The sequence below is a fragment of the Oncorhynchus kisutch genome, linkage group LG20, assembly GCF_002021735.2.
Source record: "Oncorhynchus kisutch isolate 150728-3 linkage group LG20, Okis_V2, whole genome shotgun sequence".
NCBI lineage: Eukaryota > Metazoa > Chordata > Actinopteri > Salmoniformes > Salmonidae > Oncorhynchus > Oncorhynchus kisutch.
In genome coordinates this window covers 8,518,869-8,637,430 of record NC_034193.2, presented here as the reverse complement: position 1 = coordinate 8,637,430, position 118,562 = coordinate 8,518,869, and the positions used below count along the sequence as shown (strand labels likewise).

The following is a 118,562-nucleotide window of genomic DNA, read 5'->3' as shown; positions in this document are numbered from 1 at the left end:
CTCCTCTCCTCTCCTCTTCTCTCCTCTCCTCTCCTCTCTCTCCTCTTCCTCTCCTCTCCTCTCCTCTCCCTCTCCTCTCCTCTCTCTCCTCTATCTCCTCTCCTCTCCTCTATCTCCTCTCGTTATACTCTACCCAGTATCGATAAGCACTATATCCCTCTTCTCTCTCTCATCTCCTCTCCTCTCTTCTATCTCCTCTCGTTCTCTCATCTCCTTCATCTCCTCTACCAGTATCATACACTATATCCTCTTCTCTCTCCTCTCCTCTCTCTCCTCTCATCTCCTCTCCTCTCCTCTCCTCTATCTCCTCTCGTCTCCTCTACCAGTATCATACACTATATCCTCTCCTCTCTTCTATCTCCTCTCGTCTCCTCTACCAGTATCATACACTATCTCCTCTCCTCTCTCCTCTCCTCTATCTCCTCTCCTCTCCTCTCCTCTATCTCCTCTCGTCTCCTCTACCAGTATCATACACTATATCCTCTCCTCTCTCCTCTCCTCTATCTCCTCTCCTCTCCTCTCCTCTCCTCTCCTCTATCTCCTCTCGTCTCCTCTACCAGTATCATATACTATATCCTCTTCTCTCTCCTCTCCTCTCTCCTCTCCTCTATCTCCTCTCCTCTCCTCTATCTCCTCTCGTCTCCTCTACCAGTATCATACACTATCTCCTCTCCTCTCTCCTCTCCTCTATCTCTCTCATCTCCTCTATCTCCTCTCGTCTCCTCTACCAGTATCATACACTATATCCTCTCCTCTCTCCTCTCCTCGATCTCCTCTCCTCTCCTCTCTCTATCTCCTCTCGTTCTCCTCTACCAGTATCCTACACTATATCCTCTCCTCTCTCCTCTCCTCGATCTCCTCTCCTCTCCTCTCCTCTATCCCTCTCGTCTCCTCTACCAGTATCATACACTATATCCTCTCCTTCTCCTCTCATCTCCTCTCTCTCCTACTATCTCCTCTATTCTCCTCTTCGTTCTCCTTCTACCAGTATCATACACTATATCCTCTTCTCTCTCCTCTCCTCTCTCTCCTCTCATCTCCTCTCCTCTCCCTCTCCTCTATCTCCTCTCATCTCCTCTACCAGTATCATACACTATATTCATGATACATGCAGCAGTACCATAACCATGGCTGCATGTTCACCTCATAGCTCCAGAGAACCAGGGTTGTGTCTCTCCCTGTGAGCGATTGATAAATCTCCCCTTTGCAGCGTGGCCTATCAGGCCGAGGAGCGGAAAATTAAAGGTCCTAGACAATCACCCTGGCTCCCCGCTCTGCTAGTGATGGAGAGCACCGAGCACAGCCAAAATCGCAAGTACAGGCCATATAACACCATACACCCACACAGGGCTGCCACAACCACAACACAAGCAATACCCCCACCTGTCAGGCCTCAGCACAGGCATTACCCCTGCCTGTCAGGCCTCAGCACAGGCATTACCCCTGCCTGTCAGGCCTCAGCTCAGGCAATAGCGCTGCCTGTCAGGCCTCAGCTCAGGCAATAGCGTTGCCTGTCAGGCCTCAGCTCAGGCAATAGCACTGCCTGTCAGGCCTCAGCTCAGGCCAATAGCGTTGCCTGTCAGGCCTCAGCTCAGGCAATAGCACTGCCTGTCAGGCCTCAGCTCAGGCAATAGCGCTGCCTGTCAGGCCTCAGCTCAGGCAATAGCGTTGCCTGTCAGGCCTCACCACAGGCATATACAGTAACAAACACCAAACACCCACAACAGGCAATAGTATTGGCAGCCAGGGAGCAACGATAATGGATTGTACATTCCAGAACACCAGCTAAACCCACACATATAATCTGAGACTCTGTCAAGGAGAGTTTTTGTCCCAACCTGGTCTAGGAGAGAGGTGTGAGAGGGGCTTGAGAGATGGACAAGAGTGCGATTGTCTTCAATACCCAAAATAGGATGGTTACAGTCAGCATAGACACACCCCAACCCCCCCCCCCCCCCCCCCCCACCCCCACTCCCCCCACCCCCCCCCCCCCCCCCCCCCCCCCCCCCCACGTTTATATAACTCCATCTAAAACGGTCTTATATTAATATAACACACAGTCACTAGAACACACAGTCAATATAACACACAGTCACTAGAACACAGTCACTAGAACACACAGTCAATATAACACACAGTCACTAGAACACACAGTCACTAGAACACACAGTCAATATAACACACAGTCACTAGAACACACAGTCACTAGAACACACAGTCAATATAACACACAGTCACTAGAACACACAGTCACTAGAACACACAGTCAATATAACACACAGTCACTAGAACACACAGTCACTAGAACACACAGTCACTAGAACACACAGTCACTAGAACACACAGTCAATATAACACACAGTCACTAGAACACACAGTCAATATAACACACAGTCACTAGAACACACAGTCAATATAACACACAGTCACTAGAACACACAGTCACTAGAACACACAGTCACTAGAACAACACAGTCAATATAACACACAGTCACTAGAACACACAGTCAATATAACACACAGTCACTAGAACACACTGTCACTAGAACACACAGTCAATAGAACACACAGTCCACTAGAACACACAGTCAATATAACACACAGTCACTAGAACACACAGTCACTAGAACACACAGTCAATATAACACCAGTCATATAACACACAGTCACTAGAACACACAGTCAATATAACACACAGTCACTAGAACACACAGTCACTAGAACACACTGTCACTAGAACACACAGTCAATATAACACACAGTCACTAGAACACACAGTCACTAGAACACACAGTCACTAGAACACACAGTCACTAGAACACACAGTCAATATAACACACAGTCACTAGAACACACAGTCAATATAACACACAGTCACTAGAACACACTGTCACTAGAACACACAGTCAATAGAACACACAGTCACTAGAACACACAGTCACTAGAACACACAGTCACTAGAACACACAGTCAATAAGAACACACAGTCACTAGAACACACAGTCAATATAACACACAGTCACTAGAACACACAGTCCAATATACACACAGTCAATATAACACACAGTCCAGTCACTAGAACACACAGTCAATATAAACACACAGTCAATATAACACACAGTCACTAGAACACACAGTCAATATAACACACAGTCAATTAGAACACCACAGTCACTAGAACACACAGTTCAATATAACACACCAGTCACTAGAACACACAGCCTGTGCAACTAGAACACACAGTCAATATAAACACACAGTCACTAGAACACACAGTCAATATAACACACAGTCACTAGAAACACACTGTCACTAGAACCACACAGTCAATAGAACACACATTCACTAGAACACACAGTCACTAGAACACACAGTCACTAGAACACACTGTCACTAGAACCCACAGTCAATATAACACACAGTCACTAGAACACACAGTCAATATAACACACAGTCACTAGAACACACTGTCACTAGAACACACAGTCAATAGAACACACAGTCACTAGAACACAGCAGTCACTAGAACACACAGTCACTAGAACACACAGTCAATATAACACACAGTCACTAGAACACACAGTCAATATAACACACAGTCACTAGAACACACAGTCACTAGAACACACAGTCCACTAGAACACACAGTCAATATAACACACAGTCACTAGAACACACTGTCACTAGAACACACAGTCAATAGAACACACAGTCACTAGAACACACAGTCACTAGAACACACAGTCAATTATAACACACAGTCAATATAACACACAGTCAATATAACACACAGTCACTAGAACACACAGTCAATATAACACACAGTCAATATAACACACAGTCACTAGAACACACAGTCAATATAACACACAGTCAATATAACACACAGTCAATATAACACACAGTCACTAGAACACACAGTCACTAGAACACAGTCACTAGAACACACAGTCACTAGAACACACAGTCACTAGAACAACACAGTCACTAGAACACACAGTCACTAGAACACACAGTCAATATAACACACAGTCACTAGAAACACACAGTCACTAGAACACACAGTCAATATAACACACAGTCACTAGAACACACAGTCAATATAACACACAGTCACTAGAACACACAGTCAATATAACACACAGTCACTAGAACACACTGTCACTAGAACACACAGTCAATAGAACACACAGTCACTAGAACACACAGTCACTAGAACACACAGTCACTAGAACAACACAGTCAATAGAACACACAGTCACTAGAACACACAGTCAATATAACACACAGTCACTAGAACACACAGTCAATATAACACACAGTCAATATAACACACAGTCACTAGAACACACAGTCAATATAACACACCAGTCAATATAACACACAGTCACTAGAACACACAGTCAATATAACACACAGTCAATAGAACACACAGTCACTACAACACACAGTCACTAGAACACACAGTCAATAGAACACACAGTCACTAGAACACACAGTCAATATAACACACAGTCACTAGAACACACAGTCAATATAACACACAGTCACTAGAACACACAGTCACTAGAACACAGTCACTAGAACACACAGTCACTAGAACACACAGTCACTAGAACACACAGTCACTAGAACACACAGTCAATATAACACACAGTCACTAGAACACACAGTCACTAGAACACACAGTCACTAGAACACACAGTCACTAGAACACACAGTCACTAGAACACACAGTCAATATAACACACAGTCACTAGAACACACAGTCAATATAACACACAGTCACTAGAACACACTGTCACTAGAACACACAGTCAATAGAACACACAGTCACTAGAACACACAGTCACTAGAACACACAGTCACTAGAACACACAGTCAATATAACACACAGTCACTAGAACACACAGTCAATATAACACACAGTCACTAGAACACACAGTCACTAGAACACACAGTCAATAAAACACACAGTCACTAGAACACACAGTCACTAGAACACACAGTCACTAGAACACACAGTCACTAGAACACACAGTCAATATAACACACAGTCAATATAACACACAGTCACTAGAACACACAGTCACTAGAACACACAGTCACTAGAACACACAGTCAATATAACACACAGTCACTAGAACACACAGTCAATATAACACACAGTCACTAGAACACACTGTCACTAGAACACACAGTCAATAGAACACACAGTCACTATAACACACAGTCAATATAACACACAGACAATATAACACACAGTCACTAGAACACACAGTCAATATAACACACAGTCAATATAACACACAGTCACTAGAACACACAGTCACTATAACACACAGTCAATATAACACAGTCACTAGAACACACAGTCAATATAACACAGTCACTAGAACACACAGTCAATATAACACACAGTCACTAGAACACACAGTCAATATAACACACAGTCAATATAACACACAGTCACTAGAACACACAGTCAATATAACACACAGTCAATATAACACACAGTCACTAGAACACACAGTCAATATAACACACAGTCAATATAACACACAGTCACTAGAACACACAGTCACTAGAACACACAGTCAATATAACACACAGTCACTAGAACACACAGTCACTAGAACACGCAGTCACTAAACACACAGTCAATATAACACAGTCACTAGAACACACAGTCAATATAACACACAGTCACTAGAACACACAGTCAATATAACACACAGTCACTAGAACACACAGTCAATATAACACAGTCACTAGAACACACAGTCAATATAACACAGTCACTAGAACACACAGTCAATATAACACACAGTCACTATAACACACAGTCACTAGAACACACAGTCACTATAACACACAGTCAATATAAACACAGTCACTAGAACACACTGTCACTAGAACACACAGTCAATATAACACACAGTCACTAGAACACACAGTCACTAGAACACACAGTCACTAGAACACACAGTCACTAGAAACACACAGTCAATATAACACACAGTCACTAGAACACACAGTCACTAGAACACACTGTCACTAGAACACACAGTCAATATAACACACAGTCACTAGAACACACAGTCACTAGAACACACAGTCACTAGAACACACAGTCACTAGAACACACAGTCAATATAACACACAGTCACTAGAACACACAGTCAATAGAACACACAGTCACTAGAACACACAGTCAATATAACACACAGTCACTAGAACACACAGTCAATATAACACACAGTCAATATAACACACAGTCAATATAACACACAGTCACTAGAACACACAGTCAATATAACACACAGTCAATATAACACACAGTCACTAGAACACACAGTCAATATAACACACAGTCAATATAACACACAGTCAATATAACACACAGTCACTAGAACACACAGTCAATATAACACACAGTCACTAGAACACACAGTCACTAGAACACAGTCACTAGAACACACAGTCACTAGAACACACAGTCACTAGAAACACACAGTCACTAGAACACACAGTCAATATAACACACAGTCACTAGAACACACAGTCACTAGAACACACAGTCACTAGAACACACAGTCACTAGAACACACAGTCACTAGAACACACAGTCAATATAACACACAGTCACTAGAACACACAGTCAATATAACACACAGTCACTAGAACACACTGTCACTAGAACACACAGTCAATAGAACACACAGTCACTAGAACACACAGTCACTAGAACACACAGTCACTAGAACACACAGTCAATATAACACACAGTCACTAGAACACACAGTCAATATAACACACAGTCACTAGAACACACAGTCACTAGAACACACAGTCAATATAACACACAGTCACTAGAACACACTGTCACTAGAACACACAGTCAATAGAACACACAGTCACTATAACACACAGTCAATATAACACACAGACAATATAACACACAGTCACTAGAACACACAGTCAATATAACACACAGTCAATATAACACACAGTCACTAGAACACACAGTCACTATAACACACAGTCAATATAACACAGTCACTAGAACACACAGTCAATATAACACAGTCACTAGAACACACAGTCAATATAACACACAGTCACTAGAACACACAGTCAATATAACACACAGTCAATATAACACACAGTCACTAGAACACACAGTCAATATAACACACAGTCAATATAACACACAGTCACTAGAACACACAGTCAATATAACACACAGTCAATATAACACACAGTCACTAGAACACACAGTCACTAGAACACACAGTCAATATAACACACAGTCACTAGAACACACAGTCACTAGAACACGCAGTCACTATAACACACAGTCAATATAACACAGTCACTAGAACACACAGTCAATATAACACACAGTCACTAGAACACACAGTCAATATAACACACAGTCACTAGAACACACAGTCACTATAACACACAGTCACTAGAACACACAGTCAATATAACACACAGTCAATATAACACACAGTCACTAGAACACACAGTCACTATAACACACAGTCAATATAACACAGTCACTAGAACACACAGTCAATATAACACACAGTCACTAGAACACACAGTCAATATAACACACAGTCACTAGAACACACAGTCAATATAACACACAGTCACTAGAACACACAGTCAATATAACACACAGTCACTAGAACACAGTCACTAGAACACACAGTCAATATAACACACAGTCACTAGAACACACAGTCAATATAACACACAGTCAATATAACACACAGTCACTAGAACACACAGTCACTAGAACACACAGTCACTAGAACACACAGTCACTAGAACACACAGTCACTAGAACACACAGTCAATATAATACACAGTCAATATAACACACAGTCAATATAACACACAGTCAATATAACACACAGTCAATATAACACACAGTCAATATAACACACAGTCAATATAGCACACAGTCACTAGAACACACAGTCAATAGAACTCACAGCACAGTCAATCCCCATCTTTTTCTCTCCCTATATCTGTCTGTCTCTCTCATTCTCTGTCTCTGTCTCTGTCTCTGTCTCTGTCTCTGTCTCTGTCTCTGTCTCTGTCTCTGTCTCTGTCTCTGTCTCTGTCTCTGTCTCGTCTCTGTCTCTGTCCTCTGTCTCTGTCTCTGTCTCTCTCGCTCTCTCTCTCTCTCTCTCTCTCTCTCTCTCTCTCTCTCTCTCTCTCTCTCTCTCTCTCTCTCTCTCTCTCTCTCTCTCTCTCTCTCTCACTCCTGATTGGGCAAAACAGCCACCACCCGTTATGAAACATTTCGTTATTTTTCTAATCACATCAAAGCCTGTAAATATACTTTTCCGATAACATCGAATCTGCACTGGCCCATAGATCATAATATCTACTAAGCTAACATGTGGACTTGTTTTAAAATGGTCATAAAATGCATAATTTGGCCATCTGATTTAGAATTTTAGGACGCCTGTAGGTATTAAAAGAGATATAAAACAATGATTTGATGAAACATTGAGTTTGGCCATTACTGCTATAGCTCATCGAAACGCATTGAATAAAACACGTGGCAAAACATAAAGCCAAAAAATAAATGATAAGGAATAAGGTTTTGAAGTTGCTGTCCTATATCTGAGAGATACAGTGCATTCGAAAAGTATTCAGGCCCTTTTTCCACATTTTTGTTACATTGCAGCCTTATTCTGAAACGGATACAAAAGTTTTTTTCCTCAATCAATCTACACACAATCCCCCATAATGACTAAGCAACAAACAAAAAATTATACAGTACATTTATGCTAATTTATACGACTTCAGACCCATTACGCAGTACTTTGTTGAAGCACCTTTGGGAGCGATTACATCCTGAAGTGTTCTTGATGACATCTGTATTTGGGGTGTTTCTCCCATTCTTTTCTGCAGAGCTTCTCAAGGTTGTCAGGTTGGATGGGGAGCGTCGCTACACAGCTATTATCAGGTCTCTCCAGAGATGTTTTGATCGATTTTCTGTCCGGGCTCTGGCTGGGACCACTCAAGGACATTCAGAGACTTGTCCCGAAGCCACTCCTACGTTGTCTTGACTGTGTGCTTAGGCTTGTTATCCTGTTGTTGTCCTTCCTACGTGTCACGTATCAGTTTGTAAACAATGTAAACAAAACAAATTGTTGTGTTAATAATGGTCTCTTTTTTGTTTTCTTGAGTGAGGCAGCTCCAAAATGCAGGTGTTTCAGCCTAGCTCAGTGCCTGCTGTGGTGGTGGGACAGCCAGCGGAAAATACAGAGAGTAGGGGTTGGTAATGTTCTGTAGTTGCGCCGTGATTGGCTCAGTGTCCTGTCACTCATGGGGACATTACGTCACCTCAAAATCTATAGGTAGAGCTAAACAATTCAAGCCCCTTGGTTGCTGCCGTACAGTTACATTAGATGTGCCCATCCAAGAAGGCTCAAGGTCATTGGCCACAGATAAATTACGTCAAATGGTGTTTTTTCTACCATAGCTTTGATTGGACTGATCATGTCAACATCATACTTTCAAAAATCTTAGCTAGCAAGCTAGCAGTCATCATCATGACTGAAGTCGACAATCTACTGGCAAATTCTTTTCAATCCTTTACATATGAAGATCAATTATAAAGAGAAATGATCGATAAAACATATTGGTGCTCATCGGCTCTTAGACATAAACATTACACAACAAGTTGGAAATCGCAAATTCAACAATGAGTGGTTTGGAAGGAAACTCTGGCCTCTGTCTAGAGCTCTGACGTGAAGATCCCTGACGTCATGTTCAAGCTTGTTTTTTTTTCCAGAATTCCCAGTTTTCGTGAAATCACCATAAATTCAGAGAATGCCAGACGTTGATGACAAATATTTGCCCACAAAGGACCGCCGCACCACCTTCCTGTCCAAGTGAGCACAGAACAACAAGGTGAGTCCAAAAATGTCTTGTATGCTGCTGCATAAATGATGTAATATGCCAGGGAGATATGTATAGTGTAGCTAAGAAAGTAATACTAAGTGTATGTTGTGTAGTAAGCAGTTACATTAGTAGCCTATGTGCCTCACCCTAATAATTTGGTCCCTTTACCCTCTTCATTTAGCCTACTGTTCTGACTTGTTGGTGCACATGTAGCCTATAGCATTAGAGAAATGTCATCATTGAATATTGTAAGAGCTTTCATTGTCTGCTTCTATGCCCCTTTTATTTATCCTACGGTTCTGACTTGTTGTACAGGGAGAATACTGTACGAACGGCCCATGTTCTGAATTCTGTCGCTGTACATTTCAAAAGTGCTGAACAAATAGTTATATTGACTTTGTCCGTCCTATCTCGTTCATTAATGTCTTCATTGAAATTACGGATTGCCTCTTATCAGCTCGTCATCTCCTTATGCCATAGTTTGTACATCTCAATTGTCAGTAGAATCCACATTTGTTTTAAGCAAGTCAGCCGTTTCAGCTTGTTTTTTTTAAAGGCAGCAAATGAGGCTGAATGAACTTTTTCACTGCCAGACAAGGCTCCGCAGATAGCCAAGTGAAGCAGTGGTAAGAATTCATCAATGGTGCTGAATTGAAAGCTCTGTTGGGACAGCTTTATTAGTCCTTAATAGTTTGTGGGCACCGTTTGTCACCGTTATAGTGCAATTAATGTATTGTTTAGTGTTGTGTTGTGTTTAGGGGTTTTGCTGACATGCATCTGACATTTTTTGGGTGGGGAATTTGTCGCACCAAGATTTACATGCTAAAATCTTCACTGATCTGGACACTCAGTTTTGTGAGAAGACCTCTACTAAATGAGGACATCCATGACAGAGCCTTCAGAGGACTACCATAAATCTAGTGGATATTCATAGAGCCAAACAAGTTCATGAGAGTCTCATCTTTCCATGGTGGCGACTTATTCGTTTTGTCGCTCAAACAGTTTGGGACAATTTCCTGGTGATTTTCTTGATTTTAGAAAGCCCCAAGACCTCAGTGATCTTCAGGTCGGAAAGTCGGAGCTCTAGAAAGAGGCCAGAGTTCCCGACTTGGAATTCCGAGTTGGACGACCGTTCAAAATCATTTTTCCCAGTCGGAGCTCGTTTTTTTTTCAAAGTTCCTAGTTGTCTTGAACGCACTGAAGTCGGAAGTTGGAGATTTCCGAGCTCGAAGTTCCCCGTTGTTTTGAACACAGCAGAACATCAGCCTTTTGGCAAGAAAATCAATGTGACATCCAATGTGAAATATTCTTAAATGGATTTAGTTTTGTTTCTTTGCACTGTCAGGATCCAGAAGGTGTCCCTGTCCTATAGCCAGCCATCAAAGACTAAGTTTATCTTCTCTCCCCAGACCAACTTGTCCATCACCCCTCACTCAGGTTTCCCCTTCATTCTAGAATTACAGTGATTAGAAGCGACAGTCCCATTCAACACCAATAGAGATAAAGGCTAATTGAGAATGCATTGTCTCAATGAGATAGATGGATAGATGACGTTATTGACTTGTCTAATCCAGGGTGACTTGGCTCAGTCATTACCTGTCTAAGAGCTGTGTGATGGGATGTTGGTGTCAGGGAGGGAGCGGTGTGTCTTTCTGAAGGTTGAGACAGTAAATGAGGTGACACAGTCTGTGACCTTGCTGAGGGATGTGAAGACGACGCACTGTGATTGGAGGTAATTAGAGTCCCTGCCAAGCGATGAAAGAGACACACACACACACACATACACACACACACACACACTGTCAGGGAGTACATTTGAGCAACACAATGTGTGCTACTCATTACCTTGGTTTTATCAAAGATATTCAGCCACACAAAAAAAAATCATAACAAGAAACCATTTTTATTGAACCTCAAGTTGCATTTGACATGTTAGTAATTTAGCAGACACTCTTACCCAGAGCTACTTGCTACTTGTTTAAATGCCTTGCTCAAGGGTACATTGACAGATTTTTCCTTTCGGTTACTGGCTCAATGCTCTTAACCACTAGCCTACCCCTGCAGCTCCAGTTGCCTTCCAAGATTGTCTGAATATATTTTGCAGATCCAGTTTGCTTCCTTGTAATATAAAGCTTCTCTGCCATAATGTGCTGACTGGTGCATTTCAGCCCCATTTTGAGTTAGAAACAGCCGGTGTAGAGCTGTAGTTGTGCTGACGGACACCAGTTCCAGACACTGGGAACACTCCAATACTGCTGACTGGTAGAGTATAAAAGTCTATAAGATTGGCAAGGCGATATGTTCAACCATCTCAGCTATACAAAGGCGTGAAAGCATTCTTGACTGTCCTGATAGCTCACATCACTCAGTCGACTTGACAGGAAAGTATTTTCTGAAGGCCTGGTGATTTGGTTGTTGGATACATCTAAATCTGTAATTAAGATTGTATCTTTTAAGTGGTATTTTATTTTTTACACCAAGCATTTAATGTCAGCGCAGGACTTTAACTCCCAAAATCACAAGCCAAGGCAACAGAGGAAAAAATAAAAACACCAGGAAGGAAGAAACCAAACATCATTTCTGATTGATCTGCGTGCAATCATCCACCTATAACATCCTCCCCTAGGAATGTCATCCACCTATAACATCCTCCCCTAGGAATGTCATCCACCTATAACATCCTCCCCTAGGAATGTCATCCACCTATAACATCCTCCCCTAGGAATGTCATCCACCTATAACATCCTCCCCTAGGAATGTCATCCACCTATAACATCCTCCCCTAGGAATGTCATCCACCTATAACATCCTCCCCTAGGAATGTCATCCACCTATAACATCCTCCCCTAGGAATGTCATCCACCTATAACATCCTCCCCATCTACCACAGAGGTACATAGACTGTAGGAATGTCATCCTCCCCTAGGAATGTCATCCTCCCCATCTACCACAGAGGTACATAGACTGTAGGAATGTCATCCTCCCCATCTACCACAGAGGTACATAGACTGTAGGAATGTCATCCTCCCCATCTACCACAGAGGTACATAGACTGTAGGAATGTCATCCTCCCCATCTACCACAGAGGTACATAGACTGTAGGAATGTCATCCTCCCCTAGGAATGTCGTCCTCCCCATCTACCACAGAGGGGAAAAGACTGTAGGAATGTCATCCACCCCATCTACCACAGAGGTACATAGACTGTAGGAATGTCATCCTCCCCATCTACCACAGAGGGAAATAGACTGTAGGAATGTCATCCACCCCATCTACCACAGAGGTAAATAGACTGTAGGAATGTCATCCTCCCCATCTACCACAGAGGTACATAGACTGTAGGAATGTCATCCACCCCATCTACCACAGAGGTAAATAGACTGTAGGAATGTCATCCTCCCCATCTACCACAGAGGTAAATAGACTATAGGAATGTCATCCTCCCCTAGGAATGTCATCCTCCCCATCTACCGCAGAGGGAAATAGACTGTAGGAATGTCATCCACCCCATCTACCACAGAGGTAAATAGACTGTAGGAATGTCATCCTCCCCATCTACCACATAGGTAAATAGACTGTAGGAATGTCATCCTCCCCTAGGAATGTCATCCTCCCACTCTACCACAGAGGTAAATAGACTGTAGGAATGTCATCCTCCCCATCTACCACAGAGGTACATAGACTGTAGGAATGTCATCCACCCCATCTACCACAGAGGTACATAGACTGTAGGAATGTCATCCTCCCCTAGGAATGTCATCCACCCCATCTACCGCAGAGGTACATAGACTGTAGGAATGTCATCCACCCCATCTACCACAGAGGTACATAGACTGTAGGAATGTCATCCTCCCCTAGGAATGTCATCCTCCCCATCTACGTGCAACCAGTCAATATCCTTTGTAAATAGTGTGACATTCTATTTTGTCTGAGTCATGGATCAGAGATCAGAGACTGAGGGTTGATTGATGGAGTGTGTCAGAGAGAGAGGGAGAGAGAGAGAAACACAGACAGAGAGATGTGGGGCGAGAGAGAGAGAGAGAGAGAGAGATGTGGGGCGAGAGAGAGAGAGAGAGAGAGAGAGAGAGAGAGATGCTTTTCAGAAAGATGAAGAAGAACAGCAGCATACTGTCTGCTCTGTACAGTGACACGGCAGCTTTTTAAATTACTGACTGAGCTTGTCTATTCAGCTGTGAGATAAAAACTTTCACTTTGACATCTTCACGCTACCAAAACTTCAACATCTTTGAGACTGTTTACAATAAATAATAAGCGATAGATACCCATCAGTAATTCCAAACAAAACAGTCAATAAAATATTAATTGTTCGTTTTTTTGTTTACTTTGCACTCTTACCAGCCCTGTCCTAATGGCCTTAACGGCTGATAAAAACCAAATGTTTTTGAGACAACACAAGCACACTATGAATCCAAGTGGTCCGCTTTCAATACAACTATACCTTTAGTTGCAAATCCAATTAGGTTCAAGCCTGGGTTATTTTCAACTCCCAAGATGGGGACCAGCAGGCTGTATTTAATTGAATTAGCTGAACATGAAGAAGTGGGATGGATTGCTACAGTGCTCCCCAGGTTGCTGGGCCATACATCTGCCCGTAGGCCAGGGCCCACAGTGGATCGAGAGTAAGAGCTCATTGATCAGACTCTCTCTGAATGGCATTATCCCCTCAACATTATCCCTGTGTGACGTTCAGCAGCTGTAGCCTCGGAGGTGCAATCGTAGCATCCGGCACCACATGGCTTTGGGCTGATCTTTTACCTTCAAACTCTGTGGAGTGTCCTGGCATTGTGGTTACAGTCCTCTCTACTGTGTAATTGTGGAGTGTCCTGGCATTGTGGTTACAGTCCTCTCTACTGTGTAATTGTGGAGTGTCCTGGCTCTCAATTAAATGGTATGGGGCTTTTAAAGTAATTAAATGGTATGGGGCTTTTAAAGTAATTAAATGGTATGGGGCTTTTAAAGTAATTAAATGGTATGGGGATTTTAAAGTCATTAAATAGCATGGGGCTTTTAAAATAATTAAATGGTATGGGGCTTTTAAAGTAATTAAATGGCATGGGGCTTTTAACCCTCCTGTTGTGTTCGTTTCATGTTAATTAATTCTATGTTTCCAGTCCAAAATGACCTCCCCATTATAGCTGATTATAAATCCATAATAATACATATATTATCACCTAATGTTGTGTTACATCTCTTAATCACCTTCACTTATTGTGAACATTCCATTTGCTTCCATTTGCTATTTATGGCCTGTAAGGCCTTATTGACCTGAGCTCATACACCTCGTTTATGAGTAAAAAATCTATTTTTTTTTTAAGCATTATTTGTGGATTATTTTGACTATAACAAATACTCAGATGAAACATATTGTGCTGTTTATCACAGACTACTTTGTGTCAAAGTTTAACAAGGACATTTCTTTTGAAACCATTTGACATTTTTGAATAGTGGCACAAAATAACATCTGTTGTCTCCTCTCCAGGTTGGTCATGTTTATCACTATAGTTTTGATTGACTCTGTCAGGAACAGTTCGAAGCAATGTTATGTCATCAACCCGGGATATGGCGTATATCGTTGTTTATTGTTTGGTCATTGTGCTGCCACAGAATGAATTGTGAGCAAAGCCTCAAAAAAGCTTTATATACCAGAGCTGTGAGAAAAGTCCTATATATTATTGAAACAATGTTGCGATTGTTTGTGAGAATGCCAACAGGTGTGGTTCCCCTGGAGGAAAGGTTCTACTGGAGAAAGGTTCCCCTGGAGGAAAGGTTCTACTGAAGAAAGGTTCCCGTGGGGGAATGATTCTACTGGAGAAAGGTTCCCTTGGGGGAAAGATTCTATTGGAGAAAGGTTCCCCTGGGGGAATGATTCTATTGGAGAAAGGTTCCGCTGGAGGAAGGATTCTATTGGAGAAAGGTTCCCCTGGAGGAAGGATTCTATTGGAGAAAGGTTCCCCTGGAGGAAGGATTCTATTGGAGAAAGGTTCCCCTGGAGGAAGGATTCTATTGGAGAAAGGTTCCCCTGGAGGAAGGATTCTATTGGAGAAAGGTTCCCCTGGAGGAAAGATTCTACTGGAGAAAGGTTCCCTGGAGGAAAGATTCTACTGGAGAAAGGTTCCCCTGAAGGAAAGATTCTACTGGAGAAAGGTTCCCCTGGAGGAAAGATTCTACTGGAGAAAGGTTCCCCTGGGGGAAAGATTCTACTGGAGAAAGGTTCCCCTGGGGGAATGATCCTATTGGAGAAAGGTTCCCCTGGAGGAAAGATTCTACTGGAGAAAGGTTCCCCTGGGGGAAAGATTCTATTTGAGAAAGGTTCCCCTGGAGGAATGATTCTATTGGAGAAAGGTTCCCCTGGGGGAATGATTCTATTGGAGAAAGGTTCCTGTGGGGGAATGATTCTATTGGAGAAAGGTTCCCCTGGGGGAATGATTCTATTGGAGAAAGGTTCCCCTGGGGGAATGATTCTATTGGAGAAAGGTTCCTGTGGAGGAATGATTCTATTGGAGAAAGGTTCCCATGGGGGTTTCCATGGAAGCCAAGAAGGGGAGTGAGGTGTGTGTGTGTGTGTGTGTGTGTGTGTGTGTGTGTGTGTGTGTGTGTGTGTGTGTGTGTGTGTGTGTGTGTGTGTGTGTGTGTGTGTGTGTGTGTGTGTGTGTGTGTGTGTGTGTGTGTGTGTGTGTGTGTGTGTGTGTGTGTGTGTGTGTGTGCTCAAACACACATGCATGTGGGGGTGTGGGAGAGGAAGTGTGTCCATCTGATGAATGGTCATGTGCCTGAACTCAATTTTATACATTCATTGTAGTCTCACCCATTCATTTCTAATGACCGGCAACACCACAGGTGTACCAAAGTTCAATAAGACACATGTTGTGAAAATCATCTACATGTATTTTGTGTGTTCAGATGCCCTGTGTGGACAAAGTCATGAAACCTTATATGACAATCAGATTAAATGAATGACATTTTTCAGAGAGAGAACTTGTAAATCGGTCCAATTTGAACACAACAGGAGGGTTGAAGTAAGTGGTATTCTGTTCAGCTAAAATATCCCAACTGGGATTTGAAAAACCTCCGGATTTAAAGGTAATTTATCTTTCTACTGCGCCACTCTAGCCTTTACACATTAAATACCCAGAATACATCTCCACACGTAGCAAAAAAACATCATCTGCACTGCTATTTTACCTATCAGTTATTCTAACTATTCTCTCATCATTCATTTAATTAACTTATTTTAGCCATTTGGGGGTTTTCTGTATTGTTGTTTAATGTTTGTTCATATTATTCCGTTTTAATGTTATCCCTAAATCACTATGACATTTTGTATTTTTAATAACAAAGCTGAGATTTACTTAGAAGTTCAAAGTGTAGGAATACAGGTGAAATCAGTAACTGACACAGACATCGTGGCGGAACGGAAAGATGGGACTGCCGTGAACCAAGAGGTTGTTTATTTATTCACCTTCATTTTAACAGAGAAGACATATTGAGACTAAAGTCTCTTTTGAGCCCTGCACAACACATAAACAAACACATCAACAGGCAAGTACGGATAAACATAAATACACACGGTATGCAAATTAAAAACATGTTAAGATACAAAACACAGTCAATTAAAACAAACACTTCATTATATATATATATATCCTCTGTCAGCTGTCTGTATTGCCCTAGAGACACCAAAGCATCCAATTGATTTAGCATTCTCCTAAATCACTATGATAAATATAATCATTTTTCTTAAAAGCATTTTTTTTTTAACAAAGCTGAGATTTACTTTTTAAAGTCCAAATTGTAGGAATACAAGTGAAATCAATGAATAAGACAGATATGGTGGCCTTAGCAGTAAGCTCAGCATGCAGTGAAGCAAGAGGTTTTGAGTTCAAATTTCTGGTAAGGGCATGTTGACGAATCAGAATTGTGAAGACATATATAACGTAGTGTAAGTGTGTTGAAAAGCACTGTGTATCGTAATGACTCACGTTTGTTTTCATGATGTGAACATGTGAAATATCAGCACATATGAAGTGGTGCAAAAACCAAATGGGTTTCAAATGATTTCACCTGCAAAATGTGGAATTGTGAAATCGTGATTTTCCTTAAGGGTTAGATTGCATATTGCCTATTTTTTTTTATTTTCCAATTCTGATGTTGAATATCATGAACCTCTAATCTTATGCAGTAAAGACGTGTCTATGGGCTCATTATCTGACGACTGGGTATCCTGAAAATCGCCTCTTCTTACCCTCAATGTTAATTTATTTACGTTTTCAAATTCTTCAACGGGATGTGTCAGACATTTTGCATCTCTATGCAATTACCCACGATGCCGAGCTCTCCCCTCCAGCTCACTATCCTTTGAGGCGGTGGTGGAGAGGTAACTACGGTGTGTATAGAGGTTGATTAATGATGCAGTCTGGGTAATGGTGTCCTATGAGCTTGGGCTGCGGAGCGAAGCAGTAATGACTTCTCTCGTGTGTGTGTGTGTGTGTGTGTGTGTGTGTGTGTGTGTGTGTGTGTGTGTGTGTGTGTGTGTGTGTGTGTGTGTGTGTGTGTGTGTGTGTGTGTGTGTGTGTGTGTGTGTGTGTGCGTGTAATGAGTGTGGCTGGGAGTAAGAGAGCGTAGAACATCTCCATTAATGGTAGAGTTAACGAGTAAATGATGCACTCTGTACTTTATTGTCTTTTCTAAATCACATCTCTGGGACGGGAGGCTGTAACTCAGCCCTGATTGTTTTATTAGAGGGAGACAGGAGAGTGGATGTCTGACATTCAGCTGGGCTTGACGGACGGACGGACGGAATGAATGACTGGCTGGCAGCTGCTAAAGGCAGATCCAAATGGACAGACAGACTCACAGAGAAGCAGACAGACAGACATACAGACACACACAGAGAAGCAGACAGACAGACATACATGCAGACACACACAGACACACACACACAGAAGCAGACAGACAGACATACATGCAGACACACACACACACACACACACACACACACACACACACAGATGCAGACAGACAGACATACATACATACAGACACACACACACAGAAGCAGACAGACAGACACAGACAGAAGCAGACAGACAGACACACACAGAGAGGCAGACAGACATACAGACAGACACACACAGAGAAGCAGACAGACATACATACACACATACATACACACAGAGAAGCAGACAGACAGACAGACACACACAGAAGCAGACAGACAGACAGACACACACACACACACAGAGAAGCAGACAGACACACACAGAGAAGCAGATATACATGCAAACACACACACACAGAGAAGCAGACAGACACACACAGAGAAGCAGATATACATACAGACACACACACACAGAAGCAGACAGACACACACAGAGAAGCAGACATACATACAGACACACACACACAGACACACACACACACACACACACACACACACACACACACACAGAAGCAGACAGACACACACACACAGAAGCAGACAGACAGACACACACAGAGAGGCAGAAAGACATACAGACAGACACACACACAGAGAAGCAGACAGACATACATACATACATACATACATACAAACACACACACACAGAAGCAGACAGACAGACACACACACACACAGAAGCAGACAGACAGACAGACACAGACAGAAGCAGACAGACAGACACACACAGAGAGGCAGACAGACATACAGACAGACACACACAAAGAGAAGCAGACAGACATACATACATACATACAAACACACACACACAGAAGCAGACAGACAGACACAGACAGAAGCAGACAGACAGACACACACAGAGAGGCAGACAGACATACAGACAGACACACACACACAGAAGCAGACAGGCAGACACACACACACACAGAAGCAGACAGACAGACACACACACACAGAGAAGCAGACAGACATACAGACACACACAGAAGCAGACAGACACACACACAGAAGCAGACAGACACACACAGAAGCAGACATACAGACACACACAGAAGCAGACATACAGACACACACAGAGAAGCAGACAGACATACATATATACAAACACACACACACAGAAGCAGACAGACAGACAGACAGAGAGAACAGACAGACAGACAGACAGAGAGAACAGACAGACAGACAGACAGACAGAGAGAACAGACAGTCGGACAGACAGACAGAGAGAACAGACAGACAGACAGACAGAACAGACAGACAGAGAGAACAGAGAGAACAGACAGACAGACAGAGAGAACAGACAGACAGACAGACAGACGGACGGACAGACAGACAGAGAGAACAGACAGACAGACAGAGAGAACAGACAGACGGACAGACAGACAGAGAGAACAGACAGACAGACAGAGAGAACAGAGAGAACAGACAGACAGACAGAACAGACAGACAGAGAGAACAGAGAGAACAGACAGACAGACAGAGAGAACAGAGAGATTAGAGAGAGAAGCAGACAGACAGACAGACAGGGAGAACAGTCCCCTGTAAATGCCCTTTCCCAACCTTGTAAATGGCGTAATTTCACCAAACGAGGCGCAGCAAGAGACTTGTGTAATCACCCACCGTGATGGACATCACCACAGAACGGACAGATGAGAGAATGGAGGGATGATGAGAGGAGAGAGGTCATTCACGATGTTTTGCTTAGGGGGAGAGCTTCACACTCATGAGGCATGCAGTACGCCCCGAGACAACACACTCAATATTCTAGACAAGGGGAGTGTGTGTGTGTGTGTGTGTGTGTGTGTGTGTGTGTGTGTGTGTGTGTGTGTGTGTGTGTGTGTGTGTGCGTGCGTGCGTGCGTGCGTGCGAGCGTGCGTGCATGCGTGCGTGCGTGCGTGCGTGCGTGCGTGCTGGATATTGAAGCCGATGTGTTGATATCACTTACACGCCAACTGGGCCAACACAAACAAATCTGACGGGTGATATTTTGTATTGGATTGTACCTGTATATCAGTATGGTTATGTGCGGCTCATTTGGTAGAGCATGGGTTGTGGGGGACACGCATGAATATTCTGTTTTAAATAACTCAGGGGCTTAGTTAAATATTAGCCCCCAAAAATATATGATTTTCACATAAAAAATTTAGTTTTCTGTTATTTCTTCAATATTTGTGTTTTCTATGTGTTCAAAAAGTACGACGTGTTAGACCATGTTAGATTTCCATGCCCCTGCACGCATGAGCAGAGAGAGAGAGAGAGAGAGAGAGAGAGAGAGAGAGAGAGAGAGAGAGAGAGAGAGAGAGAGAGAGAGAGAGAGAGACCTTTATGTCTTAAAGTAATGATGGACTGTCATTTATCTTTGCTTATTTGAGCTGTTCTTGCCATAATATGGACTTGGTCTTTCACCAAATAGGGCTGTCTTCTGTATACCACCCCTGCCTTATCACAAAACAACTGATTGGCTCAAACACATTAAGAAGGAAATAAAAGGCACACCTGTCAATTGAAATGCATTCCCGGTGACTACCTCATAAAGCTGGTTGAGAGAATGCCAAGAATGTGCAAAGCTGTCATCAATCAAGGCAAAGGGTGGCTACTTTGAAGAATCTCAAAATAAAATATATTTTGATTTGTTTTACACTTTTTTGGTTACTACATGATTTCATATGTGCTATTTCATAGTTTTGATGTCTTCACTATAATTCTACATTGTAGAAAATATTTAAAAATAAAGAAAATTCCTTGAATGAGTAGGTGTGTCCAAACTTTTGACTGGTACTGTATATTTCAATCCACCGACGGGATTTTTTTATCAGCAAAAAAACTTAATGACATCATTTTTATATATTAATGGTGAAAATTAGTTTCACGAACCACAGTCCCCCTTCTCAGATAAGTGAATATTGTGTGTACAAAGCAATTAACTTGATGACCATATTGACGTTTTAATACCTAAACATCTAAAAAAAAATATAAAAGCTGTGAGATGCATTTAAGCAAATGAGCCTGATACTGTACATAAGCAAATTAAAGTTGACCAGATAATCAGGGTTGGGCTACAAACACATGTCATTGTCACCTTCGTCGATCTATTTTCAACATCCACCCCATTCAATATAAAATAACTCAATATCACTATTACTGCTGTAGTCGTGTTGCTATACTGTATGTTCAGTATAGTAACTAATGGTAATAACCTTTCATACACGTTACAGAATTTGACATTGTCGAATGTGTAGAACACTGCTGAAAGGCACTGAATTGGAAGAGATGACGTGACCAGCAGTTATACATCATTCATATAATGGCCGACAGCCTGTACCAATCACCGAATGATGTCTTGAATCAGAATGTCCGTTTCTAATCCCAACAGAGTTAAACTCTCCCTAAGGAGGACTGGTCTTCACCAACAGAGTTAAACTCCACCTAATGAAGACTGTCCTTCACCAACAGAGTTAAACTCTCCCTAAGGAGGACTGTCCTTCACCAACAGAGTTAAACTCTCCCTAAGGAGGACTGTCCTTCACCAACAGAGTTAAACTCTCCCTAAGGAGGACTGTCCTTCACCAACAGAGTTAAACTCCACCTAAGGAGGACTGGTCTTCACCAACAGAGTTAAACTCCACCTAAGGAGGACTGGTCTTCACCAACAGAGTTAAACTCTCCCTAAGGAGGACTGGTCTTCACCAACAGAGTTAAACTCCACCTAAGGAGTACTGGTCTTCACCAACAGAGTTAAACTCCACCTAAGGAGGACTGTCCTTCACCAACAGAGTTAAACTCCACCTAAGGAGGACTGGTCTTCACCAACAGAGTTAAACTCTCCCTAAGGAGGACTGGTCTTCACCAACAGAGTTATACTCTCCCTAAGGAGGACTGTCCTTCACCAACAGAGTTAAACTCCACCTAAGGAGGACTGGTCTTCACCAACAGAGTTAAACTCTCCATAAGGAGGACTGGTCTTCACCAACAGAGTTAAACTCCACCTAAGGAGGACTGGTCTTCACCAACAGAGTTAAACTCCACCTAAGGAGGACTGGTCTTCACCAACAGAGTTAAACTCCACCTAAGGAGGACTGGTCTTCACCAACAGAGTTAAACTCTCCCTAAGGAGGACTGGTCTTCACCAACAGAGTTAAACTCTCCCTAAGGAGGACTGTCCTTCACCAACAGAGTTAAACACTCCCTAAGGAGGACTGGTCTTCACCAACAGAGTTAAACTCTCCCTAAGGAGGACTGTCCTTCACCAACAGAGTTAAACTCTCCCTAAGGAGGACTGTCCTTCACCAACAGAGTTAAACTCTCCCTAAGGAGGACTGGTCTTCACCAACAGAGTTAAACTCTCCCTAAGGAGGACTGTCCTTCACCAACAGAGTTAAACTCTCCCTAAGGAGGACTGGTCTTCACCAACAGAGTTAAACTCTCCCTAAGGAGGACTGGTCTTCACCAACAGAGTTAACTCTCCCTAAGGAGGACTGGTCTTCACCAACAGAGTTAAACTCCACCTAAGGAGGACTGGTCTTCACCAACAGAGTTAAACTCCACCTAAGGAGGACTGGTCTTCACCAACAGAGTTAAACTCTCCCTAAGGAGGACTGGTCTTCACCAACAGAGTTAAACTCCACCTAAGGAGGACTGGTCTTCACCAACAGAGTTAAACTCTCCCTAAGGAGGACTGTCCTTCACCAACAGAGTTAAACTCCACCTAAGGAGGACTGGTCTTCACCAACAGAGTTAAACTCCACCTAAGGAGGACTGGTCTTCACCAACAGAGTTAAACTCTCCCTAAGGAGGACTGGTCTTCACCAACAGAGTTAAACTCCACCTAAGGAGGACTGTCCTTCACCAACAGAGTTAAACTCTCCCTAAGGAGGACTGGTCTTCACCAACAGAGTTAACTCTCCCTAAGGAGGACTGGTCTTCACCAACAGAGTTAAACTCCACCTAAGGAGGACTGGTCTTCACCAACAGAGTTAAACTCCACCTAAGGAGGACTGGTCTTCACCAACAGAGTTAAACTCTCCCTAAGGAGGACTGGTCTTCACCAACAGAGTTAAACTCCACCTAAGGAGGACTGGTCTTCACCAACAGAGTTAAACTCTCCCTAAGGAGGACTGTCCTTCACCAACAGAGTTAAACTCCACCTAAGGAGGACTGGTCTTCACCAACAGAGTTAAACTCCACCTAAGGAGGACTGGTCTTCACCAACAGAGTTAAACTCTCCCTAAGGAGGACTGGTCTTCACCAACAGAGTTAAACTCCACCTAAGGAGGACTGTCCTTCACCAACAGAGTTAAACTCCACCTAAGGAGCACTGGTCTTCACCAACAGAGTTAAACTCTCCCTAAGGAGGACTGTCCTTCACCAACAGAGTTAAACTCCACCTAAGGAGGACTGGTCTTCACCAACAGAGTTAAACTCTCCCTAAGGAGGACTGGTCTTCACCAACAGAGTTAAACTCTCCCTAAGGAGGACTGGTCTTCACCAACAGAGTTAAACTCTCCCTAAGGAGGACTGTCCTTCACCAACAGAGTTAAACTCCACCTAACGAGGACTGTCCTTCACCAACAGAGTTAAACTCCACCTAAGGAGGACTGTCCTTCACCAACAGAGTTAAACTCCACCTAAGGAGGACTGTCCTTCACCAACAGAGTTAAACTCCACCTAAGGAGGACTGGTCTTCACCAACAGAGTTAAACTCTCCCTAAGGAGGACTGTCCTTCACCAACAGAGTTAAACTCCACCTAAGGAGGACTGTCCTTCACCAACAGAGTTAAACTCCACCTAAGGAGGACTGTCCTTCACCAACAGAGTTAAACTCCACCTAAGGAGGACTTTCCTTCACCAACAGAGTTAAACTCCACCTAAGGAGGACTGGTCTTCACCAACAGAGTTAAACTCCACCTAAGGAGGACTGTCCTTCACCAACAGAGTTAAACTCCACCTAAGGAGGACTGGTCTTCACCAACAGAGTTAAACTCCACCTAAGGAGGACTGGTCTTCACCAACAGAGTTAAACTCCACCTAAGGAGGACTGGTCTTCACCAACAGAGTTAAACTCCACCTAAGGAGGACTGGTCTTCACCAACAGAGTTAAACTCCACCTAAGGAGGACTGGTCTTCACCAACAGAGTTAAACTCCACCTAAGGAGGACTGGTCTTCACCAACAGAGTTAAACTCCACCTAAGGAGGACTGGTCTTCACCAACAGAGTTAAACTCCACCTAAGGAGGACTGGTCTTCACCAACAGAGTTAAACTCCATAAGGAGGACTGGTCTTCACCAACAGAGTTAAACTCCACCTAAGGAGGACTGGTCTTCACCAACAGAGTTAAACTCCACCTAAGGAGGACTGGTCTTCACCAACAGAGTTAAACTCCACCTAAGGAGGACTGTCCTTCACCAACAGAGTTAAACTCTCCCTAAGGAGGACTGTCCTTCACCAACAGAGTTAAACTCTCCCTAAGGAGGACTGTCCTTCACCAACAGAGTTAAACTCTCCCTAAGGAGGACTGGTCTTCACCAACAGAGTTAAACTCTCCCTAAGGAGGACTGTCCTTCACCAACAGAGTTAAACTCTCCCTAAGGAGGACTGGTCTTCACCAACAGAGTTAAACTCTCCCTAAGGAGGACTGTCCTTCACCAACAGAGTTAAACTCCACCTAAGGAGGACTGTCCTTCACCAACAGAGTTAAACTCTCCCTAAGGAGGACTGTCCTTCACCAACAGAGTTAAACTCCACCTAAGGAGGACTGGTCTTCACCAACAGAGTTAAACTCCACCTAAGGAGGACTGTCCTTCACCAACAGAGTTAAACTCCACCTAAGGAGGACTGTCCTTCACCAACAGAGTTAAACTCCACCTAAGGAGGACTGGTCTTCACCAACAGAGTTAAACTCCACCTAAGGAGGACTGTCCTTCACCAACAGAGTTAAACTCCACCTAAGGAGGACTGTCCTTCACCAACAGAGTTAAACTCTCCCTAAGGAGGACTGTCCTTCACCAACAGAGTTAAACTCCACCTAAGGAGGACTGTCCTTCACCAACAGAGTTAAACTCCACCTAAGGAGGACTGGTCTTCACCAACAGAGTTAAACTCCACCTAAGGAGGACTGGTCTTCACCAACAGAGTTAAACTCCACCTAAGGAGGACTGGTCTTCACCAACAGAGTTAAACTCCACCTAAGGAGGACTGGTCTTCACCAACAGAGTTAAACTCTCCCTAAGGAGGACTGTCCTTCACCAACAGAGTTAAACTCTCCCTAAGGAGGACTGTTCTTCACCAACAGAGTTAAACTCCACCTAAGGAGGACTGGTCTTCACCAACAGAGTTAAACTCCACCTAAGGAGGACTGGTCTTCACCAACAGAGTTAAACTCTCCCTAAGGAGGACTGGTCTTCACCAACAGAGTTAAACTCTCCCTAAGGAGGACTGGTCTTCACCAACAGAGTTAAACTCTCCCTAAGGAGGACTGTCCTTCACCAACAGAGTTAAACTCCACCTAAGGAGGACTGGTCTTCACCAACAGAGTTAAACTCCACCTAAGGAGGACTGGTCTTCACCAACAGAGTTAAACTCTCCCTAAGGAGGACTGGTCTTCACCAACAGAGTTAAACTCTCCCTAAGGAGGACTGGTCTTCACCAACAGAGTTAAACTCTCCCTAAGGAGGACTGGTCTTAACCAACAGAGTTAAACTCCACCTAAGGAGGACTGGTCTTCACCAACAGAGTTAAACTCTCCCTAAGGAGGACTGGTCTTCACCAACAGAGTTAAACTCTCCCTAAGGAGGACTGTCCTTCACCAACAGAGTTAAACTCTCCCTAAGGAGGACTGGTCTTCACCAACAGAGTTAAACTCCACCTAAGGAGGACTGGTCTTCACCATCGGTCACTTTTGTGGGCAAGCTCATAGAATGACACGTAGAACTGATTCATAGGACGCCCAATTTTTCAGTTTTTAAATTGTTAAAAAAGTTTGAAAATTCCAATAAATGTCATTCCACTTCATGATTGTGTCCCACTTGTTGTTGATTCTTCACAAAAAAATACAGTTTTATATCTTTATGTTTGAAGCCTGAAATGTGGCAAAAGGTCGCAAAGTTCAAGGGGGCTGAATACTTTCACAAGGCACTGTATATATATATATATATAGCACCAAAACAAGGTTATGTTATGGTTACCTTTTGGTTGATTCTTATTTAAGGAACATTCAAGAATAACTGCTTTATACAGAACATTTCTCAATATCTAAGGTTACTTACAGAACCATGAATAGTTTTTTTCATTCTGGTTTAATAAACATACTATATCATTTAAATTCCATAGTTAAAAAAAAAATATATATATATTGGCAAGTCAGGTATGCCAGCTCTGGAACAGATAGGGATTATAACACAGCATGTTATGCCATAACAACAGATTAGAGAAACTGGAATGACACTCTCTCTCACCGGTGCACAAAAGAGCTATGTATAAACCACTCCCCAAAATATTCTAATGAGCCGTCGGCCCTACATTTGAATAATTACTAAAAGAGGAAATAAACCTTTTTTGAACTGCAAAGAACCAATGAATGGGCTCTTTGAGTCAGTATGGTTCCACCCACATAGAACCATCACCCTTCCCAAAGAACCATTCAGAAACACTCATTTGTGTGTGTGTGTGTGTGTGTGTGTGTATAAAGTGGAAAAGTAGTACTCACAGAAAGAAAGGGTTGTGTTATGTCGTTACATATTATATATGACTATGGCCAGTGACAGTGAATTGTGAAAGACTCATGTATGGCTTTGTGTCAATTAAGAACTTTTCCCTAAATCAGTCAGTAGTTTCCTATTTTCTTCTCAGGGCACCCCAGTTGTTCCAGAGGTAGTTCACTTTTAACACAATAACATCTATGGAATTTTAACAATATGATATGGCCGACCAGAATAAAGAACCTTATATGGTTCTTCAAAATGATCTACAAAGATCCTTTTGTCACACCCTGATCTGTTTCACCTGTCTTTGTGCTTGTCTCCATCCCCCTCCAGGTGTCACCAATCTTTCCCATTATCCCCAGTGTATTTATACCTGTAGTTCCCTGTTTGTCTGTTGCCAGCTTGTTTTGTTTCGTGAAACCTACCAGTGGGTTTTTTCCCCCCTGTTCTAGTTCCTGTTTTTTAGTTTTGACCTTTCTGCCTGCCCTGACTCTGAGCCTGCCTGCCTTTCTGTAACTTGCCAAACCACACTGGATTACTGACCTCTGCCTGCTCTGACCCTGAGACCGCCTGCCGTTCTGGTCCTGTTGAACCCTATCTGGATTACTGACCTCTGCCTGCTCTGACCCTGAGACCGCCTGCCGTTCTGGACCTGTTGAACCCTATCTGGATTACTGACCTCTGCCTGCTCTGACCCTGAGACCGCCTGCCGTTCTGGACCTGTTGAACCCTATCTGGATTACTGACCTCTGCCTGCTCTGACCCTGAGACCGCCTGCCGTTCTGGACCTGTTGAACCCTATCTGGATTACTGACCTCTGCCTGCTCTGACCCTGAGACCGCCTGCCGTTCTGGACCTGTTGAACCCTATCTGGATTACTGACCTCTGCCTGCTCTGACCCTGAGACCGCCTGCCGTTCTGGACCTGTTGAACCCTATCTGGATTACTGACCTCTGCCTGCTCTGACCCTGAGACCGCCTGCCGTTCTGGACCTGTTGAACACTATCTGGATTACTGACCTCTGCCTGCTCTGACCCTGAGACCGCCTGCCGTTCTGGACCTGTTGAACCCTATCTGGATTACTGACCTCTGCCTGCCCTGACCCTGAGACCGCCTGCCGTTCTGGACCTGTTGAACCCTATCTGGATTACTGACCTCTGCCTGCTCTGACCCTGAGACCGCCTGCCGTTCTGGACCTGTTGAACCCTATCTGGATTACTGACCTCTGCCTGCTCTGACCCTGAGACCGCCTGCCGTTCTGGACCTGTTGAACCCTATCTGGATTACTGACCTCTGCCTGCTCTGACCCTGAGACCGCCTGCCGTTCTGGACCTGTTGAACCCTATCTGGATTACTGACCTCTGCCTGCTCTGACCCTGAGACCGCCTGCCGTTCTGGACCTGTTGAACCCTATCTGGATTACTGACCTCTGCCTGCTCTGACCCTGAGACCGCCTGCCGTTCTGGACCTGTTGAACCCTATCTGGATTACTGACCTCTGCCTGCTCTGACCCTGAGACCGCCTGCCGTTCTGGACCTGTTGAACCCTATCTGGATTACTGACCTCTGCCTGCTCTGACCCTGAGACCGCCTGCCGTTCTGGACCTGTTGAACCCTATCTGGATTACTGACCTCTGCCTGCTCTGACCCTGAGACCGCCTGCCGTTCTGGACCTGTTGAACCCTATCTGGATTACTGACTTCTGCCTGCTCTGACCCTGAGACCGCCTGCCGTTCTGGACCTGTTGAACACTATCTGGATTACTGACCTCTGCCTGCTCTGACCCTGAGACCGCCTGCCGTTCTGGACCTGTTGAACCCTATCTGGATTACTGACCTCTGCCTGCCCCTTGACCTGTTGTTTTGCCTGGCCATGTATTCGTAATAAACTTTTGTTGAAAAATGTTCTTTATAGAACCATAACATGTTCTACGTTCGTTGTATGGATGAGTATGTATTGTATGCATGATGTGAATACATCTTCTACGAAGAACACTAGTCTAGGTGTTTTGTATGTCTATGGTCGCCTAGATTGGTTCTCAATTAGAGGCAGCTGTTTATTGTTGTCTCTGATTGGGAACCATATTTAGGTAGCCATATTCCTTGGGTAATTTGTGGGTGATTGTCTATGTATTAGTTGCCTGTGTCTGCACTTATTCTATATAGCGTCACTGTTGTTTTGTAAGTTTGACGTGTTCTTCGTTGCATTAAAATAGAAGATGTATTCACATCATGCATACAATACATACTCATCCATACAACGAACGTGACACAAGCTCAGCATATGAGCTATCAAAAGCTGTTCATAAACTCAGCAAAAAAGAAACACCCCTTTTTCAGGACTCTGTCTTTCAAAGATAATTCGTAAAAATCCAGATAACTTCACATATCTTCATTGTATTGGGTTTAAACACTGTTTCCCATGCTTGTTCAATGAACCATAAATAATTAATGAACATGCACCTGTGGAACGGTCGTTAAGACACTAACAGACCGTAGGCAATTAAGGTCACAGTTATGAAAACTTAGGACACTAATGAGGCCTTTCCACTGATTCTGAAAAACACCAAAAGAAAGATGCCCAGGTTCCCTAATAATCTGTGTGAACGTGCCTTACGCATGCTACAAGGAGGCATGAGGACTGCAGATGTGGCCAGGGCAATAAATTGCAATGTCCGTACTGTGAGATGCCTAAGACAGCGCTACAGGGAGACAGGACGGACAGCTGATCGTCCTCGCAGTGGCAGACCACGTGTAACAACACCTGCACAGGATCGGTACATCCGAACATCACACCTGCGGGACAGGTAAAGGGTGGCAACAGCAACTGCCTGAGTTACACGAGGAACGCACAATCCCTCCATCAGGGCTCAGACTGTCTGCAATAGGCTGAGAGAGGCTGGACTGAGGGCTTGTAGCCCTGTTGTAAGGCAGACATCACCGGCAACACCGTTGCCTATGGGCACAAACCCACCATCGCTGGACCAGACAGGACTGGCAAAAAAGTGCTCTTCACTGACAAGTCACGATGTCGTCTCACCAGGAGTGATGGTCGGATTCGCATTGATCGTCGAAGGATTGAGCGTTACACCGAGCCCTGTACTCTGGAGCGGGATCGATTTGGACGTGGAGGGTCCATCATGGTCTGGGGCGATGTGTTACAGCATCATCGGACTGAGCTTGTTGTCATTGCAGGCAATCTCATCACTGTGCGTTACAGGGAAGACATCCTCCTCCCTCATGTCGTACCCTTCCTGCAGGCTCATCCTGACATGACCCTCCAGCATGACAATGCCACCAGACATACTGCTGGTTCTGTGTGTGGCCAGCGGAGAGCCCGGATCTCCATCCCATTGAGCACGTCTGGGACCTGTTGGATCGGAGAGTGAGGGCTAGGGCCATTCCCCCCAGAAATGTCCAGGAACTTGCAGGTGCCTTGGTGGAAGAGTGGGGTAACATCTCACAGCAAGAACTGGCAAATCTGGTGAAGAGGAGATGCACTGCAGTACTTAATGCAACTGGTGGCCACCAGATAGTGACTGTTACTTTTGATTTTGACCCCCGTTTGTTCAGGGACATATTATTCCATTTCTGTTAGTCACGTGTCTGTGGAACTTGTTCAGTTTATGTTTCAGTTGTTGAATCTTGTTATGTTCAGAAAAATATTTACACATGTTAAGTTTGCTGAAAATAAATGCAGTTGGCAGTGAGAGGACATGTCTTTTTTTGCTGAGTTAATATTATAGAGGTCATTCCTTTCAGTAGCCCAGCTAATTTATTTCTAAATCCCATCTTTGGATGGTTCGGTAGTTGGGTTTCCCAAGGGAGTCCGTAGGTTAGCTTAGCTGATCTACAAAATTGTTGCCTGGTAATGTGTATGTATCTTGGAATGTTCTCAAACCATTACTGTCCATGATATCGGCAAGGGTGTGGATTCCACATTTGGACCATTGGGGAGATGCAAAAGGCCGCCCTTCAGAGTATGGGCCACTTTGATTTCCAGTTTTTTGGGGGGGGCCCAATTCGAAATTGTGTGGGCAATAATAGGACCAAAGCTTACATTGTACATGGGATATATCAGTGAACACCTCTTCCATGGCAATAGGATATGCCATATTTCTCTCTATACTCAGCCAGGCGGCGGAAGAATCATGTCTAAACCAATTAAGGATGGGGCAAAATGCTAATGATAAGGAAACTAAGCTTCCTGGAGCATTGAGGATTTCCAGCCAATTGTTATGAACATAGGTCCATTACTCAAGGCTTTGATCACCACAGAGTACACTAGTGGCACCTGCTGGTCAGAATAATTTAAAGCAGCCAAATTATTATAGATGACATCTCACATGCTGTAGTGTGTCCACAGGGTAGCCTTTTTGTCTTCTACCTAACCAATCAGGTAGATGTTTGACGAAACGACGCTTTGGACGTCATTGATCACATGCTTCTGATGAAGTGATACAGGTATCGGCACACTGCTTCGAAGTAAACTGCTTAGCGATTTAGACACATGCCTCGGAGCTCCAGTATCAAACGTCACTACAAAATGCTAGTGCCTGGACATACAATTTAAAGTTTGGTACGGATAGTCCTCCTGTCTTTCCCTCTTTCTAAGCTTGTTAATTTTTATCCGGGATCGCTTACCTTGCCATATATATTTTGTTCCAATAGACAGAAGTGGGAGCCATGGGAATCAATCAGAAATTCAGCCGTGGCAATATATTCTTTTTGACAATAATTCTGTTGCTTAAAGCAATATTGTCTGCGTACAATGAGATGAAGTGATCAGTAGATTTGAGGGAAATTTGGTGTTATTTCCTTCGATTCACAAATTGCCTGGGCCAGGGGTTCCATGGAGAATAAAAAATAGCAAAAGGGAAATTGGATCACCTTGTCTGCTGCTTCTAGTGATTCTGACCGGAGCAGGTGTTGCTTGTTATAACTATGGCTGAGGGATTGGCATGCAGCATTTCAATCATATTAATGAAATTGGAGCCAATTCCCATATGTTCCGAGACAGACCAGAGATATGACCATTCTGGTCTATCAGAAGCTGTTTCTGCATAGAGATATAATGCAGCCCAAGGAGCTGTTGTTTCTGATGAAGCATCTAAGATATGTAATAGTCCACGGAGGTTATCCGAGGATAAACATTTTACCCGCTTTGGTCCGCGTGGACTAATTTGGGTAAGTAAGTCTCCAGAAGGGACGACAACATTTTGGAAAAACAGTTCAATATCTGTGTTTATCAAAGCTAGGGGGCGATAGTAAGAACACTGGTTGTCATGCTTATGGAAATTAGTGCTGTAGTCACATCTCTCCCAAATGAACCTTTGTGAATGACTGTTTTAATCATTTTGAGCAATAGTGGAGCTAATTGATTCCAGAATTTTTTAACAGAACTCTGGGGGAATACCCTCCCATTGAGGCGATTTGCCTTTATTAATGCTATCCAATGTGCTTTTAAGTTAATTGAGAGATATTTGGGCTTCCAGCAAGGTGGCTTCCTGTGTTGAGAGAAGAAGGGTCCTTAATTATTTTAGAAAGGACTTAGTCTGGCTTGGTGTGGATTTACAATCAGAGATGTACAGCTCTTTATAGAGCGGGAGAATCTTTGATTGATTCATTTGGGTTCTGATAGCACAGTGGGGAAGTATTTACACCCCACATTTTGCTGTGTTACAGCCTGAATACAAATGTATTAAATTGAGATTTTTGGGGGGTCGAAAGTTTTACAAATGAATTGAAAATGAAAACTGAAATGTCTTGAGTCAATAAGTATTCCACCACTTTGATTTGGCAATTCAGGAATAAAAATGTGACCTAATAAGTCACTCAATAAGTTGCTTGGACTGCAATAATTGTGTTTAACCTGATTTTTGAATGACTACCTTATCTCTGTACCCCACACATATAATTATCTGTTAGGTCCCTCAGTCAAGCAGTGAATTTCAAACACAGATACAACCACAAAGACCAGGGAGGTTTTCCAATGACTCGCCAAGAAGGGCACCTATTGGTAGAAAAGGAATATTTTGCACATGTTGGAGTTATTAATTGCAATTCGGATGGTGTATCAATACACCCAGTCACTACAGAAAATACAGGCGTCCTTCCTAACTCAGTTGCTGGAGAAGAAGGAAATCACTCAGGGATTTCACCATGAGGCCAATGGTGACTTTAAAACAGTTAGAGTTTATTGGCTGTGATAGGAGAACACTGAGGATGGATCAACAACATTGTAGTTACTCCACAATACTAACCTAACTGACATAGTGAAAATAAGGAAGACTGTACAGAATAAATATATTACAAAACATGTGTCCTGTTTGCAAAAAGATACTAGAATAATGTGGCAATGCAACCAACTTTTGGTCGTAACTTAGTACCAGTGGTGGAAAACGTTCCCCAATGTCATACTTGAGAAAAAGTAAAGATATCTTAACATAAAATGACTCAAGTGGAAGTCACTGAGTAAAATCCTACTCCTAATTGCTAAAATATACTTAAGTATCATTTCAATTTCCTTATACTAAGCGAACCAGATGGCAACATTTTGACCAGGGATGTTCTCTTGATAAGTGTGTGAATTAGACCATTTTCCTGTCCTGCTAAGCATACAAAATGTAATGAGTACTTTTGGGAGTCTGGGAAAATGTATAGAATAAAATGTATATAATAAATAGTACATAAATAGTACATAAATAGTACATAAATAGTACATAAATAGTACATAAATAGTACATAAATAGTACATAATCTTCTTTGGGAATGTAGTAAAGTAAAAGTAAAAGTTGTCCAAAATATAAATAGTAAAGTAAAGTACAGATACCCCCAAAAAACCAACTGAAGTAGTAATTTCAAGTATTTTTACTTATGTACTTTACACCACTGTTTAGTACCACTCAATATTTTAAAGCATAGTGGCGGCTGCATCATGTTATGGGTATGCTACTGTTAGAAGTACTGAACAGTCATTCTGAAAAGTACTTTTTCTCTCATGGCTAACTACCAGGAAGTTTGACAAGACAGGCTGAGTGTGTATATTCATGAGCTCACGTTGACTGACAGCTCTTTGAAACGTTCTGTATATATTTACATATTAGTCCTATGTCAAGTAACTTGGATGCATTGAGCAGGGTTGCAGTAAAATCATCTCAAGCTAATTTGGTGATACACGAAGCAACCCATACAACATTGAAATTACATCAATATGATATATATACATTATTATTATACATATCCCGTTTGGCATGTCTCTTGTGATGCAGCTCACATCAGCACTGACGGACGTGTTGGCTTGACAGTTTTGAATGAACCTTCCCCTCCCTTTTCTTACATGCTGGCAGAAGACCGACCTAGACAGATCATGACCTTTAAGGACTGGGGAGTTCTTTCAGAATAAAAAAATTAATGGAATGGAGCTAAGCACAGGCAAAATCCTAAAGGAAAACTTAGTTCAGTCTGTTTTCCACCAGACACTGGAAGAAACCTTTCAGCAGGACAAAAACCTAAAATACAAATGTTGTCTCAGTTGTCTTTCAATCGCCCATGTGGGTATAACCAATGAGGAGATGGCACGTGGGTATCTGCTGCTATAAACCAATGAGGAGACGGGAGAGGCAGGACTTGCACCGCGTTCAGCGTCACAAATAGAAATAACTTCTATTTTAGCGCTTGGCAATGCAGATGCTCGTTTGCGCGCATGAGCATTGTGGGTGCAATAATTGAATAGCATGTTTGTTTAAATGTATTTTGCAACAAGCAATGTATTCAGCATGTTAGAGCTGTAATCACTGCCAAAGGTGATTCAAACATGTATTGACTCAGGGGGATGAATACTTATCTAATATTTAGCTAGTGTTTTATTTTGAATATATTTTTTACAGATCTTACAATTGTTTTCCCACTTTGACATTTCAAAGTATTTTATGTAGGTACATTTTTTTAAATAAAAAATACAATGAAATAAATTTGAATCCCACTTTGTAACACAACAAAATGTGGAAAAAGTCAAGAGGTGTGAACACTTTTATTAAAGGAACTGGTATTCACCTGTTTTCAGGTGAAATAGTCGCTCTATCAACGAGCTTGTTGCCCAGTAAACGACTGGGAGGATTAACGTGTGGAATGTAGTTGGTTTTATTCGATTTGTCCCGCATGTCCAAAATGGCATTCATGTCTGTCCCAGATGGAATTCAGTTCAATCTAACAATATGCTGTTCTGAGAATCAAAAACAGTAGAATCCACATTAATAATGGTTTGCTGAGTGCAAACCACGCCCCAAAATATTCTAATATTTTGGGGCGTGGTTTGCGCTCAGCTCTTTTTGTGCAACCGTGAGTGAGAGTGTCATTCCAGTTTATCTAATGTGTTCTGTTATGCTAATTTATGGGCAGCTAATCTATGGGCAGTGATAGTGTCTTGTTATTCTGTTATAGAGCATTATGGCTGGTGATGATGTCATTTGAATGACTCATGTATGACCTTGTGTTGGCTTTGAGAACAGTTGACTTAATCGGTCATTTGTTCTCAATTCTCTACTCAGTGACACTCAGCTCTTCCAGAGGTAGCTCACTTGATTCTTCTTGTTAATTAACACAATAATCGTACCTATGGAATTTTAGCTAAATAATAGACTTGCCAGAATGAAGAACCCTGTATGGATCTTCAAAATGATCTACAATGAACCTTTCAGATTGCAAACCATTCTTCATAAAGGTTCTATAAAGAACCATAAAAAAAGGGTTCTATATAGCCCCAAAAAGGGTTGTAAAACCATAGCAGAACCCTTTTTGGTACTACAATGTAGGCCGTCATTGCTGTTTCCTTTTTGCTCAGCGGCGTGAGGGAGGAAGAGCAGAGGGACGGTGAGTCAGGTGAGAGGCAGCCTCGCCACTATTCCCTCCCTGACCATCAGATTCAGGCCATCAGTCCAATAAAAAAAAGCTAATGATTGTGCTCACTCAGCTGTGCCTCACAAATAATACAAAAAAATGGTCTATTACCAGTGTGATCATATGCCATTTTTTTTTTACAAATATAATTTCAAAATGGCCTGAGAACAACAACATTGGCAGGGCAATTCAAACATTTTGCACTATTGGTTAGAGCCTGTAAGTAAGCATTTCACTGTAAGGTCTACTACACCTGTTGTATTCGGCGCACTTTGATTTGATTTAACACAGTTATAATGTTTTGAGCCTCTAGCCTACTGCACAAACCTCATCACTACAGAACTGGTTTTAATTGGTTGCGCAGGCTTCATACTTGTTTAAAGTCATGATTTAAACATATCTGAGCGGTAGATCTCGGGTTGCATTTTGATCTTGATCTTGACTCAGAAAAAGGTTGGTGACCACTGGGAACACACCAAGTGAGATCCGGAGCGAATATGTTATCGTTAACACGGCCATCATTAGCATATTTCCCAGTATGCTCTATTGCAGGCATGTTTAAAAAAAAAAAAATTGGAATATCTATGTTTTTGCATGTACATTGATTGATTAATTAATGTTATGCTTCTCAAATATAAATGACACATTTTCTAAACTGATCCAATAAGATAATTGGATACTTGCACCCATTGCTGAAATGGTTGTTCCAGTTTAGATGATTTAGCTAGTCAGAAATGTTAACCTTCCCAATCAAATCAAATCAAATGTATTTGTCACATACACATGGTTAGCAGATGTTAATGCGAGTGTAACGAAATGCTTGTGCTTCTAGTTCCGACAATGCAGTAATAACCAACGAGTAATCTAACCTAACAATTCCAAAACAACTACCTTATACACACAAGTGTAAAGGGATAAAGAATATGTACTGTGATGTTTGTCTGTGATGTGTATGCCGAGGAACTTAAAACTTACTACTCTCTCCACTACTGTCCCATTGATGTGGATAGGGGGGTGCTCCCTCTGCTGTTTCCTGAAGTCCACAATCATCTCCTTAGTTTTGTTGACGTTGAGTGTGAGGTTATTTTCCTGACACCACACTCCGAGGGCCCTCACCTCCTCCCTGTAGGCCATCTCGTCGTTGTTGGTAATCAAGCCTACCACTGTAATGTCGTCCGCAAACTTGATGATTGAGTTGAAGGCGTGTGTGGCCACGCAGTCGTGGGTGAACAGGGAGCACAGGAGAGGGCTCAGAACGCACCCTTGTGGGGCCCCAGTGTTGAGGATCAGCGGGGTGGAGATGTTGTTACCTACCCTCACCACCTGGGGGCGGCCCGTCAGGAAGTCCAGTACCCAGTTGCACAGGGCGGGTTCGAGACCCAGGGTCTCGAGCTTGAAGACAAGTTTGGAGGGTACTATGGTGTTAAATGCTGAGCTGTAGTCGATGAACAGCATTCTGGCAGTTATTGTGCATTCAGGTTGACAGTGTTAAAAAATACCTCTGTTTGGTCTTCTTTAGGTATTATGTATTGCTTTGAAAGTCAACACAAAACTAACAGGTTGTGTTGTTCATTTTACCGTATGGGTTAATTTAACCATTGACTGCATAATGTGACAGGCTGCATTGTTCAGATTACCGTATGGGTTAATTTAACCATTGACTGCATAATGTGACAGGCTGCGTTGTTCAGATTACCGTATGGGTTAATTTAACCATTGACTGCATAATGTGACAGGCTGCGTTGTTCAGATTACCGTATGGGTTAATTTAACCATTGACTGCATAATGTGACAGGCTGCGTTGTTCAGATTACCGTATGGGTTAATTTAACCATTGACTGTATAATGTGACAGGCTGCGTTGTTCAGATTACCGTATGGGTTAATTTAACCATTGACTGCATAATGTGACAGGCTGCGCTGTTCAGATTACCCTATGGGTTAATTTAACCATTGACTGCATAATGTGACAGGCTGCGTTGTTCAGATTACCGTAGTCTCGCCATACTTACGAAATCACGTTGTTGTTGTCACGTCTTCCTTGGAGTTCTGGAGAATGTTCTGGAAAATGGTTTGAATGGTCCGGTCCGCTGGCTTCCAGTGGCAAGATTTTGGTTGGATGTTTTCGTTAGCCCTCTCCCCACACGCCCGTAGAAGGGGTGCTGTGTGTTATGTGCATCAATGTTTTCCATCTGTGTAAATCACAGTTTGTGGAGAGTTGTTGAGTATGCTAGTTTCAAGTGCTAGTTTTTCAAGTTATCAAGCATGGCAGACAGTCTGCGATTTGTTGAAATTGAAAGTGGATTCCACCGTAAAGTCAAACGTCGCAACACCTAAACCGCTCTGGTGACTAAAAAACTTTTGGCTTTGGCTCCATTCCTCCACATGGTGGCTGGCTGCTCTTTGCTACATCCAATAAATTGTGAAGATTGACCATTATTTTGTTGTTGTAAAACAATGTGTTATTAGTTAGCTAGCTGGCTATAGTAGGCCAATTTGTAGGCCACCTCAACTGAGCTGCTAGCTAGCTAACTAACTTTACACACTGTGTAGCTAAATGAATTACATGTAATCCGCTAGCTAACTTCCTATTAGCTAGCTACTGTCTCTTGATGTAGTACTTTTAGTTAAAAACAAAGTCTCCAAATGCATTTATAAATAACAGCCATGGAAGAGGGTTAAATTGCAGCTCCAGCTGTCAGTAAAGAGAGAGTGTAGGCTACTGGATAGATCTGAGATCCTTGGGACATCCTTACCGCCCCATGAAGTTGAAATTTAAAATGGTTAAGGTTAAGTTTAGGGTTAGGTAAGGGTTATGGTGAAGGGTTAAGGTTGTGGTTAGGGTTTAGGGTAACGATGTCCCAAAGATTCCGAATAGCACTAACCCTACTGGATATCGCAGGTCATTTTGTGGGAGGACATTATGAAAAGATTCTCCAGCTCTCTAGAGGGGATAAGTTTGAGGGCAGAGAGATAATAGCAACTTAATATTCAGTGCCGTCTAATTTAATAATGGAGCCTGTTGCTTTGTGTTGTTGTCTGTCCTCAGAAAGTGATAACCTGTTTGCAGATCAATGTCCCAAGAGACTAAGGGTATATCCTATATGTGAAGGTAATTTTTTTGTTCACCTGAAAATGATGCTTTAACATCTAGCAATAATAGCCTACTTGTCACAACTCAATGATCTATTGTAGTTTAGACTAAGATGTTTAATCTTAGATTTTGTGTCGATTCTTTGAATTGAAGTGTTTAAACTTGTTTTAATTCATTGTTAAACTATTATTAATAATGTCATGTTAATGTCAACATATCACAATCCTGCAATAAAGAGGGGCGGGGGATCTGTCTCTGATGTGTCTGTGTTTCTGTGTTGTATTCTAAAATGAACATTTGCAAGATCTCCAATCTGTTGTTGTTTGATTGTCACTCTCTCCCTTTCTCTCAGTATATCAGCTATGTCAATCCATTGTGCAGCTTATCATATGACATGCATCGCCAATGCAGCCATAGGCTTACAGTGCGATGTCATTACTGGGTTTATGGGCATCTGTCATCTGAAGCAGGGAATAGCTAAACTCACACATTGTATACATGTTGCGCTCTATGTTGTCAATGTAAAACGATGTCATGTACACAATGTATATGAAGTAAACCATATATCAGATTCTGACATGTACAATTGTTTAGTGCAAATCCAACCCTTATAATTTAGGTACAGTATGGAAATAAGGAGATGACAATTAGGCTACAGGAGATGAGCATTACAGCTAAACAGTTAGACTACAGGAAATTAGCATTACAGCTAACAGTTAGGCTAGAGGTGATGAGCATTACAGCTAACAGTTAGGCTACAGGTGATGAGCATTACAGCTAACAGTTAGGCTACAGGAAATTAGCATTACAGCTAACAGTTAGGCTACAGGTGATGAGCATTACAGCTAACAGTTAGACTACAGGAGATGAGCATTACAGCTAACAGTTAGGCTACAGGTGATGAGCATTACAGCTAACAGTTAGGCTACAGGAAATGATCATTTACAGCTAACAGTTAGGCTACAGGTGATGAGCATTACAGCTAACAGTTAGGCTACAGGTGATGAGCATTACAGCTAACAGTTAGGCTACAGGTGATGAGCATTACAGCTAACAGTTAGACTACAGGAAATTAGCATTACAGCTAACAGTTAGACTACAGGTGATGAGCATTACAGCTAACACATTATGAGGTACATTTTATTTTATTTTATTCATTCTAGTGATGTTGCTTGCAAAAGGGTTGCAGTTGTTTGTGTAGATAGTACATGGTTTCTCTATGTATCACTGACGCTTTCTAAGCTACCGACTGGGCTAACACAGCTAGTGATGGGGAAACGAAGCTTCCTGAAGCATTGAGCATTTCCAGCCAATTGTGTTGAAAACAGGTTCATGAGTCGAGTCTAGGATGTTGTACACTAGTGGCACCTGCTGGTCAAAAGAATTTAGAACAGCCAAATTATTATAGATGACGTCCCATGCCTCGTAGCACGTGCGCAGGGTAGCCTTTTTGTATTCTACCAAACAAATCAGGTGGTTGTTCAACAGAACAAAGCTTCAGACATCATTGACCACGTGTTTAATGTCGGTCGGCATCGAATATACTGCATTACCGCCCCCAACTGAACTACAGTATGAATCCATTACACTTTGTGATAGAAAAGAGGAAATGTGAGACTCCCTTAAACTGTGTCCTGTACCTAAGTGCAAAGCAAGATACAGGTCTTTCCCCAAGTTGCATCATACAGAGCCCCCACTCCCTCTGATCTTAAGACACACAAACAAACATCACAAGTACCCTTTGGGATACCATCACCGACTCAACAGCATCCACCATCTTTTCCACCCAACCTCAAACCACCCATGGATCAGCCAAAAGGCCTAGATCCACCCTTTTCAAAAATCTCACTCCCACTGGGCCAAACTCATCTTTATCATAACCATGCCCATCAATGCAAGGCTCACTCTGTTTGAACTTGACCCCATCTTCCTTGACATACCATCTCCCTCGACATACCATCTTCCTCGACATACCATCTCCCTTGTTATTGCTAACTTCAACAGATTCAAACTCATCCTCTGCCTCCCTCAGTGTTTTCAACCTCTTCTCTCTTTCCCTCCAATCCTCCTCCCTTAGCCAATTACCCGACTCCTTCTGAAAATATTCAACTTTTCCCAGCCGAAATCTCTTTTTAGCCTCCTTGAGAGACATGCTAAGCTCTGTACTCCCTCCACTTCAAACTCAAGCCATCAACACATCCCACCTCACGAGGCTAGGTTGACGACGAGGCTAGGTTTACCCAAACATGGGTTAATTTAATGATCAATTGGGTTTTTATTCTGGGTTGACCAAGCGGTGTGGTTTATTAGGGGCAAAGCCATTATATATTTATTTTTGGCCACCTCTGAGAGAATGTTACGTTCGTACACTGCAATGTAACATTTTTCTTTAATTAATATTATTGCACGTTACATATTCCAATACAAATTAATTTACATACTGCAATAAAGTAGTTACTAATCAATTGTAATATGGATAAATTTCTAAGATTTTCCTACATTTCTGTTCACTTCATCAACGTGATAAAGGTATCAGCGTTTGACTGTGTCATGTGATAACAATTCAACAGAACGAATGAACCAGAATGACATTTAAGCTCACAGGTAGCCAAAAATAACGTCCTGAAAGCCACGCCCCTACTAAACCAAGCCTCTAGTCTTCTGATCTGACCCACTGGATCACAGCTCAATAATCCAGCATCAACAAGCTAACCTTTTGCTCTTAAAAAAAAATAATAATAATAACCCAAGTAAGTGACCCAATGACTTCAACCCAGCAGTTGGGTCAACCAAGTATTTGTTTGTGCAAAGCCTTAAAACAAGGTCTTATTAAATACACAGTGTTGTGTTTTACAATTACATTTGAATAACATATTCACTAAGAACCTTACTTCACAAAGGACATTGGATTATATACAAACAAATGCAACAACCATGTCTCTGTCACTAACAAATTCAGTTATGGGTTGTAACTGTACAATTCACTTCAATGCGAGGGCACTCTGGGAAATATGCAAATAAAGCATTACGCTAAGGCCGTGCTTTAAGTCATCACTGTAAAATATCACTTTCAGTGTTAATTTAACAAAAGGGAATTTATTGTGTAGGCTACACACAAACACTTGGGTGCTCATGTGCACACGCGAACACATAAACTCAAACCACGCACGCACATACACTCACAGAAATCAGCACCATGGAGAGCCACATCATATTTAGCTTACATTGATTGGACTAAATCGTTTTGGGTTGCATCGAGATTGTAAAGAGAGAAAGAAAGACGGAGAGAGAGAGAAGGAAAGACACAGAGAGAGGAGGAAAGACAGAGAGAGATAAAAGGAAAGACAGCGAGAGAGAGAGGAGGAAAGACAGAGAGAGAGAGAGAGAGAGAGAGGAGGAAAGACAAAGAGAGAGAGAAGGAAAGACAGAGGGAGAGAGAGAGAGAGAGAGAGAGAGAGAGAGAGAGGAGGAAAGACAGAGAGAGAGAGGAGGAAAGACAGAGGGAGAGAGAGAGGAGGAAAGACAGAGAGAGAGAGAGAGAGAGGAGGAAAGACAGAGAGAGAGAGAAGGAAAGACAGAGAGAGAGGAGGAAAGACAGAGGGAGAGAGAGAGAGAGAGAGAGAGAGAGTGGGGGGGGGAATACAGAGAGAGAGATAAGGAAAGACAGAGAGAGAGAGAGAGAGAGAGAGAGAGAGAGAGAGAGGGGGGGGGGGGGGGGGGAGACAGAGCGAGAGAGAAGACAGAGGGAGAGAGAGAGAGAGGGGAAAAGACAGAGAGAGAGAGAAGGAAAGACAGAGGGAGAGAGAGAGAGAGAGAGGGGAGAGAGAGAGGAGGAAAAGACAGAGAGAGAGAGAGAGAGAGAGAGAGAGAGAGAGAGAGAGAGAGAGAGAGGAGAAAGACAGAGAGAGAGAGAAGGAAAGACAGAGGGAGAGAGAGAGAGAGGAGGAAAGACAGAGAGAGAGAGAAGGAAAGACAGAGGGAGAGAGAGAGAGAGAGAGAGAGAGAGAGAGAGAGAGAGAGAGAGAGGAGGAAAGACAGAGAGAGAGAAGGAAAGACAGAGAGAGAGAGAGAGAGGGGGAAAGACAGAGAGAGAGAGGAGGAAAGACAGAGAGAGAGAGGGGAGGAAAGACAGAGAGAGAGAGAAGGAAAGACAGCGAGAGAGAGAGAGAGAGAGAGAGAGAGAGGAAAGACAGAGAGAGGAAAGACAGAGAGAGAGAAGGAAAGACAGAGGGAGAGAGAGAGAGAGAGAGAGAGAGAGAGAGAGAGAGAGAGAGAGAGAGAGAGAGAGAGAGAGAGAGAGAGAGGAGAGAGAGAGAGAGAGGAGGAAAGACAGAGAGAGAGAGAGAGAGAGAGGGGGAAAGACAGAGAGAGAAAGAGGAGGAAAGACAGAGAGAGAGAGTGAGAGAGAGAGGAGGAAAGACAGGGAGAGAGAGAGGAGGAAAGACAGAGAGAGAGAGAGTGAGAGAGAGAGGAGGAAAGACAGCGAGAGAGAGAGAGAGAGAGAGAGAAGGAAAGACAGAGGGAGAGAGAGAGAGAGGGAGAGAGAGAGGAGGAAAGACAGAGAGAGAGAGAGAGAGAGAGAGAGAGAGAGAGAGAGGAGGAAAGACCAGAGAGAGAGAGAAGGAAAGACAGAGGGGAGAGAGAGAGAGAGAGAGGAGGAAAGACAGAGAGAGAGAGAAGGAAAGACAGAGGGAGAGAGAGAGAGAGAGAGAGAGAGAGAGAGAGGAGGAAAGACAGAGAGAGAGAAGGAAAGACAGAGAGAGAGAGAGAGAGAGAGGGGGAAAGACAGAGAGAGAGAGAGGAGGAAAGACAGAGAGAGAGAGGGGAGGAAAGACAGAGAGAGAGAGAAGGAAAGACAGCGAGAGAGAGAGAGAGAGAGAGAAATAGAGAGGAAAGACAGAGAGAGAGAAGGAAAGACAGAGGGAGAGAGAGAGAGAGAGAGAGAGAGAGAGAGAGAGAGAGGAGGAAAGACAGAGATAGAGAAGGAAAGACAGAGGGAGAGAGAGAGAGAGAGAGAGAGAGAGAGAGAGAGAGAGAGAGAGAGAGAGAGGAGGAAAGACAGAGAGAGAGAGAGAGAGAGAGAGAGGGGGAAAGACAGAGAGAGAAAGAGGAGGAAAGACAGAGAGAGAGAGTGAGAGAGAGAGGAGGAAAGACAGAGAGAGAGAGAGGAGGAAAGACAGAGAGAGAGAGAGTGAGAGAGAGAGGAGGAAAGACAGAGAGAGAGAGAAGGAAAGACAGCGAGAGAGAGAGAGAGAGAGAGAGAGAGGAGAAAGACAGAGAGAGAGAAGGAAAGACAGCGAGAGAGAGAGAGAGAGAGAGAGAGGAGGAAGACAGAAAGAGAGAGAGTGAGGAGAGAGGAGGAAAGACAGAGAGAGAGAGAGAGAGAGGAGGAAAGACAGAGAGAGAGAGAGGAGGAAAGAAAGAGAGAGAGAGAGTGAGAGAGAGAGAGAGAGAGAGAGAGAGAGAGAGAGAGAGAGAGAGAGAGAGAGAGAGAGAGAGGAAAGACAGAGAGAGGAAAGACAGAGAGAGAGAGAGGAGGAAAGACAGAGAGAGAGAGAGGAGGAAAGACAGAAAGAGAGAGAGTGAGAGAGAGAGGAGGAAAGACAGAGAGAGAGAGAGGAGGAAAGACGGAGAGAGAGAGAGGAGGAAAGATAGAGAGAGAGAGAGAGAGAGAGAGAGAGAGAGAGAGAGAGAGAGAGAGAGAGAGAGAGAGAGAGAGAGAGAGAGTGAGAGAGAGAGAGAGGAGGAAAGACAGAGAGAGAGAGAAGGAAAGACAGAGAGAGAGAGAGGCCAGACGCAGACATTACTGTCATTAATGCTGTAATGAATCTGGTTTCATACATAACTGTCATTAAAACTGTAATGAATAAAGTGGTGTGTATTCGTGGATGCCAAGGGAAGCCAGGCTTACCCCAAAAATGTACCAAGAAAAAACATACAAAATATTGTATCTTTCGTCTCTCTGTGTCTTGTAAATTTCCTTCAATTCGCAAGAGGTTGAATGTATCTCACTGCAGAAAGCATCTGAGCAGACGAAACATTTGGCCTCCCTTGGTAAAACAAAATATATACAGCAATAGCCCATCAGCATTGAGCTTAACTGAGTGAGCTCAGTTGTGAAAGGTCCTGGGGCACCACAAAATTAAGTTTCAAGAGAAGCCAGTTTGGATTTGGCTTCAGACCAATCACATCAAAAGTCAAATTTCAAGATTTTTTTTAATTGTTGCATCTTGTTGTCTTGTTGTGCTCCGGTGGCTAGCTAGCTAGCTGGCCTGGCGTGTTGTTGCCCATGAAAGGAAGTTAGGCTAGAGAGCAAGCATTTTAGCCAGGTAGCCTTGGACAACAACAACTAAAAGTGTGTACTGTATGACTGAGTCATAGACATTTAGGCAGCATGAAAGAGGAGGATGGCATGGCCGTTTCTCGACAGGTAGGGTGAGTCAACATGTTTTTTCTATTTGAGAGAGAGAGAGAGAGAGAGAGAGAGAGAGAGAGAGAGATCAGTACCATGGACAGCCAAATCATATTTAGCTTACATTGAATGGACTAAATTGTTTTGTGAATCTTTTAGTTGTCACTGTATTGGACTAGGCAGAGGTGATTTGATGATGTTGAAATGTTGTAGTTAAAATGATGCTGGAATAGTGGAGGCAGCTCCTGTTTTCTTTGCGACTTGCGGTAACTCTCTGTGGTTCTAAATCAATAGTTGTTTAATAGTCTGAAAATGTCAGAAACATTACCTTGCTTGACCTGCTGTAGGTCATGTATCTGTTTGTTATACGCAATATGTTTTATAGACTTAACGGGAAGATGTTGCTCTCCAGGGTGAAAGTAGAATTAATTTCTTACCGGTAAGGGACACCCAAGTCCACGCACATATTTTTTTTTACTACAAAAATTACCAAAAAATTGTCCAAAAGCAAACAAGTGATACTGACACAACGATAAAGACAGTGAATAGCAGACACACCGGGGATATGGCCGATGCTCTCCGCTGGTGTCAATAAGATACTTTTCGCTCAAGTAAGTTAAGAATTTTGATAACTAAAAGACAGATTGAAGTCTTTTCATTTTCAACAGCTTTTCAGCAATTGTATTTTTAAATATTGCCATATGCCTGACTGGGTCTCTTTGCTTTTCACTGACAGTCGCAACTCAACAATCATCTATTTGGTATTTGCAGCGCGCGCTGTCCACATTACGGGCCCTCCCGACTGTAGTCTATGCGATTTAAAACAATCCACAGATACATTTTTTAGAAGCTAATGATCCCCTGTGGCCAAATCATGCTTTCTGTTGTAGTAGCCGGTATTGAATGATTTTATGTATTTATGTATAGACAGGAGTAAGCTAATTAGGCTATACTATCGTTTTGGCAATTTACTTTAGGGAAAGCTTTCCCTAGCTTTATGGACACACCACACCGCCTATGCTTTTTAATGTGGCATAAACACAACCAGTCATTATGTTTTCATCTGATTGTCACACAATGGCGCTTCTGTAGGCTACCTGTGCACGTTCGTTCACTCACAAAATAATTTCAGCATCCAAACACCAACCGTGCACGGTGCACCTGCAATTTGATAAATGAAAAGAGACATCTGTTACTAAACACCCTCGTGTATTGTAGTGACATTCTGAGATTGTCATTAGACCCACACTTGTAGTCTGAATTGATGCATCCACCGTTGTCCACGCGCGCCTCGATCTCGGCCACTCATCTCGCCTTGAGTGTTCTCCTCAAACCACAATGCAATTTGGAGCAAATACCACCCGGTTTCCAGTCAATTAGAAACATGTTAATGCGGCTGACATGCAGTAGGGTTAAATAATGGTGTAATAGCCTACAGTTTTTTGGGCATGTTGTATTAACTGTGATAAACTCAGGTTTGACCTGTACTGTGTAACCCCCACTACTTATTTTGCCGGGATGCGGTACCGTACAGGACCGTACAACCTGACTTTCAACCCTGCTCTCCGGTTTTGGAATGAAACAAATGTGTGGTTGAATTTATTCTACACTGTGTCTTCTTATTGTTTCTGCATGAGGCCTATATATCACGATGTCGGCATATGAACTAACAGGTGATAGAGCAAACAACGCAATTATCCCAACACATGTTGTAGTATGGATTTCCTTCCTGGATTGGCTTCCCCAATGATTTTACCCATGCGTTGCAAGTGAATGAATCTGGTTTCATACATTACTGTCATTCATTTAATGCTGTAATGAATCTGGTTTCATACATTACTGTCATTAATGCTGTAATGAATCTGGTTTCATACATTACTGTCATTAATGCTGTAATGAATCTGGTTTCATACATTACTGTCATTAATGCTGTAATGAATCTGGTTTCATACATTACTGTCATTAATGCTGTAATGAATCTGGTTTCATACATTACTGTCATTAATGCTGTAATGAATCTGGTTTCATACATTACTGTCATTAATGCTGTAATGAATCTGGTTTCATACATTACTGTCATTAATGCTGTAATGAATCTGGTTTTGATGCGAGTGAGTGTGTATGACTGTGAGTGTGTGGAAACTAGTGTGTGTTGCCATGGGTGATGACACATCAGTACACTCATAGAATGTCCTCGTGTGTGTGTTGTGTGGGGAGGTCATGATAGAGGGAGGAGGGTTGGGGAAAAGGAATGCTGACTTTGATGCCAAGGGACTCAACCAATTCCACAACACAAACACACACACACACACCATAATTGATATGATGGGAGGTGAGATAGAGGGGGGGGAATACTAAATAAATGGGAGAGGGAATGAGAGAGAGAGGCGGGGAGAAGGGGGGATATGATGATGAGGAGGAGTGTTAGCTACAAAGTCTCAGAGTACCAGGCTCAGAAGAACATATTTGAGGATTAGCTCGTCATGCAGGAGTCTCGCGCAACTGTAATTACCCGCAGTATAGTAACGGAAAGCCCGATTATCCTACATTAGGAGGATCTAAGGAAAAATCGCCATATACTGTGTTAAACCTTGGGATTAGCGCGTCTCCCTTTCCTGGTTGCTGTTATGGGGGGGATAGACCGGCGGCGGAGAGTATCTCTGGCTATTACGTTGAACTTCCTCGCGCTGATTCTAGCCGTGGTTGCGTTGACTACAAGCTACTGGTGCGAGGGGACACGGAAAGTGGCGAAACCTTTCTGTACGGGACCGGTCACCACCACCAGACAGTCGTTCTGTATCAGGTTCAACAGCTCGAACATGAATGACAGCAGACTGGTCCAGTACATCTGGGAGACCGGCGAGGACAAGTACCTTATGAGGAAGTTCCACACCGGGATCTGGTTTTCGTGCGAGGAGAACGTCAATATGACAGGTAAGAGAGATAAACTCCGCGAACAAAACTTTTTCGCGCACTGCGATGTGGCGCAGCTGTACGCATGGAACTAGCCCGTCTTTTAAATGGAAAGTTAGAATTGGGTTCTCAGAATTATAGACTATGCTCATTTTTAGTCTAGACCTATGTAATCGTTCTTGTCTTTTGAGTGAAATATCCAATGATTTTCTGTGAGCTGCCAGCACACTCACACACACACATTAAAACGATCGTTTTAATTTAATTACGCACCAACGCAAAATCCTTAAAATGTGACTGTGGTTGTTTTTACTCTGAGATTTTCATAATCATATTATGAATATTACCCATTTTACATACAAAAAATCGAACAAAAACGTATTTTTAAAAACATACGAGAAAGTAGAAAAAGCATATTTAATTTAGCTGTTTATTTTAAAGGGAAAATCTACAGTTCAAACTATAACAAAGCTGCAACCCCGCCACGATTTTGTTAAAAACTGAGGGACTGGGCTGGAGAAATGTAACCGCTCTCAAAATCATAGACAGAGCTATGGATGCAAGGACTGACCATCCATGATGTAACGGCTTTCTTCTATCTCCTCCTCTGACGAAGAGGTATAGCAAGGATCGGACCAAAATGCAGTGTGATGATGATTCATGATATTTTAATGAAGGAAAAACTATACATGAAGAAAGTACAAAATAATGACATGTGAAAACCGAAACAGTCCTATCTGGTGCAAACACAAAGACAGGAACAATCACCCACAAAACACTCAAAGACTATGGCTGCCTAAATATGGTTCCCAATCAGAGACAACGATAAACACCTGCCTCTGATTGAGAACCACTCCAGACAGCCATAGACTTTGCTAGATACCTCCACTAAGCCACACACCCAATAACTAACAAAACCCCAAGACAAAACACACCACAATAAACCCATGTCACACCCCGGCCTGACCAAATAAATAAAGACAAACACAATAATACTTCGACCAGGGCGTGACAGAACCCCCCCCCCTAAGGTGCGGACTCCCGGCCGCACCTCAAAACAATAGGGAGGGTCCGGGTGGGCTTCTGTCCATGGTGGCGGCTCCGGCGCGGGACGTAGACCCCACTCAATCAATGTCTTAGTCCCTTCTCCTCGCGTCCTTGGATAGTCCACCCTCGCCGCCGACCATGGCCTAGTAGTCCTCACCCAGAACCCCACTGGACTGAGGAGCAGATCGGGACTGAGGGGCAGCTCGGGACCGAGGGGAAGCTCGGGACCGAGGGGAAGCTCCTTGCAGACTGGCAGCTCCTTGCAGACTGGCAGCTCCTTGCAGACTGGCAGCTCTGGCTGCTCCATGCAGACTGGCAGCTCTGGCTGCTCCATGCAGACTGGCAGCTCTGGCTGCTCCATGCAGACTGGCTGCTCCATGCAGACTGGCAGCTCTGGCTGCTTCATGCAGACTGGCAGCTCTGGCTGCTCCATGTAGACTGACAGCTCTGGCTGCTCCATGCAGGCTGGCAGCTCTGGCTGCGCTGAACAGGCAGGAGACTCCAGCAGCGCTGTAGAGGAGGAAGGCTCTGGCAGCGCTGAACAGGCGGGGAGACTCCGGCAGCGCAGAAGAGGAGAAAGGCCCCCCGGCAGCGCTGAACAAGTGGGAGACTCCGGCAGCGCTGGAGATGAGGAAGGCTCTGGCAGCGCTGGAGAGACGAAAGGCTCTGGCAGCGCTGGAGAGACGAAAGGCTCTGGCAGCGCTGGAGAGACGAAAGGCTCTGGCAGCGCTGGAGAGACGAAAGGCTCTGGCAGCGCTGGAGAGACGAAAGGCTCTGGCAGCGCTGGAGAGACGAAAGGCTCTGGCAGCGCTGGAGAGACGAAAGGCTCTGGCAGCGCTGGAGAGACGAAAGGCTCTGGCAGCGCTGGAGAGGCGAGGCGCACTGTAGGCCTGATGCGTGGTGCTGGCACTGGTGGTACTGGGCCGAGGACACGCACAGGAAGCCTGGTGCGGGGAGCTGCCACCGGAGGGCTGGTGTGTGGAGGTGGTACTGGATAGACCGGACCGTGCAGGCGCACTGGAGCTCTTGAGCACCGAGCCTGCCCAACCTTACCTGGCTCGATGCCCACTCTAGCCTGGACGATACGCGGAGCTGGAATGTACCGCACCGGGCTATGCACCCGCACTGGGGACACCGTGCACACCACTGCATAACACGGTGCCTGCCCGGTCTCTCTAGCCCCCCGGTAAGCACAGGGAGTTTGCGCAGGTCTCCAACCTGGCGTAGCCCTACTCCCTGTGAGCCCCCCCCCCAATAGATTTTTGGGGCTGACTCTCGGGCTTCCGTCCGCGCCGCCGTGCTTGCTTCGCCAACTCCATTCTCCGATAACCTTCCGCGCACTGCTCCATCGAATCCCAGGCGGGCACCGGCACTCTCCCTGGGTCGACCGCCCACCTGTCTATCTCCTCCCGAGAAGTATAGTCCATACTCTTGTAGTCCAAACCGTACTCCTCTTTGGGCTGCTCCTGCTGCCTCTTATCCTGCTGCTCCTGCCTGTTGACACGCTGCTTGGTCCTGTTGTGGTGGGTGATTCTGTAACGGCTTTCTTCTATCTCCTCCTCTGACGAAGAAGTATAGCAAGGATCGGACCAAAATGCAGCGTGATGATGATTCATGATATTTTAATGAAGGAAAAACTATACATGAAGAAACTACAAAATAATGACAATGTGAAAACCGAAACCGCCCTATCTGGTGCAAACACAAAGACAGGAACAATCAGCCACAAAACACTCAAAGACTATGGCTGCCTAAATATGGTTCCCAATCAGAGACAACGATAAACACCTGCCTCTGATTGAGAACCACTCCAGACAGCCATAGACTTTGCTAGATACCTCCACTAAGCCACACACCCAATAACTAACAAAACCCCAAGACAAAACACACCACAATAAACCCATGTCACACCCCGGCCTGAGCAAATAAATAAAGACAAACACAATAATACTTCGACCAGGGCGTGACACATGATATCAAAATTCTAGGTCAAGGTCCTGTAAATAGACTGTTCTCTCTGCTATCGCACGGCAAGCAGTACCAGACCACGGAGTCTAGGTCCAAAAGGCACATTATTAACAGCTTCTACCCCCAAGCTATAAGACTGCTGAACAATGAATCAAATAACCACCAAGACTAATGACATTGACCATCCCTTTGTTTTTTACACTGCTGCTACTCGCTGTTTGTTATTCCAACCTACATGTACAAACTACCTTGACCAACCTATACCCCGCACATTGACTCCGTAACGGTACCCCCTGTATAGCCTCCTTATTGTTATGTCATTTTATTGTGTTACTTTTTTATTTTATTTTTTACTTTAGTTGATTTATTAAATATTTTCTTAACTCTTTCTTGAACGGCATTGTTTGTTAAGGGCTTGTAAGGTAAGCATTTCACGGTACACCTGTTGTATTCGCCGCATGTGACAAATAACATTCGATTTGATTTGATGAGAAGCTGAGTAGTAGAATCAGGTGTTTCATCAGGGATGGAGCTAAAGACTGCACTGGGTTAGCCACCCGTTTACCCAGACATGCGCCTTAGAAAACTGATGATTGAGTGTTTGATTGTATTGTGTTTGATTGTGTGGCATATTCTATTTCAGGTGAAAACTGCAGAAGTTTCATTTATGTTGCGCCCTCACACGAAAGAGGTAGGTTTTGCATAATAACATGTTATTACACTTGTTCTATTAATCTGTGAATGGCTATGGGTGTTGTTGTTTATTTTCAAGATTCCAGTCATCTCTCATATTAGGAATTGCAAGTGCAGCTCGAAGGGTGCAACTTGCTCGAAGGTTGCAAATTGAACCCAGTCACTTAATAGTCCTGGAGTATGGTCTCATGCTGGGCTCTACTGAGATTGAAGTTATCCTTAGATTTATTTGAAAGTGTGAATTAAAAAGTGAAAACCTACAGTAGCATAATTTAAGAGGATTAGAAATGCTGGGTTTTCCTGGGGAGCTACTGCACTGTAACAAATAGTTGTACATTTACAGCAACTCTATATTACAGTACAGTGCTGTAAAGGCCAATGCATTTTCGGGGCTCAATTACCATTCCTCTAAACTGCTGTAAAATTACAACAATTGCTGGACTTTTATAATACCATTTTACATTAAATTACTGTATGATCTGTTTTGCTGTTTTTACAGCAGCATAATGCGAATTATGGTGCATTGTAGGAAAATGTTGTGGGTGGCGAAATAATCTCTGTCTCATTAACATTATTTTGAGGCGAACCTTGTAAGCGGCTATATTTGTTGCAACCATTAGTGAAAATTCTGTACCCCACTGATTAAACTACAATTTCGTATTTATTTCTGAAATTAATCTTGTAAATCTACAGTAATTTACTGTAATTCAGTAACACCCCCACATAATACATTATCATACTGTGTTTTTGCAGTCTAAAAACGTTCTTCTGTAAATGTACAGTAATTTACTGTAATTCAGTTCCACCCACCCTTTTGTTGCTGCATGGTTTTGATGTGGCTCATTAACACATGTTGATGTGTTCCTTGTAAGAGGCTATACTTGTTGCCCTATTAGCAAGAGTGCTATACCAATTTATGTGATATGTAGTAGTAGTACCTTAATTAACAATAAACTGCATATCAGCATTAGAGCAGAGTGGCAGCAAGTCTCAAACCTTAAATAATGGTTGAGTGTTTAGCCATGTCTTTTTTTATCTGTTTTGGCTTGTAGACCCTGTCAGTTTAGAAGAGTTTCTTACAGGTCATCAACAGACAAAATCATGTTTTTCATGAAATTGCATGATATTTTAAGTAAACTTGATAAAATTATGAAAAATAACTGTTGCTTCTACATTGATAAAGTTTGATCATAAAGTTACTGGTCCCCTCCCCCATGTCAAACACTTGGATTCATTGTTAATGGCACAAGGTGACATCACTTTAACTCTTATTTTAATACACCAATGGTAACATGATATTCTCTTAACTAATTTAAATAAGTACTGGCTTGTAACTAACATCAGAGAAGGCGTGTTTGCAGAGGGGGCGTGGTTTATACAGCTAGATCATTCAAATCTCTGACGCAGTTGTCAAGTAAGCACATCAGTCAGTGGTGCTGTAAAGTAATATCACAAAATACATGCCAAATGGGAGATATTTAAATATATATATCTATATATACGTACACAGTGCTTTTAGAAATTATTCAGACCCCTTGACTTTTTCCACATTTTGTTACGTTACAGGCTTATTCTAAAATTAATTAAATCGTTTTTTTCCCTCTTCAATCTACACACGATATCCCATAATGACAAAGAAAAAACAGATATCTAGAAATGTTTACTAATTTATAAAAAATGTAAAATGATATATAACATTTACATAAGTATTCAGACCCTTTACTCAGTACTTTGTTGAAGCACCTTTGGCAGCGATTACAGGCCTCTTTACTTTACATGTACTCAAGTATGACAATTGAGGACTTTTTCCATCACTGCTGCTTGGAGTTTGCAAAAAAAAATAACTAATTTATGAGAAACAAGATTATTTGGTCTGATGAAACTCTTGAACTCTTGAATGCCAAGTGTCACATCTGGAGGAAACCTGGCACCATCCCTACGGTGAAGCATGGTGGTGGCAGAATCATGCTGTGGGGATGTTTTTCTGCGGCAGAGACTGGGAGACTATATATATATATAAAATCTCATTGATGCAATGTTAATATTGTCTGAGTTGTTTTGTGTGTCACCAAATTAGCTTGAGATGATTTTACTGCAACCCTGCTCACTGCATCCATGTTGCTTGATAGAGGTGTTTCAAAGAGCTGTCAGTCAAGGTGAGCTCATGAATATAAGGTCCCCACCCTCTCTGCCTGTTTTTTCAAACTTCCTGGTTGTTAGCCATGAGAGAAAAAGTACTTTTTACAATTACTGTTCAGGACCTTTTAAATTGTTTAATGGTTGAATATTTACCCCTTAAGCCCTCTACTATATCTGGTAGTGATATAAAATATAAATTATTATTTGGTATACTGTAATATAGAATTACATAACTGTTGCTGCAGTTTTATTAAAATACTTTTTATCAAAGTACTATATTGCTGTTTTGCTGTATATTTACTGCAGCATTCTGTAAATTATAGTGCATTGCGGTAAACTGTTTGGGGAGGGGGAAAGAATCACTCGCTCATTAGCATCTTTGGAGGCTTGCCATGTAAGTGGCTATATTTGTTGCACCCGTTAGTGGGAACGCTGTACCAATTCAAGGGATGTGTGATAATGCCATAATAATGTAATGCATATAGGGGACAGGTTAGAGTGATAATAACTCCTAAACTGTTTATGTTGAATATTAAGCCATGTAGGGTATTTTGAAGACCTACCTATTGTTAACTACGGCAATGTTCCTAGTAATGGTTACAGAAGGTTTTTACTTGCTGTGACTGAGATACACTACATGGCCAAAAGTATGTGGACACACCTTCAAATTAGTGTATTTGGCTATTTCAGCATATAAAAGTGTATAAAATCAAGCACACCGCCATGCAATCTCCATAGACAAACATTGGCAGTAGAACGGCCTTACTGAAGAGCTCAGTGACGTTCAACGTGGCACCGTCATAGGATGCCACCTTTCCAACAAGTCAGTTCGTCAAATTTCTGCCCTGCCAGAGCTGCCACTTTCAACTGTGAGTGCTGTTGTTGTGAAGTGGAAACATCTAGGAGCAACAACGGCTCAGCCGCAAAGTGGTGGACCACACGGGCTCACAGAACGGGACCACCGATTGCTGAAGCACATAGCGCATAAAAATCGTCTGTCCTCGGTTGCAACACTCACCACCGAGTTCCAAACTGCCACTAGAAGCAACGTGCATGTCAGTCAGACATCCCTCCTTCATTAGTTTTACCTCCTCTGTGTCGGCACATTCTTTCCGTGCCTAATTCACTTCAATACAAAATACTGTTCAACACACACACACACACACACACATCCTCTCTGTGCCTAATTAGAGTCCGATATCACTTTCTCTGTACCCAATATGGGTATTATTATGATACATTTCTAACCCGAGTTTTGTTCGTTTTAATGTAATTGATCTCAGTTCTGATTTCATCCAATAAATCCTTTCTCTGTGCTTTTGAGGCGGGGGATATGTTGGCTAGGAAGCTTAAGTTATAGTAATAGCTAAAGGGATACTCTCAGGTAGACAACAACAACAAAAGTACAAAACTGCGAAAGAGGCACGTATGTGAGATTCACTTGAATAAATCACAGACTGCCCTGATCTCTTTAATATACACCTTAATCCTGCCGTGTAATAAAAATGATCACCTTTGATTAATCATTGAAATCCCATTTAAGAGTTTGGTCAGAGCAAGTAAAAAGGATTGGTCTATCGCTAAGAGATATGAATAGATTCAATTATTCATCTAGGTCTAAGGCCTACTTTTAACTTTAAAATTCTAACTATTTTTTCTACAGGTCTTAAAGCACAGTCTACGTAATTACACTGTAACTGGTTAGTAATAACATGTAGTTATTATTGTCATGCCAACGTTAAAACGCTACATTAAGTTGCCCCCTATTACTATGTAACAACTCAGTAATAACTACAGTAAAAACCCTAGTAACAACATCACTTATTGCACATTTAAAAATAAAAATTGTGTTAGAAGCCCGCAATCATATCAAGGACCATTCATCCCATCATCCATAACCCAGGCAGGGAGTGTAGGTCAGGTGGTGTGTCTGTCTGTCTCTTAGAGACAGATGAATCTTCACCGTTACAGTGGAGGTTAATGATATGGTGAATGGGTCACTGGTCCAACTCCCTTTCCTAACCTCCCCCTCAATGTATGTGTCTCTATACTCCCTCCCTCCCTCCCTCCCTCCCTCCCTCCCTCCCTCCCTCCCTCCCTCCCTCCCTCCCTCCCTCCCTCCCTCCCTCCCTCCCTCCCTCCCTCCCTCCCTCCCTGCTCTCTTTTTCTCACCTCCCTCCCTCTCCTCTCCCATTTGTCGCTCTTTCCCATCCCCTTGCCTCTCTCTCTCTCTCCTTCTGTAGGAGTGCTGTGGCTGTGTATCGTGGCAGAGTGTCTTTATATTCTCCTCCTGGCCACCGGAGGCATCCTCATGTCCATAGAGGCGTGTCACTTAGGAAACGTCATCAACGGACTCAAACTCAACGCCTTCGCTGCCATGTTCACTGTCCTGTCAGGTAACAACACTTTACATGCTCTCTTATGTGTGCGTGACTCTTGCTATTGAATCAGTCACTTTTCTCCTCTCCTCATTATTCCTCTCAGGTAGAAAAGTGTTTAGTTTGTTTGTTTGTTGCTGATTCTGATTACAGAAACCCTTTAGATCAACACGGTCTTCATGCTGGCAGCTTTAGGCAGCTTTACTCAGTGAGGGACCCTAAAACAGTGACTTACTTATACCCATGGAGCACTGCTCACTGCTATCTGTGGGTCTGCAGACTGGGCTGGAGTTGAAATCTACTCTTCCATTTATACTATGAGGCGTTGTGTTTTTCAGACAGCTTGTCTAGTTTTATCTGGATTAGTATTCATCTGGTGCTGTCGTCTGAGTTCGTCTGCAGACACAATACTCCAGTGTTCTGTTGGCTACGTGATGGTCTAGATGTTCTATTAGCTACGTGATGGTCTATATGTTCTGTTGGCTACGTGATGGTCTAGATGTTCTATTAGCTACGTGATGGTCTATATGTTCTGTTGGCTACGTGATGGTCTAGGTGTTCTATTAGCTACGTGATGGTCTATATGTTCTATTAGCTACGTGATGGTCTATATGTTCTATTGGCTACGTGATGGTCTATATGTTCTGTTGGCTACGTGATGGTCTAGATGTTCTATTGGCTACGTGATGGTCTAGATGTTCTGTTGGCTACGTGATGGTCTATATGTTCTGTTGGCTATGTGATGGTCTAGGTGTTCTGTTGGCTAACTGCTGGTCTAGATGTTCTGTTGGCTATGTGATGGTCTAGGTGTTCTGTTGGCTACATGATGGTCTATATGTTCTGTTGACTACGTGATGGTCTAGATGTTCTATTGGCTACGTGATGGTCTATATGTTCTGTTGACTACGTGATGGTCTATATGTTCTATTAGCTACGTGATGGTCTATATGTTCTGTTGGCTACGTGATGGTCTATATGTTCTATTGGCTACGTGATGGTCTATATGTTCTGTTGGCTACGTGATGGTCTATATGTTCTGTTGACTACGTGATGGTCTAGATGTTCTATTGGCTACGTGATGGTCTATATGTTCTGTTGACTACGTGATGGTCTATATGTTCTATTAGCTACGTGATGGTCTATATGTTCTGTTGGCTACGTGATGGTCTATATGTTCTATTGGCAACGTGATGGTCTAGATGTTCTGTTGGCTACGTGATGGTCTATATGTTCTGTTGGCTATGTGATGGTCTATATGTTCTGTTGGCTATGTGATAGTCGAGGTGTTCTGTTGGCTAACTGCTGGTCTAGATGTTCTTTTGGCTATGTGATGGTCTAGATGTTCTGTTGGCTACGTGATGGTCTATATGTTCTGTTGGCTATGTGATGGTCTAGGTGTTCTGTTGGCTAACTGCTGGTCTAGATGTTCTGTTGGCTATGTGATGGTCTAGATGTTCTGTTGGCTATGTGATGTTTTGATGTTCTGTGACTAAGTGATGGTTTATATGTTGTTTTGGCTAAGTGATGGTCTAGATGTTCTGTTGGCTAAGTGATGGTCTAGACTTTGGACCCTCCGGTCTGGTTTAGATTCTCCTGGACTATGCGCAAATGCTTGTCCATCCAGGAATAGGCTTAAAGCCTCTTGGCACTCTCCAAACATCTTGGCTGTCATCCCAACCTCTTGGCTGTCATCCAAACCTCTTGGCTGTCATCCCAACCGCTTGGCTGTCTCCAAACCTCTTGGCAGTCTCCAAACCTCTTGGCTGTCTCCAAACCTCTTGGCTGTCTCCAAACCTCTTGGCTGTCTCCAAACCTCTTGGCAGTCTCCAAACCTCTTGGCAGTCTCCAAACCTCTTGGCTGTCTCCAAACCTCTTGGCTGTCTCCAAACCTCTTGGCTGTCTCCAAACCTCTTGGCTGTCTCCAAACCTCTTGGCTGTCTCCAAACTTCTTGTCTTGCGTCCAGGTCATTTGCGGTTGTTTGGCACTCGTCCGATATTGGTAATTCAATGTTTTTGTTCTTGATGAAGGCATTAACAGTAACCTCAGAAATCCACAAAATGTACCATCGAACTGAACTCTGAAACGCTGAAATGGGGGTCATCACTAAAGACTACTGTAGGTAGAAATTGGTTCGCAGATATAAACCAAGAGTAAACAATGAAATGTCAGAAAACGTTTTGTTTTATGTTCCCCATTAATGGAATGGATGACCAAACCACCTCAAATCAACCACTGATTTAACTGGCATGTAAAAACAAAGTTAAACTGTTCTCAAATGAACATAGTCTCATCTCAGGGGAGTTATCCTGTCCTGCCTACAGTCTCATCTCAGGGGAGTTATCCTGTCCTGCCTACAGTCTCATCTCAGGGGAGTTATCCTGTCCTGCCTAGTCTCATCTCAGGAGAGTTATCCTGTCCTGCCTAGTCTCATCTCAGGGGAGTTATCCTGTCCTGCCTACAGTCTCATCTCAGGGGAGTTATCCTGTCCTGCCTAGTCTCATCTCAGGAGAGTTATCCTGTCCTGCCTAGTCTCATCTCAGGGGAGTTATCCTGTCCTGCCTAGTCTCATCTCAGGGGAGTTATCCTGTCCTGCCTACAGTCTCATCTCAGGGGAGTTATCCTGTCCTGTCTACAGTCTCATCTCAGGGGAGTTATCCTGTACTACCTACAGTCTCATCTCAGGGGAGTTATCCTGTCCTGCCTACAGTCTCATCTCACGGGAGTTATCCATCTATACCGACATCCATACCCACCTCCCTACCCACATCCTTACCCACGTCCATACCCACATATATACCCACAGCTATACCCACATCTATACCAACATCTATTCCCACATCTATAACCACATCTATACAAATAATCTATACCCAGATATATACCCTCATTCATACCCACATCCATTCCCACATCTATACCCACATCCATACCCACATCTATAACCACATCCATACCCACATGCATACCCACATCTATACCCACATCTATACCCACATCCATACCCACATCTATACCCACATCCATACCCACATTTTGAACCACATCTATACCCACATCCATACCCACATCTATAACCACATCTATAACCACATCTATACCCTCACCCATACCCACATCCATAACCACATCCATACCCACATTTTTAACCACATCTATACCCACATCCATACCCACATCTATAACCACATATATACCCAGATCTATACCCACACCCATACCCACATCTATACCCACATCCATACCCACATCTATAACCACATCTATACCCACATCCATACCCACATCTATACCCTCATCCATACCCACATCCATAACCATATCTATACCCACACCCATAACCACATCTATACCCACACCCATACCCACATCTATACCCAGATCTATACCCATATCCATGCCCAGATCTATACCCAGATCTATACCCATATCTATACCCAGATCTATACCCATATCCATGCCCAGATCTATACCCAGATCTATACCCAGACCTATACCCACATCTATACCCAGATCTATACCCATATCCATAACCACATCTATACCCACACCCATACCCACATCTATACCCACATCTATACCCACATCTATACCTACATCTATACCCCGATCTATACCCACATCTATACCTACATCTATACCCACATCAATACTCACATCTATACCTACATCTATACCCAGATCTATACCTACATCTATACCCAGATCTATACCCAGATCTATACCCACATCTATACCCACATATATACCCATATCCATGCCCACACATGCAGTCAGAGCGGTCCCTGGCCTTTTGGGGCCCTAAGCGACATGTTTCTGCCCCTCTCTTGAGAGCGTAGAGAAAACGTTCATTTCCTGCTATTCTACACATTTTGTCATGGGGCGTAGAGAAAACGTTAATTTCCTGCTATTCTACACATTTTGTCATGGGGCGTAGAGAAAACATTAATTTCCTGCTATTCTACACATTTTGTCATGGGGCTTGGAGAAAACGTTAATTTCCTGCTATTCTACACATTTTGTCATGGGGCGTAGAGAAAAGATTGCCATTTTATTGCACATTTTGTCTTTGGTCGGGGAGAAGATTTCCCTATTTTATTACACATTTCATGCATTTCTACTCATTTTGCCATGGTGCGGAGAGAAATATTGTCTGTGTTACAGCTAATTTCCTTCAATTCTACACATTCTGCCATAGGGTGGAGATAACTTTTTGCAGTTTTTAATATGATATCTGAGTGAGAATGACTAACAAAATCAATGGCTGCCACCCCCGGTCGGTAATTCAACCATGATTACTGCAAGTTCGGCTAGGCTAATTTATCAATCTAAAAAATGTTAGTTGACATGTTTTAACAGAGAAAAACTGTTGATCCACAAACAAATTTTGAAATTTGCACCTTGTCTCTTCTATTATTCTAACTCTCAACAGGAGGTTGATACTCCGACTGAGTTCCTAAATATACACTGCTCAAAAAAATAAAGGGAACACTTAAACAACACAATGTAACTCCAAGTCAATCACACTTCTGTGAAATCAAACTGTCCACTTAGGAAGCAACACTGATTGACAATACATTTCACATGCTGTTGTGCAAATGGAATAGACAACAGGTGGAAATTATAGGCAATTAGCAAGACACCCCAATAAAGGAGTGGTTCTGCAGGTGGTGACCACAGACCACTTCTCCGTTCCTATGCTTCCTGGCTGATGTTTTGGTCACTTTTGAATGCTGGCGGTGCTTTCACTCTAGTGGTAGCATGAGACGGAGTCTACAACCCACACAAGTGGCTCAGGTAGTGCAGCTCATCCAGGATGGCACATCAATGCGAGCTGTGGCAAAAAGGTTTGCTGTGTCTGTCAGCGTAGTGTCCAGAGCATAGAGGCGCTACCAGGAGACAGGCCAGTACATCAGGAGACGTGGAGGAGGCCGTAGGAGGGCAACAACCCAGCAGCAGGACCGCTACCTCCGCCTTTGTGCAAGGAGGAGCAGGAGGAGCACTGCCAGAGCCCTGCAAAATGACCTCCAGCAGGCCACAAATGTGCATGTGTCTGCTCAAACGGCCAGAAACAGACTCCATGAGGGTGGTATGAGGGCCCGACGTCCACAGGTGGGGGTTGTGCTTACAGCCCAACACCGTGCAGGACGTTTGGCATTTGCCAGAGAACACCAAGATTGGCAAATTCGCCACTGGCGCCCTGTGCTCTTCACAGATGAAAACAGGTTCACACTGAGAACATGTGACAGAGTCTGGAGATGCCGTGGAGAACGTTCTGCTACCTGCAACATCCTCCAGCATGACCGGTTTGGCGGTGGGTCAGTCATGGTGTGGGGTGGCATTTCATTGGGGGGGCCGCACAGCCCTCCATTTGCTCGCCAGAGGTAGCCTGACTGCCATTAGGTACCGAGATGAGATCCTCAGACCCCTTGTGAGACCATATGCTGGTGCGGTTGGCCCTGGGTTCCTCCTAATGCAAGACAATGCTAGACCTCATGTGGCTGGAGTGTGTCAGCAGTTCCTGCAAGAGGAAGGCATTAATGCTATGGACTGGCCCGCCCGTTCCCCAGACCTGAATCCAATTCAGCACATCTGGGACATCATGTCTCGCTCCATCCACCAACGCCATGTTGCATCACAGACTGTCCAAGAGTTGGCGGATGCTTTAGTCCAGGTCTGAGAGGAGATCCCTCAGGAGACCATCCGCCACCTCATCACGAGCATGCCCAGGCGTTGTCGGGAGGTCATACAGGCCCGTGGAGGCCACACACACTACGGAGCCTCATTTTGACTTGTTTTAAGGACATTACATCAAAGTTGGATCAGCCATTAGTGTGGTTTTTCACTTTAATTTTGAGACCAGATCCAGACCTCCATGTCTCCACCTAAATTTGATTTCCATTGATAATTTTTGTGTGATTTTGTTGTCAGCACATTCAACTATGTAAAGAAAAAAGTATTTAATAAGAATATTTCATTCATTCAGATCTAGGATGTGTTATTTTAGTGTTCCCTTAATTTTTTTGAGCAGTGTATATATATATATATATATTGTAGAAATGAGGCCGCCAGTTGCCAATCCCTGATCCAAATAAATCAGTAAAAGGGTTTTCCTTTGTGACTGTTTTTATTGTGTTCATCTAGGTTATAGAGAAGCTTAAACAGTTTACCCAGCTCAGCATCTTGTTGTAATGGTTAATACAGGAATGCTAGAGGCCAGAAACTAGAGAAACCCTTATTAAACTAACTGATCGTGGGGTGTATGGAGAGAGAGGGGATGTAGAGAGACAAAAAGGGTGAGAGGGGAGAGAGAGAGAGAGAGGTAGAAAGAGAGGTAGAGAGAGAGGTAGACAGAGAGAGAGAGAGAGAGAGAGAGAGAGAGAGAGAGAGAGAGAGAGGGAATGTAGAGAGACAAAAAGGGTGAGAGGGGAGAGAGAGAGGAGTATGAAGGGAGAGAGAGATGGGGGCATGAAGAGAGAGAGAGATGGGGGTAGAGAGAGGGGGGTAGAGAGAGAGAGAGAGGGGGGCATGAAGAGAGAGAGAGATGGGGGGTATGGAGGGAGAGAGAGATCGGGGCATGAAGAGAGAGAGAGAGAGAGAGAGAGAGAGAGAGAGAGAGGTAGACAGAGAGAGAGAGAGAGAGAGAGAGGGAAAATATACTTTCACTATCTCAGGTCTTTGTTTTAGCACAAACAGCCCATATGTGTGATTCATTTCATGCTTTACCATTACCAAGAAGAGAACAACTTCAGCTTCACACACCAGTCTGGGTAATAAGCCTGGCTAAGTTTTAGAGAGGAAAGATAAGGTGGTGTGCAAGTAGAGGTGCTGCCTGGCTCTCCATACACATACAAGACAGATGGAAACTACAGGGGAGCAGAATTATCCCATATCCAAAATCCAAAATGCTTGATGTGGAATGAACTCCAATCAAACACTGCCACTGAAAAGCATATTATTAAATCTGTAGGAAATGCATCATGATAGACCGGCTAGATTCGGTCTTATGTAGCAAAATTTGAAATGGTGTATTTTACATTGGATAAAAGTAGAAACTCAGAGCTAGACAATGGTATATCATACACTAAAGTTTGGAACAATGGGAAAGTCATTCTGCTTTGAAAGTTGATTAACTTGTAACCTCACTTTTCAGAAAGCTCTTCTTTGTCTACACCCATTCAGCATCGTTCACACCCTCTTAGGCCTTAGCCCCACCCATTCAGCATCGTTCACACCCTCTTAGGCCTTAGCCCCACCCATTCAGCATCGTTCACACCCTCTTAGGCCTTAGCCCCACCCATTCAGCATCGTTCACACCCTCTTAGGCCTTAGCCCCACCCATTCAGCATCGTTCACACCCTCTTAGGCCTTAGCCCCACCCATTCAGCATCGTTCACACCCTCTTAGGCCTTAGCCCCACCCATTCAGCATCGTTCACACCCTCTTAGGCCTTAGCCCCACCCATTCAGCATCGTTCACACCCTCTTAGGCCTTAGCCCCACCCATTCAGCATCGTTCACACCCTCTTAGGCCTTAGCCCCACCCATTCAGCATCGTTCACACCCTCTTAGGCCTTAGCCCCACCCATTCAGCATCGTTCACACCCTCTTAGGCCTTAGCCCCACCCATTCAGCATCGTTCACACCCTCTTAGGCCTTAGCCCCACCCATTCAGCATCGTTCACACCCTCTTAGGCCTTAGCCCCACCCATTCAGCATCGTTCACACCCTCTTAGGCCTTAGCCCCACCCATTCAGCATCGTTCACACCCTCTTAGGCCTTAGCCCCACCCATCTCTTTAAGGATTCACATGTACTAAACAACAAAAGATTTCAAGACTAAAGACTGGTTTATACTACGGGTGTGTTCGTACATTTTATCTGGAATGCCACAGCTCTGGGCGGTCGTAAACTGAGAGCGTTGTCAGATTGTCCCTTCGTAAATTCAGAGCGTTTCGCTCTCAGAGCATTCAGAGTGCGCTCTGGCCAAGGAGTAGGGTTGATCCAAGTGTTCTGACCTAACAGCAATCAAGGCTAAGCTAGCCAACAGGCTAACGTTGGCTAGCTTGCTACTGTAGCTACTTTCAGACACAAATGAGAGAACACCTCACTCTGTCCATTTTACTCGCCCTAGCAGAACTGGTTAGGCACTTTACATGTTATCTAGAGTGTTGGGGACTGCAACTGTGCTGCTGGCAACAATTGAATTATGCTGTTTTGCCAACGTTTACTAACACTGGCCATATTCAACGGGTGTTGAATGTTCGTAAATGTGTCAGTTATTATGTGCTCTGGCACACTCAGACGAGAGTGCTTTGAAATCGTAGTAGATAGCCAGAGTGAATTTACCATCTACGTCAATCGTCAGTTGTCGCAGTGACATTATAAACATTCTATTGAAATGGTTACTTGCATAGTAGCTAGCTAAACAATGAACCATAATCCCAACTCGACGTTACTACCCTGCATGAATCTGCAGGTAGCTAACCAACCAGGTTCAATGTTAGCTAGCTAACAGTAGGTAATGACTAGCAATACAAATGGCTCAGCTATATGAATAATATTACTACACAGATCATTATTATAATATTACTACACGTAACTTTAGCTAGCGAGCCAGCTAACATTAGCTAGCTAGCTAGCAGTACACTTTAACTTGAAATGGCAACATTTGGCAAACATTAGGCTATAACTAGCCAAGCAAATGGCTCTGAGATACGAATAATAAGTTCATACACGTAACGTTAGCTAGCTAGCCAACCAGCTAACATTAGCTAGCTAGCTAACAGTAAACTTTAACTTGAAATGAAAATGACTTTCTGACAAAATTAGAAACATGTAATATTTGAAAATGTAGCTAGCTACAAAAAAAATGCATTTTGATCAAATAAACCAAAACAAAGTTTACGTTCAAATGGCTCTCCTGTTAAGTAGTGACGCGCGACATACGCCTAGTTTCCTGAAACAAATCACATATGACCAATGTCAGCAGAATTCCAGTCCTGACTCTGTCAAGGAAGGCTAGGTTACACCGTACAAGGCTCTTCATGTTAAGTGTGTGGATTCGGACTGAAGCTCCGGTAGTTTGTAAAGAGGATGTCTGACATGATTGATTAACATATGTAGAAATATGCTGAGAATTAACATGAGAGTGAATGGGAGAAGGGGGATGCTGAGAACACGTTCTCTGCTGCTATCAGCTCTGCTCTTGTTCAGTCTGAGATTTGGGGGGCTTAACCACTAATCGGATTGGCACAGAGTCTGTTTGTTATTCCTCATGTTTTTTCTGTTCCCTCACTTTTTTGGGAGTCTGAGGAGATCCCTTGCTTCGGCTGTCATGTTACTAGCCCAGCCGGAAATAGAGGGGGGGAGAGAGAGAGAGAGAGAGAGATGTGAAAAGAGAGAGGGGGGGAGGTCAGAGTGAGACATGAGAGAGATGGGGGGGAAAGGTCAGAGAGAGAGCGAGAGAGAGAGAGAAGTAGGAGAAATAGAAAGAAAGAGCGAGAAAGAAAGAGAGAGAGATGTAGGAGAAACAGCGAGAGAGAGAGAGAGAGAGATGTAGGAGAAACAGCGAGAGAGAGAGAGAGAGAGAGAGAGAGAAAGAGTGATGTGGGAGAAAGAGAGAGATAAAGATTTCATGAGCTGAAATAAAAGATCACAGAAATGTCTTTCAAATTTTATGCATCCTTGTTTGTGAGCATTTCTCCTTTGTCAATATAATACATCCACCTGACAGGTGTGGAATATCAAGAAGATGATAATTGCATGATAATTACAATAAAAGGCCACTCTAAAATGTGCGGTTTTGTCACACGACACAATGCCACAGATGTGAACATTTTTGAGGGAATGTGCAATTGGCATGCTGTCTGCAAGAATGTCCACCAGAGCTGTTGCCAGGGCATTTAATGTTCATTTCTCTAACATATGCCGCCTCCAACGTCATTTTAGAGAATCTTTGCGGTACGTTCAACTGGCCTCACAACCATAGACCACGCCAGCCCAGGACCTCCACATCCTTCTTCTTCACCTGCGTGATCGTCTGAGACCCGCCACCCAGACAACTGATGAAACCGAGGAGTATTTCTGTCTGTCAAAAAGCCCTTTTGTGGGAAAAACGAATTCTGATTGGCTGGGCCTAACTCCCCAGTAGGTGGACCTGGCTCTCAAGCGGGTGGGCCCATGCCTTCCCAGGCCAAGCCATGGCTGTGCCACTGCCCAGTCATGTAAAATCCAAAGATTACGGCCGAATGAATTTATTTCAATTGACTGACTTTCTGACATTGACTGATCAACTGTAACTCAGTCAAATCTTTGTCGCATGTTGCATTTATATTTTTGTTCAGTATTTGTCTCACAAGTTTTGACAGCACAGGACAGCACATTACCGTACATTACAGTACACAGTACAATAAAGAAAATTAGAGTACATTAAAACACAGTAGGGTACAGTACAACACAGTAGAGTACAGTACAACACAGTAGAGTACATTAAAACACAGTAGAGTACAGTACAACACAGTAGAGTACAGTACAACACAGTAGAGTACATTAAAACACAGTAGAGTACAGTACAACACAGTAGAGTACAGCACAACACAGTAGAGTACATTAAAACACAGTAGGGTACAGTACAACACAGTAGAGTACAGTACAACACAGTAGAGTACAGTACAACACAGTAGAGTACAGTACAACACAGTAGAGTACATTAAAACACAGTAGGGTACAGTACAACACAGTAGAGTACAGTACAACACAGTAGAGTACAGTACAACACAGTAGAGTACAGTACAGCACAGTAGGGTACAGTACAACACAGTAGAGTACAGTACAACACAGTAGAGTACAGCACAACACAGTAGGGTACAGTACAACACAGTAGAGTACAGTACAGCACAGTAGAGTACAGTACAACACAGTAGAGTACAGTACAACACAGTAGGGTACAGTACAACACAGTACAACACAGTAGAGTACAGTACAACACAGTAGAGTACAGTACAACATAGTAGAGTACAGTACAACACAGTACAACACAGTAGAGTACAGTACAACACAGTAGAGTACAGTACAACACAGAACAACACAGTAGAGTACAGTACAACACAGTAGAGTACAGTACAATAAAGAAAAGTAAAATATAGTGTACTGTATTGTACCCTACTTTACTCTAATGCACTGTAGTGTACTCTACTGTACTGTACTCAACTGAACTAAACTATACTGTAGAGTACTCTACTGACTTAAACTATACCGTAATCTACTGAATTAAACTGTACTGTAGTGTACTCTACTGACTTAAACTATAGCATACTCTAATCTACCCTACTAAATTAAATTATACTGTACTCTAATCTACTCTACTAAATTTAACTATACCGTACTCTACTGTCCTCTACTGAATAAAACTCTATTGTCCTGTACCATACCATAATGTACTGTACTCTACTGTGATGTTAAAACGTCTGAAACAACCTACAGGACTCTCCAGGAGAGCCCCGGCCTAGACATTTATGATTAGTTCAGAATTGGATCTGTTCCGAACAAATCTGTACTTGTTTTTTGAGGCGGAGCTCTATAGAATAATACCCAGCGTGCATTGCATGTGTTTGTTTTTCATAGGTATTTTCGAACATCTGGAAGATACTTAATTTCACCTTTCACACTCAGCACCTAAAATGCACCTGGTTTCAATGTCTGGAAAAGACATCTGAAGTAATAAGAATATGTACATAACTAAACATAGAACTAAAAGCGTCCCTTTTTCAGGACCCTGTCTTTTAAAGATCATTTGTCAAAATCAAAATAACTTCACAGATCTTCATTGTAAAGTGTTTAAACCCTGTTTTCCATGATTGGTCAATGAACCATAAACAATTAATGAACATGCACCTGTGGAACGGTCGTTAAGACACTAACAGCTTACAGACGGTAGGCAATTAAGATCACAGTTATGAAAACTTAGGACACTAAAGAGGCCCTGCTACTGACTCTGAAAAACACCAAAAGAAAGATGCCCAGAGTCCCTGCTCATCTGTGTGAACGTGCCTTAGGCATGCTGCAAGGAGGCATGAGGACTGCAGATGTGGCCAGGGCAATGAATTGCAATGTTCGTGTTGTGAGACGCCTAAGACAGCGCTACAGGGAGACAGGGCGGACAGCTGATCGTCCTCGCAGCGGCAGACCACGTGTAACAACACCTGCACAGGATCGGTACATCCGAACATCACACCTGCGGGACAGGTACAGGATGGCAACAACAGTTGCCCGAGTTACACCAGGAACGCACAATCCCTCCATCAGTGCTCAGACTGTCCACAATAAGCTGAGAGAGGCTGGACTGAGGGCTTGTAGGCCTGTTGTAAGGCAGGTGCTCACCACACATCACTGGCAGCAACGTTGCCTATGGGTACAAACCCACCGTCGCTGGACCAGACAGGACTGGCAAAAAGTTATCTTCACTGACGAGTCGCGGTTTTGTCTCACCAGGGTTGATGGTCGGATTTGCATTTATCGTCGAAGGAATGAGTGTTACACCAAGGCCTGTACTCTGGAGCGGGATCGATTAGGAAGTGGAGGATCCGTCATTATCTGGTGCGGTGTGTCACAGCATCATCAGACTGAGCTTGTTGTCATTGCAGGCAATCTCAACGCTGTGCGTTACAGGGAAGACATCCTCCTCCCTCATATGGTACCCTTCCTGCAGGCTCATCCTGACATGACCCTCCAGCATGACAATGCCACCAGCCATACTGCTTGTTCTGTGCGTGATTTCCTGCAAGACAGGAATGTCAGTGTTCTGCCATGGCCTGCGAAGAGCCTGGATCTCAATCCCATTGAGCACGCCTGGGACCTGTTGGATCGGAGGGTGAGGGCTTGGGCCATTCCCCCCAGAAATGTCCAGGAACTTGCAGGTGCCTTGGTGGAAGAGTGGGTTAACATCTCACAGCAAGAACTGGTATATCTGGTGCAGTCCATGAGGAGGAGATGCACTGCAGTACTTAATGCAGCTGGTGGCCACACCAGATACTGACTGTTACTTTTGATTTTGGTCCCCCCTTTTGTTCAGGGACACATTATTCAATTTCTGTTAGTCATATGTCTGTGGAACTTGTTTAGTTTATGCCTCAGTTGTTCAATCTTGTTATGTTCATACAAATATTTACACATGTTAAATTTGCTGAAAATAAATGCAGTTGACAGTGAGAGGACGTTTCTTTTTTTGCTGAGTTTATGTATTTTCAACTTCATTTTTATCACTGGGATGATTGTCAGAGAGATTTGAAGTTTTTGGCAGAGAGATGGAAAGAGTGCAGAAAAACAGCTGCAAGTTAGCCAATAGTCCAGTTGATTGGTCATTCTGCCAGTCCTCTATGCTGGCAAATCTCTTCTTCTCAGTTTACCTCAGTGCTGTTTTTCAGGTGTTTCCAGGTCTAGGAAAGCTGCTACAGATGGAGCAGTCTTTTGTTCCAGCCCAGCACTAACACAGATGATTCAACAAATCAACTCATCATCAAGAAGTTTAGGATTAAGATTAGGGATTAGATTAGGGATTAGATTAGGGATTAGATTAGGGATTAGATTAGGGATTAGATTAGGGATTAGATTAGAGATTAGGGATTAGATTAAAGATTATTGTAGCTGAATATGGGATGGAAGAAATGGCTGCACACCCTGTAGTGCTCAAGGACGACAGTGGTTATCATGACATTATAGCTCAATACTGTCACCCTGTGGTGGAAAATAGAACTCACCCACTTGTCTCTGACGCTCCTTTCTACAGCACTAGACTCATTTAACTTCTCTTGACATTCCAGGTCTGCTTGGCATGGTGGCCCACATGATGTTCACCACAGCCTTTCAGCTGACAGTCAGTCTGGGGCCAGAGGACTGGAAGCCTCAGTCATGGGACTACAGCTGGTCATACATGTAAGAACACACACACACACACACACACACACACACACACACACACACACACACACACACACACACACACACACACACACACACACACACACACACAGACAGACAGACAGACAGACAGACAGACAGACAGACAGACAGACAGACAGACACACACACACACACACACACACACACACACACACACACACACACACACAGAGAGAGAGAGAGAGCCTTGTACAACTAAACTTGTAGGGATACAAAATTCACAAAACCTTAACCCTAACATTAACCCCAAAGCCTAACCCTAACCTTAACCTTAACCCCAAAACCTAACCTTAACCCTAAACCTAACATGGGAGGGGACCATACTTCACATAGATGCATTTTTTTCAGAATTTGTTACACATTTTCTTTATTCACTTTGTGTCTACCATTTCCTTCCTTCTTCTTCTCTAGCCTGGCGTGGAGCTCGTTCACAGCCTGCATGGCCTCCTCGGTCACCATCATCAATCGCTACACCAAGACCATTCTGGAGTTTAAACACAAGCGCAGGAACGTCCAGAAGAACCTGAAGATCAAGCAGAAGCTTCTGGAGCTGGACTCTGGACCAGGGGTCGGGGTGGGTCATGGGGGTCATGGGGGTCATGTGGAGCAAGTGTGGGACATGTACATCAGCTCAGTGCCCAACACGGCTGAGGAACTACTGGATCTCTCCAGCAACGGCAGGAAGCTGTCCAACGCATCAGTGTTCCTGGACTTGAACGATCTGCCAGATCCGATAAGAGAGGAGTACTTCTGAGAGAGGACTAGGGGACTGACCAAGGAACACACAATTACACATACACACACACACACACACACACAGTTCTTTCCAAACCAGGACATTATCCCACCAGAGACAATAGATTCCACCTCTTGTTTGGGGTACCTCCTGCACAGGCGCTTGGCTCAGTGATGTGCTCTTACTGATCAGCCAATTGGCTCAGTGATGTGCTCTTACTGTTCAGCCACTTGGCTCAGTGATGTGCTCTTACTGTTCAGCCAATTGGCTCAGTGATGTGCTCTTACTGTTCAGCCAATTGGCTCAGTGATGTGCTCTTACTGATCAGCCGCTTGGCTCAGTGATGTGCTCTTACTGTTCAGCCAATTGGCTCAGTGATGTGCTCTTACTGTTCAGCCGCTTGGCTCAGTGATGTGCTCTTACTGTTCAGGGTGCTTCTGTCCTGACAACACTTCAATATGGGCTTCAGTCACTGTTTCCCTTTATTAAGTATCTAGTAACTATGTTTAAGAGTTTATTTGTTGCAGTATTACATGTGGGCATTGGTTTGCTGAATCTGTGCTTTTGTGTGTCTGTGTGTGTGTGTGTGTGTGTGTGTGTGTGTGTGTGTGTGTGTGTGTGTGTGTGTGTGTGTATGTGTGTGAGCGTGAATTCTATCATGAAAACTCCTCATTTGCCTTTTCTACTGAGAACATAACACTAAGAGAGACATATTTTCCTACAGCATATACCTCTGTGGAAACACTGTTGAGCTGATGCCACATTGAGACACTGCTCTGATATACTTCAATAGACTGACACAGAGACATTTCCTCTCCTCTGGAATGATTTCCGACATGCTCCTAGTTTACAAAACCAAATTGCATTTAGCAACAGTGACTTCATGTTAGAGGAGATCCAAATCCAAGTTCCCCTGACATTCCAAGCTGAAGTAGAGATGTGTAGAGGATGAGAGAGAGAAATATGTATATATACAGACAGACAGACAGACAGACAGACAGACAGACAGACAGACAGACAGACAGACAGACAGACAGACAGACAGACAGACAGACAGTACAGTACAGTACAGTACAGTACAGTAATAAAGCATAGAAATGGACAAAGTAAACCATTTTATTTATTTTCAGGGGTTTCTGCAGCAACCTCAGCACCCCTACTTCCCACAGCTTTGGAATGGAAAGGCAGAGAGGAGAGACGGATAGAGGAGAGATGGATAGAGGAGGGATGGATAGAGGAGAGATGGATAGAGGAGGGATGGATAGAGGAGAGATGGATAGAGGAGAGATGGATAGAGGAGGGATGGATATAGGAGGGATGGAAAGAGGAGAGATGGATAGAGGAGAGATGGATAGAGGAGAGATGGATAGAGGAGGGATGGAAAGAGGAGAGATGGATAGAGGAGAGATGGATAGAGGAGAGATGGATAGAGGAGAGATGGAAAGAGGAGAGATGGATAGAGGAGAGATGGATATGGAGAGTGGTGTCACGCCTTGGTCATTGTATTTTGTGTTTTCGTTATATATTTGGTCAGGCCAGGGTGTGACAGGGGTTTATGTTATTGTATTTTCGTATTGGGTTGTAGTATTTGGGATCGCGGCTGATTAGGGGTGTTGTATAGGCTTGGCTGCCTGAGGCGGTTCTCAATCAGCAGTCAGGTGATTCTCGTTGCCTCTGATTGGGAACCGTATTTAGGTAGCCTGAGTTTCGCTTTGTCTTTGGTGGGTGATTGTTCCTGTCTCTGTGTAGTTTCACCAGATAGGCTGTAATAGTTTCACGTTCCGTTTGTTGTTTTTGTTGTATTTATTTAGTTATTTCATGTATCGTCACTTTTTTCATTAAAGACATGAGTAACCACCACGCTGCATTTCGGTCCAACTCTCTTTCGACAAACGAAGAACGCTGTTACAGAATCACCCACCACATACGGACCGAGCGGCGTGGAAACAGGCAGCGACCGCAGGAAAAGCGAAAGGAGGAATGGACATGGGAGGACGTTATGGACAGCAATGGCATGGAGTATACGACGTGGGAAGAAGTCGACAGGTGGGCGGCCGACCCAGAGAGAGTGCAGGAGCCCGCATGGGATTCGCTAGAGCAGTGCGAAGAAGGCTATAGGCGAATGGAGTCACGGCGGCGCAGAGCGAAACCCGAAAGTCACCCCAAAAAATTTATTGGGGGGGGGGCTCAGAGGGAGAGTGGATGAGTCAGGTGTCAGACCTGAGCCAACTCTCCCTGTTTATCGTGAGGAGCCAAGGAGGAGACCAGAACCAGAGCCGGTGTTAGAGGTGAGCGAAGCAGAGACTGTGAAGGAGTTAATGGGGAAAGTGGAGTGGAGAGTAATGAGGGAGTTGCTAGCTTGGTGCTATAGATATCATATTCGTCCGACGGATCGTGTCGGGGATTTGATGGCACCTGAGTTAGCGCTCCATACTCGTCCTGAGGTGCGTGTTAGTCGGCTGGTGAAGTTGGTGCCAGCCTCACGCACCAGGCCTCCTGTGCACATCCCTAGTCTTGCACATCCTGTGCCACCTCCACACACCAGTCCTCCGGTAGCAGCTCCCCGCACCAGGCTTCCTGTGCGTGTCCTCGCTCCAGTATCACCAGTGCCCGCACCACGCATCAGGCCTACAGTGCGCCTCGCCTCTCCTGCGATGTCGGAGTCTCCCGCCTCTCCAGCGCTGTCGGAGCCTTTCTCCCCTCCTGCGCTGTCGGAGTCTCCCGCCTTATTGTATTTCGTATTGGGGTTTGTAGTATTTGGGATCGCGGCTGATTAGGGGTGTTGTATAGGCTTGGCTGCCTGAGGCGGTTCTCAATCAGCAGTCAGGTGATTCTCGTTGCCTCTGATTGGGAACCGTATTTAGGTAGCCTGAGTTTCGCTTTGTCTTTCGTGGGTGATTGTTCCTGTCTCTGTGTAGTTTCACCAGATAGGCTGTAATAGTTTCACGTTCCGTTTGTTGTTTTTGTTGTATTTATTAAGTTATTTCATGTATCGTCACTTTTTTCATTAAAGACATGAGTAACCACTACGCTGCATTTCGGTCCGACTCTCTTTCGACAAACGAAGAACGCCGTTACAAGTGGTACTCAGTAATGTGTTGTATTGGATTTGCCCCAAACATAACACTTTGTATTCAGGACCAAAAGTTAATTTACATTTTATTGTGATATTATTTTAGTGCGTTGTTGCAAACTGGTTCCTCTTTTTCACTATGTCAATGAGTTTAGTACTGTGGAGTAACTACAATGTGTTTGATCCATCCTCAGTGTTCTCCTATCACAGCCATTAAACTCTGTAACTGTTTTAAAGTCACCATTGGCCTCATGGTGAAATCACTGAGCGGCTTCCTTCCTCTCCGGCAACTGAGTTAGGAAGGACGCCTGTATATACTGGATGTATTGATACACCATTCAAAGTGTAATGAATAACTTCATCATGCTCAAAGTATTCAATGACAGCTTTTTTTAATGTTTACCCATCTACCAATAGGTGCAAGGCATTAGAAAGGCATTTTTACAAGGCATTAGAAAGCCCCCCTGGTCTTTGTGGTTGAATCTGTGTTTGAAATTCACTGCTCAACCTTACAGATAATTGTATGTGTAGAGTACAGAGATGGGGGTAGTTATTCAAAAATCATGTTAAACACTATTATTGCACACAGAGTCCATGCAACTTATTATGTGACTTGTTAAACTTGTTAAGCAAATGTTTTACTCCTGAATTTATTTATGCTTGTCATAACAAAAGGGTTGAATACTTATTGACCTATTAAGACATTTCAGCTTTTCATTTTTTATTCATTTGTAAACATTTCAAAAAACATAATTCCACTTTGACATTACGGGGTATTGTGTGTGTGTGTGTGTGTGTGTGTATGTGTGTGTGTGTGTGTGTATGTGTGTGTATGTGTGTGTGTATGTGTATGTGTATGTGTATGTGTATGTGTATGTGTGTGTTTGTAGGCCAGTGACAGAACAAATCTCCATTTAATCCCTTCTAAATTCAGGCTGTAACACAACAACATTTGGAAAAAGCCAAGGGGTGTGAATATTTCCCGAAGGCACTGTAGATAAAGGATGAGGGTGGAGATATTTGCCAGGCCATGCTGAATGCCTTCGATTCCGGCTACTGTATTGTGATCAACTTCAAACAGCCTGCAGATGTGCCGAGAGGGAGACTCGCTGTTACAAAGTTACAAAGGCCAGGTTCTGTTCCTATTGTCTCTAATGAGACACGGGAGATTCCGCTATATGGCTTGTATCTGTGCAAACGGCCAACACCGTTATGATATCCTGCTCTTCCCTTCCATGTGCACTGAGATGTATTGCTTTTATGAGGATTTCTAGGAAAGTAAAAGGTTTACTTGACAATTGTAGTGAAATACGGAAAGGCTACAGCTGTAAATGTCCTAGAATTGTACACATTATAGACTCCAAGTTGAATGAACCAGCATCAGAGAAATGTATTTCAAGACAGTATTTAAGATACGTAGGATTTATACTTTCCTAGTTAGTAAAACGACCTGGCTTAAAGTTAATTTATTATGGATTTGTGTATATACTGTATATTGCGTTCCCTTATGTATTTATTAACACTCAAATTCATTTATTTAATTTAACTGTTGAAATAAGTGGCTCTTTTAAAAATATTTCACATTTTCCAGCCAAGTTAAATGTTTTCTTCTTCGTGTGTTTCCAATAAGTTTCAAGGTACAGATAGTTATGCTCCTTTCTGTGTGTGTTGGTGTCAGATATTTATTTTCAGTCATTTATTTGTCTTAAGTGCTATTTTGGTAACTTTCTGTGTGTGATTAATTGCAATGATTAACTTAAATGATAGGAGTTATATGTTAAGTTGTACAGAATATTCATCATTTTATATCAAAAGATACTCGGGCAAATTATGAAACATAAAGTGAGTTGTTTAGTAACTTGTTTATTGCCAAATATAATTGTTTATATTGTTACGTACTAATAAGATTCAGTGTTGATAACAGAAATAAAAATAGACATTTTTATACAAAGTCTAAACGCCTATATAACTACCATAGAACTCAAACAGTTTAAACACGAGACACAATCGTGTTGGGGATTTGATGATTGTGCAGTTCCTCTAACGGCCACTGGAGGGCAATGTTAACCCATTTCTGTCACTATGGTGGTCTGCCTTATTGCTCACTGAGATCGATCAACTCAATACGCTCTGTTCTTCCTTGCACAACTCTCTTCATTTCATCAACCTCATATACATTTCAACCTGAGCAATGAGAGAATACATTTTCAAACTGGTCCCCGATGGGAATTAAACCGACAACCTTGTGTGGTTGCAAGTGCTTTACTAATTGAGCCACACGGGAGTCAGAATAGCTTTGACAGTACAAAGATGCAATGTGACATTTGTTTCAAAATCTCTTTTATTGTTGTTTTACGTTTTTTTTTTCAAACTAGTGCAAATACATCCAAAAGGGAGGCGGGTTCTACAGCAGCCCGTTGGAGCCAAAAAGCTTATTTTGGAGCTTCTGTTCCCATTGATTCCAATATATTGGTTTAAGATGTCAGATTCATCCGTTGTTATATTTTGGTCGTCCTCCTATGGTGGGCTACCCAGGTTAGGATGAAGATGCCCGTAGCCAGTGACCTAAGGTCAGTTTAGTGTTTCCTTGCCTAAACTGATTCTAGATCTGTGCCTGTGGGCAACCTCTACCCAGGTTAGGATGAAGATGCCCGTAGCCAGTGACCTAAGGTCAGTTTAGTGTTTCCTTGCCTAAACTGATTCTAGATCTGTGCCTGTGGGCAACCTCTACCCAGGTTAGGATGAAGATGCCCGTAGCCAGTGACCTAAGGTCAGTTTAGTGTTTCCTTGCCTAAACTGATTCTAGATCTGTGCCTATGGGCAACCTCTACCCAGGTTAGGATGAAGATGCCCATAGCCAGTGACCTAAGGTCAGTTTAGTGTTTCTTTGCCTAAACTGATTCTAGATCTGTGCCTATGGGCAACCTCTACCCAGGTTAGGATGAAGATGCCCATAGCCAGTGACCTAAGGTCAGTTTAGTGTTTCCTTGCCTAAACTGATTCTAGATCTGTGCCTATGGACAACCTCTACCCAGAAAGGCCTGATACATGTGAGCTCCTCTTAATCCACTTTATGCACATTCATTATTCAACAACGATACAAAACCACTCAGTCGAATCTGAGCACTTATAACGATGCTACTCATACTTCCTCTCGCTGCTCTCTACATCATTCCTCCTCCTGTATACTGTGTATTGATTGCCTACAACTATTTTTATTCAAAGCCTAAAGCACGGACTGAAACAAGCTAAGTTGTATTAAGGAGGAGCTGAAGGAATGTCTAACTGCATGAAGCATCGTAAGACAACTATCTTGTTTTTGTTTAGTTTAGTTTTTCATCTGCAGGACGATGCTAATACAGCACACATCAGCCTACACTGCAGACTACACATCAGCCTACACGGCAGACTACACATCGGCCTCCACTGCAGACTACACTGCAGACTACACTGCAGACTACACTGCAGACTACACTGCAGACTACACATCGGCCTCCACTGCAGACTACACTGTAGCCTACACTGCAGACTACACATCAGCCTACACTGCAGACTACACATCAGCCTACACTGCAGACTACACTGCAGACTACACATCGGCCTCCACTGCAGACTACACTGTAGCCTACACTGCAGACTACACATCAGCCTACACTGCAGACTACACATCAGCCTACACTGCAGACTACACTGCAGACTACACATCAGCCTACACTGCAGACTACACATCAGCCTCCACTGCAGACTACACTGTAGACTACACATCAGCCTACACTGCAGACTACACATCAGCCTCCACTGCAGACTACACTGTAGACTACACATCAGCCTACACTGCAGACTACACTGTAGACTACACATCAGCCTCCACTGCAGACTACACTGTAGACTACACATCAGCCTACACTGCAGGCTACACATCCCATAACAATGTCCTTCACTCCTGGCGGGCCACCGTGTATCTAAGACAAGAACGCCAGCTGTTTTCAAACAATGCCACTTTCTTACTTTCGTTGAAGATCTATTAGATACTGAAAGGTAACTAGCATAGAGCTGGTCTTTCTGCATTGTCTCCCTCACTACCCAGAGGTCTGTAAACATTGGTTTAGTTCCCAGCACAGAGCCACTTCCGTATCAACAGTATGAGGCTATGTCATTACTCTGTACGTGGCTATGTCATTACATTGTATCAACAGTATGAGGCTATGTCATTACATTGTATCAACAGTATGAGGCTATGTCATTACATTGTATCAACAGTATGAGGCTATGTCATTACTCTGTACGTGGCTATGTCATTACATTGTATCAACAGTATGAGGCTATGTCATTACATTGTATCAACAGTATGAGGCTATGTCATTACTCTGTACGTGGCTATGTCATTACATTGTATCAACAGTATGAGGCTATGTCATTACATTGTATCAACAGTATGAGGCTATGTCATTACTCTGTACGTGGCTATGTCATTACATTGTATCAACAGTATGAGGCTGTCATTACATTGTATCAACAGTGTGAGGCTATGTCATTACATTGTATCAACAGTGTGAGGCTATGTCATTACATTGTATCAACAGTATGAGGCTATGTCATTACATTGTATCAACAGTATGAGGCTATGTCATTAGATTGTATCAACAGTATGAGGCTATGTCATTACTCTGTACGTGGCTATGTCATTACATTGTATCAACAGTATGAGGCTATGTCATTACATTGTATCAACAGTATGAGGCTATGTCATTACATTGTATCAACAGTATGAGGCTATGTCATTACTCTGTACGTGGCTATGTCATTAGATTGTATCAACAGTATGAGGCTATGTCATTACTCTGTACGTGGCTATGTCATTACTCTGTACGTGGCTATGTCATTACATTGTATCAACAGTATGAGGCTGTGTCATTACTCTGTACGTGGCTATGTCATTAGATTGTATCAACAGTATGAGGCAGTATGTCATTACTCTGTATGAAGATAGGGGGCGATAATGAGAACAATGGGTGGCAGCCTTACCTTACCTTTTTTCTAATAAAAGTGAAATTAGTGCTGTGTTCACATCTCGTCCAAATGAACCCTTGTGAACATATTAAACATTTAGAGAGATAGTGGACCTAATTGATTCCAAAATGTTAAATAGACCTCAGGAGGAATAACCACCCATCCAGGTGGTTTGTCTTTATTCATGTCATCCAACTCCCCTTTCAGTTCGTTCAGAGAGATTTGGGATCCTGACAAGTTGTCTTTCTCTGCTGAGAGAAGAGTTCTTCATTCTTTTTTTATAAAGAACTTGGTGTGGATTTATAATCAGAGGTGTACAGTTATTTATAAAAGCGGGAAGAATCTTTGATTGATTCATTTGGGTTCTGATAGTAATTTCACTGTTTCAGATTCAATAGCCGCTTTGTCAGATAATTGTTTGTTACTGCGTAGCTTGTCAGCCCAGTAAACGAATGGGACCATGGAAGTAATGGTTGAATCTTAACTCGATGGAAGGCGAGTTCTGCACTCTGTCTTTATCAATAAACAAAGTTCTGTCATGACTTTGGAAAGAGTAATATTGGTCTGAAAATAGTGTTTGTTTAGCTCTAAAAGTGAACAACATTTCCAAATCTGATATCTTTTTATTTATTGTGATTTATTCAAAACAGATGCATTATCTTTAGCAAAAACCTATGGTGGCATCCCATAGAATCCTGGGGTCATCGACCACTTTTTGTTATTGATCGTTATGAATGAATTTCATCTCAATTTCAAATTGATTACAGAATGTAGGATTTTGTGTGAAAGAAAGGTTGAAAAGCCATGTTGTGGGTATTTTAGGAGATTCTGACAGTTGACAGTGGTAAGCATGGTGGTCAGACAAGCTCATATGTCCAATTACTATTTTCTTTATTATAGAGAAAAGAGGTGTAGATAATAGTATGAAAATCAATTTGTGAGAATGATTGTGTAGATAATAGTATGAAAATCGATTTGTGAGAATGATTGAGTAGAAAGTGTACTCTTTCGCTTTGGGCATCAATGAGGTTGTAATCAAAGAGCACATGCTGTGGATTGTAGTTGGTCTTATTAGATTTGTCCTGCATGTCCAAAATGGCATTAATGTCTGTCCCTGTCCCTGTGAACCATGCCTGAGTGTCTTTGTTACTCTCCATGTTTTACCTTGGTATCCCTACTGAGTCCTCATTGCCATCCAAAGTTCTGGCCAGTCATCTGGTAGAACCGCTGGTTGTGCGGCCTATAGAACTCCCTAAGTCTCCGGATCACTTCCGGATCAATGGAGGCGTGTGTCCTGCCTTTAGTCTTTCCCAGGCAGTGGGGCTTGCTGCTGCCCTCCGGTTTCTTCAGGCAGGGGAAACCTTTAGTCTTATTGAAGTAGAAGTGCTTGTCCGTCACAATCCTCTGAAGGCCCAGAAAGTCCTGGACCTTTCCTAGTTCTCCGGCTGGGTCGGAGATGAGGCCCTCCCCACTGACCAGATGGATCTGGGCCCGGGGGAACCAGGCCAGCCAACGCTCCAGGTGCTGGGCGTACAGTCCGATCCATAGAGGGCTCCACAGAGAGTCGATCTCACCTGAGACCAAAACAAGATACTGGTTTAAGACCCTGAAGACAGGACTGGAGACACGACTGAAGACAGGATTGAAGACAGGATTAAAGAATAGAGTATTTGTGTGGGTACTGCATTTGACTAGGGAAAAACTATGTTTTTGTGTCATTCATTCATCAATGAATTAATGAATTCATGCATTCATCCATCCGTTCATTCCTTTATTCATAGGTCTATACAAATAAAAATGTATCACTATGATTCTGACCATTGGTGCGGTTCTTGAAGGCGAGGGTCTCGAAGGTGGGGATGTGGGGGGTCTTGGAGATGATCTGGGTGTAGTCAGAGATGGCCCGGGTCACAGGGTCTCGGACCACCACAATCAGCTTCACGTCATGCGACATGGAGTGTACACGCCCCGGGGTCTCCACGGTAACAAAATAACGCGGTGTCTTCTCCATGACAACCTGGCCATCCAAGGCCCTGGGCATCATACTCCTGGGGGATGTAGGGAGGGAGAGAAAGGAAAAAAGAAAGAGAGAGAGATAAAGTATGTTTAAATGATGTAACATCTGTAAATGTCAGTAATGGAGGTTGTCATTAACATGCCTGTCACCTAAATATCTATGTCCTGGCCATGGGTATATTCGGGCTATGCCAACAACAACAATTATTATTCCTAGATCTATATATGCTATAGGTTGTACAGTGCCTTCAAGAGTATTCACACCCCTTGACTTTTTCCACATTTAGTTGTGTTACAGCTTGAATTTAAAATGGATTAAATTGAGATGTTGTGTCACTGGCCTACACACAATACCCCGTAAATGGAATTATAACCCCTTTGTTATAGCAAGCCTAAATAAGTTCATGAGTAAAAATGTGCTTAGCAAGTCACATAATAAGTTGGACTCATTCTGTATGCAATAATATTTTTCTCATGACTACCACATCTCTATACTTCACACAGTGGAGGCTCCTCAGAGGAGGAAGGGGAGGACGATCTTTCTTAGTGAATTTCATAAAAATACAAATATTGAAACATTTCAAAAGTTAACATTTTTAAACATACTATATATATATATATATATATATATTCACATGTCACCAAATAATTGATTAAAACACTGTTTTGTAATGAAGGTCTACAGTAGCCTCAGCAGCACTCTGTAAGGTAGCACCATGATGTAGCTGGAGGACAGCTAGCTTCCGTCCTCCTCTGGGTACATTGACTTCAATACAAAACATAGGAGGCTCATGGTTCTCACCCCCTTCCATAGACTTACACAGTAATTATGACAACTTACGGAGGATTTTCTCCAACCTATCAGAGCTCTTGCTGCATGAACTGGCATGTCCACCCAATCAAAGTATCAGAGAATGAATCTACTAATGAACGCATAATCTACAGCTTGCTAGCACCGCAGTGCATAAAATGTGGTGAGTAGTTGACTCAAAGAGAAAGAAAGACAACAGTTGAACAGTTTTTAATAAATACATTTCTTCAAAAATGAAGGAGAAGCAAGAGAGAGAGAGAGGAGAGAAAGAGAGAGCTATTTGGTTGTATTTTTTTAAATTAACTTTCACTTTGCTAGCTGATTGGAGCTAGCTAGTTTAGCCTACTCAAACACCAGACTCGAACAGAGAGGGATGCTATGTTAGGTAGATGGCTATGGCTATGCAACACTGAAACTCTTCCAAGTCAAGGTAAGCTTTAATTAAGTTATTTCCACCGGGGCCCGCCGGTGTAACTGCTAAACTGCCTTCTGACTGTATACTGTACTGCATGATTGTAGAGGGTTTACTAACAAGTTAGTTCTAGTAACTATGTTGATTATGACGTTACTTTAGTTAATATTATTGACTTGACGTTAGATGATAAGGTAACTAGGGATGAAACGGTTACCGGTTTCACGATAAACCACGGTAAAATTCCAGACGGTTAGTATTACCGTTTCAAATTTTAATTATCATTAAAACCGTGTGTGATTACCACGATGTGAAAAACGAACGGAAAATACTGCCCAACATCAACCAAAGTTGGCAACGTGGGTTTTGTTTTGTAGGAGAACATGGCGGAAGGCAGTGACAGCGCTCAGGAGATTTTTCAGCCTTCTAAGAGGACCAAATCTGAAGTGTGGTCGTGTTTGGGATTTTACAAGAGTGCTGAGGGAAACTTAATCGAAGATGGTCACCCTGTCTGCAGAACAACATGCAAAAATTGCTGTGAAAGGGGCAACACTTCAAATCTCTTGAGTCAACTTCGTGACCACCAACATCTACTTTATAGCGAATGCAAGGTAAGTTAACTTTTAGCTCAATGCATGATGTGGGGACTTCGGAATGGGGGAAAATGTCATGGATTGTCTGTCTAACTTGCTAATAGCTTGTCAATAATATAAACTGAAGCTTTCAGTGTTGCCTACTCCTGTATAAACACTACACGTTGTTCTGCTGCTGTGTGCGTTGTGTCTGCAGACTCTATTCTCCCATTACACACGATAACATGTTATGTAGTTCAGTCACCCATTACACACGATAACATGTTATGTAGTTCAGTCACCCAACCAACATATTTTGTTCATTTAAAATCCGTCAAGACGTCGACTTGGTTGTAAAAGTGTTTCAACAGGAGAAACACTATAGACTCCCAGACTCCTCTACCAGACTCCTCTACCAGACTCCTCTACCAGACTCCCCTACCAGACTCCTCTACCAGACTCCTCTACCAGACTCCTCTACCAGACTCCCCTACCAGACTCCTCTACCAGACTCCCCTACCAGACTCCTGTACCAGACTCCTCTACCAGACTCCTGTACCAGACTCCCCTACCAGACTCCTCTACCAGACTCCCCTACCAGACTCCTCTACCAGACTCCTCTACCAGACTCCTGTACCAGACTCCTCTACCAGACTCCTGTACCAGACTCCTCTACCAGACTCCTCTACCAGACTCCTGTACCAGACTCCTCTACCAGACTCCTCTACCAGACTCCCCTACCAGACTCCCCTACCAGACTCCCCTACCAGACTCCTCTACCAGACTCCTCTACCAGACTCCCCTACCAGACTCCTCTACCAGACTCCTGTACCAGACTCCTGTACCAGACTCCTCTACCAGACTCCCCTACCAGACTCCTCTACCAGACTCCTCTACCAGACTCCCCTACCAGACTCCTCTACCAGACTCCTCTACCAGACTCCTGTACCAGACTCCTGTACCAGACTCCTCTACCAGACTCCTCGACCAGACTCCTGTACCAGACTCCTCGACCAGACTCCTCTACCAGACTCCTCTACCAGACTCCTCGACCAGACTCCTCTACCAGACTCCTCTACCAGACTCCTGTACCAGACTCCTGTACCAGACTTCTCTACCAGACTCCTGTACCAGACTCCTGTACCAGACTTCTCTACCAGACTCCTGTACCAGACTCCTGTACCAGACTTCTCTACCAGACTCCTCTACCAGACTCCTCTACCAGACTCCTGTACCAGACTCCTGTACCAGACTCCTCTAGCAGACTCCTCTACCAGACTCCTGTACCAGACTCCTGTACCAGACTCCTCTACCAGACTCCTGTACCAGACTCCTGTACCAGACTCCTCTACCAGACTCCTGTACCAGACTCCTCTACCAGACTCCTAAACCAGACTCCTCTACCAGACTCATGTACCAGACTCCTCTACCAGACTCCTCTACCAGACTCCGCTACCAAACTCCTCTACCAGACTCCTCTACCAGACTCCTCTACCAGACTCCTCTACCAGACTCCTCTACCAGACTCCTGTACCAGACTCCTGTACCAGACTTCTCTACCAGACTCCTCTACCAGACTCTCTACCAGACTCCTGTACCAGACTCCTGTACCAGACTCCTCTACCAGACTCCTGTACCAGACTCCTCTACCAGACTCCTCTACCAGACTCCTGTACCAGACTCCTCTACCAGACTCCTCTACCAGACTCCTGTACCAGACTCCTCTACCAGACTCCTCTACCAGACTCCTGTACCAGACTCCTCTACCAGACTCCTCTACCAGACTCCTGTACCAGACTCCTCTACCAGACTCCTCTACCAGACTCCCCTACCAGACTCCCCTACCAGACTCCTCTACCAGACTCCTGTACCAGACTCCTGTACCAGACTCCTGTACCAGACTCCTCTACCAGACTCCTGTACCAGACTCCTCTACCAGACTCCTAAACCAGACTCCTCTACCAGACTCATGTACCAGACTCCTCTACCAGACTCCTCTACCAGACTCCTCTACCAGACTCCTGTACCAGACTCCTGTACCAGACTTCTCTACCAGACTCCTCTACCAGACTCCTGTACCAGACTCCTGTACCAGACTCCTGTACCAGACTTCTCTACCAGACTCCTGTACCAGACTCCTGTACCAGACTCCTGTACCAGACTCCTCTACCAGACTCCTCTACCAGACTCCTCTACCAGACTCCTGTACCAGACTCCTGTACCAGACTCCTCTACCAGACTCCTGTACCAGACTCCTCTACCAGACTCCTCTACCAGACTCCTGTACCAGACTCCTCTACCAGACTCCTCTACCAGACTCCCCTACCAGACTCCCCTACCAGACTCCTCTACCAGACTCCTCTACCAGACTCCTCTACCAGACTCCTGTACCAGACTCCTCTACCAGACTCCTCTACCAGACTCCTCTACCAGACTCCTGTACCAGACTCCTCTACCAGACTCCTGTACCAGACTCCCCTACCAGACTCCCCTACCAAGACTCCTCTACCAGACTCCTCTACCAGACTCCTCTACCAGACTCCTGTACCAGACTCCTCTACCAGACTCCTCTACCAGACTCCTCTACCAGACTCCTGTACCAGACTCCTCTACCAGACTCATTTGTATTTATGTAAATTGAGCATGGGATCATTGCACATACTAAAATGCAACACGGAAAATAGACTGTGTGTGTGTTTGTGTGTTTGTTTGTTTGTTAGTTTGAGTGAGTGAATAATTATAATGTAACAACACCAATAATAATAATAATAATACACTTGTTGTTCCCTTGTTTACAGAGATGGACGTGCAGCAGGCAAACCCAGTGATGCTATTGGTCCATCCTCATCTACAGTTGTGATACAGACACTGCAGCAAGCATTTAAAAGACAGGCTCCTTATGCACCCACGTCAAAACATACTCAAGACCTCACTGTACCCCTTTCATATTACATTGCAAAGGACATGATGCCATTTCACATTGTTGAGAGGCCTGTCTTTCTGAGGCTGATGAAGGTTGCCGTGCCTCACTACAAAGTGGCCATCACAAACATTATTTTCCGAAGCCTGAAATCCCAAACCTGTACAAGCAGGTTAAAGCTGATGTTGGAAAAGGTTTGTACTGTATTATCCAGGCTAAAAGCAGCTGGTGTCTGAGCTAAAGGTAAAGGCCTCTAGCAGTGGCTAACAATGACTAAATAGCTAGTAGCTAATTAGCTGGGTAGCTTCTGATGGAGGTTCTAGCTATAACGTCTAAAAAATAGCAGATCCGTATCACATTGGGTGAGGCGGGTTGCCGGAAGGAATATTTCATTTAAAAATGGAAAAAGAGATCGAAATACATTGAAATATATACAAAAACAAAAAGACTGTCACGCCCTGGTCTTAGTATTGTAAACTCTCTCACACACACACAGGGCTATATAAACATCACACCACATTCGATCACCTCGACAGATGGACCTCATTTAGCAGCAATGACTCCTGGGCCCCACCAGACCTCATGGAGACCCAGGTACAGCTGCCACACACCTCGCTGACCACATCTGTTTTTCCCCCCACGGCTGCTGCGTCATATTTCACTAAGAATTATGGGATCCCTTTGAGGAGATAGTTGGGGGACAGAGACAAGACAGGATGATGAAGAGATTTTATTTTTTTTAAACCTTTATTTAACTAGGCAAGTCAGTTAAGAACAAATTCTTATTTTCAATGAGGGCCTAGGAACAGTGGGTTAACTGCCTGTTCAGGGGCAGAAGAACAGATTTGCACTCTGTCAGCTCGGGGGTTTGAACTTGCAACCTTCCAATGCTCTAACCACTAGGCTACCCTGCTGCCCCAGGGTAGCCTATTGGAGGGATGAAGGGATGGAGGGATGGAGAGATGGATAAATGGAGGGATAGAGAGATAGAGAAATGGAGGGATGGAGAGATGGGGGGATGAAGGGACTGAGAGATGGAGGGATGGAGAGATGGAGGGATGGAGGGAACAAACAGAGGACAGGATGCTTGTGAATCAGGTTTCAGCACTGAAAAGTCTACCACCTCCCTCTGCCTCCCTTGCAATATGACCTTCTATCAATAGATCCATTCCCCCAACCTGGCCCCATCACACACACACATACACACCACACATACACACCACACACACACACTTTAGTCTACCTACAAACACATATACACACAAGCATTATGCAAAAATATCTGCTAAATATTTGTATGCGACCAATAAAATTTTATTCGATTTTTATTTTATTTTATACCCCCCACACACACACACAGACACACACACACACACACACAGAAACACACACACAGACACACACACACAGACACACACACACACACAACTCTATTTTTGTAAAATGTCAAGACCTTTTGGGTTGTAAACATGTTTGACCATTAAAAATCCTATTGTCCCTAACTCCTAACCCTAACCCCTAACCCCTAACCCTAACTCCTAACCCTAACCCCTAACTCCTAACCCCTAACCCCTAACCCTAACCCCTAACTCCTAACCCCTAACCCTAACCCCTAACCCTTAACCCTAACCCTAACCCCTAACCCCTAACTCCTAACCCCTAACCCCTAACCCTAACCCCTAACCCTAACCCCTAACTCCTAACCCCTAACCCCTAACCCCTAACCCCTAACCCTAACCCCTAACTCCTAACCCCTAACTCCTAACCCTAACATCCTAACCCTAACTCCTAACCCTAACCCCTAACCCTAACACACACACACCCTTTAAGGAGAAAAACACATATGATTTAATGTGAAGTTAACGTGATAGTGTGACAACATGTGAGCGAGCACATGTGAAAACATGATCTCATGTGAAATTAATGTGACAAAGTGATACCATGACACTACACATGTGACAACTTTTGAGCACGTTTGAAAACACAATCTCTTGTGATTGTTATTGTTTACAACATAGGGTAGCAACATTTCCACATGTGACAACATGAAATTACGTGACAACATGTGAGCACATGTGAAAGCCGAGATGTCATATGCCAATCAGAATACTTTACTTTAAAAGGCATTATTGATATTAATTGAATTTAAACAGTCAAGGTCCCCTGCAGGTTTTGTCTAGTTCCCGCTTTGTTCCAGGGATGCCGCTAGAACGTTGTGTCATTGTCCCATGGAGGTTTTTGTCTAGTTGCGGTGAAAATACGGTACATCTACAACATTCCTGTATTTTTACAGATAAATTAAGGTGTTAATTGACAGCATAATGATTACTTGGTACTCAATATCCCTTGGGATTTGAACTCACAACCTCTTGAGTGCAAACTATCCAAAACTCATCCTGAGCCACCAGGTCTAAGGGGAAGTTAGTGCATATAATATATTCATTGCCAAGAATACATTTCTGCACTTTGCCTAAAGCTTTTGTAAAAAATAAATTAAATATAAACAAATTGAATGTTTCTTCTCTATAAAATGACTGTATGCTGCTGTAGTCTGATATAAATTACTCTAAGATCTTGTATAATTTTGTACTGTGAACAAAATTGGGACTTAGCCTTAAATGGGATTTGAACTCATAACCTCATGGTCACTAACAACTTCCTACTACAGTGCAGCTACACCACCAGATTTATGAGCTAGAATGAGATACGGCCACAGACTTATTGTCAACAATCCATTAATACGCGTCACTAAAAGAATCAAGTAAATAATTGTACAATTATCATCACCAATGTAACATCAACGTAATACTATCAGTGCTAAAGGACACTTGACGTAGAGTATACAGTAAATATTTGAGAACCGTTACAGTGGCGAGTGATGGGTACAACCCTGCTTCCATTAGGCTGCTCTCATAGAGGACCATTGAGTGAGAATGGAACAGAACTCCATCACCTTAGCATTACGATACCTTAACATTATCACAGAGCATATCCCTCTATTCTCTCTATTGTTGTCATAGAGACCCGGTTCCCCATGTCTATTGTGTTGCAGTAATCGTGGCATCCATTTTGTAGATGCTCTGGATGAAAAGAGAGATTTAGCATGTTTACAACCTCTCACTTGTTTTTGTCTTTGAAGAGCAATCTTTAATCATCCCTTTCTTCATCTCTCTGTTGAGCCACTCCCCCCCCCTCCCCTCCCACTCCTAGGCCATGGGGACAAGCCCAAGCAGCCATAGGTATTGATCCTGGAGGAGTGGGGGGTAAAGTGTGTGGGAGTTGGGGGAACGATGAGCCTGGGTCTCAGCTGGGCCGAGGGTAGCAGGTGGGGTTCGGGGAAGCCTCTGGAGTCCCATCACCCCCATGCTGGGTGTGTGTGTGTGTGTGTGTGTGTGTGTGTGTGTGTGTGTGTGTGTGTGTGTGTGTGTGTGTGTGTGTGTGTGTGTGTGTGTGTGTGTGTGTGTGTGTGTGTGTGTGTGTGTGAGAACAGATGTGGGATGGTGGAGTAAAACTACATAAAGATATTTTTTAATGTGACAGAATAAACTGGCATCAACTACCAAATCTGTTTAGTCTGTATATAGTACATTAAGAACCAATGTGTCAATGACAAAACATTGAAATTGTTCTCTTATTGATACCAACACAGTGTGTGCATTTGTATGTGTGAGTGAATGAGTGAATGAGTGAATGAGTGTGTGTGTGTGTGTCTGTGTATATATATGTGTGTGTCGGACTGAGCGCCCACTCATCCATTTCGCTGCACTGGGGACCATTAAGGCTCCAATCCATTGTAGCGTTGCCCTGTCCACTTCCAGCAGACATCCATCATAGCTGGGCCCAGACCGCCCTGCCTCCCCTCCTCAACCCCCCAGAGAGAGCCTTAATGAGGGCTAGATCACCCCGGTCGTCTAGGCCTTATGGAGATCAGATCACACTGTACAGTACTGGGATGGGATGGCTGGATGGGCCACACCTGATTTAATATAGATATATACATGTGTTGGAGCACAAACACACACACACACACAAACACACACACACAGTAATCAAGAGACACTTATGTTTTCCCCCTTTATGACACTATTTCTATGTCATAACAGAATTCAGACTCCCCTACTCTTAGCCCAGGTTTCACTCTCCCATTCCAAAACCCTGCTTTCAAAGAATCCACTAGACTCCCTTTCCTGTCAGACGTGATCTCACCTAGCACACCACTTCTGAAGATCACATGTTTTGGCAGCCGTTCTTCAGCCATTTGCACGGCAATTATATTCCTGTGTAAAAACACAGGCGCACATGTGCAACGTCAAGCCCAGGGAATCCATTGGTATAAATTGATACGCTGCTTTTAACGAGTTAATCTGAATTGCAAATGAACCACAGCCACGTGAGAACATCTGACTCTGTGAAAGACCACTGAATTGGAATCCGTCATCGGGGATGCCTTCTTCTCCGGATCTGAACAGAACTACCTATCTAAACCTCTGAATGGCTGCCATGTTGAATTATTAGTAAACAACAAATTGATTGCAACACTGTCATCTATACTTGTGATACTGACCACAGGATTTGTAAAGACAGATTCGCATACAGTAAGAGAAACACAATTCCTGTATCAAAAGACAAATACGGCAACATATTTGATGACTGGTTCAGAAAATGAGACAAAACTATACAATCCTTTATCTCTAGTGGTAGCTCTGAACAAAAAAATATATATAAACGCATAATGTAAACTGTTGGTCCCATATTTCATGAGCCGAAATAAAAGATCCCAGAAATGTTCCATGTGCACAAAAAGCTTATTTCTCTCAAATTTTGTGTACAAATTTGTTTACATCCCTGTTCGTGAGCATTTCACCTTTGTCAAGATACTCCATCCACCTGACAGGTGTGGCGTATCAAGAAGCTGATTAAACAGCATGATCATTACACAGGTGCACCTTGTGCTGGGGACAATAAAAGGCCACTCTAAAATGTGCAGTTTTGTCACACAACACAATGCCACAGATGTCTCATGTTTTGAGGGAGCGTGCAATTGGCATGCTGACTGTAGGAATGTCCACCAGAGCTGTTGCCAAGGAATTGAATGTTCATTTCGCTAACATAATCTGTCTCCAATGTTGTTTTACTGAATTTGGCAGTACGTCCAACCGCCCTCACATTCGCAGACCATGTGTAACCACGCCAGCCCAGGACCTCCACATCTGGCTTCTTCACAAGCGGGATCAGCCACCCGGACAGCTGATGAAACTGTGAGTTTGCACAATTGAAGGATTTCTGCACAGACTGTCAGAAACCATCTCAGGGAAGCTCATCTGTATGCTCGTCCTCCCAAGGGTCTTGATCTGACTGTAGTTCGGTGTCGTAACCAACTTCAGTGGGCAAATGCTCACCTTCGATGGCCACTGGCACGCTGGAGAAGTGTGCTCTTGACGGATGAATCCCGGTTTCAACTGTAGTATGTGCAAGTGGACGAGCAATTTTTCTGATATCAACGTTGTGAACAGAGTGCTCCATGGTGGATGTGGGGTTATGGTACAGGCAGGCATAAGCTACGGACAACGAACACAATTGCATTTTATCAATGGCAATTTGAATGCACAGATACAACAGATAGAACAATGAGAGATATTTCACCGGATGTATAGATATGAAGCATCCGCTTGGTGTTTCCACTCACTACCAAATATGGTAGTAAGAGGAAGCCCAGTGGCCGGCAGTGGGAGAAGATGGAACCAGACGGATTTTGGCCGACATTCTGCACATTTTCTCATCGATGAAACATTTGATCTCAGTACAGTTTTCTGTTCCCAAAGCTAGAATATGTTACAAACAGTGTACTACATTTTGAGGACTTTACCCTTTGCCAAAGTGTGTTATTTAGAAGGAGTGCAAAGGCGAGCTGAGTTATTACACACGCGCACCTCACAGAGTAGACGTTCCCTAACGGAAATATGCAAATTAAAGCTAGAACACACCAATAGGATGAGGTGAGGGAAAGGTCAAAAGGTCAGTGGAGATATGTGTGGTTGTGGTAACACTAAGTTTACCCTTTAATCTCTAATCTCTGCTTTTCATCCTCACACCAACCTATCCTCAATATTCTTTATTTCTTATTAAAGTAACGCATGGCTGCCCGTTTTACGGGCTCCTAACCAACTGTGCTATTTTGTTCGTTTTTCGCATTGTTTGTGACTAATTTTGTACATAATGTTGCTGCTACAGTCTCTTATGACCGAAACGAGCTTCTGGACATCAGAACAGCGATTACTCACCTCGAACTGAACAAAGATTTTTTCTTCAATGAGTGCAACGCAAAGGATTTACTGCTTTGTCAAGACAAGGCCCAAATCCCCATCATCAGCGTGAATAAAAGACGAAGGAAAAGATGGGAGGAGGGCGGGGTGCCTTGTTAGAATTTGCAGATGAGTAGGTAAATCACCACTTCACTCCATATTATTGGCTAACGTGCATTGGAAAACAAACTGGACGATTTACGATTAAGGCTATCCTACCAACCAGATATTAAAAACTGTAATATCTTATGTTTCCCTCAAACGTGGCTGAACAACGACACAGGTAATATAGAGCTGGCTGGCTTCTCTGTGCATTGGCAGGACAGAGCAGCTACATCTGGTATGACGAGGGGCGGGGTTGTGTATCTATTTGTCAATAACTGATGGTGCGCGATGTCTAATATTAAAGAAGTCTCGAGGTATTGCTCACCTGAGGTAGTTACCTCATGATAAGCTGTAGACCACACTATCTACCAAGAGAGTTCACACCTATATTTTTCATAGCTGTCTATTTACCACTACAAACCGATGGTGGCACTCAGACTGCACTCAACGAGCTGTTATAAGGCCATAAGCAAACAAGAAAATGCTCATCCAGAAGCAGCGCTCCTAGTGGCCCGGGTGACTTTAATGCAGGCAAACTTACATCTGTTTTACTTAATTTGCACCAGCATATCACATGTGCAACCAGAGGAAAAATAACTCTAGACCACCTTTACTCCACACACAGAGAAGCATTTAAAGCTCTCCCTCACCCCCCATTTGGCAAATCTGACCATAATTCAATACTCCTGATTCCTACTTACAAGACAAAACTAAAGCAGGAAGTACCAGTGACACGATCAATACGGAAGTGGTCAGATGACACGGATGCTACGCTATAGGACTGTTTAGCTAGCACAGAGTTGAATATGTTCCGGGATTCATCCAATGGCATTGAGGAGTATACCACCTCAGTCACTGGCTTCATCAATAAGTGCATCGACGACGATGTCCCAACAGTGACTGTATGTACATTTTCCAACCAGATGCCGGAAACCCTAGACCCACTCCAATTCGAATACTGCCCCGAAAGATCCACAGATGATGCGATCTCAATCGCACTACACACTGCCCTTTCTCACCTGGACAAAAGGAACACCTATGTGAGAATGTTGTTCATTGACTTCAGCTCAGCGTTCAACACCATAGTGCCCACGAAGCTCATCACTAAGCTAAGGAACCTGGGACTAAACACCTCCCTCTGCAACTGGTTCCTGGACCTCCTGACGGGCCGCCCCCAGGTGGATCTGGTGGTGGATCTGCCACGCTGATCCTCAACACGGTGGCCCCTCAGGGGTGCGTGCTCAGTCCCCTCCTGTACTCCCTGTTCCCTCACGACTGCACGGCCAGGCACAATTCCAACACCATCATTAGGTTTGCTGACGACACAACAGTGGTAGGCCTGATCACCGACAACGATGAGACAGCCTATAGGGAGGAGGTCAGAGACCTGGCTGTGCAGTGCCAGGACAACAACCTCTCTCTCAATGTGAGCAAGACAAAGGAGCTAATTGTGGACTACAGGAAAAGGAGGCCCGAACAGGCCCCCATTAACATTCCCCATTAACATTGATGGGGTTGAAGTGGAGGTGGCCGAGAGTTTCAAGTTCCTTGTTGTCCACATCACCAATTAACTATCATGGTCCAAACACACCAAGACAGTTGTGAAGAGGCCATGACAACACCTTTTCCCCCTCAGGAGACTGAACATTTTATCGTTATGTAATTTTCTTGTGTTCACTTGAGATTCTTTTTTTTCACTTTAGTTTATTTAGTAAATATTTTCTTAACTATTTCTTGAACTGCATTGTTGAGTAAGGGCTTGTAAATAAGCATTTCAAGGAAAGGTCTATACCTGTTGTATTCGGCGCATGTGACATATAACATTTGATTTGATTTAATCATCATCCTCTACAGAGCAAACAAAAAACGATACATACTTCAGCCTAAACAGCAGCGCCACAGGGAACCTCCACAAAGCTGTGAACGAGCTGAGAGACAAGGCAAGAAGGGCCTTCTATGCCATAAAAAGGAACATAAAATTCGACATACCAATTAGGATCTGGCAAAAAATACTTTAATCAGTTATAGAGCCCATTGCCAAGAATTCACAAAATGGGACAAACACCAAATTGAGAGTCTGCATGCAGAATTCTGCAAAAACATCCTCGGTGTACAACGTAGAAGACCAAATAATACACGCAAATCCAGAAAAGAGAGCTTCAATTCTACAACCACCTAAAGGAAGTGATTCCCAAACCTTCCATAACAAATACATCACATACAGAGAGATGAACCTGGAGAAGAGTCCCCTAAGCAAGCTGGTCTTGCTCTTGCTCTGTTCACAAACACCCTCCACAGATCCCCAGGACAGCAAAACTATTAAACCCAACCAAATCATGACAAAACAAAAAGAGAATTACTTCACATTGGAAAGAATTAACAAAAAAACAGAGCAAACTAGAATGCTATTTGGCTCTAAACAGAGAGTACACAGTGGCAGAATACCTGACCACTGTGACTGACCAAAACTTAAGGAAAGCTTTGTCTATGTACAGACTCCGTGAGCATAGCCTTGCTATTGAGAAAGGCCTCACATTAAGCCACGGTCAAAACTAGTAATCTGAGACAGTGTCAGGATAAAACCTCAGCCCAGTCCTCTTCCAGAGACTAGCTCTTCACTGCCTGGTTGAGGGTGGTTCCTCTCAGGCTAGAGACTAGCTTTTCCCTGCCTGGTTGAGGGTGGTTCCTCTCAGGCTAGAGATTTGAATTGTCCTTAAATCAGATAGGGCCTCCTGAGGGCCTCTGAGTGGCCCAGAGATCTAAGGCACTGCATCGCAGTGCTAGAGGCATCACTACAGATCCGGGTTCGATCAAGGGCTGTGTCGCAGCTGGCCAAGACGGGGAGACACATGGGACGGTGCACAATTGGCCCAGCGTCGTCCGGGTTAGGGGAGGGTTTGGCCAGCCGGGATGTCCTTGTCCCATCGTGCTCTAGCGACTCCTTGTGGCGGCCGGGTGCGTGCATGCTGTCTTCAGGTCGCCATCTGTACAGTGTTTCCTCTGACACATTGGTGCGGCTGGCTAACCAGGTTAAGCGAGCAGTGTGACAAGAAGCTTGGCGGGTCGTGTTTCGGAGAACACAGTTGCAACGATTGGACAAGACTGTAACTACCAATTCGGGGGAGAAATAAAAATAAGCAGATTAAAAATAATAATTGTCTTTCTATCCAGTAAATTTAAGAGATAAATATATATATATATATATGTATATGTTTTGTGCACCTGACCCTGCTCTTATCAACTGTACTTGCAATGTGTTTTTGCAGTACCGCAGCACACTGTAGCCAATGATAGATATGATGATATAATGATATATGGTTAATTATGTGGTGTAATTGGGAGCTCATCATTATCTGTGAGCGTAAACTGACCTGGTGTCAGGGGTCAACCTGCCAGGCCTGGCAGGGATGTCAAGTGGCCTGACACTCTCAGAGCCCCATCTGGTCCTGGGGATGGGACAATCTGTTGTCACTCTGGGACGTCACTGATACACACACACACAATGGAGACGTGGTACGTGTGTGTGTGTGTGTGTGTGTGTGTGTGTGTGTGTGTGTGTGTGTGTGTGTGTGTGTGTGTGTGTGTGTGTGTGTGTGTGTGCGTGTATGTGTGTGTGTGTGAGGAAGAGAGAAAAAGAGGTGTGTGTGCGTCCATGCGTGTTTGTGACCAATATCACGTTGGTAAAACACAGAAAACACACCTCTAACTTTCAATCAATCTCACCTACTGACCCTGTAACCATTAAATCACACTGTGAGAGGTTACAGAATACCAATACTGCATCACCAGTGGTAGATAAGTACAAACATTGTTGTACTTTAGTAAAAGTAAAGATATCTTCATAGAAAATGACTCAAGTAAAAGTGAAAGTCACCCAGTAAAATACTACTTGAGTAAAAGTCTAAAAGTATTTAGTTTTAAATATACTTTAGTACAGTGGTGGAAAAAGTAGTAATTTGTCATACTTCAGTAAAAACAGAAGTAAATGCTCTACACCACATTCCTTATATTAATGCAAGCCAGACGGCACACAGGTTTTTATTTTATTTTTTACAATCGCTAGAATCCATTTCTCAATACTTAGGTCACTTTTTCAAAACCCTTCACACAGTGAGCATAACAGCAGTCTATGTGGGCTAAACTGTGGATCGTGTTTCATTGCTTTGGCTCAAAACGCATTCAATGACTACATCTTTCAAATGTCATGAATTCTTTTCTCACTCAGACACAAAACTCTATGTACCTACTGGCCAATTTGCACATGTTTACATACTCTTTTCAAGACTGTTAAACTTAAGTTCAAAACCTAACATAACACAAAATTGAATAAGACGGCAATTTGCTACATTTCTACAGTAATACCGTTTTGAAATATATTCCAAATCTAAAAAGTGAAATACTATCAAAACAATTAGACCAACCACAGCTGATTCCCATTGTAGCTGAACACCTACACAGGTGTTACATCTTTCACTGTCATTACCATCTATACAAAAGGGGACATTTTAGGAATAATGCTGTACTGTAATGTAAACATAGACATAGCAAGAGATAGAGAAGTGGCTGACAGTGGAAGAAGAGTGGCTGACAGAGGAAGAAGAGTGGCTGACAGAGGAAGAAGAGTGGCTGACAGAGGAAGAAGAGTGGCTGACAGAGGAAGAAGAGTGGCTGACAGAGGAAGAAGAGTGGCTGACAGAGGAAGAAGAGTGGCTGCGAGAGTTAGAGGAGTACGTATGCATGGTGGAAGAAGACTGAGAGGAAGATCAAGAGCTGTCGTCTCAGATGAGACTAGGGCTACTATAAGTGATCATGTAATAGATCATGGTCTATCAATGAGAGAGGCTGGTCTGAGAGTGCAGCCAAATCTGCAACGCTCAACACTGGCATCTATTCTGAGAAATGTCCGGCTAAACAACAGGTAAGTTGTGCATTCTGTAAGGGCATCTGACTGAACTGCACATTACAGAAGTAAATTGAGCAAATCCTCCAAACCCACTTGTGTGTAATTGTTTTTGTATTTCTGCCTGGGACCCAACGGTTACCTCCTACAGGCGGGAGAGGTAGGATTTTCACTGCTGTGCAGGAAACTGCAATCGTTGATATTGTCATCAGAAACAATGGCATAAAACTCACAGAGATTCGGGACAGAGTGTCGGTAGACAACATTACATTTGGAAATATTCACAATGTAAGCATAACAACTATTTATAGAGTCCTGAAACATCATCAAGTCAGGATGAAGCAGTTGTACACTGTCCCCTTGGAGAGGAACTCTGAACGAGTTAAGCAACTCAGGAATCATTATGTCCAGGTAAGATGACTATAAAATACAGAGCTGGTTTTGAACAAAACCAAACAGGGCAAAGGCACACAATGGCATGTTTTTAGGTATAATGCAAACTTCCGTAAAAGCCTAACTCTTATGTTGCCTTGTGGATTTATTTTAGAGAGTCATGGAGATTCAAGCCAGGCAATCACCCCACATATTCATCTTTGTGGATGAGGCTGGTTTCAACTTGGCCAGAACATGACGGCGAGGAAGGAATGTGATTGGGGAAAAGAGCCACAGTGGATGTCCCGGGCCAGAGGAGTGGATGTCCCGGGCCAGAGGGGTGCCAACATCACAATGTGTGCTGCAATGATGAATTTCGGTTACACAAACCGCTAATTGGGCCGTACAACACCGAGCGTCTCATTACATTCCTGGATGACCTCTATGGAAGGGTTGTGCCATACAACACCGAGCGTCTCATTTCATCCCTGGATGACCTCTATGTAAGGGCTGGGCCGTACAACACCGAGCGTCTCATTACATTCCTGGATGACCTCTATGGAAGGGTTGGGCCGTACAACACCGAGCGTCTCATTACATTCCTGGATGACCTCTATGGAAGGTTGGGTCAGGTGAGGGAAGGGTTGCAGTGAGGCGAAATCAGCCAACGTTTGTAATTGTATGGGACAATGTGGCATTTCCTCACTCCCATACAGTCACAGAGTGGTTTGCAGCCCATCCCAGGATGGTGTCACTTCTCCTCCAACCTCACCCTCCATTTCTCAACCCCATAGAGGAATTATTTTCCTCATTGAGGTGGAAGGTTTATGACCACCATCCACATGATCACATGTCCCTCCTGGACGCAAGGAATGCTGGATGCCTGGACATATCTGCAGAAGATTGCCAGGGATGGACCAGGCCAAAATATTATTTCCTAGGTGTATTGCCCAAGATGACATAAGATGTGATGTGGATGAGAACCTGTGGCCAAATGCATAAGACAGAGTTGACTAGCGTTGCTACTGTATCTGTATCGGTAGATGGCTTTTTACAAATGATTGTATTTTGGAATCACTCTATGCCATGACATAAAACCTATTGAAGCATATTGCATCATGTCTGATTCATTCCTGTAACATAAACTGCAGTGAATTCTAAACAGTAGAGGGGTGTCATTCTTGTTTTGTAAAGAAATGTTACAAAATTAAACATGGTGTAATGCTACCTGTTAGTGTTTTTTTAGGTCATTGTTTTATGAGTGACAAAGTGTGCTTGTTGGGTGACAACCTTTGCTAGTGTTTCTGGAAGAATGAGTTGATTTGAGACATGTATGAAGTGTTTTGGTAGTTTTAGTGCATTTTGGATGTGAAATGGACTGTTGTGCCAGGCTGAAAGTTGGATTAGGAGAACTGTGTGAAGAGTTTTGAGAAAGTGACCTAAGTATTGAGAAATGGGTCCTAGCGATTGTAAAAAAAAAGAAAAATGTTTTTTAAAAATGTAATGGACAGACAGGCACACTCCAACACCCAGACATAATTTAAGAACTCAATATTTTTTATTTTGTACCTTTATTTAACTAGGCAAGTCAGTTAAGAACAAATTCTTATTTTCAATGATGGCCTAGGAACAGTGGGTTAACTGCCTATTCAGGGGCGAAGTCCACAACCAGTCAGTCCACCTCTCTAACCACTAGGCTACCCTGCCGCCCCTGCTACCCTGTATTTAATGAGTCTGCCAAATCAGAGGCAGTAGGGATGACAATGCACTGATAGGTGTGTGAATTGGACCATAATTCTGCCTGAGCATTCAAAATGTAACGAATACTTCTGGGTGTCAGCGAAAATGTATGCAGTAAAAAGTACACTATTTTCTATAGGAATGTGGAGGAGTCAAACTAAAAGCTGTCAAAAATAGAAATAGTAAAGTACAGATACCCCCGTAAACTACTTAAGTAGTACTTTTACTTAAGTACTTTACACCAATGTGCATCACTGCATCCTGAACCAACCGTTCAGTTCCACGCAACCTCTCTAACCTAGATGATGAGATTTTAATCCAATGTCTAATCTGTTATGTAGTTAGAGTTTACGTTACATGCACACACTATAACCCTGTGTTGGGGAATGTAAATGACGTGTGTGTGTGTGTGTGTGTGTGTGTGTGTGTGTGTGTGTGTGTGTGTGTGTGTGTGTGTGTGTGTGTGTGTGTGTGTGTGACTCTAGGATCAGTAGGAGCTGACTATGGTAACATCTGGCCTCAGCTGGAGAGATGATTGCTCTGTGATAACTCATCCTGACCCTCCCTGCGAATAAACACACACACACACAAGAATAGACATACACACAAACATAGACACACACACACACACACCCACATACACACATTCCGATTAGCATGGCCAGCTGGCAGTGTCTCCCTCTGCCTGTCACCTAGACCAGCTTGCAGTGGGTATGTTTGAATACGCCAACAACAACAAACATTATTCTCGAGATCTTTCCATGTTGCAGGCTGCACAGTGGCTGTACAGTGGTTGTACAGTGGCTGCAGAGTGGTTGTACAGTGGTTGTACAGGTGTTGTACAGTGGTTGTACAGGTGTTGTACAGTGGTTGTACAGGTGTTGTACAGTGGTTGTACAGTGGTTGTACAGGTGTTGTACAGTGGTTGTACAGTGGTTGTACAATGGCTGCAAAGTGGTTGTACAGTGGTTGTACAATGGTTGTACAGTGGTTGTACAGTGGTTGTACAGTGGCTGCAAAGTGGTTGTACAGTGATTGTACAGTGGTTGTACAATGGTTGTACAGTGGTTGTACAATGGTTGTACAGTGGCTGCAGGGTGGTTGTACAGTGGTTGTACAGTGGTTGTACAATGGCTGCAAAGTGGTTGTACAGTGGTTGTACAGTGGTTGTACAGTGGCTGCAGAGTGGTTGTACAGTGGTTGTACAGGTGTTGTACAGTGGTTGTACAGTGGTTGTACAGAGGTTGTACAGGTGTTGTACAGTGGTTGTACAATGGCTGCAAAGTGGTTGTACAGTGGTTGTACAATGGTTGTACAGTGGTTGTACAGTGGTTGTACAGTGGCTGCAAAGTGGTTGTACAGTGGTTGTACAGTGGTTGTACAATGGTTGTACAGTGGTTGTACAATGGTTGTACAGTGGCTGCAGGGTGTTTGTACAGTGGTTGTACAGTGATTGTACAATGGCTGCAAAGTGGTTGTACAGTGGTTGTACAGTGGTTGTACAATGGTTGTACAGTGGTTGTACAGTGGTTGTACAGTGGCTGCAAAGTGGTTGTACAGTGGTTGTACAATGGTTGTACAGTGGTTGTACAATGGTTGTACAGTGGCTGCAGGGTGGTTGTACAGTGGTTGTACAATGGTTGTAAAGTGGTTGTACAGTGGTTGTACAGTGGTTGTACAATGGCTGCAAAGCGGTTGTACAGTGGTTGTAAAGTGGTTGTACAGTGGTTGTACAGTGTCTTCAGAGAGTATTTATTACCCTTGACTTATTCCACATTTTGTTGTGTTACAGCAATACCCCAAAATGACAAAGGGAAAATATGTTTTTAAGAAATGTTTGCAAACGTATTGAAAATGAAATACAGAAATATCTCATTTACATAAGTAGTCACACCCCTAAGTCAATACTTTGTAAAAGCACCTTTTGACAGTGATTACGGCTGTGAGTCTCTAAGAGCTTTCCACACCTGGATTGTGCAACATTTGCCTGTTATTATTTTCTAAATTCTTAAAGCTCTGTCAAATTGGTTGTTGATCACTGCTAGGCAACCGTTTTCAGCATACCCATAAGATGATGCTGGCCCCCCTATGCTTGAAAACATGAAGAGTTGTATACAGTAATGTGTTGTGTTGGATTTGCCCCAAACAAAACACAGGACAAAAATGAATTACTTTGCCACATTTTTTGCAGTATTACATTACTGCCTTGTTGCAATGTTGCAATGTTGACCTGGAGACTGTGAAAAGACCCCTGGTGGCATGTCTGGTGGGGGAAGTGTGTGTGTCAGTACTGTGTGTAAGTTGACTATGCAAACCATTTGGAATTTCCAACACATTCATTTCTTCTAAAAACAAGAAGTGACGCAGTCAGTCTTTCCTTAACTCTTAGCCAAAAGAGACTGGCATACATAGTATTAATATCAGCCCTCTGATTACAATGATGAGCAACACGTGCCGCTCTGTTCTGGGCCAGCTGCAGCTTACCTAGGCCTTTCTTTGCAGCGCTTGACCAAATGACTGGACAATAATGAAGACAAGATAAAACTAGAGTCAAGAACATCCCGGCCGGCTAAACCTTCCCCTAACCCGGACGATGCTGGGCCAACTGTGCACCGCCTCATGGGTCTCCCAGTCGCGGCCGGTGACAACACAGCCCGGGATCGAACCCGGACCTGTATTGACACCGCCTTAGACTGCTGAGCCACTTGGGAGGCTTGAGGTCTAGAACTTAGGGAATGATTTGTACTAAATGCAATGCTCTTAGTTTTAAAGATGTTCAGGACCAGTTTATTACAAGCCAAAGATTCCAAAACAAACTGCAACTCTTTGTTAAGGGTTTCAGAGACTTCATTAGCTGTGGTTGCTGATGTGTATATGATTGAATCATCAGCATACATGCATACACATGCTTTGTTTAATGTCAGTGGCAGGTCAATGGTAAAAATAGAAAATAGTAGAGGGCCTAGAGAGCTGCCCTGCGGTACACCACACTTTACATGTTTGACATTAGAGGCTTCCATTAAAGAAAACCGTCCAAGTTATATTAGATGGATAGCTCTGAATCCACGATATGGCAGAGGTTGAAAGGCCATAACACATAGGTTTTTGCAACAACAGGTTATGGTCAGTAATATCAAAGGTCACACAGAAATCTAACAGTACCGCTCCCACAATCTTCTTATTATAAATTTCTTTCAATTTGTGTCAGTACAGTACATGTTGAGCGCCCTTCTCTATAAGCATGTTGAAAGTATGTTGTTACTTTGTTTACAGATAAATAGCATTGTATTTGGTCAAACACAATTTTTTTCCAACAGTTTGCTAAGAGCTGGCAGGAAGCTGAATGGTCTGCTGTTAGAACCAGTCAAGGCCACTTAACTATTCTTGGGTAGCGGAATTACTTTGGCTTCCCTCCAGGCCTGAGAACAAAGACTATCCTCTAGGCTCGGATTAAAGATATGACATATAGGAGTGGCTATAGAGTCACCTACCATTCTCAGTAGCTTTCCATCTAAGTTGTCAACGCCAGGAAGTTTGTCATTTCTGACCAATATTTTTTTCAATATTATTTATGCATGAGTACGATGGCTCACTGCTCGCTGTTGACTAAATCGTCCCACTTTGCCAAGGAAGTATATCAACGTCACATGGTGTGATAAATAAGCCATCTGATTCGATGAAAGTTGTATTTGTCTTTCTGACCATAATTGTATTTAAAACATTGTTTTTTTCCCCATCATTATTTATAAATCAAATCAAATCAAATTTTATTTGTCACATACACATGGTTAGCAGATGTTAATGCGAGTGTAGCGAAATGCTTGTGCTTCTAGTTCCGATAATGCAGTAATAACCAACAAGTAATCTAACCTAACAATTCCAAAACTACTACCTTATACACACAAGTGTAAAGGGATAAAGAATATGTACATAAAGATATATGAATGAGTGATGGTACAGAGCGGCATAGGCAAGATGCAGTAGATGGTATCGAGTACAGTATATACATATGAGATGAGTATGTACAGGTGAATGTTTATCAAGAATTGGAAGAAGCAATTTCATAAATGCATCAAGTGCAGCGTCTGGATCACATCAGACCAACAAATATTTTTTACATCATCCACATAAGAGTCACAGCAAAATATTTTGTATTATACACTATTTTAGGCCCAGCTTTTGGAACTTTGACTTTCCTGGATATAGCCACTAAACTGTGATCACTGCATCCAATGGGTATGGACAAAGCTTTAGAACAGATTTCTATGGTATTAGTAAAACTGTGATCGATGAATGTGGATTATCTTGTTCCTGTAGTGTTTGTAAACACCCTCGTAGGTAGATTACAGGCATTGGTTACAGTGAGAAGCTTCCTCTTGATTGGACAGCTTGATGAAAACCAGTCAATATTCAGGTCCTCATGAAAGTAGACCTCTCTGTTCACATCACATACACTATCAAGCATTTCACAAATATCATTTAGATACTGATTGTTAGCACTTGGTGGCCTATAGCAACACCCCAAAAGAAAAGGCTTTAGATGTGCCAAGTGAACCTGCAACCACAACACTTCATTAACAATTGATGTAAGATATTCTCTAAGCATTACAGGGATATGACTCTGAATATATACAGCAACACCTCCCCCATAAGCATTCCTGTCTCTTCTATAGATGTTATATCCTTGTATTGCTACTGCTGTATTATCAAATTAATTATCTTAGTAAGTCTCAGAAATTGCTACTTTATTAATATTATCTGATGTTAGCAAATTATTGATTTCAAAAACCTTATTTCTAAGGCTACATATATTAATATTGGCTATTTTCAATCCTTTCCTGGGAAGCCTCAGAGATAGAAATAATATGGAAAAGAGAAAACAAAGCAAGAGAAAACAACAACAGCAGTCCATTAATCAGTTGGTGTATGTACGTGTGTGTGTGCTAAGGGGTTGAAGCTAAGAACCCATTAGCTTGGCTCCCTCATCCTTCTAGGCTTTTGGGAGGGAGGGTGGAGCCTTCTGGCAGCTTTAGTGTCACGCCTGCTCCCGCTCTCCCTCACTGGCGCTTGAGGACGCCAGACTGCCTATCATTACGCACACCTGTCCCCTTCGTTACGCGCACCTGCACCTTCGTTACGCGCACCTGCACCTTCGTTACGCGCACCTGCACCTCATTGGATCCACCTGAACTCCATCATTATTTGATTGCCTTATCTGTCTGTTTCCTGAGTTGCATCCCTGTGTCAACATTGATGTCGTTATTTTGTCCCCTGTCCAGACGCTGGTCCTGTCCTGTTTCATGTCCGTTGTCTATTAAATGTTCTCCATGTACCTGTTTCCTGTCTCCAGCGTCGATCCTCACACTTAGGATAGTCCTCATTGAGGAAGATATACGTTCCTCTCAAATTCTTGGCTCTTTCCAGAGCAGCTACCTTGTCCTTGAGCCTGTCACCTGTGCTGGTGGTGGGTTTTTCAGTCCTGTGGGTGTGCTCCACCTCAATTTTTCCTTTGGTCCATCATCAGTTTCTCCAAGATAATGTCCCTCACTTTTTTCTCAGACTCCATCCTGGTCTCATGTGGCAATTCTGCAATTCCGTCCACAACAAAGTTGTCACGTCTTGATTGTTCCTCAAGATAATCTGATTTCTCTGTCATTGTTATCATAGAGTCACACACAGAACTGATGTCCTATCTCAATGATTTACAGATTGCTGCCATCCCGCCGTTCTCCTGTTTAAACTCATCGAGCTGACCCTGGGAGAACTGCAAACTGTTCTTCAGGTCCTGGACCTCTCTGGTCAGGTCATCCATTGTTTTATCAATTGACTCCACAAGTATTTGGACAAAACACTTGAAGCTATTTTCTTGTTGTTGTAACAACTGCTTGTGGAACTATTTTTGTTCATTTAAAAGATCGTTCACCTTCACTGTCCTCAACGGTACTCCCGCCAGCTTTGGTCTTTGTCATGGTAGCAACATAGGTTATGCTGTTACTCCTCATAGTTCCAGACAGGGCAGGTCACAGGGAAGATTGAAAACAACAACAACAAACAGCAGGGATCTAGACAGCCACAAGCCCTGGACAATCTGCAGTTCCAGCCACAATAGGCAGCTAGTTAGCAGCTAGGCTAGCTGCCACGCCAAACAGCTCCTCAGACCTGGCCTTGGTCGGCACAATCACTTGACAGATAGTAGTGGGTCCAGCAACTGATGCCAACAGACAATAGACTTTCAAAACTTTCCAAAAACAACAAACCGAGCTCTCCCTCATTCCGCTTTAAACAGGAAGTGATGCAACTTATTATGTGACTTAAGCACATTTTTACTCCTGAACTGATTTAGGCTTGCCATAACAAAGGGGTTGAACACTTATTGACTCAAAAAACATAATAAACATAATTCCACTTTGACATTATGTGGTATTATGTTTAGGCCATCGACAAAACATCTAAATGTAATAATAAATGTAAGAGGTGTGAATACTTTCTGAAGGCACTGTATATGCAAATCGTTGTGTAAAAATGAAAGACAGACCAATTCTACCATGCATGCATTATACAGCAATAATAAACAATAACCTTCTGATTTACAAGTGCAGGTGCACTGAGGCGAAAACATGTCTATGGAGTTAAATGTACTGAAATGCACTCAACCAAAATTCATTGGACATCAACTCCCATTCTATAAAAAAACAGACACGTCCATACGATATGTGGTTTCCACTAGATAGCACAGCCACAAAGTCAAAATTAGCAATAATTAAGAATTGATTAAAACTTAAATTTTCGTTTTGGTCTTAATTTATGGTTAAGGTTAGGATTAAAAACATTTTTTTTTAAAGAAACTGAATGATATAAATGGGCGGGGTTCATGACTTTGTGGCTGTGGTAACTAGTGACAACCATGATATGTACCTGTACCAGTCCAAACCTCGTGCGTAATGCCGGTCAAAGAAGTGCGGTTCAGAGCCCAGCGCGCGGATGTCCGGGTGCAGCCTGAGAAACTCCAAAAGAGCCCTCGTGCCACCCTTCTTTACCCCTATAATGAGGGCTTGGGGTAACCGCCGTGTCGCCATCAAATCTTTAACCGAGTTATTCGTCTCCAAAACCGGAGTTATTGTGCTCCTCTCCCCGGCTACTGGGTATCCATCTTCATTCTGTACCATTACAACGTCCTTATACAACGTCCCGTTTCTGTCATGATACCATCCTGATAAAAGAAACTCACTGGCGGGTCTTTGAGAGATGGAGTTTTCCCTTATGTCCGACTCGCAGCATCCCGCGAGGAAGTAGAAAAGAGAGACACAGATTATTCCCAGAGAGAGCATGATTAGAAGTTTTTGGAGAACCCTCCTGATGTCCCTGTCCGTTGGGTTGCTGTGGTGAAAAGCTGCCATCGCCTTCCCTCAGAGTCCCATCCGAGGAGGACCATTCTACTACAAGCTAAGCTCACTTAACTTCCTTCACCTCTGTGAAGACACGAAGGCTTTCTGAGCAGCTCAGAGAAAATAAAGGCTCCATAGTGACGCTACGTGGATTCCACAAAATTGCCAACAAAGTCGCCGGTTTGCCCGCGTCCCAACTGTCCCTTTCGCGCTTCATTCTGCGCGTCAAGGGATCAATTCCTGTGTTATGTCCAAATATCCACCCACTTAGTCGATTCCACCGGCATGTAGTATAGTCTAAGGCTTTTAATATCCGCGGCGCATGGCTGGAGTGATCCTTCTCCCTGGGATTACCCGCCGTCTCCCTCCATGGGTCTGTAGAGACTGCGCGTCATGGGGTCTCTCTCTCTCTCTCTCTCTCCCTCTCTCTCTCCCCTCTCTCTCTCTCTCCCTCTCTCTCTCTCTCTCTCTCTCTCTCTCTCTCCCCTCTCTCTCTCTCTCTCTCTCTCCCCCTCTCTCTCTCTCTCTCTCTCTCTCTCTCTCTCTCTCTCTCTCTCTCTCTAGCGTCAATCATTCAGGAAAGTGTGCGCTGCACTCCGCATTTAACCGTTTTTGATTGTTTAATTCCAACGGATTTTATTGGAAAACGGAGATGAATACGATGCGCGTGCACGCGGAGGAGAGGAGAGAGCGGTTATGCTGCGCGTACCCGACAGATCATGACCCTTTTGAATGTAATAAGTCATAATTTATCCACTGATTGTTTTTGTTGGCATTTTGAGTTTTATGTAGACCTGTTCTCCAGTTTATTCACAACCAGTTGTGCAATACATGTCATAGTCTACACAGTTAACTTGGTTGTCACTTTAGAGAGCCATTTCATGATTTCAACTTGCAGCAAACTATACACTGTAAACCCCAAGGCATTTTTAACTAAAATACTTCTAGTAAATTAAACTCAAAGTCCAGGAAAACTCACTATTACTTATTAAAATGTTTATGTGGTACTGACTCAGAACTAAATGAGAACTCAAAGCAACTCAATGTTTTAAAGTTATAACAAATTATATATATTTGTATATATATATATATCTGTGTTTTTGCATGTACATTGAGAAAATAAATTTCCAGAATAGAGAGTTCCAAGTTGTCTTGAAAGCAGCATAAAACTCATGGTACCCTTCACCAGCTCATATCTTTGTGAAGCTGGATTCAGTGCTTTCGTCTGCATTAATACCAAATATGGATCCAGGTTGGATGTGACAGCAGAGACGAGGTGCTCACTGTCGACCACGCCCCCTGACTTTGAGAAGCCACGCCCCCTGACTTTGAGAAGCTCTGATGCGACATGCATCAAACACACCCATCTCATTAGTGGTGGTGAGATAAGATACATTATGTCAGACTCATTTGAATTTGACTGTAATAGCACCACATTAAAAGTATGTGATGGTGATGTGAAAAAAGAGAATGTTAGAATAGAATGTTTTTCAATGGACCACCAAAGCCCCAAATAAAAAAGTTAACATGGCTGTTAATTACATCATTTTTTTTCACATGGTTGTCGTCACGAGAACTTTACAGATATCAAAATGGGGTCGTGGGCCAAAAAAGTTTGGGAACCCCTGGATCACACTGTTCCTAACCCTGGCGGTCATTATGAATGCAAGTTGTGGGTGAATAGAACTGTTGTATATCCTGGCTGGATTCCAATAGGAACAACACATCACTTTGCAAGCCTGCATAATGGGGACTTGCAGGTAAATTTGCAATATTCTGGTAAATTTCCCAGGTGTCCCTGAAATCTAGGTTAGAAGATTCCTGGAATTCCTTCAACCAGGATTTGTTGAAAATCTGTAAATTTTTTGAAAGTTACTGGAGTTTTGTAACCCTACTTGCAGGCCTGATGTGGTCTATAAACCAGGAGTTTCAGGCCAATGTATAAGGATAAAACTAGGCCTCAAAATATGGCCTTAGATTAGAGTGTTTGATATATGAGATATTTAAGGTACTGTCATAAAGAGTTTAATTATAATGTTAACATTCGACCTAGGGACTCACTAATGAATTTAACAACCCTGTCTCTGTCTCACAAACAAATACAGTCACGAGTGTTGACTCTACCATTCACTGGAAAAGGCAAGGCACACTTGTAACTTGTGTTGGAGGCGTGGCTTAGTAGGGGCGTTACTCATATCTGGACCCCCCTACAGCAGGGATATCAAACTCATTCCACGGAAGGCTGAGTGTCTGCGGGTTGTTGGTTTTTTCCTTTAAATTAAGACCTAGACAACCAGATGAGGGGAGTTCTTTACTAATTAGTGACCTTAATTAGTCAATCAAGTACAAGGGAGGAGCGAAAACCCGCAGACACTCGGCCCTCCGTGGAATGAGTTTGACAGGTGCCCTACAGGGTCACAGTGACTCTATTGGTTTGATTGATGACAACAACATAACTTTAAGTAACGACTCAAATATAGTAAGTGCAACAGATTTAATTAAAAAAACAAATGTACCTAATGATATAGTATCACATTGGGGTTTACGGTGTACATATTTTCTTCACAAAAACACACAAAACCTCATTAGTTTGCAAAATGGGATATAGGGCCAATTTGACAGAGTCTATCACATCCTGATGGTGGTAAGTCCCTTTATAAGCGAGGACAAGGCTGAGAACATCATGGGTTTATTGGTTAGTTTTAGTCGAGTTGCTGTGACTGGCATTGGCCAAACCTTCTGATTCTGTCCTGGCATGGACACTCCCAAGTCCTATCGACCAAATCTCCAATCTCATGAGACTACCCTGAAAGAATAAAGGTTCAATTTAGAAACCTTAGATAAATCAGACAACAAGGAAACAGGAGTGTACTGGTAAATTAACATAGATATTCTCTCACATCACATTTAAAAAAAAAAAAAACATTTTTACATTTAACTAGGCAAGTCAGTTAAGAACCAATTCTAATGTACAATGACGGCCTAGGAACAGTGGGTCAACTGCCTTGTTCAGGGGCAGAACAACAAATGTTTACCTTGTCAGCTCAGGAATTAGATCTAGCAACCTTTCGGTTACTGGCCCAACACTCTAACCACTAGCCTATCTGCCGTCCCTACACTCTAACCACTAGGCTACCTGCCGTCCCTACACTCTAACCACTAGGCTGCCTGCCGTCCCTACACTCTAACCACTAGGCTGCCTGCCGTCCCTACACTCTAACCACTAGTCTACCTGCCGCCCCTACACTCTAACCACTAGGCTACCTGCCGTCCCTACACTCTAACCACTAGGTTACCTGCCGTCCCTACACTCTAACCACTAGGCTGCCTGCCGTCCCTACACTCTAACCACTCGGCTGCCTGCCGCCCCTACACTCTAACCACCAGGCTGCCTGCCGTCCCTACACTCTAACCATTAGGCTACCTGCCGTCCCTACACTCTAACCACTAGGCTACCTGCCGTCCCTACACTCTAACCACTAGGCTACCTGTCGTCCCTACACTCTAACCACTAGGCTACCTGCCGTCCCTACACTCTAACCACTAGGCTACCTGTCGTCCCTACACTCTAACCACTAGTCTACCTGCCGTCCCTACACTCTAACCACTAGGCTACCTGCCGCCCCCACACTCTAACCACTAGGCTACCTGCCATCCCTACACTCTAACCACTAGGCTACCTGCCGTCCCTACACTCTAACCACTAGGCTACCTGCCATCCCTACACTCTAACCACTAGTCTACCTGCCGTCCCTACACTCTAACCACTAGGCTACCTGCCGCCCCTACACTCTAACCACTAGGCTACCTGCCGCCCCTACACTCTAACCACTAGGCTACCTGCCGTCCCTACACTCTAACCACTAGGCTACCTGCCGCCCCTACACTCTAACCACTAGGCTACCTGCCGTCCCTACACTCTAACCACTAGGCTACCTGCCGCCCCTACACTCTAACCACTAGGCTACCTGCCGTCCCTACACTCTAACCACTAGGCTGCCTGCCGCCCCTACACTCTAACCACTAGGCTACCTGCCGTCCCTACACTCTAACCACTAGGCTGCCTGCCGCCCCTACACTCTAACCACTAGTCTACCTGCCGTCCCTACACTCTAACCACTAGGCTGCCTGCCGTCCCTACACTCTAACCACTAGGCTGCCTGCCGTCCCTACACTCTAACCACTAGGCTGCCTGCCGTCCCTATACTCTAACCACTAGTCTACCTGCCGTCCCTACACTCTAACCACTAGTCTACCTGCCGTCCCTACACTCTAACCACTAGTCTACCTGCCGTCCCTACACTCTAACCACTAGGCTACCTGCCGCCCCTACACTCTAACCACTAGGCTGCCTGCCGCCCCTACACTCTAACCACTAGTCTACCTGCCGTCCCTACACTCTAACCACTAGGCTGCCTGCCGTCCCTACACTCTAACCACTAGGCTACCTGCCGTCCCTATACTCTAACCACTAGTCTACCTGCCGTCCCTACACTCTAACCACTAGTCTACCTGCCGTCCCTACACTCTAACCACTAGTCTACCTGCCGTCCCTACACTCTAACCACTAGTCTACCTGCCGTCCCTACACTCTAACCACTAGGCTACCTGCCGTCCCTACACTCTAACCACTAGGCTACCTGCCGTCCCTATGCTCTAACCACTAGTCTACCTGCCGTCCCTACACTCTAACCACTAGTCTACCTGCCGTCCCTACACTCTAACCACTAGTCTACCTGCCGTCCCTACACTCTAACCACTAGGCTACCTGCCGTCCCTACACTCTAACCACTAGGCTACCTGCCGCCCCATGACGACAACAAGGTTGTGCGTTTTTATTGAAAGAACAGAAATCACAGTGCAGAGTCACAAATCAAAAGCTTAATGTGATATAACAATACATGTTGATATGAAGCCATATGTGTGTTCTTTTATATCCTGTTTAAGCAGGTCTCTGTAACAGTGCTGATGTTACAGGAGGTTAGGGAGCTACGTGCCATTACGTTTTATTGTTGTAAAATAAAGGCAGCTGGACTGGAGGTATGGTTAAGAGCTCATTGGAGAGTCGTTAGGGTTGTAACACACTCATACACACACACACACACATTTTATGTTACGCATGGTTTATCCCAGTCATCAGACCACAGCAGATGTGATCTAAGTCATTAGGTTGTACGTTGTCTTGGACTGTAAAAGTGCAAAACCAATAACCGATGCAATATTCATTGTTATATATTAAAAGATTTGTGCCGGATAAAATCGCTTGATTTGCATCTCTTTCGCAAGACAACAACACAGATAAGCAAACATTAATGCAAAAAACCAGATCAAATATTATGATCGGGGGAGTCTTTGATGACTTATTCCATACCTGGATCATTGAGGGTTAACGATGAGATTTGATTAGATCACGGAGTGACAAAAGTAAGCCTGTCAAAATCCCATTTCCTGTCTTACTAAAGCTTTACTGAAAACCCCCGACGCGCTAACACGTTCATTTCCAGAGAGAGAAAAGTAGACAGAGACTTTTTCCTGTTATTTACTGTAGGGAATAAAAATGTGTTTTAAGAACATGAACTTTTATTGTACATTTTTTTTGTTCCACCTATTTTGTTCTTTCTTTAATAATGTGTTCATATTTACAATCTCTGCTCATCTCTGGCTATGAACATTTGGGAGGAGAGAGAGACACTGATGTTGACTGTTCCGATCATGTATGACGATGATGTCACACACGGATGCGGGCTGTGGTCTATCAAGCCACTAAAAGCGCTCAGCAACGCTCAACTGACCCTGAAATAAGACCGTAATCACCAGGACGATATTTCAGTACCACCATCATATCCCCTCATCGCTGCAACTTTTCCTTTGATTAACACAACATCGCTGAATCCAAAAAGAAGTGAAGACGGGTTATAGATTTAAGTTAAAGATCAAATTGATTCAGAGATATTTTATGCTCAGTTTCCTTGTTGATGTTATGTTTTGACCTGCCTCCATGGATGAGAGACCAAGGTCAGAGCAGAGTAGAGCGGAGAGGAGAGTAGAGCGGAGAGGAGCGGAGCGGAGAGGAGAGGGGGAGGGGCGAGGAGGGGAGGACAGCATCCAGGTTATGTGTCTTTTGTCTGCAGCCGTTCTGTGGAGCAGATTGTTCCGTGATGAAGGGGTCGTCTATAAAAGAATGACCCTGAGGTCAGGGCTGGAGTATGACGCAATGATTTATGATCCTACAGACAGAGGACGGAGACATTATGGAACGCAGACATGGAGCCATCAGTAGTTCTGAGTTCCAAGTTCCAGTCACTGTATTTATCTCTCTCTCTAAGAGCCACACTGAGACTCTGAGGTCTATTGGGATTCGAGATTAACTAGGAGGGTCGTTCCACCAATTCGGTGCCTTTTGAGAAGTGAAAAGAGGTTAAAAAAAATTGATTTGAACTTTCTGTCAAAAAGAGCACATGTTCAACATCATATAAAAAAACATGTTTTCCCATCTCAAGAGGTTAAATAAAAATAGAAAATACTATAGTAAGTGTCTAGTAAGTGTCTAGTAATAGGATTGACCACAACAGGGTTGATGATTTCATGTTAAATCAGCCATAAATTGCCTGTCCTGGCCATTCTGACACAATAAACAAGACAACAACAACAAACAACATTTCCACCCTTGCAAAACTAGAATAGTCAAAGTAAGCAAAATGATGTTGAAAATACATCTAAAATACGTATTTTCCAGATGTTGAAGTTAGGTTCATTTTCCAAACGTTTAAAATTCATCTTTATCCTGACGTTGAAAATACCTATTTTCTGGAAGGTGAAAATAGGTATTTTCGGACATTGAAATCAGGTAAATTTTCTGTTCTGAATGAAAGGTGAAAATATGTCATTTATAGACGTCTATGATTGGTTGATTTGGTTCGGACCGGACTTGCCTGCAATGGGATTTTATGAATGCCCATACATGTGGTGGGCCTACCATTTGTAAAACAGGCAGTTGCATTGGCTTTATTAGTCTTGATTCCTGTGACTAATCAATTTGGCTATTTAAGCTCTGAATATCAGCTACCCAACTCTATCAGGAGTTGTGCCTATTTGCAGTGAGAATCAATGTGTTTTCACAGCCGGAAATGTATTTTCTTATTAGCAATGATCAGCTCTTCAAACATTTACAGATACAAACTTGAAACCACTGATTATGATTCATTTAACCCACGGGAGGAAACTCCTGGAAAGCAGTTGTGCGTAGCCTGATTGTCCATTCATATTGTCCATTCATATTGTCCCTTTGACTTTGACCTGTCCTGTTTTAAGCATAATGTGTTTGTTAACATGTCGCGCTAATTTTTGATTTGATTGGGCACCATTTAGGTTAAGCTATTTGATCTGAGAAACTTGCATGATGTAAAAAAAAAGTGACTGTCTCATTATATTGTCATCCATATTATCTCCAGGATAAGCTAGAGAAAATACAACATACTCTTTCTACCATGGGTCTACCATGGGTCTACCATGGGTCTCTCCAGAACGTCGGTGGAGCGCCACAGCGATGGGTCTCTCCAGAACGTCGGTGGAGCGCCACAGCGATGGGTCTCTCCAGAACGTCGGTGGAGCGCCACAGCGATGGGTCTCTCCAGAACGTCGGTGGAGCGCCACAGCGATGGGTCTCTCCAGAACGTCGGTGGAGCGCCACAGCGATGGGTCTCTCCAGAACGTCGGTGGAGCGCCACAGCGATGGGTCTCTCCAGAACGTCGGTGGAGCGCCACAGCGATGGGTCTCTCCAGAACGTCGGTGGAGCGCCACAGCGATGGGTCTCTCCAGAACGTTGGTGGAGCGCCACAGCGATGGGTCTCTCCAACAGCACCCAGCAAGACGCGGGTTGGAATGGACAAGCAAAACATTTTGAGGCCCTGCCTTTGACAAAGTGGGCACTGCTTATCACAGGGCGGCATCAGCATTCAAACTGGTAACTAATTATAGTCTCTATAATAATATGGACCTGGAGTTCATCAGACTGGATAACTAATTATCTATAATAATATTCGGAGGCTGTTCCAACCAGAGAGACACACCCTGGAGCAGCCAGTGGATTCACAGAGGGTTCAGGGTTCAGAGAGTGTGCCAAACACTGTGTGTGTGTGTGTGTGTGTGTGTGTGCGCCAGATGAAACTGGTGTGAAGTGGAGAGGTAAGAGATAAAACCAGACACTTAAGGAAAGGATAAGCTCTTCTTATGCCACTGTGGGGGGAAGGGGGTGTGTGTGCTTTTAGCCATAAACGTGTCCATGGTTACCCTGTAGATCCTGTCATCTGTCATCCACATCTTGTGTGTTTATGGGTGGGGTTTATAATGAGGGAGGTGTATTCCTCTCCAAACCAATCATATCCGCTGTAGTGGTCTCATTGTGTTGTAGGGAAATACAGGTCACGGTCCAACAATCAACTGGGATGTTTCTGTTTGAACAAAGCCAAGGGCCATTCCTAATTTGCTGGCTTATTCAATCATATTCTTAGTGAATAAATGAATGACAATCATTAGTCGTTTATTACTATGGGCCGAACCATAACTTGAGTTTGCATTCAGTCCTTATAGTATGTGGACACCAATTCAAATGAGTGGATTCGGTTATTTCAGCCACACCCTGTTTGACAGGTGTATAAAATCGAGCACACAGCCATGCAATCTCCATAGACAAACATTGGCAGTAGAATGGCACGTACTGAAGAGCTCAGTAACTTTCAAAGTGGCACTGCCATAGAATTCCGCACACACACGTCAGTTCGTCAAATTTCTGACCTGCTAGAGTGACCCCGGTCAACTCTTAAGTGTCTAGGAGCAACAACGGCTCAGCTGCGAAGTGGTAGGCCACACAAGCTCACAAAACAGGGCCTCTGAGAGCTAAAGGACGTAGCGCGTAAAAATAATCTGTCCTCGATTGCAGCACTCACGAGTTCCACTACCGTGCACAAGAACTGTTCGTCGGGTGCTTCATAAAATGACCGAGCAGCCGCACACAAGCCTAAGATCACCATGAGCAATGCCAAGCGTCGGCTGGAGTGGTGGAGGAGGAATAATGGTCTGGGGCTGTTTTTCAGGGTTCGGGCTAGGCCCCTTATTTCCAGTGAACATCTAGTGGATAGCCGTCCAAGAAGAGTGGAGGCTGTTATAGCAGAAAAGGCGGGACCAACTCCATATTAATGCCCATGATTTTGGAATGAGATGGTCGACTAGCAAGTGTCCACATACTTTTGGCCATGTAGTGTAGAACTAGTGTAGTTCCTCACATCCTTTCTTTATATCCTTCCTTCCTTCCATCCCTCCTTCCTCACATCTTTCCTTCCATCCCATCTCTCCAACTTTCCTTAAATCCCTCCTTCTTCACATCCTTCCTTATATCCTTCCTTACCTACATCCTTGCTCAGTATATACCTTTCTCCCTGACCTCATAAAGCCATCGTCTCTTCCAGTAGATGGCCATCCTTCCTATCAGCCCAGCGGATCCATGTCTCTCCACGTCATCTACTTCAGTCTCAGAGACAGACTGGAGGCTAATTGGCTAGGCTGACCCTAATCGGCCATAAGGCCCTTTGCCAGGTTATCATGGCTGAGTCTCCAGGCTGCAGTAGGGCAGAGCTCTACTAATCACCTTATCTGATCTGCATTTCTGTGAAGAGATCCAGAGACCCAGAGAATCTAGAGTCCAACCTCTTTAGGTTAGTGACAGTGGATGGATTAGACTCGTTTGAACACGAGAGCAGTATCGGTCAGGACTAACACTTTTCTTTAGGTACACGAATAGAAGAATTTTCAATTCAACATACACATTACCTACCTCACCACATGAACCCACACACAGTGGGACCCCATACAGCCCCAGTGGAAAGCAGGTTAATGTCTGTTCCAAGCTCAGGGCTCAGAGCTCACTAATCTCCATTAAGAGCTAGAGGAGGATTACTACCTGCTGAAATGTCTGCCCTGATTTCCTGGGACTCCTAACACATCTGCTAGCCTTGTATAATGTTACTCTCATGGAGAGAGAGAATTTACAAGGAGCTCAGGGAGGGGGAGACGAGGTCACGACACGTCTGTTATCCCAGATAAATCTGTTATCTGATTAGGTAGATTAGGGAGTGTGGCGATATGGGTGGTAATCCCTGCTTGTCCTCCTCTGGATTCACCTTTAATATGACCTGGTGTCACGTTATAATGTGTCCCCGGTCCTGGCTAAATACACACACTCTCTCTGACTATATGACTACATATATGACTACATATATATATATATATATATACACTGTGTGTATATATATATATATATATATATACACACAGTGGGGAGAACAAGTATTTGAAACACTGCCAAATTTGCAGGTTTTCCTACTTACAAAGCATGTAGAGGTCTGTAATTTTTATCATAGGTACACTTCAACTGTGAGAGACAGAATCTAAAACAAAAATCCAAAAAATCACATTGTATGATTAAGTAATTCATTTGCATTTTACTTTTACTTTCCAAATGCACTGTATCCGTTATGACAGGCCCAGTCAGTCAACTGTACTTTGGGCTGAGTCGCACCAATTCAACGCTGCTGAATCCAAACACAGCCTTGAAGACTACAACAGAGCAGACCTCAGTAGGTCAGTGGGTTACTGACAACAAAAGGACTTTAGTTTGTTGGAGCTATTGCAGATTTGACATGGTGATGTCTGTATTTGATCATATTTGTTCCTATTAAGGATGACCTTCTGGTTCGACAAATCAGATCGTACAACTCAGACAGGCTGCAAGGCTTCCTATTCCCAGCTCAGTGGCCCTTCTATTCAATAATATAAATGCAATGTAATCTAACCACTAGGCTACCTGCCGTCCCTACACTCTAACCACTAGTCTACCTGCCGTCCCTACACTCTAACCACTAGTCTACCTGCCGTCCCTACACTCTAACCACTAGGCTACCTGCCGTCCCTACACTCTAACCACTAGGCTACCTGCCGTCCCTACACTCTAACCACTAGGCTACCTGCCGTCCCTACACTCTAACCACTAGGCTACCTGCCGTCCCTACACTCTAACCACTAGGCTACCTGCCGTCCCTACACTCTAACCACTAGGCTACCTGCCGTC

General features: G+C 43.5%; 2 protein-coding genes across 2 annotated transcripts; one reads left to right on the top strand and one right to left on the bottom strand.

Moving 5' to 3' along the window:
* Positions 1–48,450: 48,450 nt before the first annotated feature.
* Positions 48,451–73,679, top strand: LOC116355560 (germ cell-specific gene 1-like protein). Its single transcript, XM_031800026.1, has 5 exons — positions 48,451–48,926; positions 52,564–52,611; positions 56,996–57,148; positions 70,947–71,058; positions 71,497–73,679. The coding sequence occupies exons 1-5, from the start codon at positions 48,620–48,622 to the stop codon at positions 71,837–71,839; spliced, it is 963 nt and encodes a 320-aa protein (XP_031655886.1). The 5' UTR covers positions 48,451–48,619; the 3' UTR covers positions 71,840–73,679.
* A 2,029-nt stretch (positions 73,680–75,708) lies between these two features.
* LOC109866066 (heparan sulfate glucosamine 3-O-sulfotransferase 6-like) lies at positions 75,709–107,803 on the bottom strand. Its single transcript, XM_031800025.1, has 3 exons — positions 106,970–107,803; positions 81,723–81,952; positions 75,709–81,478 (listed from the first exon to the last, which is right to left on the bottom strand). The coding sequence occupies exons 1-3, from the start codon at positions 107,449–107,451 to the stop codon at positions 81,090–81,092; spliced, it is 1,101 nt and encodes a 366-aa protein (XP_031655885.1). The 5' UTR covers positions 107,452–107,803; the 3' UTR covers positions 75,709–81,089.
* Between the last annotated feature and the right edge of the window lie 10,759 nt (positions 107,804–118,562).

Excerpts from the sequence above, each read along its gene's own strand:
- LOC116355560 (XM_031800026.1), top strand. The coding sequence starts at position 48,620 with ATGGGGGGGATAGACCGGCGGCGGAGAGTATCTCTGGCTATTACGTTG. Across the intron at positions 48,927-52,563 it reads GGAGAACGTCAATATGACAG|GTGAAAACTGCAGAAGTTTC; the intron begins GTAAGAGAGATA and ends ATTCTATTTCAG. Across the intron at positions 71,059-71,496 it reads GACTACAGCTGGTCATACAT|CCTGGCGTGGAGCTCGTTCA; the intron begins GTAAGAACACAC and ends CTTCTTCTCTAG.
- LOC109866066 (XM_031800025.1), bottom strand. The coding sequence starts at position 107,451 with ATGGCAGCTTTTCACCACAGCAACCCAACGGACAGGGACATCAGGAGG. Across the intron at positions 81,953-106,969 it reads CGAGGTTTGGACTGGTACAG|GAGTATGATGCCCAGGGCCT; the intron begins GTACATATCATG and ends TACATCCCCCAG. Across the intron at positions 81,479-81,722 it reads CTTCAAGAACCGCACCAATG|GTGAGATCGACTCTCTGTGG; the intron begins GTCAGAATCATA and ends TTTTGGTCTCAG.